The following is a 124,086-nucleotide window of genomic DNA, read 5'->3' on the forward strand; positions in this document are numbered from 1 at the left end:
AATGATCAATGATGATTAAATTTGACAAGAATTTGCCATTTGAATAAATTCAATTTTGTAAGAACACATCTCTATGAATAATGTTTCTTGTTTGACTTGAAAAGCTAGTGTTTGCTCTTATTAATGTAGCTTACTTAGTAAAGAGATAATTAATAAGCTAGGTTTTTAACTTATAAAATATAAATATAATTAACTGACCTTCATTTCCTTTTTCATATTTTTTTTCCTCCAGAAGTTTTATTTGCAATGCATTTTCTATTGTTATTTTTGTGCTTTTTTTTATCCATAGGCCATCATTAATTTGTCATATTTGCTTGCAGTATAAATGAAATTTTCTTAGACCTATAGTTTCAAACGCCATAAAGAAGAACTTTGTTTGTTGTTTCACTTGTCCAATGTGTAAATTTTCACCATGCACATGACCCTGACACATATTTTGTAAACGTTATATGACGTATGTTGAAAAAGAAAACAATGTCACCGTCAATTTGTGTAGGGGATCAAAAAGGGTTTTAATTACTTTAAAATGGAGGTATCGTATGGAACTGTGAAAAACAACAATTTTTAATCACAATTTCATTCATATATATGATAAAAGGTACAATGAAAAGAAGTTGAACTTTACTGTTTTGAAGTAGAAACGCAGCCAAAACCAGGTACAAATTGACATGACTGGTGGTCACCAAAATTGATGTATAATAGTAAAAAATGATGGCTTCAAAATTGTGTAGAAATTTGAAATAGTTTACCCGGTTTCATTTAAGATTATTACCGTTCTTTTCCGTATTTGGATACGCAAACGTCAAGTTATGAAAAATCGATGTTTTTGGCGAACAAAAAAGATGGCTGAAATTTTTTAGAACGGACAGGATAAAGAAATAGCAATAACAAGCTATTTTTGATAATGTTTGTATACTATATAACTATATTGGTCGCAAAACCTACAAATTCTTAAATTCAATTATAATAAAAGCATGACAAGTTGAAATAAATACTTTAAACGTCAATCTCTTAGCCGATTGATTTGGCGGACTTTTTGACGTCACGGACGACTGTAGCGCCACCTAAGTAATTCCCGCTGCTATTGTTGCTGATAGAGCTTGACGACAACGGACGTTTCCAAGGACTTGCTTTCCAACTGTATATACATACAATAACTTAGATTTTATATTTAAAAATTAATTATACATACGATAAAATTCAGGTCGATTAGAAAATTTCTACATACTTTTTTGGATTGCTTGGTTTTGTCCATATATGGTCAATAGAGAAGTTGAACTTTCTCGACGCGTAATATAAACACTTTTACATATTATGGTTCAAATATTAAAGCAATTTTAAATAAAAATATGAAATACTTCAAACATAATCTTTTTTTTTCATCAAATCATTTATATCATATACACATAAACATTTATTTTAAATCAAACAATAAATGTTTTAAATATACAACATGTGTGTATATAATCAATACTATTAAATGAACATTTGTCCCTTCTTTATGTTTTTAGATTGACTTTATATTTCTATGCAAGTCTATTTACACACATTCTCATCTTTATAAGATATATTGTAAAGCCAGATAACATTTTGGGTAAGTCTGCTTCTTATTTCTAAATGTGTTGACAATTATTGTCATTTAAAATTCAAATTATAGATACGTTTGTCAAACAGACTTGGGTTATTTCAATATCTAAAGGATGTTATTTAGTAGATGTATAACTTGTTTTGATGTTCGAACTCAAGGGACCTAAAAAGTGGACTTTGAGATACTGCCAATTATGGCTCTAGTTTGAGATCGGACAGCGCTACAACACGAACACTGAAAAAGTCGGAGTACTGTCCTCAATGATATGGAATGTCCTATCATTGTCTGAACGCGGTCGTATATGTTCATAGCAGAGTCTTCCGGATTAACAATGATCCGAAAAGGTGAGTCAAATATTTCGACTTTTTAGAATTTAAGAACATTCGAGAAATTCACCGATTTTGTCTAGTCTACAGTTGTGACTATGTTTTGACAGATTCTGCTGTTTCAAATCGTAGCGATATCCTGTGTTGTCTGGACAGTGTACATTGGACGGACATGACCTGGAGAGAATTTTCATTGACATTTTGTTTAAATTACGTCCAGATCTTGAAGAATTTGTCCCTTCTTTCTGTTTTTAGATTGACTTTATATTTCTATGCAAGTCTATATACACACATTTTCAACTTTATAAGATATATTGTGAAGCCAGATAACGTTTTGGGTAAGTCTGCCTCTTATATCTAAATGTGTTGACAATTGTTGTCATTTAAAATTCAAATTATAGATACGTTTGTCCAACAGACTTGGGTTATTTCAATATCTAAAGGATGTTATTTACTAGATGTATAACTTGTTTTGATGTTCGAACTCAAGGGACCTAAAAAGTGGACTTTGAGATACTGCCAATTATGGCTCTAGTTTGAGATCGGACAGCGCTACAACACGAACACTGAAAAAGTCGGAGTACTGTCCTCAATGATATGGAATGTCCTATCATTGTCTGAACGCAGTCGTATATGTTCATAGCAGAGTCTTCCGGATTAACAATGATCCGAAAAGGTGAGTCAAATATTTCGACTTTTAAGAATTTAAGAACATTCGAGAAATTCACCGATTTTGTCTAGTCTACAGTTGTGACTATGTTTTGACAGATTCTGCTGTTTCAAATCGTAGCGATATCCTGTGTTGTCTGGACAGTGTACATTGGACGGACATGACCTGGAGAGAATTTTCATTGCCATTTTGTTTAAATTACGTCCAGATCTTGTAGAATTTGACATGTCTTTGTCGGTACACTGTCTACTCGCTGTCTGATCTCTAAAGGATCGTATGTGGGTGAATCGGAACAGATTCTGGCGGTTTTTTTTACCATGCGAAAGAAACAAATTAGATTAGAATTGAATTGAAAACGGGATAATCGGAACGAATTTAACAATCAAAATTTGCCAAATTTAACAGAAACAATTCTTTCTCAAAACATTGACGCGAGAACAATCAGATAACAGACACGTAATCAGACAATATAATAGTATATACAGGTAATTACAATTTGATTATTGAATATACTCTATTTATGTATTATATTGGTCATTATTGTCTGCTACATTTAACATAGTGTGCTCATCCAAGTATTCTGCTAGTACCTGACATGATACTAGTAACGGCTTTGGTCGTCTTATTGAATGTTGGCAATTATGTTGCATATTGGCAAACAGTTGAACGATTAAAAACCGCCAAAGCATATCGGCCATGTATTGCCTTAAGACCATTATCAGTCGCGTCTTTTGTACTATTCAAGCATGCAGTAATTAGTTATGCCGTGTAATACATACATTAAACATATCGTAAAAATATGTTTCTTATAACAGTGACTTGATTGTGAGTGCTGTTGTCCATCAACTGCAGTTCAATGAAAATTTAAACAAAATTGCATTTCATTTCATTTTATCAAATCAAATTGTTCAACATGTCAAATTTTTTTAACCAATTACCGTATATGAACTGCAGTAAAGTCATTATAGTAAAGTGCAAGTGAGAAAATGAAGAATACATACAATTCTATAAAAATTAAACAACACGTTATAAATTTCATGCGTAAGAAACCATTGTTAACGATGTCGAATATATTAATTATGGAAAAATCTGTGATCAAAAATGTAAATGTTAACATGTTTTAGTGCTTGAACTTGTTATGTGCTTAATGTTTTTTTTTATGTCAGGACAAAATTCAGAAAAAAGTGAACTAAAGGATAAAAGTTATATAGATAAAAGATTAAAAAAAATTAAAACTACATGCTATAAATTTCTTTCGAAGCCCTTTTCAGAATTTATCTTCATCAGGAACGCTCAAATCGAGGAAGTTAGACCTTCGTTTCTTTATAATTTCAAGACTTCAATACTTCTTTATGGCTACAATGACAGTTTTGTCGAAACATTTTGAGTATGAAAGAATCATTTGAAAGGTAAAATGGTAATGTTTGCATTGCAAAAAAAATGTCCAATTTATCTTTTTGAATTATCTGTACTAAATTGTTGCTTTTTATGCACAGGATTTTTTTTGTTAATACACAGTTGTGATTTAGATGAACAACCGACATGGTTAAAAAATACAAATAATAACACCATTACAAACACGATTCCATTTTAATAGTCTTGTCATGGTAAGAAAATACATAAAATAACACCATTACAAACTCAATCGTATATTCTTGTATATGTCTACAATAAAACAAATCTATTCTATTTTTTGAAATTTACCTTTGATAATATAAACGTCACAAAAAATACGTCACTTTTTGTGGCGTTGATACATTCGTGTGACGCACAGTTTATAATTCGTTTGTGGTGTCCTGGTGTGCTGTCGTGGATTCATGAGAGATGTCCGTTGTTATTCTGTGGTTTACATGTTGTAATGTACTATTATATTATTTATTTATGTGCTTCTCTGTCCTGAGTGTTCTTGCGTTTATTTGTACTGTATTCCTGTCACGTAATGTTGTTATTTTATATTTTTAACATTGTGATATAAGCGGGAGGTTTGGCTAGCCAATAATCCAGGTTCAATCTACCATTTTTTCTTAAAATGTCCTGTACCAAGTCAGGAGTATGGCAGTTGATATCAAATAGTCCCTTTCTATGTATGTTTGCGTTTGTTTTTGTTGCAGTTCAGTGTTTCTGTTGTTCCGTTGTTTTCCTCTTATAGTTGATGTGTTTCCCTCGGTTTTGGTTTGTAACCCGGATTTGTTTTCGCTTAATCGATTTATAACTATTGAACAGCGGTATACAACTGTTGCCTTTATTATACATGCTTCAAAGCTGTCTTTAGATTAAAATCTAAATATAAACTAATGTCTGATTCTCATAAAATAAAACATTTCTTAAAATGAATAGAATGAAAACCTAGTTTGAACATTTTTAAAGTAATTTAAAAACAACCACCACTCATATTTTAAATGACTTATTACAATATCAATATGTATAGAAATTTCATTTAACATTTTCAAATAAGAAATAAAATGGAATTCAACATATAATGGATTGAAAGCAAGCTTATTTGATCACATTTAGCTTTAATGGCTTGATTCTGTTCCACAGGAGTTGGTTAAAATTTCTGACCAGTTTAACAGTTTGATGTGGTAAAACAAATCAATCTGGTCAAAACTTTGAATAAACTGAAATAGATGAAGATTAACAATCACAATCATCAAGTCATAGTAGTATAACGTTGATACATTTCAATTACTCAATGCATATAGCATCACTCTTATTTGTTATTTTGACAATATCGTTCTTTTTCCTGCATATGATTTAGTATAACGTTCATAAATTTCAACTACTCAATGCATATAGCTTTAATCTTATTTGGTTTTTTTTGACAATAGCTTTCTATTTTCTGCATATGATTTTGTTTTCTTGATTTATATTATTATCATTATATATTTGCTTTGTGTTACATTTTTTAACATAAAAGTGAAAAATACTTTGTGTCTCTTAAATGATACCAGGGACACTTTTGATCATTTTCTGTAAATTACAAATTTTAAAATGCATTTTTTTGCGAGTTTCGGTACCTCTGAGTAATTTTGTTAGGAAGATTTTTTTTTTGTATTGTTAAATATATAATTAACTTATGTATTTCATGTTGCCTTAAAACTGTATCATGTTGTACCTAGATTGAACTGGTATATGTAAATGCCAAATAAAAAAAAATATAATAAAACCGATATGTCAATCAGTAGAAATGAGAGAGTTAACACAGTATACACATAACAACATCAGAAGATTTTTTAAGCCTTTATTGAAATGTTCTAAATATTAGCTAACAGATTACTCCAAAACTTCTAAAATGGTATGTATTAACAAAAAATTATATAATTAGACTACTATACAATCATCATGACATTTCAGGCAAAAGCTCTTGCCAAGAGTGTTATTTCTTGTCGACAAAAAATATTGTACATGGTGTTTAAGATGTGATCTTACACCATTATCCCAGTTTAAGGGGAGGATTGAGCGCTGACACACATGTTTTTCCCAACCACATTCTGTATGTGACTGTCCGAAGTCAGTAGACTGTACTTCAGTGGTTGTCGTTGATTGCTGTCTTGTTTACCTTTTAAAAAGCAGGCTGTTGGTTTAGTATGGGATACACTTATTGCTGAACGACATTCGGTGACCTATGATAGTTAAAATCCACTACATTTGGATTAGTTGTCTCATTAGCAATCATTTTAGATTTGTTATAACAGATGATTAATATGCTGAATTTTTCTAGATATGATTTTGAAGTGCGTGCAAATTTATTTTGAACAGATTAAGAAAAAAAATCTTTTACTGTTTTTGGTATCTGCTATCTTTTAGATGTAACTATGAGCAGTGTAATATATTTGAAGAGTTCTGAAATGTTACGACCATGGGAAAAAGGGGGGGGGGGATAATTGGTTACTAAGAATTTTGTTCGTCTTTGATAATAAAAAAAGTTCCATAACATATGGGAACAAGATTTTTTTTTAAATCATCGTTGTACACTTATTTGTTTTATTCAGATACTAGTATTGGAAACTACTTTCGTCAATTTCAAACAAATTATCTCTTTTCTAATAATTTGATAATCAAACAGTTGATTTAAAGTCTCTTCATGTATTGCAATATGTTTAAAGTATATGCAAAATGTTTTTTGATATTGTAAATGAACAACGAGTTTTCAGGTAATGCAAATATGAAGAGTAAATAGGTTGTACTCGGGATGTTGACATTGATAAGGTAATATTGAGACCTTAGATTATAAGTTATATATAGAGTTAAGATAATAAGTCAAAAATTGTATTTTAAGAAATAAACAGAATATAAATTATTAGTATTTAGCATTTAATTTAATCATTTAATTGCATTAAGGAAGAGACTATGAAAGAAAATATATCTGGTCTATTGATTCTATTAAATTAATCGAGACTAAAAATTGAAAACCGTAATACATAATTAAATTAAAAGGTAAAACTAAAAAAGAAACAGGACTCGGTTTTACTGCTTGCAATTTTCAACCAACGTTACCTTTTTTCAATTTATGAATTTTTATATGCACAATTAAGAACTTCTAGTCAATTCCTAAATTGAAAAGAACAAACATATTTGTTGAACTTTGAGGTTAAATAATCCAGTAGGTTGTCGGCATTCCTATGGGAACCAACTGTGCTCCTCTCCATTGTTCTCAGTGTTTGAGAAAAATATTAATGAGTTAGCGTCTCGTCCTTTTTCTCAAAAACTTCATCGAAAGGTACCAAGACCTCAAGCAAGTTTATCAAAATTATATTTTGAAATAAAAGCAACATGTTAATCTATCAACATATTTTTTATGTTATTGAAGTATGCAGTCAAAAATTAGGTTTTGAAATTCATGCAATATGAATATTATAAGCATCTGAACTGATTGTAAGTGCTGCTGTCCACACACTGCAGTTCAATGAAAATTCAAACAAAATTCCATTTTCATTTTATCAAATCAAAGTGTTCAATTAGTCAAAAAATGTAACCGATTACTGTAGATAAACTGCAGTCAAGTCATCAAAGTACTTTGCAAAGTGACAAAATAAAGTATACTTACATCCTATAAGACTTTAAATCTTCTTGATAGCTACAATAACAGTCTTAACTTTTTGAATTTTGAATTGCTAATGAAAATGTCTAGTTTATCTTTTTGAATTATCTCTACTACATTATTGCTTTTCATACATGCTTCGAAGCTGTCTAAGTGCAAACTTATGTCTGATTCTCATAAAATAAAAGGAATAGAATGAAAACTTTAAAAAATAAGATGTGGTATGATTGCCAATGAGACAAATATTTAACAAAGTTAAAATCAAGTGGATGTACGCAAATATAGGCAACCGTAAGGCCTTCAACAATGAGAAAACCCCATACCGTATAGTCGGCTATAAAAGGCCTCGACATGACAAATATGAAACAATTCAATTGAGAAAACTAACGGCCTAAAATTAAACAAAAGACTATACGAAAATGCAATATGACAAACATGAACCAACGACAACCACTGAACTAAAAGCTCATGACTTGCAATTTGGACAGGCACATAAAGAATGCGCCGGGGTCAACCCACCCCTCAACCTGTGACAGCACAACATAAGAATAAACTATAAAAATCAGTTGAGAAGGACGTAATTTATCAAATCGATACACAGAAAAAAACATTTAACAAAAACACAGACCGGACGTGGCAGTGTATTTATGCATTCATAACAACAAAAAAGAAAAAATATAGAACATATGTTATAATAAAAACAGAAGACAGCTCTCTCACAAGCAAAAATCCCATAACTGTAAAATTTAAGGACATACACCACAAGCACGAGGACACATTGATTTCAACTTGCCAATTATCAATTTCCCATTTCTAAACAGTAACATACCCACTGCTCCGTCGTATGGTGTTTGCATATCTCAATTGATACGTTATGCTCGTCCATGTTCACACTATACGGATTTCATATACAGGAGTGTGCTCCTTACGCAGAAACTGCTCCAACAGATTTATGAGGAGGAAAGATTAAAAATGACACTCCGTAAATTTTATGGACACCATCACGAAATGGTTGGTCTATACGATGTGTCTGTGTCTAAACTAACTAATGACATTTTACCACGTCTTAGATTGTGGTTTAACTTGTATGTCGTCTGTCTTCTAAGTATCGAACGTGACCTATTCCCGAATGTGACTGTTTCGCCGAGTGTTTACACATCCAACATTCATGTATTTATTTATGTGATTTCGGTTGGATATTGTGTTATGTCTTATCGTTTGTGGTTTTAATTCTGTATTTTCGATACATTTTACATATTTCTTATTTGTCAGTATAGTCGAGTTAATTTCCATTTTCCATGGATAAATCATTGTGTTAGTCCAAATAATTATGACGTCGTCACAGCATTTAATTAAAATAGCCTTTTAATATCGTCATAGTCATGATAATTGTTTGAACAGTATTGTGAAAATAATTGTATGAATTTCAAGATTATATATTCGTTACAAAAATACGTCACTGTTTGTGATGTTTTGTGCTGTCTTTAATTGAAGATGTTCGTTGTTATTCTGCAGTTTACATGTTGTAACGACTATTATATTATTTATTTGTGGGTTTCTCTGTGCTGAGTGTTCTTGTGTTTGTTTGTGCAGTATTTCTGTCATTTTAGCGATATACTTTAACATTGCCATATGAGCGGGAGGTTTGGCTAGCCATAAAACGAGTTCAACCCACCATTTTTTCTTAAAATGTTCTGTTCTAAGTCAGGAATATGGCAGTTGTTATCAAATATTTCGTTTCTATGTATGTTGGCGTTTGTTTTTGTTGTACTTCAGTGTTTCTGCTGTTCCATTGTTTTCCTCTTGTAGTTGATGTGTTTCCCTTGGTTTTAGTTTGTAACCCAGATTTGTTTTCTCTAAATTGATTTATGACGTTTGAACAGCGGTATACTACTGTTGCCTTTTTTTATGTACAGCATCCACACAACAGGAGCAACAACCTTGCAATCAATATAAAAAAGGAGATGTGGCATGATTGCAAATGAGAATACTATCCATCAAAGTTGAAATGAAGTGGATGCTAGCAATTATAGGCGGGAGGTTTGGCTAGCCATAAAACCAGGTTCAATCCACTATTTTGTCTTAAAATGTCCTGTAAAAAGTCAGGAATATGGCAGTTGTTATCAAATAGTTCGTTTCTATGTATTTTGGCGTTTGTTTTGTAGCAGTTCAGTGTTTCTGTTGTTCCGTTGTTATCCTCTTATAGCTGATGTGGTTCCCTCGGTTTTAGTTGTATACTACTGTTGCCTTTATCTATAGGCAGCCAGACGACCTTCAAATATTTGCTAATTTGACAATAGCTTTCTTTTACCTGCATATGACTTTTTGTTTTGATTTGTTATTATTATCATTATCTATTTGTTTAGTGTTGAATTTTCTAACATGAAAGTAAAAAAATACTTCTTATCTCTTCAATGATATCAGTGACATTTTTCATCATTTTCTGTAGATTATATATTCAAAACGAATTGTTTGCTAGTTTCGGTACCTTTGAGTTAGTTTGTTAGGTAAGAATTATTCTTATATTGTTAAATATATAATTGACTTATGTATATCATGTTGCACTTAAAACTGTGTCATGTTGTACTTAGATAAAATTTGAATATTTAAATGTCAAATACGAAAACTAGAATAAAAACGATATGTCAATCAGTGGAAATAAGAGAGTTAATGCAGTTTACACATAACATAAGGATTTATAAGCCTTTATTGTAATGTTCAAATGATAAGCGAATAAATTACTCCATATTCTAAAATGGTAAGTATTAACAAAAAATTATATTATTATACTACTATACAAAATAATGACATTTCAAACAAAACCTCTTGTCAAGAGTGCTTATAGACAAACAAATATCATAAAGTATGGAAAACAACGTACATGATGTTCAAGGTTTGTTGACACACATGTTTATCCGAACCACATATTGTATGTGATTGTCCGAAGTTAGTAGACTGTACTTCAATAGTTGTCGTCGACTAATGTCTTGTATATCTGTATTTTGTTTTTGTTTTGTCATAGATTAGACAGTTGGTAAATTTGTTTAAAAATTTCACATTTTGCCATGTCGGGGCGGCAAATAGCTGACTAAACGGTATGGGTTTTGCTCATTGCTTAACGACATTCGGTGACCTATGATAGCTTAAATCCACTTCATTTGACTAGTTGTCTCATTGAAAATCATTCCACATCTCCTTATCTTATATATGAAAAACGTTTTACTTTTTTGTGGACAATCATGTCTCGTTCGCGTTGTTTGTATAATGTTTATGTGTCATCTTCAAAGTACTATGTTCAAAAAGTATAGCTATTTTATGCATTCAAAGCAGACCAGTTTGTACCGTCGTCGCTGCCGGTATGAACCCGGTTGGAGGTCCGTTAGGTGTTTCGTCTGGTTTGCATATGATAAATGGATTACAAGTGCATGCTACTGTTGCTTCTTATTTAAGCTGTATATTCTAATAAACATAATAACTTTAGTATTTTCCAAACATAAATGTCCAGGGCGAATTATTTTAAATAAGGTGTAATTTCGTGTGTGCAATTTGCATTTAGATGAAACAAGAAATGTACCGTTTACTACTTGTTGCCATGCTGCTCTCCACATTTTTCATCCTGAACTCACATTTGTATCTCAAAGATGATACCCGATATCCAAAGGTAATGAAGAGATATGCTGTAGCTGATAGTTACGATGAAGATAAGACATTGTGTCCTCTACATCCTGAAAATTTACGTAAGTATATAATAAAGAAGTATTCAAAAATGTTATAACAGCAAATTTCAATCCGACAATATCAGTATTTTCATACCGGTTTGTTTCTCCTAGGCTGGTGATACAATCGAGGACTAACATGCCACCAGCAGGAGTATCAGCCCAATGGTAGTAATAACATTTACGGTATCAGGTTTTCTGTAATTTCTCGTCAGTGATGGTCGAGGCCAAAATATCTGAAAATTAAAAACCTAATACAAACGTTGAAATAAAAATGGGAAGGTATACGTGTACGAGTAACGAATCTCAATAAATATCCCATGGTCGTAAACAGTTTTTTTTCGATTATTCCAGAAGGAAGCATGATTCAAAATCGTGGTAGAAAATCAAAGAGTTCTATATTTTCTCAAACATTCAGAATAAAAGATACCTACATCGATTTGTTCGTTGGTCTATATCTGTGTATTTAACATGTATCTCTTTGCATGGATATATTTATTAGAAGTTTTATCTTTCTAAAATGATCCGTTCATAAATTTTGAAAATTATAAAGAAACTAAGGTTTCAACTCCCTAAGGCAAAGTTGACCTTAGATGGATTTGGCTATTTTGTGTATTTTTTTTGTCATGTTGATCTTCAACTGTTTCCATTGTTATACATCATTGGTTTTCAAATATTCGGCTTTGAGTGTTCTTGATGCAGGTAAATCCAGAAAATCGCCTCGGACACATCAAATTAATAACCTTTTGTTTTCATTTTATTCAATCATTTTATCTTAATAACCTTTATCATTCAGTTACATTTTTCTGAATTTTGTTCTGTTATAAAAAACATTAACAAGTTCAAACACCAAACATATGTTTTAATTTACATTTTTGATCAATAATTTTTCACAATATATATATTCGACATCGTTAGCAATGGTAGCTCATTATTTTTTTCGTGCGTTAAATTGAAAAAAAAATCACAAGCATTGTAGGAGAAAATTAAACGAAAAGATACAGTGACTGAGAGAAAAATGCATCTTGATTCAAACAGACAAACTATCATATCTTATATTTGCAATAAACTACATGTCGTTAAGCTGAGTAATTTATACGAGCTTTAATAATATTTTGTTGCTGCCCTACATGCCAATGGCATACCGGGCAGTAAGTAGGTAAGTACAATAATATTTTAATAAGACCGTGTTTTCATCAAAACAATCGACATTCCATTGGGAACTGGAAATTATGTCTTTGGTCGTAAAGGTTTGGTCTCAAACGACCTTAATTATATATAATTAGATATGAGTGAAGGTATGAATCAGACTCAACTGTACTGTGGTATCCTTTATTTCAAGTTCGATGAGATAGATGCGTTCAACATAGTCAACAAAAGTTGAATTATGTAATTAGGTAATTAGATACATCATTTATATAGGGAAATTTTATATTAAAAGGTAATGTTAGCTTCTTTTCATTCTAAGGCCTCGGTGGCCGAGTAGTTTGAGTAGTTCATCCACTGTTTAATTACCCTGTCAACAGTGATGTTGTGAGTTCGAACCCCGCACGTGGCAGGTTATCTCTGGTGACTCCTTTAATAATAACTGGCTGCAACAATTTAGCCAATAGTGCTAACAGTGGCGTTAAGCAATCATTAAATCAATCAATGTTTTCATTTTTTTTTCATAAGGAGCTCCTTCACTTAATGTAGTACCGCCAAACCCGTCCTCTTTCCCTCGATTGTGACATCACCTAATAAACCAATGATAGAATTTGTACTTACATGTTTTACACTAAGGGTGTCACAAGCGGGGCAAGATCTTATAACTATGCCAAGAGATCACCCAAGTTGTTGGTGCCGTTCATGTTGATAAGTCTAGTTTACTAGTGTCTTGTGAACTTGTTTATTTTTCCGTCGTCTTTCTTTTTTTTTGTCATTGCATTGTCAGTTCCTCAAGATTTATAAATAAACTCATCATAGATACCAGGATAAAAAATTTCGTACGCCAGACGCCCGTTTCGTGTACAAAAGATGTCCTCTTTGCATCTTTTTCCTCCTTTTTAACCAATAACATATGTACCGTTTTCATTGGACATGCATTGCACATTTTTTCGTCCGTCAAAACAATTTCTGAGAGGCAATTTTAAATACACTTCTTCTTAACTGTTATATGCATAAATGATTTTAATTTTATGTATGTTTTAAAACTAAAGTTTTGGCAGAAAGGGTTAAGTTTGATCAAACTTGATAACACATTCAATAAAAGAAATGTCCTTTACAGATGGATACGAATCATTAAATAGAACCGTATATACTCTAGAAGCTTTACAAACAACATACAACTACATGGATCAAGGACATTATCGACCAGTCGCGTGCATTCCTAGACAAAAAGTAGCCATTATTATACCTTACAGAGATAGGGAGAAAGGATTGTTTACATTACTAAATAATGTTTTACCTCGAATTCACAGACAGAATATTGAATTCGGAATATATGTGGTAGAACAGGTAAAATATAGTTTAAATCATTATGGAATATACAAGATTTTGCTTTAATGGATATACGATTCCGTAGACTACTTTAGGATTACGTCTAAATCAATATAGTAATGTAATATATAAACAAGTCTAAATTGAAAACAACGTTCAAACCTATGATTGCGTTGGATAAAAACCGCAATTTTCATATGTGTGCATGCAAAACAAGTTTCTTGGTAGAGGGGTCTATATAATACAAAAACAACATTGTCGTAAAGACCAAAAAAAGTGAAAAAGTATATTTTAACAAAACGCAATTGACTAGCAGGTCGAACAACAGATGTTCTAAAACCCTTATGACTGCCATTTGCGATTGCCAAATAAACGGATCACCAGATGTAACACAATGGATCTTAATAATTAATTCAATACCAAACAGAAAACAATAAACTTGCGGAAAAGTAATGTAATATATATAAATATAAATATAAACAAGTCTAAATTGAAAACAACGTTCTATCCTATGATTGCGTTGGATAAAAACCGCAATTTTTATACGTGTGCATGCAAAACAAATTTCTTGGTAGAGGGGTCTAAATACAGCACAAACAACATTTTCCAAAAGACCAAATGAGTGAAAAAGTATATTTTAACAAAACGCATTTGACTAGCAGGTCGAACAACTGATGTTCTTAAACCCTGCTGACTGCCATTGGCGATTGCCAAATAAACGGATCACCGATGTAATAAAAATGGATCTCAATTATAAATTGAATACTAAACAGAAAACAATAAACTTGCGGAAAAGATGGTATACCGCAAACAATAGGTGCAAAGGTTTTTGTACACCATATCCGGATTTCGACAATTAATGTCTCTTCAGTGATGTTAGGAATCGAAACGGTATTTGGAAGGCCATATAATTTACCTCAATTTAGGATATACTCTTGAATTTTGAAAGAGTCAAAATAGGATGAACGGATCATATAAACCCGAAGGCAAATATAATACAAGCCCAAACGAAAAAATATAAACAAGTCTAAATTGAAAACAACGTTCTATCCTATGATTGCGTTGGATAAAAACCGCAATTTTTATACGTGTGCATGCAAAACAAATTTCTTGGTAGAGGGGTCTAAATACAGCACAAACAACATTTTCCAAAAGACCAAATGAGTGAAAAAGTATATTTTAACAAAACGCATTTGACTAGCAGGTCGAACAACTGATGTTCTTAAACCCTGCTGACTGCCATTGGCGATTGCCAAATAAACGGATCACCGATGTAATAAATGGATCTCAATTATAAATTGAATACTAAACAGAAAACAATAAACTTGCGGAAAAGATGGTATACCGCAAACAATAGGTGCAAAGGTTTTTGTACACCATATCCGGATTTCGACAATTAATGTCTCTTCAGTGATGTTAGGAATCGAAACGGTATTTGGAAGGCCATATAATTTACCTCAATTTATGATAGACTCTTGAATTTTGAAAGAGTCAAAATAGGATGAACGGATCATATAAACCCGAAGGCAAATATAATACAAGCCCAAACGAAAAAATATAAACAAGTCTAAATTGAAAACAACGTTCTATCCTATGATTGCGTTGGATAAAAACCGCAATTTTTATACGTGTGCATGCAAAACAAATTTCTTGGTAGAGGGGTCTAAATACAGCACAAACAACATTTTCCAAAAGACCAAATGAGTGAAAAAGTATATTTTAACAAAACGCATTTGACTAGCAGGTCGAACAACTGATGTTATATATATATAAACAAGTCTAAATTGAAAACAACGTTCAACCCTATGATTGCGTTGGATAAAAACCGCAATTTTATACGTGTGCATGCAAAACAAATTTCTTGGTAGAGGGGTCTAAATACAGCACAAACAACATTTTCCAAAAGACCAAAAACGTGAAAAAGTATATTTAAACAAAACGCATTAGACTAACAGGTCGAACAACGGCTGCTGACTGCCATTGGCTATTGCCAAAAAAACGGATCACAAGATGTAACAAAATAGATCTTATTATTAATTTATTACCAAACAGAAAACAATAAACTTGCGGAAAAGATGGTATATCGCAAACATGAGGTGCATAAATTTGTACACCATATCCGGATTTCGACAATTAATGTCTCTTCAGTGATGTTAGGAATCGAAACGGTACTTGGAAGGCCATATAATTTACCTCAATTTAGGATAGACACTTGAATTTGAAGAGTCGAAATAGGATGAACGGATCATATAAACCAGAAGGTAAATATAATAAAAGCCCAAACGAAAAAATATAAATACGTCTAAATTGAAAACAACGTTCAAACCTATGATCGCGTTGGATATAATTCGTCTAACTAACAGCCCAACAATGTTAGATCTGTAAATTTGCGTTAGCATATTTTTTGTTCTTCCCTGGCCGGGATTCGAACTATATATTGTATATATATATATTTAATAAGTACTTCTAAACAAGTGACAACTCTATGACAGATCCATCCATTGGATCACCAGTGAAGATGATACACGGCTGAAAACATCTGTTATATACATAATTACTTTAAATATCAGCACAACAATGTTAAATTTGCAAATTTGCGGAATCAAATTTTTGTTAATCCCGGCGAGGGAAGATCAAAAATTTGCTTCCGCAAATTTGCAGATTTAACATTGTTGTGCTGATATTTAGAGTAATTATATATATCCAACGCAATCATAGGTTTGCACGTTGTTTTCAATTTACACTTATTCATATTTTTTTCGTTTGGACTTGTATTATATCTTGTGATCCGTTTATTTGGCAATAACCAATGGCAGTCAGCAGCCGTTGTTCGACCTGTTAGTCAAATGCGTTTTATTTAAATATACTTTTTCACTTTTTTGGTCTTTTGGAAAATGTTGTTTGTGCTGTATTTAGACCCATCTACCAATAAATTTGTTTTGCATGCACACGTATAAAAAATGCGGTTTTTATCCAACGCAATCATAGGTTTCAACGTTGTTTTCAATTTAGACTTGTTTATATTTTTTCGTTTGGGCTTGTATTATGTTTGCCTTTGGGTTTAAATGATCCGTTCACCCTATTTTGACTCTTTCAAAATTCTAGAGTCTACCCTAAATTGAAGTAAATTATATGGCCTTCCAAATACCATTTCGATTCCTAACATCACTGAAGTCACAATTAATTGTCGAAATCCGGATATGGTGTACAAATTTGTACACCTCATGTTTGCGGTATACCATCTTTTCCGCAAGTTTATTGTTTTCTGTTTGGTACTGAATTAATTATTAAGATCCATTTTGTTACATCTGGTGATCCGTTTATTTGGCAATCGCCAATGGCAGTCAGCAGGGTTTCAGAACATCAGTTGTTCGACCTGCTAGTCAAATGCGTTTTGTTAAAATATACTTTTACTCTTCTTTGGTCTTTTGGAAAATGTTGTTTGTGCTGTATTTAGACCCCTCTACCAAGAAATTTGTTTTGCATGCATACGTATAAAAATCGCGGTTTTTATCCAACGCAATCATAGGTTTGAAAGTTGTTTTCAATTTAGACTTGTATATATATATAGTGTCTAGAAATAGCAACAATCAACATTCAATTTATCTAGGCGTGGATCAGTTTCTAAATTAAATTATATAAATTAAGCTGCAAAAATTTCTTTACAGTCTCCGATTTTTTACCTGGATAGCTGCACGCGCCTGATGAAGCTAATTTGTTTAGCGAAATATTGCGTGGATATATAAAATGTAACAACTATTTTTATAACACTCATTAGTGTATTAAAATTACATTCTTAGGCATTTATATACATATATATTTATATATATATAAATGTCTAAGAATATAACTTAAACACGCTAATTGATACATTAAAAAGTTCTATTAGATTAAAATAGAAATGCGTAATATTTCGCTAGACAAACTAGCTTCATCAGGCAAGGTGAAATCGAATGCATGACAAAAAAATATTTTTGTAGCTTAAACTACACAAAATTTGAGTTAAAGTTTAACATGTTTATTGATGTTCTATAAAAAAAAATATATGTTTGTAGCTTAAACTACATAAAGTTGGAGTAAAAGTTTAACATATTTATTGATGTTCGATTAATTGTATGAATTTTTATAAATTGTATAAATTTCTATAAATTGTATGATTTCAAGATTATTGTTTTGATTTGTTTTTAAATCTTTTTTCGTCTCTCTCATTGAGCCCATCAGTTTCAAGAGTTCGTAACTGGTGCATACAAAATCTCTCTCTCTTTTGTCTTCCATTTTATATATATATATGAAATGTCTGAATAATAGCCAACGATAAATCTTACGAGGCGATGGATCATATACATATGATACAGTACACTACAAAATATAATATATAATAAGCAAGTCTAAAAGGCTACAACATTACCAAAAAAAATTAGTAAAATCATGAACAAATATCCAATATTTCGGATAAATAATATCCTTCATCAGTAAGATGTCAAATGATTCTTATCTTGACATGTGGTGGTCGAACTGAAATAATAATCTTGAACGATTCGTGATAATTTGTATGACGTTCAAGATTATGATATAAGTTCGACTACCACATGTCAATTATATATTATATATATAAAAATATTATATACAGCAAAGGAAGACAACTACTGAATTGACAGGCACATACGAAATATGGCGGGCTTAAACATGTTTGAAGGCGCCAACACTCCCCTAACCCGCGACAGCGGTATAAAAGTACAACATAAGGACACACTATAAAAATCAGTTAGAAAGGTTTAACTGATCAGATCCATACATACAGAAACTACTAGCAAAAGTACAAAAGACACAAAGTACAGATCTTAGGGTACTATCAGCTACTGAAAGCTAGTTAAAAACTTATAACAACTAATAAAACAAATCATGCATCTAAGACTAAAATATCAATCAGTGAACATCCAATCCCCAATGGATTTAGTGTAAAGACGTCATGAACAGTGAAAAACATGATCTTATGTGATATGTGTGAATGTTATAAGCCAAGTAAAACTGAAATACTGACTACTGGATTGATGATATAACAGTCCATGAGTAGTGGTATCGATCAAGTGCTAGAACATTAAAATATCATTTTTAATACAATTCGTACGTCCGATCTCTTTTCTGTATTCACCTACATCAGATTCGATGAAATTTAAATATTCCAAAGCTGTGTAAATCTAGTCTTTTTGTTTTTTGTTTTAAATGCCAAGTTTCTTCCTTTTGATATGTGCAAGTTGAAAAGGTGAAACTTGTGTGTATGTTTATTTCTTTACCTAGAATAATCAGATTTGGAAACAAACTTTCTAAAATTATGAAAAAAATCCAAGCGTTAGCAACAAACCTATTAATTGCAGAAGCTATATATCCAACTTTGCAATGTATACTGCTACTGAATAAGAACAGTTTATGCTTGCCTGTAATTGCTTGCATCCACTTCATTTGAACTTTAGTGGATAATTGTCTCATTGGTTATCATACCGCATTTCCTTATTCGTAGATTTGTTTTGTAATTAGATTGCAGGTGAACTTTTCAACAAAGGTGTATGTTTTAATGTTGGCTTTAAATATGCTATGACTCAATATAGATATGATTGTGTCGTACTTCATGACGTTGATATAATAGCAGAAGATGACAGGAATTTCTTCACATGTGGATATTATCCTAAACATCTGGCCGTGAATGTGGAACAATTCAATTACACGTAAATATTTTATTTATATTGTGAAATATTCGAAAAAAGTATTTAAGGAGTCTCTTACTATTATCGATATTATCCGTTAAAATTCTTATATTTTGACTTATCGTCTTTCTTCCTAACAAAAGGTATATATAGAGTCTAAACTCTTTAAAAATTTAAAAATAATAAATCTTATAGTTCTATTCCAATGTTTTCAGTTTTTAAATTTTGTTTTTACAAACTATGTTGCGATTAAATTATATAAGTTACACACATTTATGATTTTAATTAACAATTATTGCTCTTCGAGATCCTGTATTCCTCGACTTATTACAGTCAATGCAGCAAAGGAATGTGTAAAAACTGCTGATATGGGGAAATACATTATCCAATGTTCTGTTTCCTGAATATTTAATTTATGAATTAAGAATTGATGTCAATTATCCTAGAACGTAGCAATGCTTATTATTCAAAACAGACACCCAAAATGTGTCATATGTGTTGAAACGACGAGTAAAGGTTTCATTATACTGATGTAGTTTTTCGAAAGAACCATGAATTAGTGTTATATTAAACGTCAGTTCCCCATAAATGTTTGAATAATTTTCGTAAATATCGATTTATTCAGAAAGAAATATACATTTGAAATGTTCTATATTTATAAGAGCTTTAAGATCGTCAAAATTTGAAAAATAACTTTCGACCTTATTTGTCTTTTCGACGTTAAGATAAGGATGTGTGGAAACGGGGGTAATTGCTCAAAGACCGGGTTGTAATGGCTTTTTGACACTTGAAAGGAAGTATAAAATGGGGAGTTTGAAAATATTTGACATGTTTTTGGACCTCTATTTGAATTCTTGTAATTTAACTGGCTGATTTCTTGACAAAGATAGGAACATTAATGAAAACCGCATTACTTCCTGGAGATAAAAACCAAAACAGAAAAAATAGTAAGAAGGGAACTATCTATCGAGAATGCTACTGAACGCGACCATGTTAAACCCTAAACTCTCCTTAACAATCTGAAACAATTCTACAAACTGTGTACAAGATAGCAAGGGGACAAGAACAAATATAAGAGCGAATAAAAATAAAAAGCACCATGGTTAAATGAAACAAAGTAATGTCTTAATACATATACAAATATTTTAGAAAATCTTGGAATGAACGACCTACATAGGATTGGTTTCGTAAAATATGTACCTTCTCAGAATGTAACCTAATTAACATTCCAAGATGAAAACTGTTGGAAGAAATGTCTACACAAAATTGATAAGCATATGTGATAAAAAGTTATTATGAACAACATATTATTTAAAGTTATAATAACTGAATATATATTATTAAATTGCTTTTATTCAAATATCTGAAACATAGCCATTTCAATACATACAGAAATAGACACAGCAAAGAAAATGCGTTCATTGAATCAATTTATCCTTACATTTACAGAGACTTTACAGACAGACTTTTACTTGAATGAATAAGGTCATTATGGGATTAAATTGATTTTTAAATTTCCGGATTTTATCGAAAACAATTCGGAATCTTTCGAATAGCATCCCAATTTCATCGAGCGAAGAAATATTTCTACAGATTTCTATGTGATCTATGAATGCGTGTACTTTCCAGAAAATGAAAAAAATATATAATAAAATACATACAAAACTAAAACAAAAACCATGTACACAACAATTACTTAAAACGACTTTTATAAAGATGTATATGCACGTTACCTCCATAAACCGTTGTCGATCTTTTGTATAGATTAAAACGACAGTAGTTTACCGATGTTCAAATCTCGTAAATCGAATAGGAAGAGACTAATCAAACAGAAACTGATGGAATCGCATAATTAAACTCCAAATGGAACAACACCGGATGCTTCAAAAACCAGCATAAGACACCCGAATATACCAAGACAACATGCTAGAGTTGGATATCGCAGATTTGTTTTTCTGATGTGCAAGGATATAGTATCTATATGAATAAAAGGAGATGTGGGTTAACATCAAAGAGACAGCAACTTAAATAAAAAACAACCAAAAGGCATCTAGATCTAAGTGGTAGTCAATATATAACTTTATCCACCTATCTATGCAATATCTCTATCTCTAAATCGTTTCAAGTTAATATAAATTGGGAATAAATTAAACAGTTACAATAAAAGATCAGGAATTAAAACCTCCATGAAGTTTTGATGTTCGATTACAGTTAATCATTAATTCAACTCGACGTGTTGATAAGTATCTTGAGTTTTCTGTGTGATTAATTATAATTTTTGTCTTTTCGACGTTTGTCGCTTGTGCCATGGTGTTGTCCATTTTTTGTTAAAACTTATGATTGTTATGCCACCTTGGTGTCATCTTCTATTTTTGAAATGGACAAGAATGTATGGTTTTATCATTCTTTTAAAGGGATTTCATTAAAGGTCAAAAGTTGTTCGTTGTATTTTGTGTTGTATTATTTTAATTTAATTTTTGTGAAAAAAATAATATATAAGAAACTGCGAAGTTAAGGTAAAATGCATTCTCGAAAATTAAGCATTACATAGAACATTGATGAACATTATAGATATATGTTTTGGTGGTTTCAACTGTCCTTAATGTTTTAATTCATCATGTTATTTTCTTTTAAAAACAAACCTCGGCAGATAAGCCAGAAAGATTTAAAAAGATTGATTTGAATTAAAATAGAACACTTACATTTATGCATGATTTGTATTCAAAACGTGAATATAATAAAAATATGTTGGCCAGTATTAAATAAAACTAATATAATTGCACAATAACAGTAAATAGATTTGATCGAATGTAATTGCACTCGAAAAAAAACTAGTTATATTATCTCATAAATGTACCGATTCACTTTCAGAATGCCTTATGCAGACTTTTTTGGAGGAATATCAAATATGCCATCTAGTGTATTCGCGCAAGTCAATGGGTTTTCTAACCAGTATGAAGGATGGGGATTGGAAGATGATGACTTTTATCGACGGTAGGTATACGGTGACAATCGGTTATTTAATTCCTCACGTACGTCTGCACATTTTCCGTGAATTTTGCATAGTTCTGAGACTTCATGGAAGAACACACTACACACTATTTGATAGCTTTTGTTCACTTAACATGCACGACAAATTTTCTTATTGTGAATGCTTGAATTTATATTGTGTACGCTAAGTATGCAGCAACCAAGATAAAAATTTGTTAAACAAACTAAGATCAATTAACTATGTAATGTATATCAAATATAAATGTCATCATTATCAGGCTTAAGTTTAGTATAACACTGTCTATCTAACATGATATATGACAACAATCAATATCTTTTTTAAAGAAATCATTTTACGAATCGATTACGTTCATAGTTTACATTTTTACAACTTGTGTTTCTTTTTATTTATAAAAAAAAAGATAAGCACGATGATAACCAACTTAAATCTACGATAAGTCATAAACTAAAAAAGTTTCTCTGGATGAATAGCTTATTCCTTTCCGAAGGAGCAGTGATTTGAATTGTTATGTTATCTTAAATTTGTTCTAGCACAAACGTGCTCAATTAAAGAAAACATGTACATGGAACATTGATTAAGGCCCCAATACTCTTGGAGTCCTTTTTCGACCAAATCATTATGTTACAAACAGTAGAAATCACTCAAAATTGTGCATCATAACGGTCTATACAGGTCCTGATTCTTTGTTTATAGGTCCAGGCTGTTGATAGTTCTAAATCTTGTTTGGCACTACACCTTTTTGAAATTTCTACTTGCATTTTGACGGTATGATTATCGTTTTCAATCGACGTAACTGCATAGGACTTCAAAGGGTAACATTTTCAGTTCCATATCAGATGAAAACATATATAATTCGAGTCAACATAGTTTGCTTCCTAAAACAAATTTAATAAGAATAGTCAGTGACATTATGAATGAAAAGAAAATAAAAAAAAAAAACAACAACATAGTGCTTTTACTCTTCTTACCTTTGGTTTGTGTCGCATCACACTAGACTTTAATCACGTTTTATTCGATCTTACTATGTTATAATGACAGAATGATATTTCCTATTGACGAACCGGTGTCGCTCCGTTTGTAGTGGAACGATTTCTGTTGATTGATCTATCCCAAAGGGAGTAGCAAGTTAAGATAAATCAGTATGGTAATCATTAAATCTCCGTTAACATATACAAAGTCTCCAATAAATTCTAGAGGTACATGTTAAGGCATGAAAAACAAGGGCTCTTGGTGTTATTATAATAAGTTTAGAGTAATGAGTTCTCAACCTTTTGAATCATTTGTTTTTATTATAAGCAATATCAGAATGAAATTATAAATTCCAAAAATCAAGAAAGCCAGCAATTTCTCCGCACCCACCCAAACAATCGTTTTATATACTCTTAACCAATGAATAGATTATTACTATTCTAGAAGTGGCGTGAATCAGATGTGGATACTAAATAAATTTCAATAGTAGTATACCGCTGTTCAATAGTTATAAATCTATTTAATTGAAACAAATCCGGATCACAAACCAAAACTGAGGGAAACACATCAACTATAAGAAGAAACAAAACGGAACAACAGAAACACTGAACTGCTACAAAAACAAACGCCAAAAAAATTCCAAAGATCTTTTAGAGTACATACAATCTAAGACTCTTTCATCTTGCAATAGTATTGAAACATTTAACTTTTCTACACTTTACACAAGTATTCCTCATTCCAAACTAAAAGACAAATTGAAAGAGTTGGTCCTGCTTTGTTTCATAAAGAAAAATGGCCAACGTAGATACAAGTATCTGGTCTACGGGAGGGATAAATCCTACTTTGTGTTTTTGAACAAACAATCGGCATTCCAATGGAAACCAACTGTGCCGATTTTCTTGCCGACTTGTTTCTAAATTCATATGAGACTGACTTCATACAGGAACTTCTTAGTAAGAAAGAAAAGAAGTTAGCAGTATCCTTTAACTTTACTTTCTGCTACATAGATGATGTTCTCTCACTACATAATTAAAAATTTGGTAACTATGTTGAACGCATCTTTCCGATCGAACTTGAGATAAAGGATACATCATATTCAGTTAAGTCTGCCACATATCTTGACCTACATCTAGAACAATGAGGGTCGGTTGAAAACAAAACTTTATGACAAAAGAGATGATTTCAGCTTCCCAATTGTGAACTTTCCAATTTTATGTAGCAACATTTCAGCAGCGCCTGCATACGGAGTATATATCTCCCAGTTGATACGATACTCCAGGGCTTGTATTTCCTATCATGATTTCCTTGATAGAGGATTGCTGCTCACAAGGAAGCTATTAAACCAAGATTTCCAAGTGGTGAAGTTGAAATCATCCCTTTGTAAATTTTACGGACGCCATCACGAGTTTGTTGATCGTTACGGAATAACCGTTTCACAGATGATAGCAGATATGTTCCTTATGTCGTAACTACACTCCCGTCCCCTTTTCCCGAATATGACCTACCGAATTAGACTTATAACCGGGTTTGTACTTATATGAGCAACACGACGGGTGCCACATGTAGAGCAGAATTTGCTTACCCTTCTGGAGCACCTGAGATCACGCCCAGTTTTTGGTGGGGTTCATGTTGCTCAGTCTTTAGTTTTCTATGTTGTGTTTTGCGTACTATTGTTTGTCTGTTGATCTTTTTCGTTTATTTTATAGCCATGGTTATGAGTTTGAATGTCCCTATTGTATCTTTCGCCTCTCTTTTACAAAGAATCCCGATTAAAATTGTCTACTTCTTACGCACTGAATCAAGACGTTGAAATTCATTTGACTGAATAAAGAGAAAAAAAATACAAAGAAATTAAAGCCATATTAGCGCAATTGCAAGACAATTAATATCCAGAATATTAAGAACGCAACTAATGTATCGCTAAGGTTTTGTGCAAAACTAGTGCTTATTTTATATATTATTCTCTGCATAGAATAAGACGTTTTTTAATCGTATTGGAACCTTAACAATAAAGCATACCTCAGATTTATATGTGAAGCAGTTACTTTAACGCGCACCATTTAAGATGAATATCCTTTCATATTTGAACTTTGAGCCAAATCTAAGATCAATTTTAGACCAAAAAAAATGTTTAAAGAATTAATTAATTTTTGTTCATAATGGATGGCCGCTTATCTATTTTCTATGACCAACAGACATACAAGTATGCATGAAATTTTACATCGTAGTTTGATTTCATGCTACCTGAAAAGAAACCTGCTAATTGCATTTGAATATACAAATATTTTCATTAGAAAAATCTAAAGTGTCTAAAAGGACTATTAAAAAAGGCAATAGTAGTATACCGCTGTTCAATAGTCATAAATGATTTAACTGAAACAAATCCGGGTCCCGAACCAAAACTGAGGGAAACACATCAACTATAAGAGGAAACAAAACGGAACAACAGAAATACTGAACTGCTGCAAAAACAAACGCCAACATACATAAAAACAGACTATGTGCTTATTAACTGTGCTTATCTATGATAATGCAGCCACCAAATGTATATATAAGTTGTCTCTTTCGTCAATCATACGAACTTTCTAAATCAATTGTTTTGAATACTTGCCAAGCTATATTGAAATGAAAAGAGCACTAGAACAAGGAACATTTGTATAACCACTTGCCTTTTAAATAAGCTTTGGATTTTCGAATATTTTGGCCTCGAGCATCACTGAAGAGACATTGCTTGTTGGAAAGCGCATCTGGTGCAGCAAAATTGGTACCGTTTATGTTATTACTACCACTGGGTCGATGGCTCTGCTGGTGGACTGATAGTCTCCGAAGGTATCACCAGCCCAGTAGCCTGTACTTCGGTACTGGCATTGAAATACGGTTTTTGTGACATTGATTGTCGAAATGCTCATCTGGTGCAGAAAAATTGGTACCGTTTATGTTATTGCCACGATACACTCAAATGAAAAGAACATTAGAATTAGCACATGAACATGACCAATTGCGCGGCTTATGCGATAACGTATCGTTAAAATACACTTAAAAAAGTACCATGAGGTATTGGTGAAAAAGTATTCAACATCATGGTTGCTTTATGGCCTTTCTGGTACAATTATAACAAACTAACAAACACAGAACCAGGACCCATCAGCACCAATAAGGGAAAAATCACCTACACAGAACAAATTCTTGCAAGATCTTAGTTACCTTGATTTCGTGACTGTAGCTTCGAGTTTTGTATGTTGTGTTTTGTACACTGTTGTTTGTTTTTTTTTGTCGTTTTGGTTGTTTTTACGATGGCATTGTCAGTTTGTTTTCGACTAATGAGGTTGATTGTTCCTTTTGTATCTTTCGACTCTCTTTTCCAGACTCGAAATCTGTAAAATATTACCATAAAAAAAATTGAACATTTTAAGATTTCCTTTAAGTACACCAGGTACACTGCTACTTTTGCATGGGTACTATTTCTGTACCAAAAATCTGTAGTACTGGAAATTTACTTCTAATATTCAGTACTATTTTGTTACTTTAAAAGTATTGGAATATTTAGGTACCTGTATTTTACAGTACTAGATTTGTCCTACAGATTTTTGGTACAGAAATAATACCAACAGTGATCACAATATTCCATGTTTGAAAATCATAACTTTAAGAGATTTGAAATAGACAAACTTTCCAAATGCTGAAAATGTAACGGTGTAACCAAAAATCTGCATTAATTAAATTTCAAGTACAAATCAAGTACTGTAAAATACAAGTACCTAAATATAACAATAATTTTCAAGTAACAAAATAGTACTAAATATTAAAAGTCAATTTCCAGTACTACAGATTTTTGGTACAGAAATAGTACCTATGCAAAAGTAGTAGTTTAATCAAGTATTTTATTAGTACACATTTATGTGACATAATATTTTTACCTCGAACAAAATGAAAACAACACATTATTATTGCATGCGTCCGAAGCACTTTTCTGGTTTTAACTTCACCAGGAACGCTCAAAGCCGAATATTTGAAAGCCGAGGATGTATAAGAACCGAAACAGTTGAAGAGCTATATTACCAAAAAATACATAAAAATAGCCAAATCCACCTAAGTCAACTTTGCCCGAGGGAATTGAAATCTTTGGTTTTTTTTTATAATTGCAAAATTTATAAACAGACAACTTAAGAAAGGTTTGTTATAAATCATGTCAGTACGGAAGCACTGACTACTGAATTTACGATACCCACGGGGACTGAAAGTCCACCAGCAAAGATATCGACCCGTTGCTGTAAAAATTAAAACAACACATTATTAATTTCATGCGTCCGACGCGCTTTTCTGGTTTTAACTTCATCAGGAACGCTAAAAAGCCGAATATTTGAAAGCCGAGGATGTGTAAGAACCGAAACCGTTGAAGAGCTATAGGACCAAAAAGTACTTAAAAAATAGCCAAATCCATCTAAGGTCAACTTTGCCTGAGGGAGTTGAAATCTTAGTTAAATTTATAAACGTACAATTTTAGAAAGGTTTGTTATAAATTATGTACGTACCGAAGTGCTGACTATTGAGCTGTTGACATTTCAGACCCCTGACTATTGAGCTGTTGACACTCTCGGACCACTGACTATTGAGCTGTTGGCACTCTCAAACCACTGACTATTGAGCTGTTGACACTCTCGGACCACTGACTATTGAGCTGTTGACACTCTCGGACCATTTTCTAATTGTTTTGTCAATAGCCTACCGTTTAAAATTGTAAAAACAGATAAACAAAAAATGTAAAATCAAATGGCAAATATAGCGCGTCTAGTTATGTTTTAAATTAAAAAACAATTTTAGTCTTTGATTTATCGATTATTATTTTGTAATTAAACATGTCAACAGTTTAATTCTTATAGTCCACTTAAGGCAACTTCATTGTTTGTATGATAATAATAGGCTGTTTTTTTCGTAGATTAACAGTTGTTCATGGGCTGAAAATTGAACGTCCACTGTCAAAAGTGTCGGCTTGTGCTACCGTTAATCATACAAAATCGCATCAAAAGGGCAGACCTCTTGATAGGTAAGTAACTATTTCCAAAAAACTAATTTTAATTCTGTCAAAGTGAAGCAAAATGTCAGTGTTATTCATTTAAATTGTTTCAACATTAAGTAATATCTTAAAATTAAGCTTTGAAAATATTAACTGCAATACGTCTAATTGCTAGACCGTCTTTGATGAGTTCTATGCACACACTCACCTTTGACCTACTTAATTGTTGACCTTGTATTTTTGATGAAAAAGACGATATCACTCTTGGTCGGCGTTTTTTTCCCGAGATATGACCAGTCCAGAAGTCAACATTATGGGTTTGACATCAAATGTTTCACGAGTCAATTAATGTAAATACAGTTCAAATTTTTTGATGGTTTTAAAATCTCGAAACTCTTAGGATTTCCATCTCCTTGGGCAAATGATGAACATTTTTGGAAGTTTTGGATCAGAATGCGCATTAACTACATGTATATTATTGATTTGGCATGTCATTTGATTTTATTGAGAGGCACTGATAAGTCGTTTGTGCACACACCCAAATCTGTCATACTGGAGTTCATTATTTTTGTTAGTTTTACTTTTTTTTTTATAAGCCTTTTTCTTTGGCTGACATTTTGCATTTTTAAGCAATCCAGATTTCTTAAGTCTAATGATTCGGGTCAATATTTGATGGGCAGAAAAACATTCTCTAATTCTGAATCAAAAACATCGAAAATAACATACAAAACAATTGTATAAATAGTCCATCTAGTTTTCAAATCTTGAAATACCGCATTTTCTTATATCCATTTAAAAAGTGATATATCTTGCACAGTCTCAACAAAGGGTCTCTGTTTCTAATGATTTTAGGTTACGAATGTCAATGATGGAAGGAGAAAATTTGAAAATGTCACTGCATTAAACACAAAAACCATACACGAAAAGCAACTCGAATCTGCTTAATTAGAAAACAAAAAATTGTAGTTTATATATCTCAAATATTAAAATTACACCAAGTAATGATATTGAACTAGAAAACTGTGCCACACCAAACATGATGTCGTACATTTTATAAGATAGAAAAACAAAGGATATAGGGTATTTATCCATGACACAAAATCAGTACATGCACAGCAAAAACACACAAACAGCAAAGGAAGGTATCGGTTAAGTCAAAACAATGTAAATTAACATCTATTGAAAGAATGTTGTATTGTAAAAATAATTGTATAAAGTTAGAGATTGCATGTTAGTTACGTAATCGCGTCATTGTTTGTGATATCCTGTGTTTGTTATTGTTCTGCACTTTGCATGTTGTGTCGACTATTATATTATTTGTTTGTGTGTTTCTCTGTGATGAATGTTCTTGCGTGTGTTTGTGCTGTATTTCTGTTACGTAGTGTTGTCATTTTAGCGATATTTTTTAACATTTTCATAAAGTGGGAGGTTTGGCTAGACATAAACCAGGTTCAACCAATCATTTTTTCTTAAAATGTCCTGTACCAAGTCAGGAATATGGCAGTTGTCAAATAGTTAGTTTCTATGTTTGTTGGCGTTTGTTTTTGTTGCACTTCAGTGTTCCTGTTGTTCCTTTGTTTTCCTCTTATAGTTGATGGGTTTCCCTCGGTTTTAGTTTGTAAACCGGATTTGTTATCCCTCAATCGATTTATGACTTTTGAACACTGGTATACTACTGTTGCCTTTATCTATATCAAATAATAAAACATTACTATTAAATTTCAGATGCAACATTTATATCAATCGACCACGTGGATGGGCATTTGACGGGTTAAGCACTTTACGGTATAAAATAGAAACGATAGAGAACAAAAGATTATTCAGACGGATTCTTATACATATCAACACAACAGAACTGAGAAAGGTAAATAATAATAATCAATAATGTGCCATTTTCATGTCTTTTTACTATGGTATTCCCTGCAGCACATCCGATAAATTTTAAAATGTCGGTATTCGTTGCAATATACATTCAAAGAAATTAGTTTAGAATTGATTATGAAGAAAGTCTTCATTAACATTACCCTTTTCAAACGATTGAAAGAAATCATACTTATGTTATATTGTAACACCCTGTCCAAAATAGGTCCAGGATATAGTTTTCACAAGGATGTCTTGAGTGCTTGTCCTAAACATTGGGTGTAACTGTTGTCGTTAGTAGCTCTCTACCGTACATTTCTTTTTTCAATGTTATTATCTTCTTAAATCAGGTTGTTTATATATTCTCCTTTGAATTGCTTTTCATTGTGTTATACCCAGTCCATTTACAGCTTACCATATGGTATTTGGTGTTTTTCATTGTCGAAGGTCAAACGGCAACCCATAGTTTTGACTGGTCTATTGTGGATGGGTGCCTTCACACCAATCAGACCTCTCCTAATTTGATATGTTATCATTTACTGGATTGCTGAGGAGTGTTTAAGGACGATAAACGACGAAGGCTTGATTGTAGAAGATTTTATTACGGAATCAAATTAGGACAAAAAAGTCTTTTCGGATAATTATATTTTCAAACAGTAATATTTTATATGAATGTTATCTTTATCTCACACTATTTCGTACTGTGAAATCGTATATTGTTCAACAAATAAGAGAAGTTTAAAATCCCAAATAAAAGTTGATTATTTCCCTTTTAAACATTAAGACCCCAATTTGGCATGAGAAAAATAACAGCATTCAAAACTGACAAGACATTTTCAAAAATGCAAAATTGTTAATGTATAGGGTAATTCATCTATTTTTCCGAAAATCATTCAATAAACAGATATCGTCAGAAGTTTTGTTCTAACCAATTGTCTGTTAAACTAATGTTACACTATAGTCACAATTGATGGAGAATTGAAATTAAGAAAAAAAAAACCAAACCTGATAATTAACATTACATGAAAGGAGCAGAAAAAAGTGTCTCAATATATCTTAAGTTTTAAATCGCCCAAATATTTCAGGACAAGTAGTAAAAACAATCAAGAGAGAGAGAGACAGAGAGCGATTGCTGAATATTTCTATCAACGCAAATTGCTTAATACTATAAACAAACCAATTAATTTGAAGGTATAATCAAGGTAAAATTAGCAACGACGTTCTTGGACGTTTACCTTAAGATCTAGCGGTTTTGAACTAGATCTTTGAATAAAGAATCTCTTTCAATTGAATAGTTAAAAGTTTACAGATACAAGTATACTAACAATTCTTTAAAATATTCCATGAAAATTGTTTAAAAGACAAGAAAAATAAAAGAAACAGAATGTTAACAAAGAATGCTGGCAGTTTTTGAACTCAATCTATGCATATGCATGTGACCGATTTAAAGGTTTTTGAAGGTATATATAATAATTAGTGCTCAACATTTTAACCCTGCTACATGTGTCTGTGCTTGTCCTGAGTCACGAACCTCTTCGATGGTTGCTTTGATAGCCTTCCCAATATCCTTGTATCATTTAGGTTCTGCATTATTTACAGTTTTAATACGAGTACCATCTCTTAAAGTGACACACATTTTATAACCAGTTAAAATTGACACACATATTGCAATTTCATTTACAGAATAACAAGATTACAATACTGCATGCAAACACCACGCAGGGAAAGAAAAAAATACGTAATAAGTTTTGTCATGTTAACCCATGTTCGTTTGTTTGTATGGTTTATAATTCTAATATTTTAGGAAGATCAGAAACAAGGACAAGTCAAAAACACGAACTTTAAATCGACTGAATTTTTCTTTTAAATGTTTTTTATTTGTTTAGCATTTGTTGTTATTAAGGTAATATGCTGATCAATTCTCATTATCTTTTAGGAATTTGTAAAGAGATTAAGTATTGAGGATTATGAGAGTTTAGTTCCAGTTGCTTCGTGGAATGGTAACACTGAAATGTGTTATTGGGCACTAAAGAAGTCAAACAAAACGATTGATAAAAGTGTTGAAGATCTTGTACAGAAATCAGTGAACGTTTCTAGTCATAAATTGATATGCATACCTTGAAAGTATAATATATAGCATAATGGCTTACAAGTGAAACACATGGAAGACACTAACCTCACCGGGAAAGTCATCTATTCTGCATTTCATAGATGACAAACTTTATGATTTGGATACCTATGGACCTGACTATAACAAGTGTTTTCTCTATACAATTTACAGATGAACGTGCGATTATTCTTCTTTCTAAAATTCTATCCTTTTTTGTTCATTCTGTCAGTTTGATTTTGTATTGTTAACATGGCAACTTTTCTAATTTTGCTAATTGTATGGGAAATACGATATTTCTATATTTATGAAAATAAAAAAAAAATCAGTTTTTAACAGCAACATAAGAATTACAATTATTGGGAAAAATCAACTTGAACAACTGCTTAATCTTTATAATTGTATTATTCCTCCTTGTGTAAAACCGTGAGACATAAACGATTATTCTAGAAAAAACATATTCAGATAAACTATACTTATAACAAGTTTTTTTCCTTTTAACGAAGTAGATGCAAGAGTTGTTTCCTGAGATACACTCTCTAGGGTCTTGTGAAGTGTCTTGTGACCTACTGTATGTTTGTTCGTCGTTTTTACTCTCGTAACATCGTGTTGTCTGTCTTTCTTCGTCTCAAAGAGCTCTGGTTATTCTATTGCTCTTTTGTGTCACAGTTCTTTAATTGAAGAAATCTTTCAGGTCCTTTGTACTTTGGTCACAAAACAGGATAGATCATGTTTGTTTTTATTGCAATCTGTTTTTATTTGGTCTTATGGAATTTATATTGACATCATTAAACTACAGGGAATTTATGTATTTTCATAGATAAATAAATAGAGAATATCAAATGGCTTTTTGATATCACACCAGCCTCAACCCGAGACACCAATATAATCACAAGAGGTCTACTCGAAGGATTATATTGGTTGGAGGTTGATACAGTGACGTAACGAAAATGGGAGATTGATAAAGCATTTGCAACCATGACATCAAGGATGACTGATACAGCACAATTTGCGTTGATTGTATCACACCTACAGTTTACTTATATTTTAACCAGGTATAAGTTAATACAAGTCTACTATATTGAATATCGCCCTGCATTATCATATAAGTGATGTAATGTTTAATTTTAAATGTTTACTATTATATTGTTTTATCAATTACAGCGATGTGTTTACCTTTTTCAACAGTATAATACAAGCGAAAAACTATCAGACATATAATGCAATCAATCATTTATTAAATAGGTAAAAATGATAACTTACACTGTATCCCACAACAGAGCTTATCAAATATTTCTGAAAACAAAAGGAAGCAATTGTGCCCATTTTCTTAACGAGTTGTTCCCATATTCATGTGAGAAAGACTTCATACAGGGGCTTCTCAGAAAGAATGAAAACAGTAAGCATTATCGATGTCCTGTCACTAAATAAAGTTTGGTGACTAAGTTGAACGCATATATTCCATCGAACTTTAATAAATGGATATCAAAGATACAGATACAGATACAGAATTTGACAATGAACGTCGGTTGATCATTAAACTTTACGACAAAAGTTCCTAATTGTGAACTCTGCATTTCTATGTTGCAACATTCAAGTAGTACCTGTATATGTATAGGTAAGAGCTTTTCTTTGATAGAGGGTTACTGATTACAAGGATGCTGTTGAACTAAAGGCTCCAAGTGGTAAAGTTGACGTCATCCCTCCGTACGTTTCACGAAAGTCAACTCGTGTTGTTTGCCCGTTACGGAATATCTGTGTCACAGAAAACCATAAATGTATTACAATTTTTGTAACCATAATCCGGTTATTAATTGTATCATCACCGTGAGCGACATGATAATAGCCACATGTGGTGCAAGATCTGCTTACCTGAGAGCACATGTGTATGGTGGTTCGTGTTGCTCAGTAATTTTATTTCTATGTATTGTTTTGTCTTGTCGTCGATTATAGTTTTTTGCGATGGCGTTATTTTTACTTAGAAGTTGTGAATGTGCCCTGGTTGGGTCCGCCTGTTTTTGTTTTGTTTATCTCTGTCATGTTGCACATACCTTGCAAGTTTCAAACATGATTGGAAATCAAAATAATTCTATGAAACCATAAGAATCAAGTAAAAACTAATCAATTAAAACAATCAATCTTAGTATATTAGTTACGACCAACAGATAAAAAAGAAAGAAATAAGTAAAGGGAGGTTCAGTAAAGGGAAGCTCAGTAAATTCATAAGTATATAATACATATGTTTTTTTTGCTTACCTAAATCATTAAATCATTGTTTATTAACCAAATACACTCGAAGACGTCCATTTAAATCATAAAGTGTGAGATTATTGAAAACATTAACTTCAATGGTAACTATATGTCTATGAATTGTAAGAAATATGCATATGATTCATTTCAAATCAAATCCCTTAATGTAGGGAAATCAACTACTATAAGAAAGGCGAAAGATACCAAGGAGACATTCAAACTCATAAGTCGACAATAACTGACAACACCATACAAAGCACATTTAATGATGTATTTTGATTTTACCTTAGAGTTCTGTATTATTCTAATACTTTTTTTAATAACATCACAAACAGAAGAAAAAGGAATTGCACTTTGACAAATGGAAAAAATCTGTATCTCACATATACCGTAAACACAAATATTCGTGACATATTTAACTCAATTGAATAGCCAAATGATGATAACATTTGTAAAACATCATAAATAAGAGTTTTTTAATCATCAATTTCTCATCAGTTCTATAGTGTTGTATGAATCAATCAGCTATAACAAATCATGGTAAAAGACACGCAATAGAGTTCTATATGTACTGGGAGATATTATATCTATATGCAGAATCTTTGAAAATAGTTTTATTCGTTAATTCAAAACGTTAAGGGTACAGTTCAAAGACGTAAAGATACTAAATGTAAATAGAATTTGTTTGAATTCGGAAAGAAAATGTTTTTTTTTATTATTCAGGTCGTTAGTGTTCTCGTTTGAATTGTTTTACATTTGGCATTTCCGGCCCATTTAAGATAGCTATCCGTTATGGTTTTTGCTCGTTGTTGAAGGCCATACGCCGACCTAAAGTTGCTAACTTGTACGTCATTTGGTCACTAGTGGAGAATTGTCTCATTGGCAATCATACAACATCTTATTTTATATTACATTGCATATACTTTTAAAAAACCTTCTTATATGATAATTGAACATGAAAACATCTATGTTTTAAATGTCTAGTCATTATATGATTTCTCTAATAATCCATATCGACTTTATCAATACAACGCAGAATCGACAAGTTGAAATACTGTGTGAATGTTTGACCATAGTCCGTATTTAGAGACAAAGAGGCTGTGAAATGTCCGAGGTCTCTTCGCGACAATTATGTTGTTGTTCCTGCGGACAAAGCTAAAACAATATTTTTTTGTCTGTAAATCCTGTTATTACGAGTGTCATATCATACACTAGTAGCAAGATTTAAGTCTGAAACGGTCATTTTGGTCTGATCAAGTCTTAATCGCCTTGATTTACTGCTAGGGAAAAACGTTAAGACCGGTTTAGACTTTCAGACTCTGTTCCGATATATCGTGTTCAGTCAGATCAGTCGGGTCAAGATAAACAAGGCAGATTCTTCTAGCGTTCAAATAAGACTTGATTAGATCACGTTCAGATAAAATAAGACCAAAGGTAAAAAATCTGTTTAGTTGCTGTAAGATCGTGTTCAGTCGTGTTAAGATTTTAAATATTTTAAATAAAAACGAGCGACACTTTATCTGTGTTTATCAGGGGTAATTCCCCTTTATGAATAAAATCGGCATAGCTAGGAGGATATTCTTTTGTGGTCTTTTAATGTAATACTGTATATCTATTTCCTTAAATAACGTATGCAAACGTACAATTCATTTTTTTCCCGATTGAATTTTTAACATTTAATTGGTTATATAAGAAAAGATTAATTGTCTTAACCGGGAAATGTGTTAGTCATTAAAACTTTGCAGTCGTGCTTTCTGACATAAAGTAGTCCTGTATTTATTCATTCCGCCCGTAAAGATATAATGATAAGTAATATATCCCAAAGATGTTCTGAAATTTTCTTAAACATTTTTTGTTTCTAATGTAAAATAATAGTTCTGATCCATATAAAATTTGTCAAGAAAAATATATTCTAAGTATCTAATTTACTTTAAATTTTTAAATATTATACAGATGACAGACAGTTGCTTGGTGAAAGTTATTTACATTTCAATAAACGGATTATCTAAGCAGTCAACCGAAACGGGTTGTCATAAACTATCTAAATAATTACCCATGCAACGCTTATGATGTTTTATCTATGGACGTAAAATGAATAAAGTTCCATGTTTTATCTTATATAAGGATTTACCGGGTAAAATTATTACATTGACAAATAAAACATTATTTTTTCAAAAAAATTGCAACAAGAATAAAGAATATTTTAAGAATTTAGTTGACAGTTTATATTTACCATTAGGTACCTATAAAGACCGATTTCGATACCTCTCTTGATTTTTTTTTATCATCAAGTTTTTTTTAGCAAGAACTAATACAAGAATAAATCATATAAAAAAATTTCAAACAACGATTGATAAAATCTTGTGTACGGTTTATATTTCTGTTTCGTATTAGATTTTTTTTATAACACCAGCGTTACTTCTCATTTAAAAAACAGTGAGGTGCTTACTTGCTTTTTCGAAATTGACCAAAAAGCTATAGAATAACGTAGCGAAATGACTGTACTTATAGAGTATACCTTTGTTTTTCCATTTTGAATTGTTTTACACTAGTCATTTTGGGGACCCTTATAGCTTGCTGTTCGGTGTGAGCCAAAGCTCCGTGTTGAGGCCGTATTTTTAATCTATAATTGTTTTATACTTTGTAACTTGGATGGAGATGATTATTTGGCACACATACCACATCTTCTTATTTATATTAACCGGGAGCAGTTTATAATATTTTCATTTCGATAAAAAGAAATATGCAATTCAGTAAATCAAATCGATTTGTACCATACTGTTACATTCAAAAGTCTTTAACTGAAGTAAATGATTGATAGAAATACATTATTTGTATTGCATCGCTCCTAAAATAATGTCCAGTGTCAAATATTACACATCGATGATCACTTAGATGTTCAACTGATTCAACCAAAAATTAAACTTAGGACTAGGATCAAATGCAATTCATTACGTTACAATTGTATCCAATATTAATATTGCTAATAACATTCAGTCGAGGAAAAGACACATGTGACATTGATATGCATTGGTTTGTTCTAGCCTGATACGGCGAGCGCGTGTCCACAAAAAAGGTCATGTTAACACGAGAACAATTGTTGTGAATCAGAGCCAAATTGACCTTTGTTCCAACTTTACTCATAAATAATGCGTGCTTGTGGACAAAAGGTCACAGACGAAAGGTCACAATTCAGTTTCTGAGACTATTTTCTTTGAAAAAGAGAAAATACTTATTTAAAAAAATATATTTTGTATGTATCTTGAACTATAGTATATATAAACCAACTCTGTAAACAAATGTATTAAATGAACAAATAATTGTTTAGTAAACAAACTATCAAAGTGGATTGGTACCTAAACAGCTTCATGGTGCTAAGAAATATTATATCATTTGCATGATTAAAATTTAATAAATCTTCATTTACCAAGGCTAATGAACAATTTCATAAACTGTAAAAAGAATATATGTAATACAAAGTAATTTTTAAAGATATTTCTCTTACATACTTAAACAATTGTCACTTCCTGTCCTGTGACTTTTCAGTGTTCGCTTACTGTTAAGAATAGGACCTCCCTTACCCAGGACCTCCCTTACTAATGGAGAGAAAGCTGTCGGGACTACCAATCCTAAGTGTTAGAGAGAATAAAAAGTACATCAGTCATTCTCAATTTTATATGTTTTGCGTAAAACAAAACGGTTTTAAATGTTGAATTTAAGGAATGCTCGGATTTAAAAAAATAAATCTTGTTCGTTTGCTTTTCGTTGAAATCATCCTGAATATTATGTAATATTGTACGCTGAACATTCAACGATCATGGCCAAGCATGTGTTCTTCAAAATGCAATATGTAGAAGAAAAAACACGGTTTTAAATCATGTACATTGGAAATCAAGAATCGTGTGTCGTGTTCGACCTATAATCCTTTATTAAATAGTCGAAATTGACTATTAATATATAGTTTTGTTTTGCACCTACGTAACTCTATATATGCATGTTTTTGCCACTTTGCTTGGAAAAATTATCATATATCTTTATTCTCTTTCAATAACATTTCCTTATTCAATTTGCTACTCGTCTACCAAAAAAAAAAATAGATATTGTTTCATTTTTGCCATTTTGGTTATAATAAGTTCTTGGTAGATGTATGTCCTTTATGATCTCTCAGGTAAATATCAAAAATGAGTCCTGAGTTTTGACGGTTGTGAATTAAGGATTAGTTACTTTATGGAACACTTATTTCCTTGGATGGTAGTACAAACTTGTATTTTATCCTTTAAAGTTAGTATGCCTGTTTAATAATTTACAGTTTTAAAGAGAATTCTTCGTCTTTTGCAAATAGATGAAGAATAAAATGAAAATTTGCTTTCGATTGCATTCAGGCAGAGAGAAATATGTTTTGTTATATTTACAGACGATTTTTAGTACGGATATTAAACTATAATTCTTAATCTCTTCCAATTTACAAATATAATTTGGTATTGTTTTTTCTGCAAATGGTAGATGAAACTTGTATGTTCTAACTTTTTCAGAGGTCTGTGAAATCTTGAAAATATGACGTTCCCGGAAATCACAAGTTGCTATATAGAATGCTTGTAAAATTCAGAAACTTGCAGTACGCTCATATTTAATACTTTTCTGTTAAAAAAGAAAGTGTAAAAATAAGAAGGCGAAAACGGGAAAAGGGGAGGGTTGTTACACGAACACTTTCTTCGCAATTTAATTCTAAACGAATAGTGATTATCTAACTTTATGTTCAAATATCGAATACACAATCAAATCTCTAACTTATCCACGCTTGCAATAACCTTTTTATTGACAGGTTTCTGCTGTCATTTGATTGGACAACAGTTTAATGTAGGCGTGACAATCTATCACATTTATCCAATCAGCTGTCTTGTTAAACAAACCTGTGTGCGATGACCCACTGTCCACATAGTTTAGTTGTGTTTTTTATAATTAATTGATCATCAAAAGGACGTTGTTGCTATTGTTGGCCAGGGACTTTCTATACTAATGAAAAAGTCCATGTGTGTGCTTGTCAGATAGAAATAGACAACGCTTATTTTTAAGAATAAAAAAAGTGATGAAAAAGAAATATTACTATGCATTGGATGGATATTTAGACTAATTCACTAGCTGTGTTATACAGACGGAGAAATAACGCCACGTGTAGCCAGGATAAAAAAAAATGATGATTTTAATTATGCTTAAAATGATATATTATCCAATCAAAGGGGAAGCGATATGTCGGCTCCTGAATCCGCCACTGACCAAGCAAATTACGACATAATTAAACAATTAACAACCTTGTAAAAAAAATAATAGAAAAGCGTCTTTTTTATCCCTTATATTTTATGATATTTTGTGGACAATATAAATCTTAAATCAGTGTTTCAAAGTCATATCAGATAAAAAAAATAATTGCAATTTCTGCCACAAAAAAACGTATTTTAGAATCACGAAATAATTGAAATCGAATTTGGATTAGTTTTGTGCTCAATGGAATTTATTAAGACTTTAAAATATCTGTTCCTTTATATTCGCTATTTTGAGATCGAATTTAATGAGGTTCATATATAAGTATGTGCCAAAAACAGAAAAAATACAGTTGCAAATCAACGGGTACGTCTAAACACTGCCCAGGACTTCCTGAGTGCACTCAGGACATACAAAGTGCACCCAGGACTCTTTTAAAGTCATCGTATATGCACACAGGAAAAATGTTTACATTCTTTTCACGTTGTCTATTTTAGTGGAAACTTTTGGAATATTTTGAAAACGAACTTAAATAGATATTCAATATTTTTATAAAATAATGAGGGCACGTGTCACTGATTCACAACTACTCAGCCGTGAATAATCCAATCAACAAAATTGATTGGATTATCCTTATTGCTTATGAATATTCAGATTCAATATTTTATTAATCTATCTTATGAATATTATGTTATTAAAACAGTGTTTTTTATAAAAATTTAATAATGCGAAATTTTTTAAGTTTTTTCGAAATTGATTTATGTAATTAAATACTTTGTGTATTGACTTTAACGATAATGGAGAAAAAAACCTCAAAAGTCCCATTTAATGTATTTTTATACAGTTTATGTGTAATGAGTCAGCTAAATTAATTTTGTTATTATACGTTCTGCAGTTCTAAAGTAAAAGAAATAACAATTGATATTGTTTTATAGTTTGTCTATTATCAGTTCGTTTTTGTTTTTCTTCGTGAATTTTTTCTCCTTTCCAACATCAATTAAATAAACGAATATCATATTTTATTTAATATAAATATACAAAGTGTTTTTTGTTTTGTTTTGATAAGTCTAATATCTTGGTAGAGTACGTGCTTTTATTGGTTTCTTTCTTTGGTTTGGCTTATGGGCAAGTTTTTGTTTTATTTTTATTTAACATCTGTGCATAAGGACTTATTCGTTGTAAGAACGGACTGAGTATCTTTCAACAGTCTGCGAAATAGTCTTTCTCGCTGTTCTTGATTATGAGTCTTGCAAAAACAACATTAAATTGATATGAAATAACATGTTTTCTGTAAGACCAAAAAGTTCATAATTTCTCATGAGCTCGATTTAAAACCAAATCTTACTACCTGAAAATGTTAAGAAAAAAAACCAAATATGATAAATGACGGGAGTTCAATGTACGCATTATTTTAGCCCGTTTGTGAAAGGGGGGTCGGTCTTGATTGGGACAGAAAACTGACAGAAAAATGGAGTCAAATTCATTATTCAGAATTTATTTTCTCATTGAAATTCGTTCAGGCTTGTAATCATGGTAATACTGGAGAAGAACGATTTTAAGGAGAAACAAAACTTTACTGTTTGAGTTTGATTATTTGAAAATCGTATTTTGATAAGTACGGCAACAAATACAGATAAGAACGGGCTTCATTCAAAACCAAATATTGCCTTATTAAAATGTTGATGACAAATTCCTTCTTCAGATTTTATTTCCCTATTCAAACTCGTTTGAGGAATTTATTACTCACTCATCGGTACAGCGGATACAGCTTAATAGGTACTTCGAAGGGTGAAAAGCTATATACCGTACATTCATTTAACTATGCACCGTACAGAAGGATTTATGTGGTCAGCTATACACTGTACACAACGCTTCTTTGCGGAATAAAATATCGAAAAATAACATATGTATGAAAGATTTCAATGCCAATTATTGAAACAGCTATACTTATTACGTACACACAGTGCATGGCTTTCTATCAGAAAAAGAGTTGCAATATTGAATATAGAATCATATCGGGTGAGACGAGCGCCAACTTCTTTGACAAGTATTTGCACATGTTTTAGTAAGCGTTCTTGTTTTAGGAAAATAATGAGACTTCTCTAATCATCAACCTACGACCAAATCATTCCTTAAAACAACAATTATGTTTAGATTGAGGTACACATTGATATTATGTAAACAAAACAAAGACTTTCTTACCGTGTCAGAAGAAAAATCGATCACGTCCGCTTGGTTAGTACCTATATCCGCTGTACCGATGATACACGGTGTTACTGGACAAGAACGAGTGAAAAAAGCGACAGTGTCTTGTAAATATGTGGATACACTTTCAATAGTCACACACATATTTTATATACATTTATTTCGGGAATTATTTTTTAATTTATTATGCACTCTATTGATGCCAGATTTTCCTTTTTTTTACTATCAATGTTCAACCACACCTATATATGCATTCTTATATTATAGGACTTTCCTCGTAGATGAAACAGGGGTTTTATCCAAAAAGGACGTCACGTTTTGCAATGAATAAGATCTATATTATTTTTAACGTTTTCAAATGAAATGAATTGAATTGAAAATTTTCCGACTATAGACAAGACAAGACGTATACATGTACATATACGTAGACTTCGTTTGGATGTGACATGTCTTTAAAATTAATACAGTTGAAATAAGACTGAGAATGAAACTTTTTTCTGTTAACTATGTACCATAAATTTAGGTACATCTCTCTACGATTAATCAGTTCAGTTCAGTTCAGTTTCTTGTATATTCCTCCATTAATTGTGGAGCACTACCCATAGGGTATAATTGTAGCAACTATATACACCTTAGGACATAAGGAAACATTTAATTATGTACAGATGACTGAATTTAGGCAATAATAATTACTAAATAATTAATATTATAACTAATTCATAGGATTGTCATCATAAAATTTTAAAAATAATATTCATAATGTGCTGAAGTGTAAGAATAAGTTAAGTAAGAACTGGATATATTTACAAATAAGAATTTAGAATTTAAGTGGTCTTAAATTAAACTTTCTTATAATTGTTAGTTAAAGGTGCTATACGTACATCAGAATTTATAATGAAAAGGTTATTTTATAAGACTTATGTAAAAGGGTTGGGGTTTAGAACGATTCATCATATATACATGTTTTCCTTCACAGTTTAAAGTTACCTTATTTCGGATCTTATCATTATTCTTTAAAGGTAACTGGATATTTTAAAACTTTGCAAAAATTTTTATTTAATTTAGGTCCTAATACGTCATAAAATAGTAAGATGGTAAAGTAGGGAACTATTTTATTTTCAAAAAGTTTACTTATACTGTACTTGTGTTCAAGTTTTTTATCCTTTTTGTCCTCTGAGTATATGCATGGCTTGGGTGAAAGAAAAGCAATTGATCTATACTCATGCAAATAACCCTTTCAATTATGAATTCTTATAAACTGAACAAGTAATAGCTTTTCTAAAAAGCTAGCCGTCTCATAGCTGATGAAAGTGGAAAATGTTTTCTCTTTGTAGTTCAATTCGTTCAAAATTGTATGTAAATTGTAGTAGATAACAAAAATTATAAAAGGCTTATACCTTTTTTTAGATTTACCATGCAATTTTTTTTGGGGGAAAGTATTAAAACTGGAAGTTGGGGGTAATGTCTTTTTATCGATTATTTTTTTTCAAACAGATATCGGAGTTGTTCGTTGGCTTTTTCTTTGGTTGTTTGCTTGTTTATTTGTGTTAGAAAAGTATGGCCGCTTCCACCTGAAAGTTTTTCGTTCATAATAGGCATCGAAAAGTGTAGAGAGCAGGCATGGGGTAATGCAAATTTGTAAATGTAATGCATGGTAATGCATTACATTTTTCCAAGTAATTGCATGTAATGTGTAATGCAGCAATTTGTGCATTACATGTAATTGTAATATAATGCATTACTTTAGCAAAAAGTTGTGTAATTTCATGCATTACATGGCATTACATGTCATTACTTTTTTCACATACTACATCTTTAACATATTGTTGGAGTTTTAACTAAACCAATTTTAAGATTTCTTGATTAATTAAGAATATGTTAATTTTAATTAAGGTCTATGTTTATTTTATAATTAGGGAAGTAATTCACAGTAATTAAATATTTCGTTTAAAATTTAAAGAAAAACAACAAAAAATATATTTATAAAAGTAAAGTCAACATTAAGTTAAAATAATTAAAAATTGTAAAAGTCAAATTAGATAGACTTTTTACATGTATACTTATATTCAATTCATGGAACAGTTACTGCATATGCTAGAATCTTTTGTGACTTGTAATTGTTTTTCAAAATGTTTAATTTTTCTATTCACTAATAAAAAATTTCAAATGTAATGTGTAATTCAAGGCATTACTTTGCAAAAGTAATTGTAATATAATGCATTACTTTGATAAATGCATGTAATTGTAATTGTAATATAATGCATGGTTTGGTCAAAGTAATTGTAATATAATGCATTACATTGCAATGTAATTCGCCCCATGCCTGGTAGAGAGTGAAACGTAGTAAAATTTAAACATATAAGAACACAATTAATATATTTCCAACGGTATCTCACATCTTTTCAAAAATGATCCTTAAAATGTAAAGCTTCACATATATGTATGGTTATTTTTGTTGTCGATGAAGATTTTGTCTATTCATTGTAGTTGGACTGCAATGTGGAATGCCCCACGCCTCTTTTTCTATATTTGAATAATGAGTATCCTTAACAATTAAATGTTTCTTTTTTCAGATTATTTGGTTTTATTGGACCTCTTGATTTTATTTTTTGATGAAAAATACTCAGAGTCGTGAGACGGGTAATTTGTTATATAAGACCTATTGTAAGCGCCTGAAAACAAAGTAGTTTCGCCGCCATTTTTTTTGAAATCATAATAGACGTCGTTGGTTATAAAGAAGGTGATAAGTTCTGCAAAGCTACTTTAAGTTCACTATGAGGCCATCAACATAAGAGAATCAACAAATTTGACCAAAACTTAATCAAGCATACAGCTTGATACTGTATCTTTTGTTATTGTTTTACTTGTACATATCTTCATATTTATTTACTATACCATTTAATGTTGGATGACGAATAAGGCCCTTATCATACTTACCCTTAAATGCTTGACATACTGGATTGACATAATCTTTTGTGGGAGACCGTTCGTATGTTGACATATAAATGTCTTTTTGTTTTATGATCATAGTATATGTATGTTTATACTTGTTTTTACAATTCTTGTAGAAAACATACAATTAAGAATAATCTTTTGAAGTGCCAACAGTATTTTCGTCTTTTAAATTTATAATTTTCTTTTATTTCTCTTTCTCTCATTTAGCATGTCTAGTATAAATAGTCAATAAACCTCAAAACAAACATTAGAAGTTTGTTCCTGACCCTGCTCATAGTTCCAAGTAATATCTGAATTATTTTTTGCTATTAAGATTATTTTTTGTAACAAAAAAAATGTTCCGGCGTGACATTTGTTCCGCTGGAACTTATTTCATAGGAAATATGTTCCACCGGAATTTATATCACAGAAAATTTTTACCCGGAATATATATTTTAAGAAAATATGTTCCAGCACTGTAAAATTTGTTCCGGAACTAATTTTTTTACTAAATGTTAAATAAGTTCCGGGTGTTATAGATTAACATGATGCATTAACTTTATATCAAGCAAAACATTCTATAGTTTTACCTGACAAGTTTAATATTCAATATTGAAGTCTTTAAACAACACGACAACGTTCAAAATAAGGTAAATCTTTGAGAAATTCAAGTTAAGTCAGCATATATATTGTACGTAGATAATATGATTAAAAAACAAATGCACAACTATAATGATTAACTACTGCGATAAATATTTAAAACACACTATTTCATTTTTTGTCTCGCCTTGACTGAGTCAAAAAGCGAGACATAGGTATGCTGTTTCCGGCGTCGGCAGCGGCGGCGTCGTCAACAATGTATTAGTTTGTGATTAGGTCTAGTTTATGGCGAACCACAAGTGGTAGGTCAATCATATTTGGTATGCAGTTGTATTAGCATTGGCACATCTCATTTCCATGGAGATTATTTGGCCCTGCCCCCTCAGTCATGGTCTATTGACTTTGAAACTTTTGCTTATTTTACTTGTATTAGTTTGTGATTAGGTCAGTTTATGAGGAACCACTAGTGGTTGTTTAAAGGGAACGACTTATAATAATTCAATGGTATTTGGTATGCAGTTGTATTAGCTGTGGCACATCTCATTTACATGGAAATTGTTTAGCCATGTACCTCAGTCATGGTTCATTGACTTTGAATATTTGCATAACTTATGAAACATGTTAAAGTATTGCTATTTTAATTTCAACATTTGCATAATCAAAATTACAAAAGGATGAGACATATTTCTGTGATAACAGTTTATCTACAAATTCTGATATGAAGTAACATATGTTGAATTGCAATATTCATAAATAAATGATTGATCTATAAAAAATTTCTGACGGATTTTTCTTATTCTTCGCTTATTTGCCTCATTAAATTATTGTCATTTGTATATTTTTGTATGGATAATGTAATTAAACATTTTGCTATACTCCACAGAATCCATATTGGATGTTTACACCTTTTATTTATTACATTATCAATATAATACATGTTTTTATAATGTACTTGAATTATAACTTTAAGCTCACTGATAACAATGCTCAGTATAAAAGATAACTTGTATAACCAGTGGAACATATTTCACAGACAAGGAACTTATTTCACCAGGTAAGGAACAAATCTCACAAACCTGGAACTTATTTCACTAGGTAAGGAACAAATTTCACAAACCCAGAACTTATTTCACCAGGTAAATTGTGGAACTTATTTTATAGAGATGGAACAAATCATATAGAAATTATCTGTGAAAAAAGTTCTCCCAGAATATATTTCCTGTGATATTTGTTCCACTGGAACTTTTTTCACAGGAACTAATTTTGGCTCACATATTCACAACTATTCTATATATTATAGTTAGACTTGGGAGGATAAAAAACTTTAAAATGTTGTAATGACATGTCCATTGAAGAAGACCGTAGATTGAACTTTAGAAGTAAATTGTCACGTTTTGTGTGTTGCTTAATTGGGTTGCTGTCTAAATTAATTATGTATACTTCACATCTCCTTTAAAATCATCCATAGAAATTAAACATTGCTTAAAATATGTTAGCATACATCGTCTGAGAGTAGTTTTTTGCTCTTCTTATATTCCCTTTTAGATATATTTTTAGTCTTCTGTTCTTCAACCTCTGCTATATCTTGCTAGGAAGAGCTAGCTAGGTAGATCTAGACAACATCCAACTCAGCCAAACGATCTTGGGGTGTGTGTGGGGGCACTTTTTATGTAATGAGTGGAAAGGATGAGTCGCTGGGATAGGTCACTGTTTGAAGCTTCATGAAATTGCATGAGGTCGAGAAATTTAGGTGAAATATAAGACAAGGTTGATGATTGAATCTTAAACTAATCAGATGTCGATATTTTTTTACAGATGCAATTAAAATCACCAGAGATTGTGTATATATGTCTCTAAAATCACTTTCGTAAATGTTTAAGATATTTGTCAAATCTATTTACTAGTATCTCCCCATGAAATAGCGTAACCATGATAGCTATGTGCAGGTATATATACTTATTGTAAAAAATATATGATAGCTAGGGTAACTGCATGTATGTTCTTTTATCATTCAATATATATAGTCAATATTGGAAAATGTTGTTTGTGCTGTATTTAGACCCCTCTACCAAGAAATTTGTTTTGCATGCACACGTATAAAAATTGCGGTTTTTATCCAACGCAATCATAGGTTTGAACGTTGTTTTCAGTTTAGACTTGTTTATATTTTTTCGTTTGGGCTTGTATTATATTTGCCTTCGGACTTATATGATCCGTTCATCCTATTTTGACTCTTTCAAAATTCAAGAGTCTATCCTAAATTGAGGTAAATTATATGGCCTTCCAAATACCGTTTCGATTCCTAAAATCACTGAAGAGACATTAATTGTCGAAATCCGGATATGGTGTACAAATGTTTGCACCTCATGTTTGCGGTATACCATCTTTTCCGCAAGTTTATTGTTTTCTGTTTGGTAATAAATTAGTGATAAGATCTAATTGTTACATCTTGTGATCCGTTTATTTGTCAATCGCCAATGGCAGTCAGCAGGTTTTAAGAACATCAGTTGTTCGACCTGCTAGTCAAATGCGTTTTGTTAAAATATACTTTTTCACTCAATTGGTCTTTTGGAAAATGTTGTTTGTGCTGTATTTAGACCCCTCTACCAAGAAATTTGTTTTGCATGCACACGTATAAAAATTGCGGTTTTTATCCAACGCAATCATAGGTTTGAACGTTGTTTTCAATTTAGACTTGTTTATATATATATATATATATATATATATATATATATATAGATATGAGTCTAAAAGATTGTGAAGTTCAAGGAGAACACTATTTACAGACAAATGGCACTGCTATGGGTACAAAAATGGTTCCATCTTATGCCAATATATTCATTGGTAAAGTTGAAAAGCAACTGCTGGAGTGCTCCATCGAAAAACCGCTTTCCTGGTATCGATTCATTGATGACGTTGACATGAAATGGGACAAGGGAGACCAAGAATTACAAACTTTTATAACAAATGCTAACAATCAACACCCTACCATCAAATTCACCCATGAAACATCTAATTCCACCATAAACTTCCTTGATACATCTAGCACCCTCTCTGTAGGTATAATAAACACAGATATATACTCTAAACCTACAGATACTCATCAATACTTGTCGCCTGAAAGATGCCATCCTCCACACTGCACGAAGAGCATTCCATACAGCCAAGCTCTCAGAATAAGGCGAATCTGCTCCTCTGAAGACACTGCAAAACAACGTCTGGGGCAGCTCAAAGGACATTTGAAAAGAAGGGGATATAAACACAAAAACATCAAAAATAGTTTTCGAAAAGCGGAATCCATCCCCAGAAGCAGTCTGCTAACTTACAAAGAAAAACAGAAAAGTAAAAGAATCCCATGTGTGCTCACCTACCATCCATGCCTGAGAAATAGTTTCAAGACCATTCGTGATCATTGGACAGCAATCGAGAAACAGTCTAAGTTATCCAAAATCTTTCCTGAGCCTCCCATGATTGCCTTCAAACAACCTAACAGCCTGAGATATATACTTGTCCGTGCTGACCTTTTCAAACCTAACCATACTGTAGGTAATTGCCAGCCTTGTGGGGATAAGCGCTACAAATGTTGCAACCAATTGCAGCATTCATCAACATTTCACAGTAAGACCACAGAAAAGACATACAAGATCTTCTGCAATGTCAACTGCAAAAGCTCAAACGTGATTTGCGTTCTTGAGTGTCCTATATGTGGTCTCCAATATGTTGGTGAATCTATACAGCCATTTCACAAACGCCTAATGGCCACAGGAGTGACCTCACAAAAAAAACGTATATTCCTGTCAGCCAACACTTCAGGTTACCAGATCACAATCTGAAAGATTTTGATCAAATGAAGATCCTTGTGATCGAACAGGATTGTACATGGCAAAATAGGCAAAGAGAGAATCGGGAGAAGTTTTGGATAAAAACACTGGGTGTCCTCCATCCAGATGAAATCAATAGAAAGAAATAATTAAATTTACAGTCTAATGTTTATATTATGATATTCAGGATTTTGGATTAAAATCAATCGACCAAAACTTACCTGTATTATTACTGATCTATGTTTACACCTTATACATTATATATCAGTATTGTTAAAAACTTTTAACACTGAGGAAGGCCATTTGTTGAGCCGAAATATTTGCAATTATTGTATAATTTATATCATCTGTTCAGTTTTTCCATCTTTGTGCGATGATATTCAACACTTTTTAGTGTTTTGTTTTCCATCTATTTATCGGTATTGTTACACAATCTTTTAGACTCATATAATTTTCCCTGTTTGTGTAGTATTGTCAATTTTGATGATCCAATATCTATTAAGTTTACTGGTTGGTAGATTCTTATAGACTCTATATATATATATATATATATATATATATACAAGTCTAAATTGAAAACAACGTTCAAACCTATGATTGCGTTGGATAAAAACCGCAATTTTTATACGTGTGCATGCAAAACAAATTTCTTTGTAGAGGGGTCTAAATACAGCACAAACAACATTTTCCAAAAGACCAAAAAAAGTGAAAAAGTATATTTTAACAAAACGCATTTGACTAGCAGTTCGAACAACGGATGTTCTTAAACCCTGCTGACTGCCATGGCGATTGCCAAATAAACGGATCACAGATGTAACACAATGGATCTTAATTATATTAATTTAATACCAAACAGAAAACAATAAACTTGCGGAAAAGATGGTATACCGCAAACATGAGGTGCAAAAATTTGTACACCATATCCGGATTTCGACAATTAATGTCTCTTCAGTGATGTTAGGAATCGAAACGGTATTAGGAAGGCCATATAATTTACCTCAATTTGGGATTGACTCTTGAATTTTGAAGAGTCGGAATAGGATGAACGGATCATATAAACCCGAAGGCTAATATAATACAAGCCCAAACGAAAAAATATAAACAAGTCTAAATTGAAAACAACGTTCAAACCTATGATTGCGTTGGATAAAAACGCAATTTTTATACGTGTGCATGCAAAACAAATTTCTTTGTAGAGGGGTCTAAATACAGCACAAACAACATTTTCCAAAAGACCAAAAAAGTGAAAAAGTATATTTTAACAAAACGCATTTGACTAGCAGGTCGAACAACGGATGTTCTTAAACCCTGCTGACTGCCATGGCGATTGCCAAATAAACGGATCACAGATGTAACACAATGGATCTTAATTATATTAATTTAATACCAAACAGAAAACAATAAACTTGCGGAAAAGATGGTATACCGCAAACATGAGGTGCACAAATTTGTACACCATATCCGGATTTCGACAATTAATGTCTCTTCAGTGATGTTAGGAATCGAAACGGTATTAGGAAGGCCATATAATTTACCTCAATTTGGGATTGACTCTTGAATTTTGAAGAGTCGGAATAGGATGAACGGATCATATAAACCCGAAGTCAAATATAATACAAGCCCAAACGAAAAAATATAAACAAGTCTAAATTGAAAACAACGTTCGAACAGAAATTATTTGATATCTCCGTTTTAAAATGTTTGTTTTGCCTTTAGATTATCTTACTGAGTAGGGGGCCTCGGTGGCCGAGTGGTCTAAGTAGTTACTACTGTAATCACTAGTCAGTCAACACTGAGGTTGTGAGTTCGAACCCCGCTCGTGCCGATGCACTCGACTCCAATCTTAATTGACTAGGATTGTCAGTTTTCCCTATCGAAGGTCGGTGGTTTTCTCCGGGCGCTCCGGCTTCCTCCACCAATAAAAACTGGCCGCCACGAAATAGCCCAAAAGCGGTGCTTAAAAGTGGCGTTAAAACACCAAAAATCAAATCAAATCAAATCTTACTGAGTATAAATAAATATAACCTAAGAAAAAGGCATTTTCCTAAAAGTTTTCTTATGTTTTCACGTATAAAATGTACGTAACATGAAATAATCACGTGTGTGTTTACAAATCTTCAGGAGATTTGGCTATTTATAGATAAGTGTTACCTGTGTACCGATATGCATGATTGGTAATCAGGCAAATCTATTTACTAAAATAAAGAGTTCAGATCCGACACTCTACGGGATTAAAAGACATTTACTAGGTTTGAATTGTCCAAACCAATGAACGAAATTTAATTATGACAGCGTCAGTAATATCTTCCAATTAGGTAGTAAGAAAGCCTCCAGCCCGCCGACTGTCCATCGTTCAACTCTTAATACCGTCTCCGAGGAGACGGTAATAAAAAGTAATCAAACAGAACTCAAACTATAGGAGATGTGGAATAAACTTCAATTTGACAGCAACCAAACGACAAAAACGCCATAGTTAAATCAGATATGTCTTTGAGTAAAAGCCAATTTCTATTGTTTCACTGTTTTTATTTCAAATAGCGCAATTAAACAATCACTTTTTCCAAATATATTTTTTCTAACAAAGCATCAAAGAAAAGATCAACAGCCCTTTTATCATTACTACTTAGCAACAAGGAAACATAATTTACCAGTTAAAGATTGGTTGGATCAATTTTCAAGGTGATCAGACATTACACAAGAAGAGCGCGTGCCCCGTAAAAATGTTAACTTGTATTTGTAGTATTTGTATTTTTATCCATCTGATGAGTTAAGCCTCTTTCAACTGATTTTTATAGTTCGTTCTTATGTTGTACTGTTACACCACTGTCCCAGGTTAGGGGTAGGGTTGGGATCCCGCTAACTTGTTTAACTCCACATTCTGTATGTATGTGCCTGTCCCAAGTCAGGAGCCTGTAATTCAGTGGTTGTTGTTTGTTTATGTGTTACATATTTGTTTTTTGTTCATTTTTTGTACATAAATTAGACCGTTAGTTTTCTCGTTTGAATTGTTTTACATTGTCATTTCGGGGCCTTTTATAGCTGACTGTGCGGTATGGACTTTGCTCATTGTTGAAGGCCGTACGGTGACCTATAGTTGTTAATTTCTGTGTCATTTGGTCTCTTGTGGAGAGTTGTCTCATTGGCAATCATACCACATCTTCTTTTTTATGATAACTTTTAAATCTCTTAAGATTTTCGAACCAACTTTGAACATATTTTTTTACATTATAATAATCAATCTTAATTTACGATCTTGGTGCATATTTAACCTTTCCATTCATATCCTTAGTTCAGACGACATAGTACTATTGGCAGAAAGTGCTGATGATTTACAAAAACAGCTGGATTCTTTCAGTGAATACTGTAATATTTGGAAGCTTAAAGGTAACTAAAGTGATGATTTTTTCTAGAGGCAGAATGCCGTCAAATTTACATTTTTATATAGCTATAGACGGCACTGACATTGAAAATATTAAAAGAATTTAACTATTTGGGCATATTATTATCTAGAACTGGTAATACTAAAGTAGCACAGAAACACCTAGCAGAAAAAGCCACACAAGCTATGTTTAAGGTGTTGAAATCAGGCCGCATACATAATCTTTCCACTCAGTGTCACTTAGATCTTTTCTATAAAGTTGTGAAACCCATACTTTTGTATGGATGTGAAATTTGGGGGCATGGTGATGTTGAAATTATAGAAAGAATCCATCAGAAATTCTGTAAACTTCTTTTGAAACTGAAAATTCCACACCTAGCTATATGGTATACGGAGAACTTGGTAGATATCCTTTAAATTAAAAATAGTATCTTATTGGTGTAAATTAGTATCTGCTAAAGAGACTAAGTTATCTTCTATCGCATATACACTATTAAAAACACTATTTACTGTTAATAATGTATGTACATTTTTTGTGAGTGAAGTTAAAAATATATTGGATGAATGTGGTTTTTCAAATATTTGGATTTCTCAATGTTTTGGTAATGATATATGATTAAAAAATGCACTTAAGTTGCGATTACAAGACCAATACAAACAGTTGTGGAATACACAATTTCAAGAGTCTACATAATCAGTAAATTATAGAATTTTTAAGTTAGAATTAAATTTTGAAAAAAAATATTTTGATATGTTGGATATGCACGAAAGTATTATTTTATGTAGATATAGAACCACAAACTACAGACTCTCAATAGAGACAGGGAGGTGGAATAATGTTAATAGAAATGATAGAAAATGTCATCTTTGTAATATTGGTAGCATTGGAGACGAATTTCATTATCTGCTAGAATGTCCATTTTTTAACGACAGTAGAAAATTATACCTTGATAAGTACTATTTGGCTTATGTTAATACACTAAAGTTTAGAAAATTGATGAGCAAATTAAACAAAAATTCAGAGCTAAAAAGATTATGTAAGTTTATAAAGTGTATAAATAAAAATGTGGGTCCTCCTAGCTAAAATGTATATTATTTGGAAACCACTGTATTGTATATATGTTTTGTAAATAGATGCATATTCATGTACATATTTTGCACTCTCTCTGTACCTATGTATCTGCAATGGTTATGGGAATAAAGATATTGGTATTGGTTTATATGAACTCGTCAAGCTTCGGTGGATTCAATCAACACTATGATAACTGGACACATTATACAAAAGTCGGCGCGTGCCATGTAAAATGTTTATAACTCTTTCATTTCTAAATACATTTACACCAAAATTTAAATATATGCTCTTTATTTACAACATTATCATACTGAATGACCTTGGTACTTATATGACTGTTCCATCGTGGGCTTAGTGCAGTTTTCAGAGCTTAACGCACCAAGGCGGCCTAGGTGGTGTTTAGACGCTCAAAACATAAATACTTCAAAGCCAGTGATGTATAAGTACGAAGAAACATGAGGAGCGATTTGACCAAACGGAACCTACAAGAAAGGTCATATTCATATAAGATCAACTTTGCCTGACGCAGTTGGAATTATAGTTAAATGTTTAATATATCAAAAGGATTTGTAGAAAGGAATATGTTATAATTCTTGTCAGTAAAACATCACTGACAACTGACCTAATAATATAATGTATTTAAGAACAATCTGTTATCAAAGGACAAACAAGCGTTAATGAGTAATTATCTAGAAGGGGAACTGCATAATATTGTAAAGATTAATTTCAAAATTTAATTTCATTATACATTTCTGGAAATTAAATTGGAGGATAAATGTATCATTAGACCTAACAAAATCCACAGCATTCCCTTCAAATATGTTAATCTTAAAATATTCATTGATATTACTTGTTGTATTTTTTTGTTCAACTATGAATAACATTATAAAAATATTTAAATAATCAGATTCGTTTAAAAGAAATCAAAACCGAAAATAGATAAAAGTAAACAAAAATATGTTTCGCATCTTAATATTTAGAACGACCATATCCTAACTACTAACTATTACGGAATTGTCTTTATAAAGGAGACTGGGGAGGAAATCTTTTTCTTTTGCGTTTTGTGTTTACGACTTGTCCTAGAAATAGAAAAAATAAATTAACGATCCCTTTGTTCAAAATAATTGCAATGTCAATCATCTCTTCGTCCTATTTTTTGGCTTATTTTGGGCTTTTGTATTACCAATAACTTCTATAATTGTGCAAATTTCAGTTTCAGAATTTACGTAATATAGCACTACACATTGCTGTTGGGGAGAAAATTGATACAAGGTTGCAACACTTGCATTGTTTATTTCGAAAAACAGCTGTAACTTAAATGAATTGATTTGTATTTGAAAGACAATACACAGCTGCTGTTTCGAACTATCTGTAAGGATCTTTTATGTCGAGATTTTTCTATTGAATTACACCATAATATTGTTCAAACAAAATATGCATTGGGCTTTGATGATTCAATATTAGTAAATTCTAATTAATTGTACACTTCTTAGAGACTCTGAGACCCTTGTTAAATCTCATTCTGATATCAGAAAATTGCAGATACAAGGCTCCTGCATGAGGTCGCCATTAAACGTTACCATAGGTAAAGTTATTGTTGATTCAATAACCAAAATTAAATCTTCAGCTAACATTTACACTATTAATGCGTGTATTTGTTGTCTAATTCTGAAATTGATACCGATTTTATATGCCTATGGATGTTTTAAACTAGTGGTGTTGATCCATTTTGTCATGTGGTGAGTTTTATTCTTTATTAAATAAGGACAGTCGTAACCAGCACAAATATTTGGCCACGACAGTATATTTACATTTTTCTTTCCGATAAAATCAAATCATTTTAATAGATTTTTTTTCTAATACAACATTTCACCAAATCATGTAACTTTAGCCATGATGTATCAAATCTGAAAAATACATAAGATGGATCAACATGTTTTTTTTTAAATATACTATTGATGCCTATTTTTAAATTCCTGTGGGTCTTACCAGCATTTGGATTTTGGTCTTAAGGGTGAGAGTAATACAAATATAAACAGGAATATTGTAGCTTGAGATCTCCCGAAAATGCAAATTTCAAACCAATTTTCAATAAGAGGTAAGTAGAGAATAATAATAAAGTTGTTTTTCTAATTTTATATTAAGTTTTTTTTTACGTTTTGTTGTTTGTTTAGTGTTTTAGTTGTTTTCTTTCTTTTTTATCTTTGTTTGCTTGCTTGTGTATTTTAAAATTGTTTTTGTTTTAGTTGTTTTGAATTTAATGGTGTCTTTTTACTTCCAATTTCGATTTCCAGAAAATGATTGTGATATTTTATCATTATCATTTAAATGTGCTATATATATATCCGTGAAGTAAGTAATAGTATCAATGTTTTCTTAAACATTTAAATACTTCAAGTGATGGAATACACTTTTCTATGTCACTCTTCTCTTAAAATATAGTTTCCAGAAAATTAAAATAAAAATCATTCATATATTTGTTTCCTATTTGTTCCCTTTAAAACCATTCTATTAGTAAACCGGTACCTTTCTTGCTGTCGTTAACATTAATTTTGAGCTATAAAATTTAGTCATTTCAGTTCATGATAACAATTTAACAAGTTTTAATTCATATACATTTTCCTGATTAAACTAGATAAATAATTTTATGGTTTACAAAATATTTTCCCACAACCGAGGCATGAAATGCAATACTTGCCGTTGGTTGCTGTCCATTATATTTTTTTCCAGTTATTGTTAAGTCATAAATCAAGCCATTGATCGTTCGACCGAAATGATTTTATGGGATTTGTTTCGTGTACAGTTAACGGCCTTGCATTGTCCCTAATCTGTATACACTAAAATTCATTAATCAAATAGATCGATAAAAATATTTAACATTGATTGTGCAGGATTTCATATATTCAGCCTTTTATCTGTGATCTTTATGAGCATTGTCTATTATAATCACATTTGATAATCTTTTTTGACCTCTTAAGATATTTACAGTTCAATCTGATATTTATTTTTGTTTTTTTCTCTTTTGTTTTATTGAATTGATTTCTCATTTTTTATGGCTTTTTTTTTACTTCAATTTCGATTTCCAGAAAATGATTGTGATATTTAAAATGTTTTATATATATCCGTAAAGTAAAAAGTAAAATAAACAAATTTACCGAACTCTAAGGAAAATTTAAAACGGAAAGTCCCTTATCAAATGGTAAAATCAAAAGCCCAAACACATCAAACGAATGGAAAACAACTGTCATATTCCTGACTTGGTACAGGCACTTCTTTATGTAGAAAATGGTGGATTAAATAATAGTAGCAATGTTTTCTTAAACATTTAAATACTTCAAGTGATGGACACTTTTCTATGTCAATCATCTCTCAAAATTCAATTTCTAGTAAATAATATTGAAAATCATTCACATATTTGTTTCCTTTAAACAATTATATTGAGAAACCGTTAACTTTCTCCGCTCGCATTAACATGAGTATTGAGCATATAAAGGTAAATTCTCTCATTCCATGGTTACAATTTAGCAAAGGTCTGATATATATATAAAATGACTGAATAATAGCCAACGATAAATCTTACGGGGCGATGGATCATAAAATTATACAGTACACTACAAAATATAATATATAACAAGTCTAAAAGGGTACAACATCACCAAAAAATAATTAAATCATGACGAATTTTAGATATTTCGGATAACTAATATCCTTCATCAGTAAGATGTAAAATGAATCTTATCTTGACATGTGGTAGTCAAACTGAAATAAAAATCTTGAATGCTATACAAATTATCAATAATCAATACGCTGGCATTTTTTTCAATAATGATGTTTGGGAGGAGGAATAATTTTTTTTAAAACTGTAAGAGTCCAAAACGGAAGCCTGAGTTACTGGAAACAAGTGATGGTAGGGAAAATAAGTGACACATTCTACGTTTTTACATTTATGCCCTCTGGGAAAACTGTCCTAAGCTTTCTTATTCAAAACCTATAGAAGTTTATTAAAATTAATAACCAGCAAATTTACTATGAAACGGATCGTCTAGAATAGACGATACTGTGCAGATAAGGAAAAAATCATATAAATCTAGAGATTTGTACAACGATACTAATATAAGATGGTATAATACGAAGATGTTGTTATTAAATCGTGTTGACAAATATTTCGGCTTAACAAATAGCCTTCTTCAGTGTTAATAATTTTAACAATACTGATTGTATGTATAAAAATAGCTCAGTAATACAGGTAAGTTTTGGTCTATTGATTTAATCCAAAATCCTGAACATCATAATATAAAACAAAGCTCGATACTCAAATATCTATATAAGTACGTCTGAACCAGTGACGACTCTACAATAGATTTTATCCATCGGATCACCAGGAGTGATGGTGATACAAGGCTGAAAATACATTCTGTATATATAATTCGTCTAAACAACAGCCTAACACTGTAAGATCTATAAATTTGCGGAAGCAAATTTTTTGTTCTTCCCTGGCCGATGGATAAACTCTATTGTAGAGTCGTCACTGGTTCAGACGTACTTACTTATAATATTATTATTTCTGTGACTGCATCTTACATTAATTTGTAGGATCCTTTACAATAGATAATTTAACTGATCTGTAACAATTCCATCTTAATGCCTTATATATCATGTACTGTGTTTTGTTGAAATAGACTTTCTCACTTTTTTGGTCTTTTGGAAATTGTTGTTTGTGCTGTACTTAGACCCCTCTACCAAGAAATTTGTTTTACATGCACGAGTATAAAAATTGCGGATTTTATCCAACGCAATCATACGTTTGAACCTTGTTTTCAATTGAGACTTTTTTATATTTTTATATGTAGTAATTAATTAAGATCCATTTTTACATCTGGTGACCCGTTTATTTGGCAATCGCCATGGCAGTCAGCAGGGTTTAAGAACATCCGTTTTTCGACCTGCTAGTCCAATGCGTTTTGTTAAAATATACTTTTTCACTTTTTTGGTCTTATGGAAAATGTTGTATGTGCTGTATTTAGACCACTCTACCAAGAAATTATTTTGCATGCACACGTATAAAAATTGCGGTTTTTATCCAACGCAATCATAGGTTTGAAGGTTGTTTTCAATATAGACTTGTTTATATTTTTTCGTTTATGCTTGTCTTATATTTGCCTTCGGGTTGATATGATCCGTTCATCTTATTTAAACTCTTCAAAATTCAAGACTCAATCTTATATTGAGGTACATTATATGGCCTTCCAAATACCGTTTCGATTCCTAACATCACTGAAAAGACATTAATTGTCGAAATGCGGATATGGTGTATAAATGTTTGCACCTCATGTTTGCGGTATACCATCTTTTCCGCAAGGTTATTGATTTCTGTTTGGTATTTGATTAATAAATTAAGATCCATTTTTACATCTGGTGATCCGTTTATTTGGCAATCGCCATTGCAGTCAGCAGGGTTTAAGAACATCCGTTGTTCGACCTGCTAGTCAAATGCGTTTTGTTAAAATATACTTTTTCACTTTTTTGGTCTTTTGGAAAATGTTGTTTGTGCTGTAATAAGACCACGCTACCAAGAAATTGTTTTGCATGCACACGTATAAAAAATGCGGTTTTTATCCAACGTAATCATAGGTTTGAACGTTGTTTTCAATTTAGACTTGTTTATATTTTTTCGTTTCGGCTTGTATTATATTTTGCCCTCGGGTCTATATGATCCGTTCATTTTACTTCGACTCTTCAAAATTCAAGAGTCTATCCTAAATTGAGGTAAATTATATGGCCTTCCAAATACCGTTTCGATTCCTAACATCACTGAAGAGACATTAATTGTCGAAATCCGGATATGGTGAACTAATTTTTGCACCTTTTGTTTGCGGTATACCATCTTTTCCGCTAGTTTATTGTTTTCTGTTTGGTATTACATTTTATAGTTAAGATTCATTTTTTACATCTTGTGATCCGTTTATTTGGCAATCGCCAATGGGAGTCAGCAGGATTTAAGAACATCCGTTGTTCGACCTGCTAGTGAAATGCGTTTTGTTGAAATATACCTTTTTACTTTTTTGGTCTTTTCATAAAATGTTGTTTGTGCTGTATTTAGACCCCTCTACCAGGAAATTTGTTTTGCATGCACACGTATAAAAAATGCGGTTTTAATCTAAAGCAATCATAGGTTTGAACGTTGTTTTCAATTTAGACTTGTTTGTATATATTGATTCTTACATTGATACCAGTGGATTATCGGATTTATCCAATCGAGATAGTTAAATTATCAATTTTAAAGTCCGACCCTCGGCGAGGACTTTAAAATTGATAATTTAACTATCGAGATTGGATAAATCTGATAACCCATGAGTGACTATGTAAGAATCTGTTTCTCTAATGATTAAAAAATAAATTTTTATATTTTGTTCAACGAAAATCCCCTTCGAGTGCCTTCCACATTCCATGAAGTTGTCAATTTCATTAACACCTGTTGCCATATTTTGATTCATCTAGTGTGCTGATAAAGATAATGACCCTTAAATTCATCCAATCATCTTCTGAGATCACCGGCAACCACACGTTGATTAAATTGTTTTATACAATGGGTTCGGAAAGGGATAAATTTCCATAGAATTAGAGAAATATATATATGTAACAAAACAGATCTTATCATTAAATTATTACCAAACAGAAAACAATAAACTTTGATGGTATACCGCAAACATGAGCTGCAAAAAATTTGTACACCATATCCGGATTTCGACAATAAATGTCTCTTCAGTGATATTAGGAATCGAAACGGTATTTGGAAGGCCATATAATTTACCTCAATTTAGGATAGACTCTTGAATTTTGAAAGAGTCAAAATAGGATGAACGGATCATATAAATCCGAAGGCAAATATAATACAAGCCGAAACGAAAAAATATAAACAAGTCTAAATTGAAAACAACGTTCAAACCTATGATTGCGTTGGATAAAAACCGCATTTTTTATACGTGTGTATGCAAAACAAATTTCTTGGTAGAGGGGTCTAAATACAGCACAAACAACATTTTCCAAAAGACCAAATGAGTGAAAAAGTATATTTTACTAAAACGCATTCGACTAGCAGGTCGAACAACTGATGTTCTGAAACCCTGCTGACTGCCATTGGCGATTGCCAAATAAACGGATCACAAGATGTAACAAAACAGATCGTATTATTAAATTATTACCAAACAAAAAACAAAAAACTTGCGGAAAAGATGGTATACCGCAAACATGAGGTGCAAAAATTTGTACACCATTTTTGCATTTCGACAATTAATGTCTCTTCAGTGATGTTAGGAATCGAAACGGTATTTGGAAGGCCATATAATTTACCTCAATTTAGGATAGACTCTTGAATTTTGAAAGAGTCAAAATAGGATGAACGGATCATATAAACCCGAAGGCAAATATAATACAAGCCCAAACGAAAAAATATAAACAAGTCTAAATTGAAAACAACGTTCAAACCTATGATTGCGTTAGATAAAAACCGCAATTTTTATACGTGTGCATGCAAAACAAATTTCTTGGTAGAGGGGTCTAAATACAGCACAAACAACATTTTCCAAAAGACCAAATGAGTGAAAAAGTATACTTAAACAATACGCATTTGACTACCAGGTCGAACAACTGATGTTCTTAAACCCTGCTGACTGCCATTGGCGATTGCCAAATAAACGGATCACAAGATGTAACAAAACAGATCTTATTATTAAATTATTACCAAACAGAAATCAATAAACTTGCGGAAAAGATGGTATACCGCTAACATGAGGTGCAAAAATTTGTACACTATATCCGGATTTCGACAATTAATGTCTCTTCAGTGATATTAGGAATCGAAACGGTATTTGGAAGGCCATATAATTTACTTCAATTAAGGATAGACTCTTGAATTTTGAAAGAGTCAAAATAGGATGAACGGATCATATAAACCCGAAGGCAAATATAATACAAGCCCACACGAAAAAATATAAACAAGTCTAAATTGAAAACAACGTTCAAACCTATAATTGCCTTGGATAAAAACCGCAATTTTTATACGTGTGCATGCAAAACAAATTTCTTGGTAGAGGGGTCTAAATACAGCACAAACAACATTTTCAAATAGACCAAATGAGTGAAAAAGTATATTTTAACAAAACGCATTTGACTAGCAGGTCGAACAACTGATGTTTTTAAACCCTGCTGACTGCCATTGGCGATTGCCAAATAAACGGATCACAAGATGTAACAAAACAGATCTTATTATTAAATTATTACCAAACAGAAAACAAAAAACTTGCGGAAAAGATGGTATACCGCAAACATGAGGTCCAAAAATTTGTACACCATACTTGCATTTCGACAATTAATGTCTCTTCGGTGATGTTAGGAATCGATACCGTATTTGGAAGGCCATATAATTTACCTCAATTTAGGATAGACTCTTGAATTTTGAAAGAGTCAAAATAGGATGAACGGATCATATAAACCCGAAGGCAAATATAATACAAGCCCAAACGAAAAAATATAACCAAGTCTAAATTGAAAACAACGTTCAAACTTATGATTGCGTTGGATAAAAACCGCATTTTTTATACGTGTGCATGCAAAACAAATTTCCTGGTAGAGGGGTCTAAATACAGCACAAACAACATTTTCAAAAAGACCAAATGAGTGAAAAAGTATATTTTAACAAAGCGCATTTCACTAGCAGGTCAAACAACTAATGTTCTTAAACCCTGCTGACTGCCATGGGCGATTGCCAAATAAACGGATCACAAGATGTAACAAAACAGATCTTATTATAAAATTATCACCAAACAAAAAACAATAAACTTGCAGAAAAGATAGTATACCGCAAACATGAGGTTCTAAAATTTTGTCACTATATCCGGATTTCGACAATTAATGTCTTTTCAGTGATGTTAGGAATCGAAACGGTATTTGGAAGGCCATATAATTTACCTCAATTTAGGAAAGACTCTTGAATTTTGAAAGAGTCAAAATAGGATGAACGGATCATATAAATCCGAAAGCAAATATAATACAAGCCCAAACGAAAAAATATAAACAAGTCTAAATTGAAAACAACGTTCAAACCTATGATTGCGTTGGATAAAAACCGCAATTTTTATACGTGTGCATGCAAAACAAATTTCTTGGTAGAGGGGTCTAAATACAGCACAAACAACATTTTCCAAAAGACCAAATGAGTGAAAAAGTAAATTTTAACAAAACGCATTTGACTAGTAGGTCGAACAACTGATGTTCTTAAACACTGCTGACTGCCATTGGCATTTGACAAATAAACGGATCACAAGATGTAACAAAACAGATCTTATTATAAAATTATCACCAAACAGAAAACAATAAACTTGCGAAAAAGATGGTATACCGCAAACATGAGTTGAGAAATTGGTACACTATATCCGGATTTCGACAATTAATGTCTCTTCAGTGATGTTAGGAATCGAAACGGTATTTGGAAGGCCATATAATTTACCTCAATTTAGGATAGACTCTGGAATTTTAAAAGAGTCAAAATAGGATGAACGGATCATATAAATCCGAAGGCAAATATAATACAAGCCCAAACGAAAAAAATATAAACAAATTTAAATTGAAAACAACGTTGAAATCTATGATTGCGTTGGATAAAAACTGCAATTCTTATACGTGTGCATGCAAAACAAATTTCTTGGTAGAGGGGTCTAAATACAACACAAAAAACATTTTCCAAAACACCAAATGAATGAAAAAGTATATTTTAACAAAACATATTTGATTAGCAGGTCGCGATTGTCAAATAAACGGATCACAAGATGTAACAAAACAGATCTTATTATAAAATTATCACCAAACAAAAAACAATAAACTTGCAGAAAAGATAGTATACCGCAAACATGAGGTTCTAAAATTTTGTCACTATATCCGGATTTCGACAATTAATGTCTTTTCAGTGATGTTAGGAATCGAAACGGTATTTGGAAGGCCATATAATTTACCTCAATTTAGGAAAGACTCTTGAATTTTGAAAGAGTCAAAATAGGATGAACGGATCATATAAATCCGAAAGCAAATATAATACAAGCCCAAACGAAAAAATATAAACAAGTCTAAATTGAAAACAACGTTCAAACCTATGATTGCGTTGGATAAAAACCGCAATTTTTATACGTGTGCATGCAAAACAAATTTCTTGGTAGAGGGGTCTAAATACAGCACAAACAACATTTTCCAAAAGACCAAATGAGTGAAAAAGTAAATTTTAACAAAACGCATTTGACTAGTAGGTCGAACAACTGATGTTCTTAAACACTGCTGACTGCCATTGGCATTTGACAAATAAACGGATCACAAGATGTAACAAAACAGATCTTATTATAAAATTATCACCAAACAGAAAACAATAAACTTGCGAAAAAGATGGTATACCGCAAACATGAGTTGAGAAATTGGTACACTATATCCGGATTTCGACAATTAATGTCTCTTCAGTGATGTTAGGAATCGAAACGGTATTTGGAAGGCCATATAATTTACCTCAATTTAGGATAGACTCTGGAATTTTAAAAGAGTCAAAATAGGATGAACGGATCATATAAATCCGAAGGCAAATATAATACAAGCCCAAACGAAAAAAATATAAACAAATTTAAATTGAAAACAACGTTGAAATCTATGATTGCGTTGGATAAAAACTGCAATTCTTATACGTGTGCATGCAAAACAAATTTCTTGGTAGAGGGGTCTAAATACAACACAAAAAACATTTTCCAAAACACCAAATGAATGAAAAAGTATATTTTAACAAAACATATTTGATTAGCAGGTCGCGATTGTCAAATAAACGGTACAAGATGTAACAAACCAGATCTTATTATTAAATTATTACCAAACAGAAAACAATAAACTTGCGGAAAAGATGGTATACCGCAAACATGAGGTGCAAAAATTTGTACACTATATCCGGATTTCGACAATTAATGTCTCTTCAGTGATGTTAGGAATCGAAAAGGTATTTGGAAGGCCATATAATTTACCTCAATTTAGGATAGACTCTTGAATTTTGAAAGTGTCAAAATAGGATGAACGGATCATTTTAACCCGAAGGCAAATTTAATACAAGACCAAACGAAAAAATATAAACAAGTCTAAATTGAAAACAACGTTCGAACCTATGATTGCGTTGGATAAAAACCGCAATTTTTATACGTGTGCATGCAGAACAAATTTCTTTGTAGAGGGGTCTAAGTACAGCACAAACAACATTTTCCAAAAAAAACAAATGATTGAAAAAGTATATTTTAACAAAACGCATTTGACTTCCAGGTCGAACAACTGATGTTCTTCAACCCTGCTGACTGCCATTGGCGATTGCCAAATAAACGGATCACAAGATGTATCAAAACAGATCTTTTTATTAAATTATTACTAAACAGAAAACAATAAACTTGCGGAAAAGATGGTATACCGCAAACTTGAGGTGCAAAAATATGTACACCATATCCGGATTTCGACAATTAATGTCTCTTCAGTGATATTAGGAATCAAAACGGTATTTGGAAGGCAATATAATTTACCTCAATTTAGAATAGACTCTTGAATTTTAAAAGAGTCAAAATAGGATGAACGGATCATATAAATACGAAGGCAAATTTAATACAAGCCGAAACGAAAAAATATAAACAAGTCTAAATTGAAAATAACGTTCGAACCTATGATTGCGTTGGATAAAAACCGCAATTTTTATACTTGTGCATGCAAAACAAATTTCTTGGTAGAGGGGTCTAAATACAGCACAAACAACATTTTCCAAAAGACCAAATGAGTGAAAAAGTATATTTTAACAAAACGCATTTGACTAGTAGGCCGAACAACTGATGTTCTTAAACCCTGCTGACTGCCATTGGCAATAGCCAAATAAACGGATCACAAGATGTAACAAAACAGATCTTATTATAAAATTATTACCAAACAGAAAACAATAAACTTGCTGAAAAGATGGTATACCGCAAACATGAGGTGCAGAAATTTGTACACTATATCCGAATTTCGACAATTAATGTCTTTTCAGTGATGTTAGGAATCGAAACGGTATTTGGAAGGCCATATAATTTACCTCAATTTAGGAAAGACTCTTGAATTTTGAAAGAATCAAAATAGGATGAACGGATCATATAAATCCGAAAGCAAATATAATACAAGCCCAAACGAAAAAATATAAACAAGTCTAAATTGAAAACAACGTTCAAACCTATGATTGCGTTGGATAAAAACCGCAATTTTTATACATGTGCATGCAAAACAAATTTCTTGGTAGAGGGGTCTAAATACAGCACAAACAACATTTTCCAAAAGACCAAATGAGTGAAAAAGTATATTTTAACAAAACGCATTTGACTAGTAGGTCGAACAACTGATGTTCTTAAACACTGCTGACTGCCATTGGCATTTGCCAAATAAACGGATCACAAGATGTAACAAAACAGATCTTATTATAAAATTATCACCAAACAGAAAACAATAAACTTGCGGAAAAGTTGGTATACCGCAAACATGAGGTGCAGAAATTGGTACACTATATCCGGATTTCGACAATTAATGTCTCTTCAGTGATGTTAGGAATCGAAACGGTATTTGGAAGGCCATATAATTTACCTCAATTTAGGATAGACTCTGGAATTTTAAAAGAGTCAAAATAGGATGAACGGATCATATAAATCCGAAGGCAAATATAATACAAGCCCAAACGAAAAAATATAAACAAATTTAAATTGATAACAACGTTGAAATCTATGATTGCGTTGGATAAAAACCGCAATTTTTATACGTGTGCATGCAAAACAAATTTCTTGGTAGAGGGGTCTAAATACAACACAAAAAACATTTTCCAAAACACCAAATGAGTGAACAAGTATATTTTAACAAAACATATTTGATTAGCAGGTCGCGATTGTCAAATAAACGGATCACAAGATGTAACAAACCAGATCTTATTATTAAATTATTACCAAACAGAAAACAATAAACTTGCGGAAAAGATGGTATACCGCAAACATGAGGTGCAAAAATTTGTACACTATATCCGGATTTCGACAATTAATGTGTCTTCAGTGATGTTAGGAATCGAAAAGGTATTTGGAAGGCCATATAATTTACCTCAATTTAGGATAGACTCTTGAATTTTGAAAGAGTCAAAATAGGATGAACGGATCATATTAACCCGAAGGCAAATTTAATACAAGACCAAACGAAAAAATATAAACAAGTCTAAATTGAAAACAACGTTCGAACCTATGATTGCGTTGGATAAAAACCGCAATTTTTATACGTGTGCATGCAGAACAAATTTCTTTGTAGAGGGGTCTAAGTACAGCACAAACAACATTTTCCAAAAAAACCAAATGATTGAAAAAGTATATTTTAACAAAACGCATTTGACTACCAGGTCGAACAACTGATGTTCTTCAACCCTGCTGACTGCCATTGGCGATTGCCAAATAAACGGATCACAAGATGTATCAAAACAGATCTTTTTATTAAATTATTACTAAACAGAAAACAATAAACTTGCGGAAAAGATGGTATACCGTAAACTTGAGGTGCAAAAATATGTACACCATATCCGGATTTCGACAATTAATGTCTCTTCAGTGATATTAGGAATCAAAAAGGATGAACGGATCATATAAATACGAAGGCAAATTTAATACAAGCCGAAACGAAAAAATATAAACAAGTCTAAATTGAAAATAACGTTCGAACCTATGATTGCGTTGGATAAAAACCGCAATTTTTATACGTGTGCATGCAAAACAAATTTCTTGGTAGAGGGATCTAAATACAGCACAAACAACATTTTCCAAAAGACCAAATGAGTGAAAAAGTATATTTTAACAAAACGCATTTGACTAGTAGGTCGAACAACTGATGTTCTTAAACCCTGCTGACTGCCATTGGCAATAGCCAAATAAACGGATCACAAGATGTAACAAAACAGATCTTATTATAAAATTATTACCAAACAGAAAACAATAAACTTGCGGAAAAGATGGTATACCGCAAACATGAGGTGCAGAAATTTGTACACTATATCCGAATTTCGACAATTAATGACTTTTCAGTGATGTTAGGAATCGAAACGGTATTTGGAAGGCCATATAATTTACCTCAATTTAGGAAAGACTCTTGAATTTTGAAAGAGTCAAAATAGGATGAACGGATCATATAAATCCGAAAGCAAATATAATACAAGCCCAAACGAAAAAATATAAACAAGTCTAAATTGAAAACAACGTTCAAACCTATGATTGTGTTGGATAAAAACCGCAATTTTTATACGTGTGCATGCAAAACAAATTTCTTGGTAGAGGGGTCTAAATACAGCACAAACAACATTTTCCAAAAGACCAAATGAGTGAAAAAGTATATTTTAACAAAACGCATTTGACTAGTAGGTCGAACAACTGATGTTCTTAAACACTGCTGACTGCCATTGGCATTTGCCAAATAAACGGATCACAAGATGTAACAAAACAGATCTTATTATAAAATTATCACCAAACAGAAAACAATAAACTTGCGGAAAAGTTGGTATACCGCAAACATGAGGTGCAGAAATTGGTACACTATATCCGAATTTCGACAATTAATGTCTCTTCAGTGATGTTAGGAATCGAAACGGTATTTGGAAGGCCATATAATTTACCTCAATTTAGGATAGACTCTGGAATTAAGAGTCAAAATAGGATGAACGGATCATATAAATCCGAAGGCAAATATAATACAAGCCCAAACGAAAAAATATAAACAAATTTAAATTGATAACAACGTTGAAATCTATGATTGCGTTGGATAAAAACCGCAATTTTTATACGTGTGCATGCAAAACAAATTTCTTGGTAGAGGGGTCTAAATACAACACAAAAAACATTTTCCAAAACACCAAATGAGTGAACAAGTATATTTTAACAAAACATATTTGATTAGCAGGTCGCGATTGTCAAATAAACGGATCACAAGATGTAACAAACCAGATCTTATTATTAAATTATTACCAAACAGAAAACAATAAACTTGCGGAAAAGATGGTATACCGCAAACATGAGGTGCAAAAATTTGTACACTATATCCGGATTTCGACAATTAATGTGTCTTCAGTGATGTTAGGAATCGAAAAGGTATTTGGAAGGCCATATAATTTACCTCAATTTAGGATAGACTCTTGAATTTTGAAAGAGTCAAAATAGGATGAACGGATCATATTAACCCGAAGGCAAATTTAATACAAGACCAAACGAAAAAATATAAACAAGTCTAAATTGAAAACAACGTTCGAACCTATGATTGCGTTGGATAAAAACCGCAATTTTTATACGTGTGCATGCAGAACAAATTTCTTTGTAGAGGGGTCTAAGTACAGCACAAACAACATTTTCCAAAAAAACCAAATGATTGAAAAAGTATATTTTAACAAAACGCATTTGACTACCAGGTCGAACGACTGATGTTCTTCAACCCTGCTGACTGCCATTGGCGATTGCCAAATAAACGGATCACAAGATGTATCAAAACAGATCTTTTTATTAAATTATTACTAAACAGAAAACAATAAACTTGCGGAAAAGATGGTATACCGTAAACTTGAGGTGCAAAAATATGTACACCATATCCGGATTTCGACAATTAATGTCTCTTCAGTGATATTAGGAATCAAAAAGGATGAACGGATCATATAAATACGAAGGCAAATTTAATACAAGCCGAAACGAAAAAATATAAACAAGTCTAAATTGAAAATAACGTTCGAACCTATGATTGCGTTGGATAAAAACCGCAATTTTTATACGTGTGCATGCAAAACAAATTTCTTGGTAGAGGGATCTAAATACAGCACAAACAACATTTTCCAAAAGACCAAATGAGTGAAAAAGTATATTTTAACAAAACGCATTTGACTAGTAGGTCGAACAACTGATGTTCTTAAACCCTGCTGACTGCCATTGGCAATAGCCAAATAAACGGATCACTAGATGTAACAAAACAGATCTTATTATAAAATTATTACCAAACAGAAAACAATAAACTTGCGGAAAAGATGGTATACCGCAAACATGAGGTGCAGAAATTTGTACACTATATCCGAATTTCGACAATTAATGACTTTTCAGTGATGTTAGGAATCGAAACGGTATTTGGAAGGCCATATAATTTACCTCAATTTAGGAAAGACTCTTGAATTTTGAAAGAGTCAAAATAGGATGAACGGATCATATAAATCCGAAAGCAAATATAATACAAGCCCAAACGAAAAAATATAAACAAGTCTAAATTGAAAACAACGTTCAAACCTATGATTGTGTTGGATAAAAACCGCAATTTTTATACGTGTGCATGCAAAACAAATTTCTTGGTAGAGGGGTCTAAATACAGCACAAACAACATTTTCCAAAAGACCAAATGAGTGAAAAAGTATATTTTAACAAAACGCATTTGACTAGTAGGTCGAACAACTGATGTTCTTAAACACTGCTGACTGCCATTGGCATTTGCCAAATAAACGGATCACAAGATGTAACAAAACAGATCTTATTATAAAATTATCACCAAACAGAAAACAATAAACTTGCGGAAAAGTTGGTATACCGCAAACATGAGGTGCAGAAATTGGTACACTATATCCGAATTTCGACAATTAATGTCTCTTCAGTGATGTTAGGAATCGAAACGGTATTTGGAAGGCCATATAATTTACCTCAATTTAGGATAGACTCTGGAATTAAGAGTCAAAATAGGATGAACGGATCATATAAATCCGAAGGCAAATATAATACAAGCCCAAACGAAAAAATATAAACAAATTTAAATTGAAAACAACGTTGAAATCTATGATTGCGTTGGATAAAAACCGCAATTTTTATACGTGTGTATGCAAAACAAATTTCTTGGTAGAGGGGTCTAAATACAGCACAAACAACATTTTCCAAAAGACCAAATGAGTGAAAAAGTATATTTTAACAAAACATATTTGATTAGCAGGTCGCGATTGTCAAATAAACGGATCACAAGATGTAACAAAACAGATCTTATTATTAGATTATTACCAAACAGAAAACAATAAACTTGCGGAAATGATGGTATACCGCAAACATGAGGAGCAAACATTTGTACACCATATCCGGATTTCGACAATAAATGTCTCTTCAGTGATGTTAGGAATCGAAACGGTATTTGGAAGGCCATATAATTTACCTCAATTTAGGATAGACTCTTGAATTTTGAAAGAGTCAAAATAGGATGAACGGATCATATAAATCCGAAGGCAAATATAATACAAGCCGAAACGAAAAAAAATAAACAAGTCTAAATTGAAAAGAACGTTCAAACCTATGATTGCGTTGGATAAAAACCGCAATTTTTATACGTGTGCATGCACAACAAATTTCTTGGTAGAGGGGTCTAAATACAGCACAAACTACATTTTCCAAAAGACCAAATGAGTGAAAAAGTATATTTTAACAAAACGCATTTGACTAGCAGGTCGAACAACTGATGTTCTTAATCCCTGCTGACTGCCATTGGCGATTGCCAAAAAAACGGATCACAAGATGTAACAAAACAGATCTTATCATTAAATTATTACCAAACAGAAAACAATGAACTTGCGGAAAAGATGGTATACCGCAAACATGAGGTGCAAATATTTGTACACTATATCCGGATTTCGACAATTAATGTCTCTTCAGTGATGTTAGGAATTGAGACGGTATTTGGAAGGCCATATAATTTACCTCAATTTAGGATAGACTCTTGAATTTTGAAACAGTCAAAATAGGATGAACGGATCATATTAACCCGAAAGCAAATATAATACAAGCCCAAACGAAAAAATATAAACAAGTCTTAATTGAAAACAACGTTCGAACCTATGATTGCGTTGGATAAAAACCGCAATTTGTATACGTGTGCATGCAAAACAAATTTCTTGGTAGAGGGGTCTAAATACAGCACAAACAACATTTTCCAAAAGACCAAATGAGTGAAAAAGTATATTTTAACAAAACGCATTTGACTAGCAGGTCGAACAACTGGTGTTCTTAATCCCTGCTGACTGCCATTGGCGATTGCCAAAAAAACGGATCACAAGATGTAACAAAACAGATCTTATTATTAAATTATTACCAAACAGAAAACAATAAACTTGCGGAAAAAATGGTATACCGCAAACATGAGGTGCAAATATTTGTACACTATATCCGGATTTCGACAATTAATGTGTCTTCAGTGATGTTAGGAATTGAAACGGTATTTGGAAGGCCATATATTTTACCTCAATTTAGGATAGACTCTTGAATTTTGAAAGTGTCAAAATAGGATGAACGGATCATATTAACCCGAAGGCAAATATAATACAAGCCCAAACGAAAAAAAATAAACAAGTCTTAATTGAAAACAACGTTCAAACCTATGATTGCGTTGGATAAAAACCGCAATTTGTATACGTGTGCATGCAAAACAAATTTCTTGGTAGAGGGGTCTAAATACAGCACAAACAACATTTTCCAAAAGACCAAATGAGTGAAAAAGTGACTACCAGGTCGAACAACTGATGTTCTTAAACCCTGCTGACTGCCATTGGCGATTGCCAAATAAACGGATCACAAGATGTAACAAAACAGATCTTATTATTAAATTATTACCAAACAGAAAACAATAAATTTGCGGAAAAGATGGTATACCTATAAGTACGTCTGAACCAGTGACAACTGTACAACAGATTTATCCATCTGATCACCAGCAGTGATGTTGATATATGGCTGTGTACATTCTGTATATACAACTCGTCTAAACATCGGCCCAACAGTGTTAAATCTGTAAATTTGCTTTCGCAAATTTTTTGTTCTTCCCTCGCCGGGATTCGCACTCATGCTACTGAGATATCATGACACCAAATCGCCTGCACTGTATCCGACGCGCTAGACCACTCGACCACCTAGGCTTCAAAATAAAGTTTTCGGTGGCCGGGTGTTACCTTTCCTTGTCAGTTTTAATCTAGCGTCGTAATACAGTACATGATATATAAGGCATGAAGATGGAATTGTTACAGATCAGCTGAAATATTTATTGTAAAGGATCCTACAAATTGATGCAAGACACAGTCACAGAAATAATTATATTTATAAGTACGTCTGAACCAGTGACAACTCTACAACAGATTTATCAATCGGATCACCAGCAGTGATGATGATACATGGCTGTGTACATTCTGTATATACAACTCGTATAAACATCAGCCCAACAATGTTAGATCTGTAAATTTGCTTTCGCAAATTTTTTGTTCTTCCCTCGCCGGGATTTTAACTCATGCTACTGAGATATCGTGACACCAAATCGCCTGCACTGTATCCGACGCGCTAGACCACTCGACCACCTAGGCTTCAAAATATCTTTACCTCCCTTAATTTATTGAAAATTTTACTGTTTACGAACAATTTTCCCAAATCAGAGGCATGAAATTCAGGACTTGTCGTTGGTTGCTATCTGTTATATTTGTTTTTCTTTTATTGTTTTGTCATAAGTCAAGCCGTTGGTTTTTCGATCGGATTGTTTTTTAAGGCATTGGGTTTGATCATTTTTGACGGCCGTATGGTGACTAATAGTTTCGTACACCCACATCCATTTATCAAATGGATTGATTAAAATATTAAGAATTGGTTTATCTATGATCGTTATGAGCGTTGACTGTGTTAATAATCTGTGCTGACTTGTTCAAATCTTTTAAATCGATCAAGGTGGATGAAACAAGATATCAAACAAAAATAGTGGATTTGCATTGACTCCAAAAATGAAAAAAACAGGGTAAGTCGACAATGCAACGGTCTCCTGCTATGGCCATTTACTAACTTTGAGGGACTGGCATACAAGTGAGATGTTAAGCCAGCTATGAAACCAGGTTTAATCAACTATTTTCTATATAAGGAAATGCCTGTACCAATTCAGGAATATGACATTGTTTTCCATTCGTTTGATGTGTTTGAGCTTTTGAATTTGCCGTTTCCATAATATATTTTCTGTTTTGAATTATTCTTGGAGTTCGGCTATTTTGTTATTTTACTTTTTGTTCATATGAAGTGGATACACAAATACACATTGTTTTTGGTGTTGTTTCATTTTAATCATAAAGTATAGACTTATAAAGTTATGTGAACAAACCGTGTAGAAATATATATATTAATATATATCAGAATCAAATATTTGCAAAACAACAATGTATTGAAATGTTGACTAAAACATTTAACCCGGCAGTATACATACAATATATAAGATGCATTTAAAATATGCGATATCAATACACACGACTTCCAATGATGTAATGATTGTATACAAGTGATAAAGACGTATGTGAAAAATATCTCGCATTAGTATACAATACTGATAAGAGCAAGGCCATTTCGTGATAACAACGTAATAGTTATACTTGTTACTGCTACTTGATAAGATTTCAGGTAGGACAAATATCTAGTTGTTAGAAATTTGGTATTTTAATGAGTTTTATTATACCTTGTTTTGATATAACGAACTAGTTGTCACGATATCAAGTGAAATAGAACAATAAGTATCAAGGTGATTCAGAACCTGGGGGTTGTTGCTTCTGTGTCAAAATACATATACTTGTACATTCTCCTTGAGCAACTTAAAAAGCTTAAAAAAAGGTACATGCCAATATCGAAACTTTAAATATATATATAAATATATATATATATATATATTTGCTTCCGCAAATTTACAGATCTAACATTGTTGGGCTGTTATTTATACGAATTTTATATATATATATATATATATATATATATCTGCATATGAGTAGTGACAACTGCAGATTATACCTTGTCCATCGGATTTCTTATGATTAAGAAATACCAGGCGTTAGAATATGTATAAAGTGCCTAGAAAATCAACCTAACGATGTTAGAGTAGATCTGTTTCTTAACTTCCTCCCCGATCGGGGCTGGAACCTGTACTTTTTATTTCTAACTTCTACGACAACACCGCCTAGCATTGCGCAGACACCGTATCCCCTCCTCTAACTATAGCTGATAAAAATCAGCTTTCGTTTCGGGAGGTGTTACCTTCTCGTAGGAATTAAACAAGGATATCTGAAACCATACACGAAGTATTCTTTCGGTGTACAGAAATGATCATCTACTGTTAGGTACAAAGTACAGGTTCCAGCCTGAAGTGGAAGTTAAGAAACCGATCTACTCTAACATCGTTAGGTTGATTTTCTAGGCACTTTATATATAAACCTCAGATCTGTGTACGGCCTTAAATCTGTGTCCGTTTCTCAAATCTGTGCCCCATCGTGACGTCAATTGCTAATCTATGTCCGTTAAAAAAGATACGGCCTCAAATCTGTGTCCTATATTCAAATTTGTTTTCAATCGTTACGTCATTCGCAAATCTATGTCCGTTAAAAAAAAGATACGGCCTCAGATCTGTGTCCTTTTCTTAAATCTCTTTCCAGTTTGTTTCGCCATGCGCAAATTTATGCCCGTCTAATAAGTACGGCCTTATAGGACTTTTGTTTTATTAAGTCATTTCCCATAATTTCAATGTTAAGTTGGGTTGTGTTCTCCATGTGTGTGCTTAAAAATTTTACATGCCTGTGTAATTATTGTATGATTTACATTTTATTGTAAAACTACAACATTTTTAAATTGTTTGCTTTTCTTTATCCCGTGTTTAATTGTTCTGTAGTAATTATCGTTACTTCCCTTTACTCATTACGTCTTGATTACAAATACGAAACATAAGTTAATAAACAACCTGAGACAAAATGACATCTTTTTACAAGCAACTAAAGATACATGTACGGCCTTCAACAATATTAAACCTATTCTGTATCGTAAGCTATAAACACATACACATATTTACAAACGTTTTGTTCAATGTTTCAATGTATAGGTACCACATAAAAATAACTAGGGTATAATTTATTGTTTTTAACAACGACATTTTGTGCCACTATCTTATTAAAAAAGTTTTTTTTCTGGTGAAACTATTCCAGTTTCGAATCTATGTATTTTTTAAAATCCAATGTGTACCATGACATCAACATTCAACAACCACAACATAATTCAGTGTACAAATTATTGGCATAACGAGCATACATGTTACTTTATTAAAGTGCCTTCAAGAATGAAACTACACATATGTTTTTTACTAAAAAAACAGTAAGGACTGAATATTTTTTTGCAACATCAACATACTTCATTTTGTCTCTCGTTCATATAGCTGTTTCATTGACATTCATACCACTTTATCTATGTTTTACCATGAATAACAAAAAAATGATTCTAAATCGCTAAAAATAAAATGTGTTTTATTTTTTTAATTGAAGAATTTGTGAATCACAATGGGACATAGATTTGAGACAATAAAAGACATAGATTTGATACAATAAAAGACATAGATTTGAGACAATAACGGACATAAATTTGGAACGTCTATGACGCAATATTAAAAAGGACATATATTTGCGGAAAGGACATAGATTTGAGGCTGGACATAGATTTGAGGCTTACATATATATATATATATATATATATATATAGGTACGTCTGAACCAGTGACAACTCTACGACAGATTTTATCCATCCATCGGATCACCAGTGATGGTGATACAAGGCTGACAACACATTCTGTATACATAATTTGTCTAAATAACAGCCCAACAATGTTAGATTTGTAAATTTGCGGAAGCAAAATTTTTGTTCTTCCCTGGCTGGGATTTGAACTCATATATTTATAATATATATATATATATATATATATATATATATATATATATATATATATATATATATATATATATATATATATATTGAAAAATTATAAATGTTCTCCACGCTGTGCATTAAATATGAAAAAAATAAAGCTGAAAATGCGCTAAATATTTATATTCAATATGAATATTAACATTTTGTCTATTAAGACATCAAATTGTTCAAAAATGTTCTCCATAGTTTCCTATCGGTTTCACTGTTTCACAGATATTCAGGGATATGGTTGCTAGCGACGTCGTCAGAGGGTAACGTCTATTAGCGATATCATTATTTAATCCTGAACGTCATAATATAGTACAACGTAGGTACTTAAAACGAAAGTGAAAGTACATAATTATAAAGAAAAGAAATCCCTTCCGAATTCTCATTTCATGTATTCAATTGAGGACGGTATTTCTTAATGAAATAATTTTCTTTATTAATTCTCTTTGGTTCCGTTGTATTATCTGAACACTGATAAAATGGAAAAATAAAGAAATTTGGATGATTTGATCCAGCGCATATATCAATATGTTCGCTAAGTGGGATTTTTCTTGTACTTGGGACTCGAATTTGCTGTCTATGTACTGTCATTCGTTTTCTAATGGTATTGCCGGTTTATCCAATATAATTTTCTTGACAACCACTGCAAGTAAGGATATACAGAAGGTTTTCCGATGAACATGTAAAAATGTTCTTGATTTTAAAAATGTGTCCGGATTTAAAAACGAATTTTGTTCCTTCGGATAAGTATGAACAAGATTCACAATTTGGTCGTCCACATTTTTGTACCTTTGGTTGACTTTTTTCAGTTTGGAATGTGGCGCGGGTCAACAACTTTTTCAGCGATTTCGGTTGCCGTTTGCTTTTAATTACTTTATATGAATTGAATAATTTCAACATCCTCTGATCGCTCTGTGAAATGGTAAATTATTATGTATAGTATTGAACGCTCCATTATTTCTGGGGTTGTGAGTTGAATTGTACGGTAAAACGTTTTTTTTTGAATGTGATTTAGTTTTCCTTAATTCCTGTAAGCTAAATGATTTTGCTCTGGTATTTTTTGGTCTTTTGGAAAATGTTGTTTGTGCTGTATTTAGACCCCTCTACCAAGAAATTGTTTTTGCATGCACACGTATAAAAATTGCGGTTTTTATCCAACGCAATCATAGGTTTGAACGTTGTTTCCAATTTAGACTTGTTTATATTTTTTCGTTTGGGCTTGTATTATATTTTGCCCTCGGGTTTATATGATCCGTTCATTTTATTTCGACTCTTCAAAATTAAAGAGTCTATCCTAAATTGAGGTAAATTATATGGCCTTCTAAAAACCGTTTAGATTCCTAACATCACTGAAGAGACATTAATTGTCGAAATCCGGATATGGTGAACTAATTTTTGCACTTTTTGTTTGCGGTATACCATCTTTTCCGCTAGTTTATTGTTTTCTGTTTGGTATTAAATTTTATAGTTAAGATCCATTTTGTTACATCTGGTGTTCCGTTTATTTTGGCAATTGTCAATGGCAGTCAGTAGGGTTTAAGAACATCCGTTGTTCGACCTGCTAGTCAAATGCGTTTTGTTGAAATATACTTTTTCACTTTTTTGGTTGGTCTTTTGGAAAATGTTGTTTGTGCTGTATTTAGACCCCTCTACCAAGAAATTTGTTTTGCATGCACACGTATAAAAATTGCGGTTTTTATCCAACGCAATCATAGGTTTGAACGTTGTTTTCAATTTAGACTTGTATATATACCCCTCTACCAAGAAATTTGTTTTACATGCACACGTATAAAAAATGCGGTTTTTATCCAACGCAATCATAGGTTTGAACGTTGTTTTCAATTTAGACTTGTTTATATTTTTTCGTTTAGGCTTGTATTATATTTGACTTCGGGTTTATATGATTCGTTCATCCTATTTTGACTCTTTAAAATTCAAGAGTCTAACCTAAATTGAGGTGAATTATATGGCCTTCCAAATACCGTTTCGATCCCTAACATCACTGAAGAGACATTAATTGTCGAAATCCGGATATGGTGTACTTATTTTTGCACCTTTTGTTTGCGGTATATCATCTTTTCCGCAAGTTTATTGTTTTCTGTTTGGTATTAAATTAATATTAAGATCAATTTTGTTACATCTGGTGATTAATTTATTTGGCAATCGCCAATGGAAGTCAGCAGGGTTTAAGAACATCCGTTGTTCGACCTGTTAGTCAAATGCGTTTTGTTAAAATATACTTTTTCACTTTTTTATATATATGTCTTATATATGTATATATACATATATTAGCACTTGAACTTCAAACATTTAGGATATTTAAGCATTTAGCAGCAACAAATTTGAAATAGTCCTTAAAATAACGATATATGTATCAATAATTCAAATGTATAATCATTATGAACAAACCAAAAAGTTTCAGTGTTATTATCCAATATATTTGATATTCAAAATTAATAATTAAATTACATGGAAACCTATTTTTTTATATTAATAAAAAGAAGCGACATAAATAGTTAACAAAATAAGTAAATATTTGATTTATATTACAAAAAAACTATTTTGTTTATCGATTATTGTTAAAATAAATGTTTATTAGAGGAAGTTTTATAATGACACTTTTGCATTTAAAAATATAAAAGGGAATATTTTTTATTGCCATTTTGTTATTCATAGAAGTTTACATTTTAATCATTTGTTAGTTGTTTGTTCATACATATTTCATATTGAATATATATATTTACAGATATCGGAACATAAATCGAAAGCAGTAAAAAGAAAAATTATCAAGTCAGCGTGAAGAAATATGTCGAAGGTAAATTGTTACAAACAATTAGATTCTTAAAAACAGTTTAATGTAGGAATCTTCTAAAATTGTTTTACACGAAGGGATAACTTTAATCACCTTGACATACTTTCCGTCTGGCAATGAGAATCGAAATGATTGGAGGGAAGCTTAGTATCGCAGGATGTATAAAAACACAGCATTGTCCTTTCGAAATAAGGACTTAATATCTCATACCTCGTGTTGAAAAATGCCACGCTCTATGAACGTTAAAGTACCCTTGTAACTATTCTTGGAGGGATTTGCATATTGCCTGGCGCAAAGCTTAATTTGTGTCGTTATCTTATATCCTTTCTTCGTAATGTTTCGCCTATTTTTAAAAAGCCTTATTCGATAATTATCGATCATACACTAGCTAATCTATAATCTCCTGTCTGATCCAAGCTCTAATAATGTTTTGTTTCGTTCCGCTATACAATTATTGACCTCTTACTACATAATTTAATGTTTACTGACAATTTTAATGTATAGTATCCTATTAAAATTGAAATAACGGAATATATAAATATTTTTAGGTCTTCAGATATTGGTGTTCGTGAAGGGTAATAATCTGAGTCCTACATTGTTTAATTTTTTTATAAATGATTTACCAGAGATGTTTGTTTTTCTAACAGTTTTGTTAAACTACAGTATTAAAGTTTACCTAAAAAACATAACGACATTTATTTAGTATTTAAATATCTCAATTCAACCCAAAATATTCATCAAATCACAAATCTAATATGAAGTCAATTATCATAAAAAGACTCAGAATTAAATATGATGAAATTTGGTTCCATCAATTAAATTATGACAAACCTGGTATGGTGCAAGGAAATAAATTACGAACTTATAGACTATTTAAATACTATTGGTTTGAGAATTGTTTACTGTTAACAAATTGTAAAATAATAAATGAGTTAATCAAATTTTTGAATCAGTTCCCATGAACTTGAAAAAGAACAGGAAAGACACAAAAGAATACCCCAGACAAACGATTTTGTAAATTATGTAACAATGACATTGTGGAGGACAAAATTCATTTCTTCTTTAATGTCCATCACTTAGCACTGAAAGGTCTAGTTTCATTTAACCAATCACAATTTATATGGTTGATGTCAAATGAAGATCCAATAGTTAATAATATAATGATGAAATTGATAGATAGTTTAATAAAGACTAGTAGAGCAAAATTAAGTAATAAGAAATGAATTGCCCGCCAGCTCTTCCTTCAATATTACAACGTTAGTGATTGTGTTCACTCACTCATTATGTTTGGGAAGAAAAACTGTGTTTGTTGTCTCCCTTTTCATATATAGTTTTTGTTTCAACAGAAAATCATCACACTTATCTGTGTACTTCAACTCAAACTGTAACTGTTTGCTCCCCTGGGCGTCTTGATTGACAAATAAAAAAAAGTTGATTATGTTGTTGGTACAAATAACAACCGGTATTTTAGGAAGGGTGAATTGAGACCTATACTTTACGGCAAAATGTGAATTTCTTTTCTTGAACATTCAATTTGTATCGTAACGAAAAATACTTTTTTCAAAATATATTCATATTTGAATCAGGTATGCATCTAATTTCGTAATTTTGTATTCTACAGATACTAAATGATCCAATACATGGCACAATAACACTACACCCATTACTGATAAAAATAATTGATACACCACAGTTCCAACGACTGAGAAATATCAAACAACTTGGTGGGTGTTATTTTGTTTATCCGTCCGCATCACATAACCGTTTTGAGCACAGTATTGGGTGAGTAACTTATTGTTTATAAGTCTTAAGGTGGTAATAACACTTAAGGGAGATAACTCTGTAAAAATCAGCTGAACGTTTTAATCAAGTTCTATTGTTAAGTAAATATTAAGCTTCTCAATGATCAAAATTAGTTTTTGTCAAACTGTTATATATACAATGAAATACAATTTGATAAAGTGAGAGGTTAAAGTTTTTTGAAATTTTTATATTTTTGTCAAAGGGTCAAAGTAAATATTTTGTCAAAATTTTATGAAATTAAACAAGTTAAATTAAATTTAGTCAATGTGTTTGGTACCACATTAAGTAAAAAGATAGTAGAAGATACCAATCAAAAACCTGAACTCAAAAAGAAGGAAAACACCAACACTTAAAACTGAAAAGGGAGCAATACGAACCTCTTAAAAAACAGGGATAAAATGCTCAAGGGCTCTGGCATAACAAAATAAAGTTCCTGGTATACTAGTGGTGCCCGTTGCGTTGCTATTTGTAATTACAAATGTGGTAATAAGTCACATTAGCGTATGTAAAAATCGAGGAAAAGAAGAAAATATTGTGGCTACGACAAATTGAAGATAACCATGATAATATGTGATACAATATTCAATAACGATCAACCAATGAAAAAAATCACTATATAAATTTCGTGCGTATGAAGCACTGTTGTGGATTTATCTTCATCAGGATTATCTAAACCCAAATACTTGAAATCAAGGGATGTGTAAATACGTATGAATGTTAGGAACTTTATGACGGCATCTGTAAAATATTTAAAAAAAAAAAAGAGTTAAGTACATTATTCATCAAGAAAATAATATATTTGAATTGTCGTCAAATTCACTGAACAATTTAAGATTGTTTACGCGGAAAATATTCTAAATTTGTCTGAACTTGAGACAACATTTAATGTTCAGATATCTAACTTGATTTTGAGATCAGCATGGTCGTCTTAAACTATCTTTCACTATCCAGGCAACATTTCCATGGTCCAGATTTTTCTAGTACAACAAATGTTATATCCAAAACATGCAATGGTATTTTTTTTTTACTGGAACCGTTTAGATTAATGCGTAGCAAAAATATTAATTAGTTATACCATAAATGGAGGTTTGTCTAATTTTCTCATGAAAATGTCGGTATCAGGTACGTTATATGACCGTTATTTAGCTTTTGTTTTTTATTACAAATATTTATCATGTACAATGTAACAAATGCAAATTGAATGCACAATAAAGGACAATACATCATTAGATGAAATCCGGTGAGACTTGGGGAGAATAATGATTTAAATTGAGTGGTGGTAGAATTCCATGATGACTCAAATGATATGTATTTAAATCATGCAGTATTTCATGTTGACTCATGATAATGCTCTAGATGCGTTTTATGGTATTTTTATCTACAGTTTCATCCGAAAGAACATCAATATACGTTCATATGTCCCTCTTAATACATAGTAAAAGTGCTTGTTTCAAGTAACAAATCCATTTCGTGATTTTGATGTAATACAACTTTCACATTCCTTGTTTACATTTCCTTCCTTCTGGCATGCACATGATATCAATTACACATAAGGATGAATTTATTTATTTATTTTATTTTAATTTCCTTTATTATCTCAAAGTTTGATATATACATACAGTTTGTGTTAGCTATCAGTGTTTTTGCATATTTGGACAAAACACACACACAAACTTTCTTCAGTTTAGCTTATCACTGATATATTTGCATGAACACATGCTTCAGTCTAAGATATAACGCTCAAAATCTGATATAAGCAAAATATAGAAATAGATTCCAACCCAATCTGGTGTCGTAATATGCAGCTTTGTGCCAATAAGGACAGTGATTAGTTTATGTTGAACTCCATAAATTTGAAAGCAAAACATCAAGCTAGTTATTTATATATGTATATTCAGAACATGTTTCTTAGCCAGTAAATTAGCATGTCAGTTGCAGAAAAGGCTTGACCAAGATATAGAGATGTTAAGGGAAGATGAGGACATTCAAAAGAAAACGTATGCTATGAAATTGAACAAAGCGAAAATGACCGAGGATGACAAACTGTGTATAGAGATAGCAGGCTTATGCCATGATATAGGTATGCAAAACAGTAAAACAGATTCCAATTTGAATCACAATTATAAGTTAAACGATAAGCAACACCATGCTTTAAAGATCTAAATCAAGAGTAATCAGGAGGTTTAGATTTTACACCCTGGGGTTAAATGTCTTTATGAGAGACAAACCCGGGAGTACAAACAACTGAATTAAATCACTCTAAATTGAATGATACCAGGGCTCTCAGACATAAAACTTTACTCAGTACTTGGCGAACAGAATTTATGTTCAAAACATAAAATCCAAGTACGATCGTGCTCGGAATTTTATGACCGCAGGGCCAGGTGATTCGACTGCATTTGTTAAAATGCTTGCATTGATTGTTATTTGATTCAAATTAATTTGAAATAAACATCAATACGTCAAGGCCAAGACCTTGTGAATAGCAATGGTGTCAAAAGCAATAGTTGTAAACATATTGACATATAGGACACAGAGTTAAAATATCATAAGTGAATTTAAAAAAAACAGTGGCTATCAAGCAATACATAAAAGCTAGCTACTGGTACAATATGAACACACTGACATATTCAAAGCTGATGATATATGAAATGTAAATTTGATTTGGAATGCGTCTCTCTATCTCCCAAATACACTTGTTCAAATAACCTTTTTTTTTTGCCTTTTTAAGGACACGGACCATATTCTCATTTGTTTGATCGATTGTTTAATAAAGCAATGAAAGAGAAGGACAAGAGCACGAAGGAATGGACGGTTTGTTTTTAATTTAACAGTTTAATGAATATTTCATAACATTAACGTTAAGTAAATAAAGTATAGGTTGCAATATTGAATATTTCTACACACGTTAGTAAGAAAATTGATCTATTGAGGATGTTGCGCAGGAATATGTCATTAATACACATATGTCCAACTTTGAAAATAATACATATAAACATGCCTATGAAAATTCACACAGATGCAAAATGTTCAGAATCATTGTGAACATTATTACACATGTATGAATTTTCATTGGCCTGTTAAAATGTGATAGTTTCAATGTTTAATAAAATCCCGTGCTAAGAATGTAAAAAGTGGCCTAATGACAGACTTTAAGGTATAGTGCATGGACATACATATTTGTTAATTACAGTTTTGATATATATATATATATATATATATAATATATATATATTGCTTAGACTTGTTTGTATGATATACTTATTTCTAGTGACTGTATAATGAATTGAATCATTATCCCATACGGTATATAAAAATTGTTGAGTTAGATTGCTGACAAATAACAAATACATTGTGTATTAAATAATAATATAACATCTTCACACGCTTAAAACACATGTCTTATGTCTATCTCTAGATTCGCCTTACGTGACAAGGTAACACTACGACTATTGAAGTTATATTTTAATATAGCGGATGTGGTCGTGTGGTCTAGAGCGCTGGACATGAGGCTAAGCGATTGGTGCTGTAGTGTATCAAAGGTGTGAGTTCGAATCCCGTTGAGGGACAAAAATTTGTCAGCATAAAAGTCTAATTCTAACACTGTTGGGTGTAATTTTCAGACTTATATAAATATTTGTATTAACCCTGTGTCTCAAACACACTGAGATCCAGTGGGCATATATATTGTATGGTTGTCACTTGCTTAGACTTGTTTGTATGATATACTTATTTCTAGTGACTGTATAATGAATTGAATCATTATCCCATACGGTATATAAAAATTGTTGAGTTAGATTGCTGACAAATAACAAATACATTGTGTATTAAATAATAATATAACATCTTCACACGCTTAAAACACATGTCTTATGTCTATCTATAGATTCGCCTTACGTGACAAGGTAACACTACGACTATTGAAGTTATATTTTAATATAGCGGATGTGGTCGTGTGGTCTAGAGCGCTGGACATGAGGCTAAGATTGGTGCTGTAGTGTATCAAAGGTGTGAGTTCGAATCCCGTTGAGGGACAAAAATTTGTCAGCATAAAAGTCTAATTCTAACACTGTTGGGTGTAATTTTCAGACTTATATAAATATTTGTATTAACCCTGTGTCTCAAACACACTGAGATCCAGTGGGCATATATATTGTATGGTTGTCACTTGCTTAGACTTTTTTGTATGATATACTTATTTCTAGTGACTGTATAATGAATTGAATCATTATCCCATACGGTATATAAAAATTGTTGAGTTAGATTGCTGACAAATAACAAATACATTGTGTATTAAATAATAATATAACATCTTCACACGCTTAAAACACATGTCTTATGTCTATCTCTAGATTCGCCTTACGTGACAAGGTAACACTACGACTATTGAAGTTATATTTTAATATAGCGGATGTGGTCGTGTGGTCTAGAGCGCTGGACATGAGGCTAAGCGATTGGTGCTGTAGTGTATCAAAGGTGTGAGTTCGAATCCCGTTGAGGGACAAAAATTTGTCAGCATAAAAGTCTAATTCTAACACTGTTGGGTGTAATTTTCAGACTTATATATATATATATATATATATATATATATAAGTGCCTATAAATAGCAGCACATGACATACAAATCTATGGGAGTGTGGATTAATCAGTACAGAGATTGATTCAATTACACAAATAAAATTATAGATTGCCTAACAATGTAATTTTAACACACTATTTAGTATGTAAATATAAGAATGTTTAAAATATTTACAAAATGATGAAAATAAACGCAATATTTCGCTAGACTAACTAGCTTTATCAAGCGTGCATCTATCCAGGTGAAATCGGATGTAGATGATAAGAAAATTTTGCAGCTCAATGTATATGTTGCACTTGAATTTAGCTGCCTTGAAAATAATACATAATTTGGATGAAGTTCAAGATTTTTACAAAATTGGTAGTTGAAGTTAGCAACGTCCATTGGCCAATATTACAGGATAAAAAGGACGATGCTGTGTACTAAATTATTCTTTATCTTTCCTGGTGAAGAAAATACTTTTTTAAGATTTGAATCATTTTTTATAATTAAAGAAGCATTGGAAAATTATAGAAAATGATTCAAATCTTAAAAAAGTATTTTCCTCACCACCAGTCATGGCCTTCAGAAGACCTAAAAACATCCGTGACAAATTAGTGACATCTGTATTAGCAAAGCAGCCTACTCCATCTCCCGGTTGCTACAAACAATGTGGTCGAAGGAACTGCTTGTGTTGTAAAGCTGCCAATACAAGCAGTTCTTTCATCAGCTCCGTTACTAAACAAAATTATACCATCTACTCAAATTCCAACTGTAAAACGGAGAACTCAATTTATATATTAACATGTGACACATGTGGCATTCAGTATGTGGGAGAAACAATGGACAAATTTAATATTCGGCTCAATAACCATCGTTCATGGTACAAAACCAACAAAAACTGTCCTCTCACAAGACATCTTCGTTCAACGAAACATTCTTTTGATAATGTTACCTTCCAAATCATAGAAGTCAACACCGAGTGGGACACCACGGCGAGAAGGAGAAGGGAAAATTTTTGGATCCACCAACTCCACACTTTAGAACCTGATGGTCTTAACGAAAAAGATGAGAAAAGATACAGGAAAGATAAAGAATAATTTAGTACACAGCATCGTCCTTTTTATCCTGTAATATTGGCCAATGGACGTTGCTAACTTCAACTACCAATTTTGTAAAAATCTTGAACTTCATCCAAATTATGTATTATTTTCAAGGCAGCTAAATTCAAGTGCAACATATACATTGAGCTGCAAAATTTTCTTATCATCTACATCCGATTTCACCTGGATAGATGCACGCTTGATAAAGCTAGTTAGTCTAGCGAAATATTGCGTTTATTTTCATCATTTTGTAAATATTCTAAACATTCTTATATTTACATACTAAATAGTGTGTTAAAATTACATTGTTAGGCAATCTATATATATATATATATATACAAGTCTAAATTAAAAAACAACGTTGATTGCGTTAGATAAAAACCGCAATTTTTATACGTGTGCATGCAAAACAAATTTCTTGGTAGAGGGATCTAAATACAACACAAACAACATTTTCCAAAAAACCAAAAAAGTGAAAAAGTATATTTTAACAAAACGCATTTCACTAGCAGGTCGAACAACGGATGTTTTTAAACACTGCTGACTGCCATGGCGATTCCCAAATAAACGGATCACCAGCTGTAACAAAATGGATCCTTATTATTAATTTAATACCACACAGAAATCAACAAACTTGTGGAAAAGATGGTATACCACAAACATGAGGTAGCACTCCACAGTTAGGTGTGTAGTTTCGCATTTGGCCCCTGTGGATTTTTTAAATATGAGAGCTAATGTGCAATGAAATTCATTTTTGGATAGCTGAAGATTAATATAGCCTTCATAGTGGGTTTATAGGAACATCTAGTTTGGGTAATGCATCTATTATGGGCTGTTTTCTGTATGACAGTCCGTATTTTCATATCCATACCAGACATCGGTCCGGCAATTATTGCATTGTTTTTTTCTAACTTTTTGTCGCACGAACTTTGTGATTAAATTTTACGAAAAAATGAGGCGAAAGACACCCAATTTTTATTTGATCATTTGGTAGATTAATGTCAACTGTTTCAGAAAAGGTATTACTCATAGGCATTGAAATTTTAGTTTAAACCAAATTTTGGGGGAATATGTGACATTTTGATGCCCCTTTTTGCAATATTTTATGATAAATAAATGCAGAATGTTGCCATGGATACAAAAAAAAAGGAATTATTTTTCACCATTTTAACTTTTGAAAATCAAGTTTATGGAAGATACTGATCACATACATATGCACATGTATGTCACAAACAGTTAGCTTAATGTATTTGAAAGCCAGGAATAGGAGTGATTAAACATTTTTTGGTTCAATTTTAATTTTATTTTCTAACTGTGGAGTGCTACCTGAGGTGCAAAATTGGTACACCATATCCGGATTTCGACATTTAATGTCTCTTCAGTGATGTTAGGAATCGAAACGGTATTTGGAAAGCCTATAATTTACCTCAATTTAGGATTAACTCTTGAATTTCGAAGTGTCGAAATAGGATGAACGGATTATATAAACCCAAAGGCAAATATAATACAAGCCCAAACGAAAAAATATGAACAAGTCTAAATTGAAAACAACGTTCAAACCTATGATTGCGTTAGATAAAAACCGCAATTTCTATACGTGTGCATGCAAAACAAATTTCTAGGTAGAGGGGTCTAAATACAGCACAAACAACATTTTCCAAAAGACCAAAAAAGTGAAAAAGTATATTTTAACAAAATGCATTTGACTAGCAGGTCAAACAACGGATGTCCTTAAACACTGCTAACTGCCATGGCGATTGCCAAATGAACGGATCACTAGATGTGTTAAAATGGATCTTAATTATTAATTTAATACCAAACAGAAAATAATAAACTTGCGGAAAAGATGGTATACCGCAAACATGAGGTGCAATAATTAATATACCATATCCGGATTTCGACAATTAATGTCTCTTCAGTGATGTTAGGAATCGAAACGGTATTTGGAAGGCCTATAATTTACCTCAATTTAGGATTGACTCTTGAATTTTGAAGAGTCGAAATAGGATGAACGGATTATATAAACCCGAAGGCAAATATAATACAAGCCCAAACGAAAAAATATATATAGAAATTACTTAGAATTAAGTAGCATAACGCTTTCAGCCATCTTGGGACTTAAATGTTGTCATGTACAACTTCGTTAAGGGAAGACTATGTGTCTATGACGTAACATCATTGTTGACACAGGTTTATCGGAGAGTGTATTTGCTCCTCAACTTGGCGTCAAATATTCTAATATTTTTTTTGCTCCACTTCCTTTCTATACTCCTCTGAAGAAATTTGGCACTATAACTTCCCGTTTTTTAAGTCCCAAGCCCTTCCAAGGATTATAGAAAGAAACTGGAGAAAAAAATTATTAATTCGTCCGTCCACCCGCCAACCTGTCCTTCATTCATTCCTTACGTCCGAAACCTATTCCTTCCGTCCGAAACGCATCAATACTCAGAGACCGTTTCACATAAAGCTATCACACTTCATAGGATTATTTGTCGTCATATTTTCTTTACCGTGCTATATCGTCAATTTGATTAGACAATTTGTAAGGGATTTATTGGACGTTGGCCATTTTATTTTTGGTATTGTAAATATGATACTGTGTGAACGTGTCTCCTCTGAGCCCGTTTAATAGAATACTCGTGTTTGTCATAACAGGATATGTACTTGACCATATAGTACCTTCAATTTGAGTTGACCTTTTTACGGGAGATATTGGACTTTGACCATTTGTTGGAGTATTGTAATAACAACATCCTTGATAAAGCAACTCCTCTGGTACCATTTGACAGAAAGTTCTAATACTTGGTGCTATTGTTTGCCATTATGTGTAGTTGACCATATTGTACCGACATTTTGATATGAGCTATCTGAGACCATTTTACAGAAAGCTCTCCTAGTATTGTTTGAAAACATGTGTAGTTTACTAAATTATACCGTCATTTTTATCAGACCGTTAGGGTAAGGGTTAGGGTTAGGGTTATTCGATTATTTTTTGGCGTATTGTGATATTTTCATTTGTGATCCCAACTCCTCTGATACCATTTGACAGAAAGCTTTCATACTTAGCTGGGTTATTTGCTATTATGTGTGGTTGACCATATATTACCGTAATAATGATGTAACCACTTGAATCGGAGTGATGGGACTTTTACCATGTTTTCACCATCTTTGCACAATGACAGATTTTGACAAACAATTTATTTCTAATTTTTACAGGCTCTGATTTATATCCTAATAAATAAGATATGTTTAAAATCAAACTTAAATTGACTTCCATATTTACCTGGACCGATATGTATAGCCTCCACAGCATCCTATACGTTTTGTGCAGTCTATCATTTAAATTGATAGAATTGAGAATGGAAACGGGGAATGTTTCAAAGAGACAACGACCCGACCAAAGAGCAGAACAAAATCAAAGGCCACCAATAGGTCTTCAACGCAGCGAGAAAATACTTCACCCGGAGGCGGGCTTCAGCTGGCCAATAAACAATAATGTGTTCTAGTTCAGATAAACGGACGTCTCATTTAAGTCATAAACATATAAATGAACTAAATTTTAAAAACACACACAAGACTAACAAAGGCCAGAGGATCCTGACTTGGCGACAGGCGCATATATGCGGCGGAGATAAACTTGTTTTGTGAGATCTCAACCATCCCCTATATACTAACCAAGCGGAATAAAATAAAAACACAGCAATACGTACAGTAAAACTCAGTTTAGAAGAAGTCCGAGTCCGATGTTAGAATAGGTTATAGAAACCTATTTGTTAGCTCGAAAACTACAGTTGAAACGTGCTCTTGGCAATTTCGGATGTTCAGTAAAGGTCCCATTTTTTACCTTTGTCATGCTCTTACATTTTTTGTGTATTTTACTTGTTAAAGTTTTTAGTCTTCAGCATAATTGATACGGATATTTAAAAAGCTATTCCTTTGACTGAAATCAATATGATACGTTTTTGTTCACCTTTTATAAATCCGATGTCGTTCGACTAACTTTGCTAGTGGTCTAATTATATATGTACAGTCATTTTTAAAATAACAGTTATTAATCTGTCATAAATAATATATCCTTATATCCTGATAAACGAATACTCATATATATATATATATATATATATAACAAGAAATTTGTTTTACATGCACACGTATAAAATTGCGGTTTTTATCCAACGCAATCATAGGTTTGAACGTTGTTTTCAATTTAGACTTGTTTATATTTTTTCGTTTGGGCTTGTATTATATTTTCCTTCGGGTTTATATGATCCGTTCATCCTATTTCGACTCTTTAAAATTCAAGACTCTATCCTAAATTGAGGTAAATTATATGGCCTTCCAAATACCGTTTCGATCCCTAACATCACTGAAGAGACATTAATTGTCGAAATCCGGATATGGTGTACAAATTTTTGCACCTCATGGTTGTGGTATATCATCTTTTCCACAAGTTTATTTTTTTCTGTTTTGTATTAAATTAATATTAAGATCATTTTGTTACATCTGTGATCAATTTATTTGGCAATCGCCAATTGCAGTCAGCAGGGTTTAAGAACATCTGTTGTTCGACCTGTTAGTCAAATGGGTTTTGTTAAAATATACTTTTTCACTTTTTTGGTCTTTTGGAAAATGTTGTTTGTGCTGTATTAAGACCCCTTTAACAATAAAATTTGTTTTACATGCACACGTATAAAAATTGCGGTTTTCCAACGCAATCATAGGTTTGAACGTTGTTTTCAATTTAGACTTGTTTATATTTTTTCGTTTGGGCTTGTATTATATTTTCCTTCGGGTTTATATGATCCGTTCATCCTATTTCTACTCTTTAAAATTCAAGAGTCTATCCTAAATTGAGGTAAATTATATGGCCTTCCAAATACCGTTGCGATCTCTAACATCACTGAAGAGACATTAATTGTCGAAATCCGGATATGGTGTACAAATTTTTGCACCTCATGGTTGTGGTATATCATCTTTTCCACAAGTTTATTTTTTTTCTGTTTTGTATTAAATTAATATTAAGATCATTTTGTTATATCTGTGATCAATTCATTTGGCAATCGCCAATGGCAGTCAGCAGGGTTTAAGAACATCTGTTGTTCGACCTGTTAGTCAAATGCGTTTTGTTAAAATATACTTTTTCACTTTTTTGGTCTTTTGGAAAATGTTGTTTGTGCTGTATTTAGACCCCTTTAACAAGAAATTTGTTTTACATGCACACGTATAAAAATTGCGGTTTTTATCCAACACAATCATAGGTTTGAGCGTTGTTGTCAATTATATATATATATATGAAGAACGAGTTAGCCAATCTTATCTGATCAGAAGTTTGAAGGTATAGCACTGCCAAACATTACCGCAATAAATTGGTAAAAGAAACCAAGGGACATTCGAGACTCTTAAGTCAACGAACAACTGACAAGTTATGTATACATCAATTAGAATACTCAAACTGAAATCGTTTATCTTTATGGAAATACAAAATCGATTACAAAATGCATACTGACTTCTTCAAAGTTTCAGATATTTGTTTTCTTTACTTTTGAATGTTTGTAATAATCTAAAAAGGTTACAGGGCTCGGAAAATAAAGATCTAATGAAATAATCGTGTATTAATTAGCAAGTATTATCTATCTTAGCATGAATATGTTTCAAGAATGATGATAGACTATATGATTAAAGAAAATAAGGATCTTGCAGAAGCATTTGCAAAACAGTTTCCTACAGATTGGATAGATAGAAAGAAATTCATCAAAGACCTCATCGACGGAAAGAAGGTTATTTCAATCTCTATGTAAAAGTTTTTAAAAGTATATGTATTTTTAAAAACCAGGTAGGATTCATAATCATTATAATGGTGATACAAAGTGAAAAATTACCGTTAATATTTTAGGCTTTATTTTCATTCAGCTACTCATGCAATAGTATGTCCCTTTTGTAACGCATTCTATATAAAGTATATCTCCTATGACCAGACAAATACTTGTTTTCCATAAACATTGGTATATTTCATATTTGTGTTCATAGTACATTTTAAAACTGTGATAACATTCCTGGTGTGTTTTTCTCCATTCGTTATTCACTTTCAGTTCTTTATGAATAATTGTACTTAAGAAATAGCCAATGTACTTATGCCCAAATGTTTGACTCTTCCATTTAAGACTTAGTATTTCTGTGATTCTTTGTCCCGATTATTAATGATTTATACAATGTAATAGAATAACAAATAAAATATTCATATACAAAATAATTAGAAAGTTCATGTTTTCATATGCTTCATGTAGAAAATTTCGTTTTCCAGAATAAAAAGGAAGATACAGCAAGATATTACATGTATGAGGTAAGGTTGTAAGTGTATTTTATTATAGGGTATCAAGACTGATACTTTTGTATGTTTTTTTCACAACTGGTGAAAGCATAAAATATTCAAATAAATTTTCTTAACGCCATAAATTAAACTTCACTAAGGATTCCTTTAACAAACGCCAAAACGACGTAAAAAGCTTAACTCATACGAAAATGTCAAACTACGTAAATAAAATTAGCTAAACATCTGAAAAGAAATTGAAATGGTCATAAATCAAAAGTATAAACATAAGAAGATGTGGTAAAATTGCCAATGAGACAACTCTACACAAGAAACCAAATGCCATAGAAATTTTCAAGTATAGGTCACCGTACGGCCTTCAACAATGAGCAAAATCCATACCGCAAAGTCACATATAAAAGGCCCAGAAATGACAAATGTAAAATTAACAGCCTGATTTATGTACAAATCATTAAATTATAGGCTCCTGACTGGGGACAGGCACATAATGTGGCGGGGTTACACTAGTTTGTTGGCGCCAAACCCTCCCCCTAACCTGGGAACTGTTTTCATTTATGAGATCAGAACCTCTTATTGGTCGTGTTTCAGCATTTCAAACTTAGAATAGTTCAAATACAAAGCTTTGTAAATAAGACAGGGATGTAAGGGTGGTTTTCAGCCACATTTTTATCCAGACGACGATATGAGTTAATCATTTAGTAATCTAAGAAAACAACTAGAAAAACTTCACATCTTGTATAGAATAAAAATTGGAGCAAATGTATCGCATTTATAATTGTTTATCTAAAAAATTGAGAGTTCCCCACATGTGTACAGCAACTTTTAGTTACTCATTTTTATAAGAAAGAGTCATAAGATGTTAAATATGAATAATTTTCCTCATCTCAAATATATCGAAATCTTTAAAAAATTGGACAAACGCACAAACCCCATTGGAAATCAAAACGAATGGCTTCATTTGCTGTTGTATAGACAATATCTACCTGTTTCATCAGTGCAAAACAGTATACTTACGAGGGTGAATATAAACAAAACATGATTATAAAAGGCTTTGCATTTTTTGGTATATTTCCCTATTTATATTGGACTTATTAAACAACACTTTCATTTTTGTTATGGCAGAATTGAAAAGTTATTTATACCTTTCTCCTTTTATCATTTACTTACACTTATATTAATAAAAGTAAAGTAACTGATTTATCTTTTATATCATCGTTTATATATATTATCTCGACCACACCGCCTGAAAAAATGAAAAAAAAAGAATAGCCAAATCATACTAAGGTCGATTTTTTGTGATGTGGAACATCATAATTTCTAAAATAACTATAATTATTTTTTAAATGTATGGTTTAAATCATGTCAGTGCCGATGCATTGGCAACTGGACTGATGATAACATCGGAAACAATCATTCTACCAGCATTGGTAACGATCCAGTGCTAGAAAATGAAAAGAACAAATAAAGCATTTGTCAACGTTCTATGTTGTGCTTACCCGTAAAAGAAATAAAGGCATTTGACCATACCTCTTTTTATTGCCGATTGGTTGATTATGATAGATATTTCATTTCAGATTTTATAATTTTAGTGGACAATGTTATACAAATTGTATTATTGTTTTTGACATTATTTGTAGATTGTAGCAAACAAGCGAAATGAGATAGATGTTGATAAAATGGACTATTTTGCTAGAGATTGTCATGGACTCGGAATGAAAAGTAATTTTGACCATCTTCGTTTCATCAGTCAATGTAGAGTGATGTTCTCAAGTGATTTCCCTGAAGAAACTACTATTGCTGTCCGAGACAAGGTAAATCTACACTTTTCTTTATTAACGTTAAAAAATAAAATAAAGGATACAATCTAATATTCTTATATCAATTCTCGAATGGTTGTGACATGTTATCCAATTCTGGCATGAAGAATTTTTGTTTGTATCACGAATCACACTGAACAGAATGTGATACGAAAAATGTGTTAATTTGATTGGACAATCGGGCAAAATGAAACGATATTGCGATATTTCCTTTGGCCATTGGTACGTTCAAAGTTCAAAACGATTTACATTTCCCGCATGGCAACGTGGGTGTGTGATTTCTTCAATAAGATATAAAACACGCACATTTTTCACTTGAAAATATTATATTTGTCAACTTTTATTCAACATTCTGAAGCGCACAACAAGTTTTAAAATGTTTAATGTGAAGGTTTGACGACAAACAGGACATCTGTCGGCATATTGTTGTGTGCAAAAGACTAGATTTGGTAGTCACAGCCATTTCTAATTATAAATTTTACCATTTTACCATGGGAGAAGTAGATTTAACGCGTGAAAATTGGATGTTGCATGATATCAACTTTCTTTTCTAAGTTTTAATACTATCATTTACTCGCCAGTGCTTGTTTATTATTGTATTGAAATTAGATAACTCGATTTGATATCAAGCGATATCCAATTCTCACTCGTTATGAAACCTAATATTATCTTTAGATAATGAATAATGATTATCACAAGAGAGGATCAAACCCAACACAACTTAAATACAGGTAATGAAAGCTTGTAACTAAGTTAATACAGAAGAAAAACATTTGCTTAATATTTCAGTGTTTGTTACTTCAATACCGTTTGTTCCAAGATCTCATTGTGAAAATATTGTGAAAATAGCACGGAAGACGCAATAAATGAAACTGACCATTTATTCCATTTAACTAAGGCGAGTTAGTCACCAATGTTCATCATAATAAAGAGCAAGACAGGGAGCATTTGGAAGTTCGCCAAAAGTATATGCTTAACACCAGTGATAAAAACAAGCACATTTGTTGCTAGTCTATGTATGAGACATTATTGTGCTGAAAGCTCTCATCGGATCCTTAAAAATTGTCACAAATATTATTGCCTATTTGAGTTTCTTTGAACTAGTTTCTTTTGTTGAGTTTGGTGGATTGATATTTCAACACAGACAGTCGTTTATCGCATGTTTCCTAAAACTGCACCCCTACAGGCCAACGTGTGCTTGCACTGACATGAGGTAGAATGCATACATAAACTACTCAACGACAAATTAATAGAATAGCTTGCAGATATTTTTTCACTTTCAACTACAATAAAGATGTACTGTCATTCAAATATCCATTACAGTGGGTGCTAGCAACTAATATATCCCAGTAATTTGAAGATTAAGGATAATGCCGAAACTAGAAAGTCTGCTGTATATCTTGATCTTCGATATTGACATATATGGACTTCAAACTCAAATCTATTACATACATCCTGATTTCAACTTAACATGTCTCAGCAGTAATATGGCGTGTTCATATAATAATATGTAACACTAGTCCATGTTAACACTATACGGACTTCATAAACAGGAGTGTGTACCTTAAACAGAAACTGCTATAAACGAATTATGCGGAAGAACTACTGATATTCAATGAATAATTTGGTAGTTCATTTTGTGTTACATTTTCCTTTCACAGTCCCTTTGTCGTGACCCCAAGAACGAACCATATTCCATGTTAGGTTGCACTTTGTAACATAGTACTAATACTAATGAAAATAAAGCCCAAATAAAAGAATCCAACAATTTAGAAAACTTATAGATTATAATTTGGTGTATAATTGTTCTGAAGAACTTATATCTCATTTTCTGATACACCGATATTTTTTTTTTAGCTCCAGTGGTATTCGTATTAAAACACAATATGAATTATACCTCTTAAATGTTTGGTTGATACATTCTATCTCACTTCAGGAAGAGTATAATTTGTATGAACTGTTTCACACCAGAATTGGACTTTTCAGAAGAGCTTACTACCATAAAGTTACCAAGGCAGTAGAGTTAATGTAAGTGAAAAAAAAACTATTGACTAATACATATGCTCCCTTTTTCCTTGTTTACCATATTGATGCTATGAAATTAAATATGTGATACTTTTCCAATAATAAGTTAAGTGGGTGGTAAATATCATCATCAAACTATGTAATATATTACGTATATTTTGGTTTTTCTTAATGTAAGACAAAACAAAATTTCTGTTCATCATATTTCAATTATGCTAGAAGACATTGAAAACAGCTTTTGAACCAACTACTGTATCTGCATTTCAAAAAACAGATACGTATTGCTTTGTTTTAGTGACAGTCGAAATTCTGACTTCTACTGTACTGTTTTCCTGTCACGTAATGTTGTAATTTTAGCGGTATTTTTAACATTGCCATACAACCGGGAGGTTTGGCTAGCCATAAAACCAGGTTCAACCCACCATTTTTTCTTAAAATGTCCTTTTCCAAGTCAGGAATACGGCAGTTGTTATCAAATAGTCCGTTTCTATGTATGTTGGCGTTTTGTAGCAGTTCAGTGTTTCTATTGTTCCGTTGTTTTCCTCTTATAGTTGATGTGTTTCCCTCGGTTTTGGTTTGTGACCCAGATTTGTTTCATTTAAATCGATTTATGACTATTGAACAGTGGTATAATACTGTTGCCTTTATTTAACAGTTGAGACGCAAAACGGAACATATTCGTGGTCATCTGTGACATAGATATTGAAAAGGCCAATCAAATGATGGCGTTGTTTAGCGGTTAAAGAGATGAGTTTAAATTCACAAAAAACCTATGTTGAATAATCAGTTACCCTATAACAAGAAAATATGACTTGATAAACCTTCCATATCATGGTAACTGGGAGAAAACAACGCTATTTTTCAAAATTAGGTACGGAGGGAATATTCAAACACAAATACAGATGTGTCTATAGGTTATACAAAATGGTGGGTATAAAAATAAAATATTAAAGGCATTCATCAGTTGTCAAGATATTTTCATAACTGATTATTTTACCCTTCAAAGTGTATTTCGAATGAGCATTTTCGCATTATCATATATATGTATAACACTCTAATATAATATAGAATGGAAACGGAGAATGTTTCAAAAATTCGGCGAGGTTAAACATTATTTAACATTTAAATAAATGGACATTTTTTCTACAATGCATTGTTATGCCGGGTTTTTTTTTATTTATGAAACATCACTTTGATTTGTATTGCCCATTAAATTCGATATTCAAAGATAGCTCTAAATTAAAATAGAAGCTTATATGATTTCAGGTTCACTGACGCTTTAGTAAAAGCCAATGATCATCTCTTGTTTAAGAACAAAAAAGGGTAAGAAAATTGAAAGTAAATAATTCTTGTCATAATCGAATAAAGCACACCAGTAGCATGGAAAGAAACTTAGATGCAAAGCATTTAGAACTTAATCAATTGTTTGAATAATAATGATAGACAGGTTCAACAATTAAGTAAATTGAAATCTAACGAGCAAGGCCTATTATGCATACTACATAGAATGCACCATAACTGCATTTTATAAATATTTTTTTTGATGCAATATAGTATATATAGTAAATGGAATTTTAATATCAATTGAAATATAAATGTATGTAACAATTTTTGACAAAACAATGTTATTATTAGAATGTCTTTTTAAAGTTTAAAGATTATTGAATTTATTTTCTTTCAAAGAAAAAACATAAAGATGAGTAAAGCCTGGAAACACCCGGAAGTATACGAAAAGCTTACTGATAACGTTTTTGATGCAATTTTAATAGAAAAGGATCCGGACGAGGATATGCAAAAAGCACAGGAGTTGATCAAAAACGTTTATAAACGCAAACTTTACAAGCTTGTCGATGACACATCACCAGTAGAGGTTGTTATCATTTCTAAATTATTTCTTAGTGATTATACTTCTCGGTTAATTTTAAACATAATAGATCCAACCCTGATTAATACTTTGAAAAGAGATACTTAAGTTTTAATATGTAATATCACGTGAAAACGTCAGACATCATATGGAAAAGTGGTAATTTGCATAGCTGTCATGTTGACTTTATTTTGACAGCCATCACAATTGGTAATACATGCATGTAAAAAATATCCGACTATTCTCAACAATTTGTCCGCATATAGTTGAATGGTCCCTGACTTTTGCCTTGTGTCTGTGTACACAGGAATATTGATGATTTTATGTTCCCAATGCGTAAGCATTCCAAATTAAAGGATTTTCCTAATAATTACACAAAATATTTAGCAAATATTTCCAAAAAGAAGTTTTCAACGATACGTTAGTTTAGGATCCAAAACGGAAAAAGACTTGATTATCCGTAAATTTGATTTAATTTATAACTTTAATTTATCAACAAAGGGAGGTAATTGAATTACAACGGTGATTCAAATCTCGTGATTAAATTACCATTGATTTTGATCATGATATGTTATAACTGGGGATTTATGTATACTACAAATCGGTTCAAACTAAACAACGGTCAAAGTCGTGTCTTCAGCATGTTTGTACTGTTTTTATATTGCTGTATGTATGAAAAGTACAGCAACCTATATAACAGTGTAAGATAAAAAGATTTCCATTAAATCTAAGATTGCCTTAAGTAACTACGAGCATTACTTAATACTTTATAATATTAGTTATAATTTTGAGATGTTGCTAAATATTATACTGTTATTTAAAAGATAATTGCTGTTTGTTTTTTATACACGTCGTTCTTGTGCACTGATCAAGATTAAAAAGGGGGGAGGATTGAGATTTAAAAAAACAAGTTAAACTCCACCCAATATGTATATGCTTTACTTAAGTGAGAAAGCCCTTCGGTGGTTGAATTACGCCATATACTAATTTGTAGATACTATTAGTAATACGACGAATGCCTTTCCGAAGCACCTTCGATCGATTCGGATGTTTTGGTGAGTTTCGTGTTGCTCAGTCTATAGTTTTCGAAATGGTTGTTCGTAGGCTGTTTTTTTGTTTTATAGGCGTTTTTCATTTTTTGCGATAGTGTAATTGATGTGTCGTCTACTTTTTTAAATCTGATTTTCCATTGGTATCTTCCGCTTTATCTTCAATATATTTGAGTGCCGATGGCAGGTCTTGGTTGTTTCTAGTTAATTTGAAAACTATTCTTGTTTAGATTTGGAACGTGTAAAAATGACATTTTGTATGAACATCTGTCAATTGTTGGAAACAATGTTCCCCAAAGATATAAAAATAAGGAGATCTGGTATGATTGCCAATGACACAACTATCAACCAAAGTTCCAATGAAGTGATTTTAAAGCAATTATATACAATCATTCGGCCTTCAACAGTGAGAAACCCCCTTACCATATAGTCGGCTTTAAACGGCGACGACATAAAAAATGTAAAACAATTCGATTTAGAAAACTAACGGGCTAATTTATAACAAAACAATTTACGAATAACATATATGAAAGACATTAACCAACAACATTTTGGTTAGTTTTATTTTTTGTTTCGTTTTCATTGACGTATAACAATCATCTTCTTATATCCATACTATAACAAAACCATTATTGGAAATCAACCAAATATATATTATCCCAATTTGGTATGTGGTAGATGAATGCATATCACATTTCTTTTCACTATACGTTTTTCTAGTTTTCGGTCAATGCATAAAAAAGTTGTCCATGAGATCGTTATACAAAATATCTATTTTACAATCCATCTTATACAGAGGGAGGAACAGTCTATGTCCACAACAGCTATTCAAAGTCATCAGCAACACCATTAACTCATATACAAAAGAAAGGCCATTCATTAACCATGATGATCTCTATTAATTAATATGTTGTTTAGAAAAAAATGAAAACAACGCTTTTATAAATTTCATGTGTCCGAAGCGCTTTTCTGGATTAACATTCACCAATGCCGAATTTTTGAAAGCAAAGGATGTATAAGAACCCAACCATTTGAAGAGCTAGTGTTGTTTCATTTTATCTATATAAAATTATGAAAAAATACCTTACCATTTTCTGTCACGTCTGATCCATTTACTTCATTACCCTTTTCATGAGTTACCTTATAGATATTTTAGCATTCTATACATAGACAATTTTTTTTTTATTATCGAAGCAAAATTCCGGAAATTTATTTTCTTAGATTGTACATTACATTGATAAATAATCGCTATAAAATAAGTCACGTATATAAAAAAGTAAGTAGAACCAGATAAAACAAACAGAATTCTAATTGTATACCAATGAATATACTACATCATTTTAATAGAATATAAAGTTCTGTCAAGATAGGTCTACAGCTATCTCAAATATAATCATTCGTCCTAATTTAAAAACCTGGACATGTGCCTTTGTCGCTCATACATTAACAATACCTGAAAGTCAATTGAGACGTGTGCAACACAATTAAAATTGCACTGTACAAAAGTAACTAAATAGAAAAAGAATTATTACCCACTATTATATCAGAGAAATAATTGTATAAGACCAGTTTCAAATACAAAAAGTCGACATAAATACACAAAAAGGTCAAAAGCAAATAATGGCATAACATATCTGCAATAAAAGGATAGAAAAATTATTTCTTATGCAGCATAGATACTGCAATCTGATTAATTAATTACCCCGGTGTAAATAACACCCCACCCTTGTTCACCCCGGGATAAATAAAATTTTGCCAAAAAATAAAATTTTGCCAAAATAAAGAAAAAAAAATAAAATGTAAAAAAAAAAAATAAAAAAAAATAAAAAATAAAAAATGAATAAATTTGAGGACAAAAATTAGTAAAAAAAATTTTAAAATTATTTAAATTTTTTTTCCAGAAAATTCGAAAGAACAAAAAAAAATCTGAATTTCCCAAAAACAAAGAAAAAAGTATTTAACAATGCGCAGCAACATCGACGTTGAAAAAATGTTACACTGGATATTTTTCATTAGCATTTTTCAATTTTACATCCCGGTTTAAAAATGGGTAAAGGAATTGTTCATAAAAAATAAATTCGTTATCTTGGTGTAATCAGGGGTGTACGGAATTTTACACCGTTGTTGAAAATTCTGTACACCCCTGATTACACCAAGATAACTAATATTATCCTGCAATTAAATAGAAATAGAATTATTACCCACTACTATATCAGAGAAATAATTGTATAAGACCAGTTTCAAATACAAAAAGTCGAAATAAATACACAAAAAGGTCAAAAGCAAATAATGGTATAACATATCTGCTATAAAAGGATACAAAAAATTATCCTGCAATATAGGTAAGCTGTTGAACATATCATTATTACCACAATCATGTAGGTTAAAACTGTAGTTATTTAAAACAAATTGAAAAAATAATCTTAGCGTAAAATGTCAAAAGTGGACAAAGCACAAAATAGATAAGATTATACGTTGTGGTACATATTGTGAATTTAATACACAACATACATTCAATTCTATGTTTCAGAAAATTAAAGAAGAAGATAACAGAATAAAACAGCTTTTGCTACAGACAGGACTCACCAAAGATGATTTTGCAGTGCAAGTAAGAAATGATAGTTTGTTTACTAAAGAAGGCCTTTATCTTGTTATTGTGTTGTTGCTTATACTCTTGAATCGGTACTTTATGTCATTTGTCTTTTTGTTAGTTGCTTTTGTGCTTCTTTTCGATAAGATGAGTCAAGACCAATCCAACCAAATATATGAGCTTGTTCTTATGTTCTGCTGTCATGAAATTGTCATGTATAAAGGGACTGGTTGAGTTTAAACTAAAATATATTTCTGTATATGGCCTTTTTTGTTGCTATCTCTAATCTTTGGGGTTTTTTTTTGTTTTTATTTTTATCATTCAGCACGTTGTTGAATTTCTTGTTTGAAATTTTGCTAATTTTATTAATCTTTTGATTTTGTCAGTTTGTATGGACTTTCCCCTTTTTTTATTTACCCTTGAGTTCAGTAAATTTGTTATACCTTTTTACATACATTTGTAATTTAAAAATCAAGTTATAGGCACATAAATAAGTAATGTTGAAAATAGCGTTTATACTAAGAATGACGAGATCTGACATTATTATAGCAGAATGCCGTGATTGATTAAATTGACAAGTCTGTATGCCATTGGTGACAATGCATGCTCAAGTTCCTCAAAGTTAGTCCTAAATAGACGGTAACGATCTCCCAATAAGTCGACTCATATTCGCATCACCCCATTGTAAATTTGTTCAGGGGATTGAAGAATAACAATTTCTAGATCATAAAACATCTAAGCTCGAGATTGTGCTTATTTAGAACCGGCCACTCATGGTAGACATGAGATGTTCATTACAGAACTTCCTGCGGTAACGCATTAAAGGAAAAACAGTATGTGATCCGACGTTAAATATAGGAAAGGATCGTAACCCCTTAATCTTGCGCCAGATCCGGTCATTTAACTGGGTTTATATACACTTGTGAGAAAGCCCCCCTTCCAAGTATTGAACATCTTGAAAGTTAATATCAAATACTTAAACTTCGGGGGAAGAGTGTATTTTGTCAGATGATAGGAATGTTTCTATTCCCCCTTGAATGTTGCTTAAATATATATTGTATCCCATCGATATTTTGATGACGAATATTACAGTCCGTTTATTATGAAATTATTGTTTATATCACAGTTTACGCATTGTCGATCTCAATCAAAAGCTTTTCCCTCTTTTGCATCCTGTCAATATTTTCTAATTAACATTCCACTCCACACGATGCGAGTTTTATGTAATTTTAACGGCTACAACAGATGATCCGATGAAGTCAAACTGTTGAACCCAAAGTAAGGTAACAGGGATTATAGTATAAAACGAAAGTATTGTATTCGTAAGTTTTTGAAAATAAAAGGACTTAAATATTGATATGTCGTTAATATAAAAAGGAAGACCTCCGACGGCACTGCTTGATAATATTGCTTTAACTCAGATATCCGTAGCTCTTCCTAATATAAAAGAATGAGACCGAATATAGAACGTTATATCACAAACGCCCGAAACGTTTTAAAAGAAGGATCACAATTGATATTTTGCAGAGGCCAAGCCATTGCAATGTATACATAATGTATTGGACCCATTGACGCCTGAGAAGCGAACATGTACGCAATATCGTAATAAATGAATTTGACAAATGTCCATGTCAGATTGTCACTGAATGATCAGGTTAACATTGTGCTTTTGATCAGTTTTAAAACTGCATATTTTGACATGCAATTCGGTTTGATCATTTCACCAAGAAAAGTCGCATCTTCATAAATCAAAGCATGTCTGCATTCGTCAGTACGACTGCTTATAGCTACCTCGGTTATCCGTAACATCGCTATTTTCGAAAGAGAAAAAAGTAGAAGAAAACATCAATGTTTCATAACGAGAATTGCTTACCCGGCGTTATATGTAAATTAAACGTTTGAACATGTTAAACGATATCAGTGTTCGACACCTTATTATTGTGAATTTTTACTACGTAGTCTTCCATAATATTGCAAATAATGAAAATGTTTGCATTGTGTGTTATACTATGAATGTTATGAACGTGGACCAACCTGGAAATGTGAGTAGACACCTTAGACGCTGACAACTATTTGTATGAGCGATATGCTATAAATTGAGCAATTTAGTCTCATAGGAACCGGCTAAAAAATCAAAATAAACATAGATAGGGATTCTACTGCTGTTCTATAAGTTTTCTAGGAGTTCGATGCCATAGACCATTTAAGAAATAGGTCTATTTTGTCTTTTAAACTTTTCAAAGGTGGGTCGGAATCACATACGGCTTGCATCTGCGGTGAGGCTAGTTTATGTAACTTCTGAAAATCACAGTGAAACAGAAAGACAGCTGAGAAATTTTGCAAGGTTCCTGAATATTGTATTTATATTTTCATTCACAGAAAGTAACTTATTCATATGGAAAAGGGACAGAAAATCCGATTACCTCAGTATATTTCTATACGAAGGATAATGATACGGACTGTTTTCCAAGAACCAAGTCAAAAAAGGTAAATGTTTAAGCGTACTATAGTTCAAAATTTACGATTTTTTTTATTATTGCGCAATTTGCGACGCTATGGAGATCGGACAAAAATAAAACAATATCATTTTAAATATTAATATTTATATGCAGCGTTTCCTGAAATCGATTTAATCAGTCTAGCATTTTTCTCCATTGTTCAGCAATTATCATATTAAATGCACACACACATTTCTGAATTCACAGTAATATACAAAAATGTCGTTTTTGAGATATGAGCAAAAATTGTCAGAAATGCAGTAATCCGTAAATAAAATGAATATTGTTTATTTGATTGTTTGCGCTTGTTTTCTTTCTGTTTTATGAAAAAGTTATCCAGTAGAAATTATACATTATATTACATTCTGCTCCAATCATCCCTTTTTATAACTATAATATCCTTTTGTCATACTATAATATAACATTTTTTCCAGACCTCATTGTGTTTGCCAGAAAAATTCCAAGAGGAAGTTCTACGCGTTTATTCAAAGAATTATGACAACATCGATGTTTTGAGGAAAGAAACAACTAAATGTTTCAAAAAGGTCGGGTTGGATTCGATGAAAATTTCAGAGATCGAACTGAAAAATCAGGGAAGTGCGGCACCCGAAACGGTTACTAAACACAAGTTAAATGCAGAAGGCAAATCTGGTCCCATTACAAGGTCAACCAAAAGGCAGCGCAAAGATTAACTTACAGAAGTTCATAATGTTAAGGATTAGTTGAACATGAACTATTGTTTTTCTTATCTTCTAATTAGTATACTCAATTCACTTTACTTATTCAAGCTTTAAATGTTAATCGATTTTTATATACATTAATTTCTTAGTCTATACGTGTTTTAGATGTATTTTTATTCACTTAATGAATTCATGTCAATACCAAAATCGAGATAAGTGAATCATAATTGTAATTCTTATTTACTGAAGTACGTTGAGTCATAATTGTAATCTAATTTAATAATGTGAAAAGGTTAGTTTTAATACATTATGATATATCCCTCTGTTTTAACATTTTTACATATAAAGTTACGACATGTTTGTTCATCATAGAATTAAAGCAGCCAAACTACAAAATTGATTTTAGCAATATCAAAGCACCACTCTGAAGTGACCAAGAAATGACGTAATTAGTCAAAATATTTTAAAAATCCACCATCTTCTACATATAGAAATGCCTGTACCAAGACAGGAATATGACAGTATGTTTTCTATTCGTTTGATGTGTTTTAGCTTTTGAATTTTCCATTTGTTAAAGGGCTTTCCGTTTTTAATTTTCCTTGGAGTTCGATATTTTTGTTATTTAACTTTTCATTTCATAATTTTAAATCATGCGATTGGTGTCAAATATACCACTATGCTCTTCAACTTCATACATTATTTCGCCTTTTAACTTTTTTTTATTCTAGCGTCACTTTTGGAGCCTTTGTAGACGAACCGAACGTCCGGCGTACAAAATTATAAGCTTGGTATCTTTGATGAGTTTTGTTCTATGCTTCATCTTTTTTATGTATTATATATTTGTTATCAGTGTATTGTGATATTTTACTAATTTTCCCTTAAAGAAGACCTCCAAATAGACTGTGATATGTTGCTCTCTTATAATTGATAAAGTGTTATTTTAATGGTTTTAAATTATTATTTCAGCCATTAATTGATTGAGTATTTATTTATAATTGTAATTTGATTTGTTCATCAGCATGATATCCATAAAAAGTGTTAATCCTATTGATTATGTTATATTACATTAAGAAACATTTTAAAACATTTAAAATCAAATTGGTTCCTTGGCGACAATACTAACATTTTCTAAATTCATCATTGTTTATAATAAAAACCTGGACAAAACAGCTTTGTATGATATTTGTACTTTATTATTCTGTTATGAAAATTGAAGTCAAATGGTAGCATGGCCATCTTCGAACGGAGCGTAGGTATGGTATCCATGCCCACCATCATTTTACATCAAATTTATGAAAATTTGGAAGCATTTTCGAACAATTATCAAGAAAATATTTAAATGTGTTAAAATTTATACTGTAAATATACACACTGCAGGTATTCATAAATAAATAAAAAATATATTGTACCGTTTAATCTAATCACAGCGCTCCTAAGTTGAATAATACCTGCCTTAAGTATACGAAAGGCCAACTTAAAGCCAGGAAAATGTAATACAACTTTTTTCCCCAATACAACATATCTAAATTATGCTTAGCACGAAGTCTTTATGTATTTTAACTGATATCAACACAGTGGTTAAAAATGAGGTAAATTACCTGTTTTTATGCTCATAACACGTATTTTTGTTACACTCGAAACCAACAGTTTGTAAAAGGTTTGAAGATAACAGCTTAAGAGACAAATTTCACTTTGGCCTTAAGAAGTAGCAATCAAAGAATTATTTAATTGATTTCGTTGAGACAACGCGTGTTTCATCGACTTTAGCCGTTATACAATTCAATAATATATAAACTTGATTTACAATCTAAATGTATCATTGACATCATGCTAGTACCAAGTACCAATGATACACATGCACCTGGTCGTATAGTCTACCAGTAGTGGCACTGACTTAGTGAAGTTGTATTTTTAAAAATTATCAAACGAACAGTTTTAGATACGCGAAAAAAGATAAGCGCGTGGCTACTAGGATTTCTAAAGACATGAAATGACTTTAGATTAAACCCATAATAAATATTACACCTATATACTTTCACGGTACTACAATCTGTCGATACCTATATTTTGGCATTGCACAAGGTCAAGTTTTTCTCTGACTGTTAATGACGTTTTTACACTAGATCCATTGGATGTTGGATGTGTACTGATTGATATTTTAGTCTTAGATACATGATTTTATTGGTTTTGAACTAGCTGTCAGTAACTGCGAGTACTCTCAGATCTGTACTTAGTGTCTTTTTTGTTGTTAGGGATGAGGGATGGATATATACCCTGCCACGTCCTGTTTGTTTGTTTTTTTTTATGTTTTTCTTTGTATCGATTTTATGAGTTAAGACTTTTCAACTGATTTTAAAGTTTGTTCTTATGTTGTGTTGTTACACCACTGTCCCAGGATAGGGGAAGGGTTGAGCGCTCACAAACATGTTTAACCTCGCCACATTCTTTATGTGCCTATCCCAATATAGGAGCCTGTAGTTCAGTGGTTGTCGTTGGTTCATGTCTGTCGTATTTGTTTTTCGTAAATTGTAATGTTATAAATTAGGCCGTTAGTTTTCTAAATTGAATTGTTTCATATTTTTCATGCCGGGGCCTTTTATAACCGACTATACGGTGTTTGTTTTTCTCATTGTTGAAGGCCGTACGGTTGCCTATAATATCTTACATCCACTTCATTTGAACTTTGGTGGATAGTTGTCTCATTGGGAATCATACCACATCTCCTTACTTTTATAATGATATGATAAACACAACACTCGCAGGTATTGCAAATTTGTAAATACCATAACAACTCAATGAACAAACAACAGTGATTGAGGTTTAAAAAGTAAAATAACAAAAAAAACCAAACTTCAAGGAAAATTCAAAACGGAAAGTCCTTTAACAAATGGCAAAATCAAAAGCTCAAACACATCAAACGAATGGAAAACAACTGTCATGTTCCTGACTTGGTACATACATTGCCTTATATAGAAATGGTGGATTAAACCTGGTTTTATTGCTAGCTAAACCTCTCACTTGTATGACAGTCGCATAAAATTCCATCATATTGACAACAATGTGTGAGCAAAACTAGAGACATAATAGCTACAAATATCAAAAATTGGGTCACAGCAGTCAACATTGTGTTATAATCTTTATCACTATAAAAACCAGTAACTATGTCAACAAAGAAAAAAAATGGCACGTAGACACTCTATAGACAAAGCACATTGGCAAAATAAAAGACAAGAATACAAAAAAATGACCATAGCACAATGGCGGGATGTATAAATATCGAGCCACGCCAAAAAGACAAATAGACTGATCAGTAAAGGTTAAAAATATACAAAGACAAATAAAACGAACACTATAACACGTAATAAGATAATAAACAACGACAGTACCTAAAATCTATAATTCAAGACCATCATGTATTATTTGTGAGGTTGATACGGAATATTTATCAACAGGATTTTGGTATCTTCCGATGATTTTTTTTTTTAGAAAAAGGACGAGATGTTCTTTGACATAACCCTGGTTCATCAACTTTCTGCTCAGACACTGGTGACGTTTTATAAAGTCTAAGTAGCAGCTGAAAGCTCTTGAGTACCGAACGAGTTGGAAAATGTATATGCCATATACAGGTGAAGTTGGTATATTGATGGTTAGGTTGGTAATCCCTTTCTTGACATGTTTACTAAGAATATATTCCAATGGCATGGGGAGCACCGTTGAATTGAACGAAGTAGCCAAATCATTCACGCAGTCAAATTCAAGCAGAACATATTCTAGCACATCATTATTTTGATATAGCTTACATTAACAATAACAAGATCTAGTCCACAATCTATTACAATACGAAAAGAGTACTTTTATTATCAATATTATTATTGTTACTGTGGATTCATTTATTTTCGTTGGTACCAATTTTCGTGGATTGAGAAAAGCTGGCCCTTTTGTGGATATTTGATTTCGTGATTTTGATAAATTTTGCATATATTCATAAAGAAAATGTGTTAATTCGTTGAATATTTGAATTTGTTGTTCCCCCGTACCTACGAAATCCACAAAATTGGTAAACTAAAAGCAATTGGGAATTCACAGTATTATTATTAAAATAATTGTTTTTTTTAATTTATTTATCTATTTGTTTTGTACAGAAAATCACTTTTTCATACGGGAGAGGAGATAACAATCCAATCACCTCAGTATACTTTTATAAAAAAGACAATGATATAGAATGTTTTACAGGAAAATCGTCGAAAAAGGTATTGTTTATTACATAATTTTTGTTTTTTGATAAACTACTCATTTACAGATTGTCTATGCTTGATTTTTTTTTGTTTATGTCCTTGTTCATTGCTTTAAAGTAATTATGTATAATTCCCTGCACTGAATATGACATTCAAAATTTAATTCTCCATCATCTATCCTTCATTGACGTCTATGTGAATAAGTTGGTAATATTTGTTTATGTCGCAAAGCAAGCAGAATTAAAATCATCTATTTTTTTCATTATCATTCAGTTGTTTTGAATTTTGAATTATTTGTGATTAATAAATATCCACAGAAGAGAGGTGAAAGATACCAAAGAGATATTCAAACTCATAAGTCGAAAACAAACTTACAATATCATGGCAAAAAAGGAAAGACGATTAAAAGACAAATAACAGTATACAAAACACAACATAAAAAACTGAAGACTGTCGTGTAGCTCATGTAAGATCAAACCCGGTCTAACTCGGTAGGTTACATTCGTGGACTAGACGACGGAATTATGGTTACGACAATTGGAAATATATATGTTGTCATCTGTGAAACAGATATTCCATAGCGGTCTTGTTATTCGGTTGTCTGTATAATTAAGTTGTAAATGTCATGGTTAAAACTCACCAACTATACCAGGTTTATAATTTGGTACGGCATACGAACGTTTCGTGAAAATCAGACTGATCAGTGACACGCATATTAAAACAGTTGGATGGCCAAATCAAAAACGAAGTTCAAAAGCCTAAAAAAAAACGAAAATTTCGAAAGATGTGCCAAATACAGCTAAGGCCATCTTTGTGCCTCTTAGAAAAAAAAAAACACTTTAGTGTTTCAAACAATTTAACATTTTACAAACAGTAAATTTACAAAACAATTGAACATGTCAATGATATTTCATATCACTACAAAAGTGCTAACTACTGGGCTGGTGATAACCTCTGTGACGAAACTTCCACCAGCAGGAGCATCGACAAAGTGGCTGTAAAAACTCAAGCCGCGTATTTCGTCTACATAAGACTTGTCAGTGAGGCTCGAATTAAATCAGTTTGAAGGGCATTATATGTCAGCATTCTTTTCTCCTATGATCAATTTTTTTTCCAGACGTCTCTTTTCCTGCCATCTGAAAACTTTTAGGAGGAAATTATTCGCGTGTAATCTAAAAATGATTCGAAGTTCGCAGTTGTTATGAAAGAAACAGAGAAATGTCTCGAGACAATTAAAGCAAGGGAGGAACGTACATTATCTGAGAGATCCGAAGAAAAGATGTAAAACAGGGATACATATTTACTTACTAGTCTTACATTGATAAGTCCTTATTACAAATAGACAAATTGTGTTTATCTGTTTAAAATGTGAAAACAAATTATAATTTTATTTTCAATTAATGCGCGATGTTTATTAAACTAATAAATTTGTAAAACAGAGATTCATATAAAAAAAATCAGCTACCGACTATTCGTAAATATGATAGAATCCTAATGATATAAGATAGAAAGATCAAAATCCTTTACTCCCAAAGCAGCAGTGTGTCAAACATCGTATGACACCATAGAAAGAGGCAGAGAGAAACAATAATGGAATGGATAGTAATAAGCTAGTAATAAATGTATTCACTTTTTAATTGTACAACAATAACCATAAAATGACGTGTAGTCATATCATTGTTTAAGCTCTCTCTGAGAGACCGACAATTACCCTGTACGCGATCAATTTTCAAAGCAAGAACAATAAGGACGTCTGCGATGTAGATGCAGTATTTCCCTGTACAAACTTAAATAAACATAGCAGTAGACGCTTCCCCTGTTGATGCACCGGATTCGCTCCTTTTAAAGCTCATGCAATTCCTTTAGTTTTTGTGTGTTATCTTGATTCGTCTTCTGAATTGATTTATGAGATTTAAACATCGCGGTTAACTACTGTTGCCTATGTTAAATGATTTTTAATTTATGACAACCTAGTTTGCAATGACCGCATCAGCTTTGGTCGAGGAATCTTTGTTTAATTGTTTTTAGAATTTTGGGGTATTAAGAAAAATCGTCTGAGTTTGTCACAGCCGTAAATTTGGTGTTGATAAGTTCGAATGGTTCCTAATATGTACATCACAGTTTGTTTGAACGAGCGAATTAACACAACCCTTGTCATACAATCTTTGATCATGCTTTTGATGTCGTCTTTTCCTAATTCTTAGACGATCTATACTTCTCCCAAATCAGTTGATTATTTGTTTCAAAATTCAATCATGATGAATTGTCTTGCCTTCCCTTGATTTCGTTATTTTGAGGTCAACAAAAAACATGCACAGTGAAATGACATGTTGGAAAAAAATGATGGGTATGATTGCTTATGAAACAAATTTTCATATACAGAAGGACAAAGATGTAAACAATTACAGGTCACCGCAAGGCTTCAATGGTTGCTTTAAAAAACACAAACTATGAACCTTTTTCAAAGAATTACTGTACTATCTGACACACTAAACATTTAGTTTCAACTATATTATGATATATATTTGAATTAGACCATTATAGCTTCTAAATTATAATCCTTGTACCTTTGATAACTTTTTAAAATGTATGTTTTCTTCAATGATTCGCATAGAGTTGTGTTTCGCGTCTCGTGTTTTCTTAAACAATCCGGTTTTTTTTTCTTTATCTATATGCACAGTATTCTTGTGAAATATAATTTTTTTTTCCGATTTTAATAATATCAGGGACTTTTTTTCACAGATTTTTAAGTTAAATTTGTATTTAATTGCTTTTACGATAACATACCAGATCTTTCACGATCCGATCGCAATACTAGACCAATTTTTCTAATTAATTTTTTTTCGAAATACCAAATGACACCGAATTCTACACTGTAGGTCATGCGCAATTAATGAAACAACTCAATAACTAATCCATGAAATTTTGAAATATGTCACTAAAAAACTTTGATATGGTGGAAAAAGGTTTATGTTTCGTGATTATTGGATAATTGTTAAACGCAAACAATGTTGACTGGACTGTATAAGTTTTATTTACGTTTGGTGTTGTAATCTATAATTAATAACATAAATAAGTTAATGTTTCCTTATTTTGTCAAACGATGCAAACATATTCCAATGTTTAACTAGAGTTTTTTAAAACTATGTCACGGTGGTCTTGGTACTCCATTTTTAATCAAGAATTCAACTTAAAATTTATTTGCTTAATGTTTCTTAAGAGTAACAGCTTTTGCAAATTTTACATCGTTATATATAGTATTGGTGAATAGGTTTAACAAAAGATATAGTTTAAACAATGCTAAACAAAGCTAAAATCTTATTTAGCTTCTATTTAGTGATCTCATGGACAGAAGGTAAGGAGCCTTGTTAGAGTAGAAAGGTTTTGCCTTTAAATAATATAATATAAAAATCAGGATATGTGGTATAACTTTCAATGAGACAACTGTCCACGGGACAATGATATGAACAATTTGAGTTCACCGTACGGCCTTGGACAAGAGGTAATAACCACTGCCGTAAGAAATCTATAGTGCTTCGGTATGACAAAATGTGAAGCAATTCAAAGAGGTGACCAACAAAAAATGACGACAAACCAATATGGCAGACAACAGCCAATAGCAACCACTGGATTACAAGTTTCTGGCTTGAGACAGGCTTATTAAAGACCAAACAGACTATTCAATTCTACAACTGATTTTTTCTTAATGTGAATATATTTCATGATTTTGGGAAAAAAATATGATGAAAAAAATTTAGGATCACCGACTTCATTCTGTCACTTAGCAACCTCAGTTTTGTGTTTTCCTCAATATGAAAATTGTTATGTTGTTATCTAAAATTTGGATGGGAAACTTTGAGTTCTAGAAGAAATAGACGTAAATTATGTTTAATTCATAAAATACATAATAATAATGTTCCAGAATATCTTATGGATTGTATCTCAGATTATGCAGATAATAATTATTATAATACTAGAAACCGTTCTCACTATAGAGTACCGAGATGTAGATTGGACATATTTTCTAAATCATTTTTCCCTTCCTCAATTCGTGCATGGAATTCATTGCCGTTAGATATTAGATCCATTCAATCTTCTCCAAATTTAAAAAATACAATCCGGCGAAATGACATTTCATTTTTGGTACCTAAATATTACCTTATTGTAAAAAGGATAAATAACATATTGCATAGAAAATTATGATAAAGTGATGAATTATTGATTGTTGGTTACTCAACGTCCAGTGGCAAATATTTGATGTATGTTTAGGACGATGATTTAGTGATGACATAAGGTTTTTTGCTAATATAATAGTAGTTTAGTTAAAACATATTTTATTTGCAAAAATAGCAAAAGAGATTTAACACAAGTTATAATAACATTAGTGACGTCCTCTCCCTAGTATCTTCCATGGTTCATTGACAACCATATTAATTTGTAACATTCGTGACGATGTTATGCAACATTTGACTGAATTTTCTTTAGTAATTAGCCGGCTAGATATTTTATCTATAGACAGTATACATACAGTTTCTTTGAAGTGTATATGTTGCTAAGAATTATCGTACCTTTTAAAGGAATTAAAGCAGTGTGCTATTTCAAATAGATGTTTAATTTGTTTACTGTTTCTAATAAATATATTATATCCATCATTTCTCATTCTTTTGTGGCATTTTAAATTATTCTTGTATGATATTGCTCTATACTATTGTTTATATGGTCAAATATAGCAATATCAGATATTTTCAGGGAGGCAACTACGCCCATTGAAACGCCACCGATCTGTTGCTAGTATAATAGTATAACTTCCATAGTTCATTGACAATCATATTAATGTGTAGTTAGTTTCCATGTTACCTTCTAAGGTTTGACATGATATAGCGATGACTAATTGATTGTTGTTGCTTAACGTCCAGTGGCAGATATTTCATGTATGTTTAGGATGATGATGATATAGTGATGACATAAGGTTGTTTGCTAGTATAATAGAATAACTTCCATAGTGCATTGACAAACAAAGTAAAAATGTTTATAAGCATCAGGAATGGTTTGATTCTGAATGTGTTAATATGAAAAACATTAAATGTAAACTATTAAATGATTTCCGAGCAACAAGTGACAGTATCATACTACATGAATATGTATCAACAAAGCAAACTTTTCATAAGTTGTGTGATAATAAGCAAAAGCAATACAAAGAAGAAAAGAGAACTGAACTATGTAATGTTGCTAAAAGTGGAGATAGTTGCAAATTTTGGAAATTGATAAAATCAGTTATAACTAAATCTAGTATTTCTAGGTCAAATATTTCTAGTGATGAATGGAAAAACTATTTTTCTAACCTTTTGAACCCTGATGTAATATTAGATAAAGAGGAGGACTTTTCTGAATTTGTAGACAATTTTGTAAAATCTCACAATACTGATTGTGGTATATGTATTGCTCATGAAGAGGAAAATTTTTCTTATTTAGACAGTGATATTACTATTGAAGAAATTTTAAGTGAAATTAAAAAGCTAAAAAATAATAAATCACCAGGTGAAGATGGTGTACCAGGTGAAGTGTATAAATGTTTATCAACACAACTATTGCCAGTATTATTAAAATTATTTAATAAAATTTTGCATACAGGTGTTTTTCCAGAAAGTTGGACTACAGCAATAATTATTACATTGTTTAAAAAAGGCGATAGAAATGAATGTGGTAACTATCGTGGTATTTCACTTTTATCTGTAATGAGTAAAATTTTTATGGGTGTTATAAGTAATAGATTAAAACTATGGTCAGATTTAAATGAGCATATAATAGAAGAGCAAGCAGGTTTTCGTAGTGGTTACTCTACTGTAGACAATATTTTTATTTTGTGTAGTATTATAATGAAATATTTATCAAAGAAAAAAGGTGTTTTGTATTGTGCATTTATTGATTTTTCAAAAGCCTTTGACAGTATTAATCGTTCTAAGCTATTTTATTTATTGTTGTGTAAAAATTTACATGGTAAAATGATAAAGCTATTACAAAATATTTATGGTAATGTTAAAGCTAAAGTTAAAACAGCAGATGGACTATCTGATACCTTTACATGTAATTTTGGTGTAAGACAAGGTTGTACCTTAAGTCCATGGTTGTTTGCTATGTACATAAATGAATTGGCAACAGAAATGGAACATTGTGGTGGAAATGGCATTTTATTCATGAGGACTTTCATAACATTATGCTGCTGCTGTTTGCAGATGATCTTGCGTTTATAGCCGATACTCCGATTGATCTTCAGAGACGTTTAAATTGCTTAGAAAAATATTGTGATAAGTGGAATATGACTGTGAATATGGACAAATCTAATATTGTTGTATTTAAAAATGGTGGAAAATTATCTTCTAATGAGAAATGGTATTTTAAAGGAGAACTTTTGAAAGTGGTCAGCTACTATAAATATTTGGGAGTTTATTTTTCCAACAGACTTAAATGGACTTATTGCTGCAAAACATTAAGTATGCAATGTGATAAAGCCCTTAATATGATAAAACATTGTATGTGTAAACTTGGAACTAGAGACATAAGTCTTGGATTTAAATTATTTGACTCCATGGTAGCTCCAATACTTTATTATGGTGCGGAAATATGGGGTACAGATAAAGTGAAAGACATTGAAACTGTTCAAAATAAATTTTGTAAATGGCTACTTGGAATGGGTCAAAAAACTAATCATCACATAGCAAGAGGTGAATGTGGTCGTTATGAACTCTACGTAAACTATATGTGCAAGCCTATTAAATATTTTCTAAGTCTACAAAACCTTGATGATAGCAGACTACCAAAACAATGCTACCGTATGATGTTCAAAATGAATGAAAATGGACAAATAAACTGGTGTACGAAAATTCAAAAACTATTATTTTCATATGGATTTGGATATGTATGGGAAAACCAAAGTGTTGGAGATATAAAACTGTTTATGTTGTTATTTAAACAAAGACTAAAAGATGTGAACTTACAAACTTGGTCAGATTATATTGGTAATTCTTCCAAATGTTCTTTTTATTCGAAAATTAAAGATGTTATTATTATTAATGAAAATATTCAAAAGCTGTCATTTAAGCTCAAACATGAAATGTTTTCCATTATATGTTCTAATCATAGCCTTGCTATGGAACAAGGTAGACATGAAAATCAATCTAGGGAAAATAGATTATGTAGAATTTGTAATACAAATGAAATTGTAGATGAATACCACTTTATACTTGTTTGTCCGATTTTGTGTGATATAAGGAGAAATTTTTTACCCATATGGTGTCATAATAATCCTAACAAAGAAAAACTGATTAATCTGTTTAAAACTGATGATTTTTGTATTTTAAAAAATCTGGCAATATATATTATGAAAGCTAAAGTATTTCGAGATGAAGTTTTGACATTTTGAATGTATAGTAAAATATAAGTGGAAATGAACACTACTGATGACTGATTTATAAATATGATGATATGTGAATATGTAATGTGATTATTGTTTATTGTGTAATATGTAACTGTAGATGGCAAAATTATAAATTGTGTAATTTAATATTTGTACCGTGGGCTGGAGGCCTTTTTTGTACAATAAACTTGATTTGATTTGATTTGATTTGATTTGACAATCATATTAATTTGTAACTAGTTTCCATGTAACCTTCTAAGGTTTCACATGATATAGCGATCAATTATTGATTGTTGGTTGCTTAACGTTCAGTGGCAAATATTTCATATATGTTTAGGATGATGATATAGTGATGACAAAAGGTTGTTTGCTAGTATAATAGTTTAACTTCCTAGTTTATAAAATGACCATAAACCCACTTATTCATGGTATGGTATCAATATTTCTGACCTATATACACTTCAAAGAAACTGTATGTAAACTGTTTATAGATAAAATATCTAGACGGCTAATTACTAAAGAAAATTAAGTCAAATATTGCATAATATCGTCACGAATGCAGACAGCTAAAACTTCAAATAGAACTAAATTAGAAAACAATTGGCAGAAATATTTTGAATATCTTTAAAAGGTAATGACAAAATTTTGGTATATAATTCGGATAGATCTGAGTGCCAAAAAATATTCAAATCTGAAGCAGATATTGGTTTCAAAAACAATAAGAATATTAGCGACATGATATTTAATCATTAAGTCAAAGACATCGATCCACAATACCCCACCACGGGAGGCTTTAGTATATAATCATTATACTGTGAAACAAATGTAAAAAGACGTGATGCCGATTTATTTCAAAAGATCATGTATTAGGGATAACAGAAGGGTTTCTTATATATTCATACAAAGACCCGGCACCTACACAAACCTCTTCAATTGTTAAACATGGAGATTTTTGTATATTATCAAATAGGTGAAAAAACATACACGACAGTCTACTCGGAATTCAACAAATTAGCACTGATAACTACTATCTCTATTAGATCCTGTGTAGATTTGTGATAGACTAGATTACGGAAATAAAAACAATAAGACTTTTCATTATATATAATTATGAATAATTAAACAAAGATGCTGATCTACTTGGTCAGTTTCTTTAGTCTTTAAAAGACTAGCTACAACGTAGACCTATATGCACGTGTAGTAAATTAGAGAAAAAAACTGTTATGAAACAGACACACATCTATCTACAATGTTAGATACGAAAGGTTGGCCTCTGATGAGGGTTTACCTGGGAATATTCCCAAAAGAACCCGAAACATTGTATATTAAATTCTAAAGCAATTATTATTAAAAGTACGTAGTGTCAGGACAGAAATATTGATGCCATACCATGAATAAGTGGGTTTATGGTCATTTTATAAAACAATCCATGAAAGTTGTTTAAAAGACAAGAAAAAAGAAAAGAAACAGAAAGTGAACAAAGAATGCTAGCAGTTTTTGGTTGCAATCTATGCAAATGCATGTTATCGGTTTAAAGGTTTTTGAAGGTATATATAATAATTAGTGCTTAACATTTTAACCCTGCCACATGTGTCAGTGCTTGTCCTGAGTCACGAACCCCTTCGATGGTTGCTTTAATACCCTTCCATATATCGCTGTATCGTTTAGGTTCTGCATTATTTAGTTTTAATACAAGTACCATCTCTTAACGTGACACACATTTTTTAACCAGTTGAAATTGACACATATATTGCAATTTTCTTTACAAGATAACTTGCATTCCAATAATGATGATTTTATCAGGTTTTTATAATACAATGCTGGAAAAAAGATGAACGTAACTTCAAATCGGAACCAAATAAAATGAAATCTAGTAAAAGATATTCAAGAATATAGCTAATTTGGATAAGTGCACCACGAAGGAAAAGACTACACGTAAACACTAACGTGGGAAAGACAAAAATACGTAGTAATGTATGTAATGTTATCCAATTTCGTTTGTTTGTATTTTTTATAATTCTAATATTTTAGGAAGACTAGAAACAAGGACAAGATAATAACACGAACTTTAAATCGACTGAATTATTCTTTGTGTTGAATATATTTTCTTTTAAATGTTTTTCATTTGTTTAGCATTTGTTGTTATTAAGGTAATATGCCGATAAGTTCTCATTATCTTTTAGGAATTCGTAAAGAGATCAAGTATTGAGGATTATGAGAGTTTAGTTCCAGTTGCCTTTTGGAATGGTAACACTGAAATGTGTTATTGGGCACTAAAGAAGTCAAACAAAACGATTGATAAAAGTGTGGAAGATCTAGTACAGAAATCAGTGAACGTTTCTACTCATAAATTGATATGCATAGCTTGAAAGTATACTATATAGCATAATGGCTTACAAATGAAGCACACTGGAGACACTAACCTCACCGGGAAATTCATCTATTCTGCATTCATAGATGACAAACTTTATGATTTGGATACCTATGGCCCTGACTATAACAAGTGTTTTGTCAATACAATTTACAGATGAACGTACAATTATTTTTCATTCTAAAATTCTATCCTTTTCTGTTCATTCTGTCAGTTTGATTTTGTATTGTTAACATGGCAACTTTTCTAATTTTGCTAATTAGTATGGGATATACGATATTTCTATATTTATGAAAATAAAAAAAAAATCAGTTTTTAACAGCAACATAAGAATTTCAATTATTGGGAAAAATTAACTTGAACAACTGCTTAAACTTTATAATTGTATTATTCCTCCTTGTGTCAAATCGTGAGACATAAACGGTTATTCTATAAAAAATATATTAATATAAACTATACTAATGACCCGTTTTGTTCCTTTTAACGAAGTAGATACAGGAGTTATTTTCTGAGACATACTCTATAGGTTCTTGTGAAGTGTCTTGTGACCTGCTGTATGTTTGTTCGTCGTTTTTACTCTGGACATCGTGTTGTCTGTCTTTCTTCGTCTCAAAGAGCTCTGGTTAGTCTATTACTCTTTTGTGTCACAGTTCTTTAATTGAAATTTTTCAGATCCTTTGTACTTTGGTCACGAAACAGGATAGATCATGTTTATTTTTATTGCAATCTGTTTTTATTTGGTCTTATGGAATTTATATTGACATCATTGAACTACAGGGAATTCATGTATTTTCATTGATAAATAAATAGAGAATATCAAATGGCTTTTATGTATCACACCAGCCTCAGCCAGAGACACCAATATAATCACAAGAGGTCTACTCGAAGGATTATATTGGTTTGAGGTTGATACAGTGTGTGATATAAAAAAAGCCATATAGTTTTCACTTAAATGTATACCTCAAGGAGATGTTTTTTTCAAGTGACATGACGTAACGAAGATGGGAGATTGATAAAGCATTTGCAACCATGACTAATAACTCTACTATCAAGGATGGCTGATACAGCACAATTTGCGTTGATTGTATCACACCTACAGTTTACTTATATTTTCAACCAGGTATAAGTTAATACAACTCACTATATTGAATATAGCAATGCATTATCATATAAGTGATGTAATGTTTGATTTTAAATGTTAACTATTATATTGTTTTATCAATAACAAATCTAAGGATTTTCTTATCCCAGGAATAGATTACCTTAGCCGTATTTGGCACTACATTTTGGAATTTTGGGTCCTCCATGCTCTTCAACTTTGTACTGGTTTGGCTTTATAACTATTTAGATCTGAGCGTTACTGATGAGTCTTAGGAAGACGATCCGCGCGTCTGGCGTATTAAATTATAATCCTGGTACCTTTGATAACTATTTATACCACCTGGTCGATGCCACTGCTGGTGGACGTTTCGTCCCCGAGGGTATCACCAGCCCAATATTCAGTACTTCGGTGTTGACATGAATATCAATTATATGGTCATTTTAGTAAATTTCCTGTTGACAAAACTTTAAATTTTTCGTAAATCTAAGGATTTTCTTATCCCAGGAATAGAAAACCTTAGCCGTATTTGGCACTACATTTTGGAATTTTGGGTCCTCAATGCTCTATGTACTGGTTTGGCTTTATAACTATTTAGATCTGACCGTCACTGATGAGTCTTAGGAAGACGAAACGCGCATCTGACGTATTAAATTATAACCCTGGTACCTTTGATAACTATTACAGCGATGTGTTTACCTTTTTCAACAGTATAATACAATCGAAAAACTTTCAGACATATAATGCAATCAATCATTTATTCAATAAGTAAACATGATAACTTACACTGTATCCCACAACAGAGCTTATTAAGTATTTCTGATAACAAAAGGAAGCAATTCTGCTCATTTTCTTGAAGAGTTGTTCATATTCATATGAGAAAGACTTCATACAGGGGCTTCTCAGAAATAATGAAAACAGTTAGCATTATCGATGTCCTGTCACTAAATAATGCAAAGTTTGGTGACTAAGTTGAACGCATATATTCCATCGAACTTTAATAAATGGAAATCAAAGATACAGACACAGATACAGAATTTGACAATGAACGTCTATTAATCATTAAACTTTAAGACAAAAGTTCCTAATTGTGAACTCTGCATTTCTATGTTGCAACATTCAAGTAGTATCTATATATGTATATGTAAGAGCTTTTCTTTGATAGAGGGTTACTGATTACAAGGATGCTATTGAACTAAGGGCTCCAAGTGGTAAAGTTGACGTCATCCCTCCGTAAGTTTTACGGAAGTGATATCGTGTTGTTTGTCCGTTATTGAATATCTGTGTCACGGATAACGACGGATATGTTCCAATTGTTGTAATCAATTGTACCATCACCGAAATATACTTATCATCCAATGTATACTTACAATGCACCACGAGCGACATGATAAAGCCACATGTGGTGCAAGATCTGCTTACCTCAGATCACACCCGGTCTATGGTGGTTCGTGGTGCTCAGTCTTTTGATTTCTATGTAGTGTTTTGTCTTGTCGTCGATTATCGTTTTTTGCAATAGAGTTTTTTTTTACTTAAAAGTTGTGAATGTCCCCTGGTATGTTCCGCCTGTTCTTGCTTTTGTTTATCTCTGTCATAAGTTTCAGACATGATTGGAAATCAATGCAATTATATGAAACCCTAAGGATCACGTAAAGAATAATCAATTAAAACAATTAAACTTAGTATATAAGTTAGGACCAACAGATTATTTGGTCTCTCGTGGGGAGTTGTCTCATCTGCAATCATACAACATCTTATTTTTATATTACATTGCATATACTTTTAACAAACCTTCTTATATGAGAGTTGAACATGAAAACATTTATATATTAAACGTCTAGTCATTATGTGATTTCTCTAATAATCCATATTGACTTTATCAATACAACGCAGAGTCGACAAGTTGAAAACTGTGTGAATGTTTGACCTTAGTCCGTTTACAGCGACAAAGAGGCTGTGAAATGTCTGAGGTCTCTTCACGACAATTATGTTGTTGTTCATTCGGACAAAGCTAAAACAATTTGTTTTGTATGTAAATCCTATTACTACGATTGTCCTATCATAGAATTAGGAATAAACAACATTCGGGTAATCCCACGCACAAAAAGTAACCTGCATGTCCTACAAAGGATTTGTCCGTTAGATTTACCAAAATATTGTCTACAGTGAAAGAGTGATTACAAAAATACTGTGACACTGTTTACTCGTGTAGTCGCATAAACCATATGTGGATTCTAAAAAACTGAAAAAGAACTTTAGGTAGTTTTAAATTCTCTGAAATAAATTCTATCAAAACCTTCGATTTTGCCATCCTTTACATCGCCATACCACATGAAAAAGTAAAAACTCCTCTTAAAGAAATAATCCAAAATGCTTTCCTCCATAAAAATGGTACCGTATGCTACAAAAAAAAAATGTTTTATGGGATAATTCTATATATTTGGTTTAAAATGAGCCCGAAAAAAAGGCATGCTACACCAGAGAACAAGTGATCAGTATGCTAGAGTTTTTCATTGATAACATATGTGCTGAATTGAGGAAAAATTGTCTAGACGTTGTTGGCATTCCTTTAGGAACAAACTGTGCACCTCTCCTGGCGGACCTTTTCATATTTTCATATTATTCGTAGTTCCTTCAGACACTTGTACAAAACAAGAAATCAAAGAAGAGAAGCTAGATCTTTTAATTTCACATACAGGTATATTGATGATTATCTTTCCACTAACAATGCAAACTTTTTTGATTGGATACCATTAATATATCCTCCTGGACTAGAGATTAAAGAAACTACAGATACAGCTCCCTTCGCCTCATTTCTAGACGTTTACCTCAAATTTGACAACAGTGGTCAACTCGGTACCAGAATCTATGACAAACGAGATTATTTCTATTTTGAAATTAAAACTTTTCGTCATCTTAGTAGCAATATACCTACCCCTACCGCGTATGGAGTATACATTTTTCAACTCATACGATATTCAAGAGCTTCCATCGGTTAATTAGA

At 31.7% G+C, this 124,086-nt stretch overlaps 2 protein-coding genes and 1 long non-coding RNA gene across 4 annotated transcripts; 2 read left to right on the plus strand and 1 right to left on the minus strand.

Annotated features, from left to right (window-relative positions):
* The first annotated feature begins 13,615 nt into the window (after nucleotides 1-13,615).
* On the plus strand, nucleotides 13,616-30,402 carry LOC127702885 (beta-1,4-N-acetylgalactosaminyltransferase bre-4-like). Its single transcript, XM_052207190.1, has 5 exons — nucleotides 13,616-13,837; nucleotides 19,355-19,542; nucleotides 22,393-22,515; nucleotides 28,440-28,547; nucleotides 30,243-30,402. Exons 1-5 carry the CDS (start codon nucleotides 13,673-13,675, stop codon nucleotides 30,400-30,402), a joined length of 744 nt encoding a protein of 247 aa, XP_052063150.1. The 5' UTR covers nucleotides 13,616-13,672.
* LOC127700817 (uncharacterized) lies at nucleotides 22,747-28,221 on the minus strand. 2 transcript variants are annotated; one of them, XR_007981728.1, is made up of 2 exons: nucleotides 28,036-28,221; nucleotides 22,747-23,409 (listed from the first exon to the last, which is right to left on the minus strand). It is a non-coding gene; the product is annotated as an uncharacterized LOC127700817 (long non-coding RNA). The 2 variants fall into 2 exon arrangements; XR_007981729.1 differs by lacking the exon at nucleotides 28,036-28,221 and adding an exon at nucleotides 26,708-26,872.
* A 25,269-nt stretch (nucleotides 30,403-55,671) lies between the features above and the next one.
* Nucleotides 55,672-107,010, plus strand: LOC127700814 (deoxynucleoside triphosphate triphosphohydrolase SAMHD1-like). The gene is made up of 14 exons (XM_052204490.1): nucleotides 55,672-55,743; nucleotides 79,583-79,651; nucleotides 81,270-81,430; nucleotides 83,350-83,531; nucleotides 84,183-84,265; nucleotides 92,752-92,889; nucleotides 93,414-93,452; nucleotides 95,078-95,251; nucleotides 97,194-97,285; nucleotides 98,549-98,605; nucleotides 98,966-99,152; nucleotides 102,726-102,803; nucleotides 105,165-105,272; nucleotides 105,718-107,010. The coding sequence occupies exons 2-14, from the start codon at nucleotides 79,643-79,645 to the stop codon at nucleotides 105,973-105,975; spliced, it is 1,566 nt and encodes a 521-aa protein (XP_052060450.1). The 5' UTR covers nucleotides 55,672-55,743; nucleotides 79,583-79,642; the 3' UTR covers nucleotides 105,976-107,010.
* Nucleotides 107,011-124,086: the final 17,076 nt, after the last annotated feature.

The sequence above is a fragment of the Mytilus californianus genome, unplaced genomic scaffold, assembly GCF_021869535.1.
Source record: "Mytilus californianus isolate M0D057914Y unplaced genomic scaffold, xbMytCali1.0.p SCAF_5, whole genome shotgun sequence".
Lineage (NCBI taxonomy): Eukaryota > Metazoa > Mollusca > Bivalvia > Mytilida > Mytilidae > Mytilus > Mytilus californianus.

Bases quoted from the DNA above. Each gene is read 5' to 3' on its own strand.
- LOC127700814 (XM_052204490.1), top strand. The intron at 98,606-98,965 runs GTAAGAAAATTG...TTTCTTTCAAAG, and splicing joins TTGTTTAAGAACAAAAAAGG to AAAAAACATAAAGATGAGTA. The intron at 99,153-102,725 runs GTTGTTATCATT...TCTATGTTTCAG, and splicing joins ATGACACATCACCAGTAGAG to AAAATTAAAGAAGAAGATAA.
- LOC127702885 (XM_052207190.1), top strand. From the start codon at position 13,673: ATGGATCAAGGACATTATCGACCAGTCGCGTGCATTCCTAGACAAAAA. The intron at 19,543-22,392 runs GTAAATATTTTA...ATTCACTTTCAG, and splicing joins GTGGAACAATTCAATTACAC to AATGCCTTATGCAGACTTTT. The intron at 28,548-30,242 runs GTAAGTAACTAT...ATTAAATTTCAG, and splicing joins AAGGGCAGACCTCTTGATAG to ATGCAACATTTATATCAATC.